At 39.5% G+C, this 115,675-nt stretch overlaps 1 protein-coding gene and 1 non-coding gene across 2 annotated transcripts; one reads left to right on the top strand and one right to left on the bottom strand.

Annotated features, from left to right (window-relative positions):
* Positions 1-46,014: 46,014 nt before the first annotated feature.
* Positions 46,015-114,748, top strand: SEC63 (SEC63 homolog, protein translocation regulator). Its single transcript, XM_014868356.3, has 21 exons — positions 46,015-46,512; positions 72,383-72,482; positions 76,813-76,927; positions 78,343-78,455; positions 83,861-83,922; positions 84,512-84,570; positions 85,838-85,888; positions 86,875-86,983; positions 89,615-89,709; positions 89,810-89,942; positions 91,282-91,374; positions 92,376-92,530; positions 93,800-93,947; positions 96,764-96,846; positions 99,071-99,130; positions 99,327-99,500; positions 102,862-103,020; positions 104,734-104,835; positions 108,489-108,587; positions 112,604-112,708; positions 113,648-114,748. The coding sequence occupies exons 1-21, from the start codon at positions 46,389-46,391 to the stop codon at positions 113,789-113,791; spliced, it is 2,283 nt and encodes a 760-aa protein (XP_014723842.1). The 5' UTR covers positions 46,015-46,388; the 3' UTR covers positions 113,792-114,748.
* Positions 69,494-69,600, bottom strand: LOC123280513 (U6 spliceosomal RNA). The gene has a single exon (XR_006519454.1). It is a non-coding gene; the product is annotated as a U6 spliceosomal RNA (small nuclear RNA).
* Positions 114,749-115,675: the final 927 nt, after the last annotated feature.

Here is a 115,675-nt window from a genome sequence, read left to right as displayed (position 1 = left end):
TTGGTATCAGGGTAATGTTGGCTTTGTAGAATGAGTTAGGAAGCTTCCCCTTCTCTTCAATTTTTTGGAAGAGTTTGAGAAGGATAGGTCTTAAATCTTATTTAAAGGTTTGGTAGAATTCAACAGGGAAGCTGTCTGGTCCTGGACTTTTATTTTTTGGGAGGTTTTTGATTATTGTTTTGATCTCCCTACTGGTGATTGGTCTATTCAGATTCTCTATTTCTCCTTAATTCAGTTTTGGAAGGTTGTATGATTCTAAGAATTTATCTGTTTCTTTTAGATTATCCAGTTTGTTAGAGTATAGCTTTTCATGGTATTCTCTTATAATCTTTTGTATTTCTGAGGTGTCCATTGTAATTTCTCTTCTTTTGTTTCTGATTTTGTTTATTTGAGCCTTCTTTCTTTTTTTCTCAGCAAGTCTAGCCAAGGGTTTGCTGATTTTGTTTATCTTTTCAAAGAACCAGCTCTTAGTTTCATTGATTTTTTTCTACTTTTTTTTTAGTCTCTGTTTCATTTATTTCCATGCTGATTTTTATTATTTCCTCCCTTCTACTGATTTTTGGCTTTGTTTGTTCTTTTTCTAGTTCCTTTACGTACACACTTAGATTGTTTATTTGAGATTTTTCTTGTTTGTTGAGGCAGGCCTGTATTGCTGCAAACTTCCCTCTTAGAACTGCTTTTGCTGTATACCGTAAATTTTGGCATGTTGTATTTTCATTTTCATTTGTCTCCAGGTATTTTTTGATTTCTTCATTGACCCAACTGTTGTTCAATAGCATTTTGTTCAATCTCCACATATTTGTGGCTTTTCTGATTTTCTTCCTGTAGTTGATTTCTAGTTTCATACCGTTGTGGTCAGAAATAATGCTTGGTATTATTTCAGTTTTCTTAAATCTATGTATTAGGTAAATCAGCTACATTTCCTGATCTTGGAGAAGTGGCCTTATGTAAGAGAGGCCTTATGAGGCCCAGCAATGTGCTTCCCTCTTCTCAACAGTTCCAAATGTTCCAGGAGTGTCCCCTTTGTGGGCTACATGTGCCCTTCTGTTGTAGTGGGGTTGCTCTTACTTCAGGTGCCCAGGGAGTCTAGGCTGTCCCCCTGGCCAGCTCGTTGTAAGGCTCAGCTGTGTGCAGCTGCTCTGGTCCCTTTAGTTATTTTATTGGGTGGTGGGATCCCCAGCACAGTTGGCTGCAAAGTTTAATAGCATATTCCTGCTACGGTTTTTCTGTTAAGTGAGCAGGCCCCCAGCATGGCTGGTTACTAGGCTCAGGGGCTCATAATTGCTGTAGACCGCTGGCCTGCAAAGCTGTTGTCAGCTCTCTCAGTAGTGCAGCTGGGGGGGGGGGGGGGCAACCCCAGGCATGGCAGCACACAATTGTTTCAGGTGTTGGAAGGTGGGCCAGATCCCCTATGTGGCTGTTTGAGAAGCACAAGTCTGCTGCAGCTGACAAGCCCCACCACGCGCAGGCCCACACACTGTGTCCAGGCAGTCCTGACCTGTGCACATGCCCTGCCCCACTGAAGTGGACCCACTCACTCTGTGCAGAGGCCCCACACACTCTGCCAATGCAGGCCCACCCCTTGTGCATGCCCTGCCCCACAAAAGTGGACCAGTTGCCCTGTTGCAGAGGTCCCACACACCCTGCCTATGCAGGCCCACAAGCTGCCCAAGGGCTTGCTGGTGGCTAGGGCCCATCCCTAGTGCAGGCTGACTGCCCTGGCTGTGCTGGATTAAATCGGAGCTCTGGAGTCCAGCCCAGTGGCATAGAAGTTAAGTTGGTGTGTTGCTGTTCAGTGGCCTGGGGTTTGCTGGTTCAGATCCTGGGCACAAACCTCCATGCTGCTCATCAAGCCATGCTGTGGCAGGCATCCCACATATAAAATAGAGGAGATGGGCCCAGATGTTAACTCAGGTCTAATCTTCCTCAGCAAAAAAAGGAGGATTGGTGGCCAATGTTAGCTTAGGGCTAATCTTCCTCAAAACAAACAAACAAACAAATCAATCAATCAATGCTCTGGTGGGTGGGGCAAACCCCTGGGCTAATAGGCCAGGAGAAGAACTCCAGTGACATCTGCCAGTGTCTGTGTCAGCATGCCTGTACTAGGTTACAATAATGGCTGCCGCCAATGTCTCAGTCCCTGAGGAGGTGGTCCCAGATGCCTCCTACCTCCCTGAGATGCACCCGGAGCCTACCAAGTGTGTCTCTTTTCACCAAAGCACTGTGTACCTTTCTTTCTGGTGATTTTGTATTGCTTTCCAAAACAGGTGAATTTGTGCAAAAGCCCTTTAAGAGCAGGCTTTTCTTTCTCTTATGTTTAATAGCTTTTGGGGGGGGGATTCCCCACTGTTGTTAATAGCCAGCAAAGCCAGATATTATGACAGTCATCTTGATTGTGCTGAGTTCAAAAGCTGCTGATTGTGGCATAGCTCTCCCACTCCTCCAAGGAAGTCTTCGTACCTTAACATTGCTCCTGGCCGTGATGCACCACAGCTAGAATGGGCTTTTTACCTCTCCAGAAAGATATTTTTCCTCTTCCTTCTCAAGCAGCACTGTCCCTTGTTGTGGGGGTTCTTTTTATCCAGTTTCTGGTTCTCTCTCAGGGGTAATTGTTCCAAGGGTGGTTGTAAATTTGTTGTGTCCATGGGAGGAGGTGAGTTCAGAGGCTGCTTATGCTGCCATCTTCCCAGCAATCCCCCTTGCTGCTCCTGCCATTAACACAAACACACACACATACACACACACACACCCTTCTGTGTTCAAAGGACAGAGTCAGAGGAGCAGTTCTCTACAAAAAGAAACTCTGAAAAGACAAAATTGGTAGATTACTACTTTAAACCCCTTCCCACTGTCTCCCCTGAAAACACTCTACTTCTGAGTCCTTTGGAGTAGATCTCTATCTGTAACCTTTCCATTCCCGTTAATTATATACCTCACTTGTCATTAACACTGACAGGGACCATTGCTCCCTGGTGTCAACTCCATTCTCTCTCACTGATGTCATTTCCATTCCCTCTCTTTCCCATCCACTTTCACCTTACCAGGTTAATATTCTTGGACTATAGTTCTAATCTTATTTGTTCATCTACTCAAAAACCTTTATAAGACTCTAGTCCTATGAATTATGGAGGTGGCCACAGGGCAACAGAATGGACTTTCCAGGTAACTGCCATGGCTGCTAGCTGAATCCATGCCTCAGTGGTTAAAGGAAAACATTAGACCTTTAAACTAGGCTGTCTCCATCACTCAGATGGGAAATGCACTCTATAATTCCAGTTACGGTCAATGTTATATTTATCCAGATTTGTGCTCTGGCTGCTTGGTGTGTTTGCATTGTGACAACAGTTTAAGACAGTCTGCTGTTTGCTCATGGTTGGAAATTGTGCTCTGAGCAGCGTTTGAGGTGGAGCAGTACAGCTTTCTGATTTTCTTTTAATTTCACACCATACCACTTCTGAGAGGCTGAAAAACACTTTAAAATGCCCTTTTCTATTGTCCAGATGGCATCGGTTTTTAAAAAAATCTCCTTGCCTCTCTTTTTCCCGTTAACTGTGATGAGGAAGAAGGAGAGTGGTGGGAAGGAAGATGTCTGTGTCAGAGCCTGCTAGATGCCCCCAATATGCACTCTACATTTCCTCCATTGTTATAGAAGTTTTAGCTGGACACATGACCTCCCAGGATAAAGATGACATTTCCCAGATTCCCTGATAGCTAAGGTGGCCATATGACTGAGTTGTGGCCCATGGACTCACAGAAGTGTCAAATGGCATCTTCTAGAATCTTTGTTTTTAGAGAGAGCTAGTGTAGGCCAATGTAAAAGAGAAATTTCCCTGTGTTTCTCCTTTACTTTCACACTACTACCACGCTTCACTTCACATCTGACACCAGATGTGTGGGTTTCCCACACCTTGAGCAATTCTCAGGTACCAGCCGGGTGTCCTACAACTTAAACAGTTCTGACTCTATCTACCCAGAGATAGCATCAGATCTCCAGGTTGAGGGCTCAGTCCCACAGGACTACCCCTTTCCCCAACTTCATATGCCAATCACCAGTCCCAGGTTGTTACCTGTGCTTCTGACTGACTGGCTATAAATCAGGGTTTCCATGACCCTGTCCTTGGGTTTGACAATTTGCTGGAATAGCTCACAGAACTCAGGAAACCACATATATTGACTGGTTTATTATATAATTAAGGATATGATAAAGGATATAGATGAACAGCCAGATGAAGAGATACATAGGACAAAGTCCTGAAGGATCCTGAGCACAGGAGCTTCTGTCCCCCTGGAGTTGGGGGTGTGTCACCCTCCTGACATGTGAATGTGTTTGCCAACCCAGAAAGTCTCTGAACTGCATACTTTTGGGATTTTTATGAAGGCTTCATCATGTAGGTATGATCAATTGTTAACTCAATCTCCAGCCCCTTTCAGAACCTTCCCAGAGGATGGAGGCTGAGATCGAAAGTTCTAACCTTCTAACCATGGCTTGGTCTTTCTGGTGACCAGCCCCCATCCTGAAGCTATTCAGGAGCCCAACAAGAGTTATCTCATTGGAACAAAAGACACTCTTATCACCCGGGAAATTCCATGGGATTTAGAAGCTGTGTGTCAGGAACTGAGGTCAAAGACCAAATATTAGAACAAAAGATGCTCCTAGTGCTCTTATCACTTGGGAAATTACAAGGGTTTTAGGAGCTCTATGCCAGGAACTGGCAGGCAGAGACCAGTATATGTATTTTCCATAATCTCACTAGGCCTTTATCTTTCTCCCCTCCTTCCATCCTGCTGCTTAGAATATGGCTGTGATGGCAGGAGCTCCATCTTGAAAGAAAGGACGAAGGTCATGCACAGAAAAGCAACAAGCCTGAGTCCTTGCCATGTGGAGCCCCCTACCAGCCCAGGACTACCCAGTCAGATTTTATATGAGGGAGGGTTAAATTTCCATCTTGTTCTTGACCATTCATGATTAAGCCTAATACCAATTGATTCAATATATTTCAGGTGGGACAAATGAGAAGAGGAATTCGGTTTGCACTAAGGGACAAGAAAATGTATTATATTACCCAGGATGGGGGTGATGCGCTGGCTGGCAGGGAGAGGGTGAAAAGCTAGACGTGGGTTTTTGGAGGGTTGGTAGGAGCAATGCCACTTCCTAGAAGTAACCGAGCCCAAGGCTCTTGAAGTCACTTCTTTCTCTGCTGTTGGTCATCAATTACCAGGGCAAATCCCTTGAGTATTCCATGTCCATCTCGGTAAAACAGAATAATGTTCTAGGCTTTTGGTTTCACAAATAAGAAACATCGAACAATTAATAGAGATATAAATATGCATTCTGAGGTAGTTTGAAAATTGAAATGTACTTAAACCTAGTAAAAAGAAGAGCTCCAACTTATTGACGGTCTTCTACGTTTGAAGCACAGTGCTAGTGTTTTACAAACATTATCTCATTGAATCCTAACAACAATCTCACGTGTTAAATATGTTTTAGCTCCATTTTCTGGATGAGAAAAGTGATGCTTAGAGAGAAAGTTTAAGTGTCCTTAGAATCTTTAGTAAGGACAGATTTGTATCACCCCAAAGTCCATACTCCTCAGCAATATTCCCATTAAAGTTGAGAAGAAAATATATTCTATGAACTCAAGATCTTTTTTAATAGCTTCATTTTGAAAATGAGTGTCAGTTGGTGTATCAGTCGGATTTGCCACAGGAAACAGAGTTCACCCCAGATAGTTGGGTGAAGAGACTTGATAAAGGGACCACCTCCAGAGATGTGGACAGGGTTGGGGAAATGAAGAAGGGATTTGGGGGCACTCTGAATCCCGCACCAGCAGGAAGCTGTTATTCCCCCTAGGGCTGAAGGGACAAGAGAGGAAAGAGTGGTACTGGAGCCTGGTGAGAGCTGGAGCATGAAAACGGGCCACCTGAGGGGAGCTGTAGGGTGGAACATCACAGCTACCAACAGAGACATAGCTTCTAAGCAAGGAGGGCGGAAAACAAAGCCTGTCGCCTCTCCCCTTCCACCCTCTCATCTGAAGGAGTCGGTCTCCTTGGGCACAGAGCAGCACTGGGAAGGATGGAGAATAAGTCTGGCAAGCAGAGGAATTCTAACAAGTACACGCCATCTCTGAGCTACAACAGATCTGTAATCTAGCCACCATTCAGACTTTTCTCGAAGATAGACATTTTGGGGAGTTCTTCGAGGGAAAAAGCCTGTAGGATTGAGGGCAGCTCTCAGAGCTCAGGACCTACTCACTTTCTTCCTCTGCTTTGCGAGGATAACTCTGCCGAGTGGAATCTGCGGCACAGCGTAGGCAGTTCTGTCCTTCAGTCCCAGTGTTTTCTTTACCTCCATGTCACCTCTCCAGCCGTCCTTTAGGACAGTCTCAGCTTTTATTGCTGTATTCTTTCATGCCACAGGGAGAAGAAGCACCTGTCAGAATACAGAAGTATGTGATGGCCAGACAAGAAGCTGCTTACTTGGGCCTAGTGTAGTCATTTATTTTTTGAAAATTACTGAGTACCATATCCGTAGGAACCAAAAATTTGCTTCACGCCGCAGTAGACACCTCTTAAATGACAAGCGATGATGGGCCAAGGGCCATGCCACTACTATCAGTTGAGTTTATCTCATATTATTCACAAATTTTCTGTTAAAAGACAGTAAGAGGGGCCAGCCCAGTGGTGCAGTGGTTAACTGGCACATTCCGCTTCGGCAGCCCAGGGTTCGCTGGTTCAGATCCCGGGTGCGGACGTAGCACCACTTGGCAAGCCATGCTGCGGCAGGTGTCCCACATATAAAGTATAGGAAGATGGGCACAGATGTTAGTTCGGGGCCAGGCTTCCTCAGCAAAAGGAGGAGGATTGGCAGCAGATGTTAGCTCAGGGCTAATCTTCCTCAAAAAAAAAAAAAAAAAAAAAAAGGCAGTAAGAGAGGTGCAGAGAATTTGTGAGAAAATATTTGCAGTGAAATGAAGCATAAATAAATTGACAATCTACTGTCTTTTGACATCTTAAGAAGGAAACATTCCAAAATTTGTGGCTTCCTGTCAGATAATTTTTTACCCTCATTAACCATAAAAAAGATTGTTATCACAAAGAAAAAGAAAAGGTAAATTCTGATCGTATAGGCCTCTGGGAAGCACAAGTGATTAAGTGACACTGCTGACCAAGAGTGCAATCTTGTTTTAATGATAAAAAGTCTGAAACAACCTTCAGCAGCCTACACAGCCCAAATCAAGGCTTTTATAAGCAGTTTTGCCACCCTTAGCCAGCCCTGGTGGTCTAGTGATTAAGATTCGTTGCTCTCACCGCCCAGGTTTGTTACCTGGTCAGAGAACCACACTACCCATCTGGCGGTTGTCGTACTATAGTGGCTGCATGCTGCTATGATGCTGAAGGCTATGCCACCAGTATTTCTAATACCAGCAGGTCACCCAAGGTGGACAGGTTTCCAGAGAGCTTCCAGACTAAGGCAGACTAGGAAGAAGGACCTGGCCACCCACTTCCAAAAAAATTGGCCATGAAAACGCTATGAATAGCAGTGGAGCATCATGTGATACAGCGCCAGAAGGTGAGAGGATGGCGCAAAAGACCAGGCAGGGATTGGCTGTGCTGTGCACAGGGTCTCAAGGAGTTGGAATCAACTCAACGGCACCAATAACAAATTGCCATCTTTGGGCCCCCTGGAAAGTCAAACCAAACCCCTGGGCAAATTATAAAATGGTGCTCTTAGGAATTAGGAAAATAGTGAGTCATTCTACTTTTCAAATATATGGTGATGAAATCACATTATATCTGTTTTTGCAGTTAAGTTTTATTTAAAAGTACTTTTAAAAGCAGTATTTTGGAAAATCGCTTTTCTAACTTCGTGTTCTTTCACCAAGAAGTTTTGTTATATTTTTCTGTTTGTGTTGGTCACTAAAGGACTATTTTATACATAAAAAAAGGAATAATACCAGTTCTGGCTTCAACAGGCAAAACAACAAAACTTAGGAGAAAAATGTATTTCTTTCTTACTGAAAAGATATATTTCAAGTCTTTAAGCTTTCATTTTGGCTTTTGCCATGCCACACAAAAAGAAAATCAAGACCTCTGAAGAGAAAAGTGTTAATATTGATGGGGAATTTCTTTTAGTGAAAGAATGCGTAAGAGGAAGGTGGAATTACTAAGTCAGTATTTTCCAAAAAGCTTTCTGCAGAATTCTAGTCTTGAGAGATGCTACACACGTGTACAGATAGGTACTCTCTTGGAGATTCATAATGTACACTAATATATTAAAGGCTCTGAGAATTACTACAAGAAAGAAATCTGCTTAACATTTGTTTTACTCACCCTTTTTTTTCTTTCCACAAAACTCTATTCATCCACACGTAAGTTATTAAGAAAAAATAAAAGATATGCTTTGGGGAATGCGGCCTCAAGCTGAAGTTCCTAACTACAGTGTAACTCATTGTAAGCATTTTTGTTGTCAAATTGTTCTGAAAATTTTAAGCCGTCCCAGGAAGAGTTTGATTTCAAGAAAGGTTCTCTGGGACCAAGTCTAATCTTGCCCGTATGTCACATGACCAGCATCAGCAAGAATGACGCCTGGGACGCTTGCTTTGTTCTGAGCCTATGAATCATTTCACTTGCCCTGAGTTCCTGAGAAGTTCCTGACCTCCTCTGCCTGAACTTTCCCCTTATCTCTTATTTTTGGCCTCATAAAAATCCCTGAGGGGAAAAACCCCAAACAAAGCACATTCGATACTCCTCTGCTGTTGGCTCCCTTCCTCTGCTTTGATTCACATTTATCCCTTAAATTCTATCTCCTTCCAGCCACCAGACATAATCCCACCAGATTCAGTTTATCCTAAAGCCCCAGTGCTGGATTGTGTCCACTCATTCATCCACTGAAGAAATGTTTCTGGTCCCCTAAGACGAGGCAGGCAGTGTGCCAGGCACTGGGCTCCAGCAGTGACCCGGATGGAGGTGGACCTGACCTCACAGTGCTTTGGATCTAATCACAATGCCAGTGGGGTGCTCTGGTGCCCAGGCCAGAAACCGGGCAGGTCCTGGGTAAGAAAGCCAGGGATTACTAACTATTAAAGATCAGAGAGACTGGAACTTAACTGTACATGGGCAACTCTATTTTATCAAAATTTAAAATTATGTATCCTTTTAAATAGAGTGGTTATTGTTTCTTTGGCTGTTTTAATTTTATATGAAAAACAAAATTGACTATAAAAGCATGACGATTTCCCTTTAGATTAACTGATCTTACAGATAATATAACCTCCCCCAAGTTTACTTGCTGGCTGCATGTTCTAATTTCAGTAAAATAAGCGACGAATAAAAAGTTTCTTCAGGGATGGCATTGAAACTCAAAACTTTTTAAACGCTAGGTGAATGGTAGGTATTCATATATAAAGAGACAAAGCTTTTTTATGAAGAACATTTTTAGGTACAAATTCTCTTGAACTGAGGATTGTGGTTTTTCAAGGTGCCCTTCAGGGTGGGTTTGGGAGGAACCACTGGGCTTGGATAACTTTGGAGAAGAGCGAGATTTCTGAGCATTGGAAATCAGAAAACCTGGCTCCAGACAGACAGTAGTCTCTTTCTCTTCCTTCTTCACAAAGCTCTCTCTTCGTGACTGTGAAATTCTACCAATTCCAGCGTCTCCTCCTACTTCACACTGATTTAAGGTGAATCGAGCTCCTTTTCCAGAGACAGAGGCCGGCAGCTTTGGGGAAGCTTCATCTATACTCTCCCTCAAGGGCGGTGGGCTTGGGGGCTGGAGGTGCGGTGCTGCTCGGGGAGGAGAACAGTGTCACTTCCTCACAAAGCGCTGCGGGCAAGACACATTTTACCCAAGATGTCATCAGGAGCGACTCGGGAAATTCACCACAGCTCAGGTTCCTAGCACCCGAACAAACCTTAAAAAGTGGGGGGAGGTCTAGATTAGAGGAAGTGGAGGAGGAAGGGGCTCGGGCTTTCTCCTAGAGACTGTGCCCACCTCTATAAAAGGCGGCCATTGTGCCCCAACGAGCCTTATCCCACAGCAGAGTGGGTCATCCCTGATTCAAAACTGACAACTTGACGGCTTGCTAATCCGCCACTCTAGTTTCACCTGTTTTGATCCTTGAGCTCTTTCTTCTTTAAAATGCACATATCCCTCAGAGGAGTTACAGCTTATCTTAGGAGTTATAGCTTATCAGATAACAGGTGCAAAACTGAATTCCTGATTTTCCATCTCAGTAGATGGGTACCAATGCCCACACAGTTGCTCAAACTAGAAACACATCCTTTCCGCTGTGTTCCTTTTGCGGTTCGTTGCCTTTTCTTGTGAAGTTTTCCTCCAACATATATCTCGAGTCCATCTACTTCTCTCCCTTTCCACTGCCACCATCCTGGTCCAAGCCACCCTTGGAGCTCGTGTGTGATGTTCTTCTGTGAGCTCCCTTGGCATCCTATACCACCCACCAGTGCTGTGCGCTGTAATTGCTGTTTACTAGCCTACCTCCTCCCACATGAGCCAGGGGCCTGGTTTGTTGCATCCCACACAGAGTAAATATCCCTTTTAACTTTTGGGACTTCAGGGTCAAGTTGTCAGGTGAGGAGGGAAAGACACCTTCGCATCTAGATGACTTGGAGGGCTAACTATGCAATGTCTGAATCCTTTCACTCCTCATCCTTATTCCTCCAGCTCCCTGCCTTTCTCCAGTGTAGTGCCCATTCACACTTCTAGCAGCAGATGCACAGGAGAAGAGAGACGATAAAAGGGTAAAAATCTTGTAGACTCAGGCAGCCTTCTTTACAAAGAGGGTGCAATCCAATGGCATGTCATATTGATAGAACCGTTAAATAAGCTTGTAGGAGTTCTAAGAATAACCAGAAGACTTGGGGCAAAAATAACACTAAACACTCAATCAGGGACAGTCATAGCTGACAGAAGACCCTTAATGGGCTCAGCTTCTTTTTCCTCATTTATAACCTCGGAGGTTTCTCTCATCTCTTGCCTTAGCATAGGTATTTTCAGCCCCTAATGGTCACCTCAAAAGTATTCATTGATGAAAAGTGGCTGTGTCTGCCAAGTGCTGTGGCTTCCCCCGTGGATGGGCGGCAGCGAGCGCTGGTTTCCCGCTGGAGTCGACCACTTCCTCCACCTCAGGAAACCGGCTCTGCTCCTCCTAGCCCCCGAGGATATGACTTTCATATTTTTTTCTTTCCGATATTACTACTTGGAAAATCGTGGTGTTACTCCTGCTTATTAAGTCTTATAAGCATGATTTGACACGTCACATCCCCCAATGAATTTTCTCTTCATAGACTCTGGGCTGTTTGGACAGTTGCAAAAACTAGGCAAGGAGGCTGGAGTGGGCGGGAATGAAGACAATCACCCCCTCCCTTCCCACACACACCATCCAGCCAACGGCAGGGCACTGCTGGAGAAGTAGACGTATGACAGAGAAAAAGTTTAAGAGCAATTATTACTCTGCTGAGAGAATAAAACTGACTTTCCTTAAAACCACTTCCTTGGAGTATCAGGCAAATGTCAAATATCCTTCAACCTCTTGACTTTGAAATGGTTTTATAGGTCTGTGTGACAAGTGACTTCAAAACAAAGGCTTTTGGAGGAGACAGGTCTCTAACTAGCTGCTCTCCTCTCTAAACAGGTTTTATAAGCAGGCAGATGCCCATGGGAGGAGGAGGGGATGAGGAACCAGGGAAATAGTGGAAGAGAAAAGGAGGAGATGGGGAAGGCTAGGAGAGAGGGAGGCACAGAAAAGACACCTGGTGAGTAAGAGTTCGGCTTCCTTTTCCCTTTCATTAGCACAAATGATGGGGCTACCCATGGCTTTCAAATCTACCTCAACACTTCTTGGGAGCTAGTTGTGGCCTGAGGCACAAGCTCACTCTCAAAGGACTCTCAGAGCTCAGAGTAACAGAGGCACAAGTCAGACAGAAAGACACGTGAGCTGTCGTGTGATGTCAACAACAGCTGACCTGTCGTGAGACCTTAGGAAGAAAACCAGTGGGAATCTTGTTTCAGAGCGTGTAGTGCCCAGCTAGCTTCCTGCTAGGTGCTTGGAAACAGATCCACTAACACAATGGAGTGATTTTGTAATCAGTCATAATACCATAAGCCACAGATCCGCAGACTTTGACCCCTCGCAGGTATAACAAGCTCCTTGATTCAGCGGCACATGCTCTCCCTATGGGAGGGGCGTGCTTCTTCTTCTGATTACATATCCAAAGCAGATGTTTTGCTGGAGAACAAAGCGTTATATTCATTAGCAACAATCTTATAAACCAGGTTCTTTTTACTTGCCGGTTAACTAATTGACAGTTAAGAATTTGTATTAATAATAACCTGCAGCCAGGCATTGTTGAATCTGACAGTTTTATTAAAAACGTAAGCAAGCTCTGCAAGCCAGCATGACCGTCAGCCTTTATGCAGGAATCCTGCTCGCCGAGGGTCTTAACTTGCCTGTAAAACAATATCACACTGGCAGGAAATTGTTCTCCCAGGTTGAAATCAGGAGTCGGCCGAGTTCTTTGCTTGGATGATTTTGTGGTTGTTGTTCCCTTTGTGACACATCTGAACAAGGAAGTGATTTTGTCCGTGTTTTCTTAAAATCTTATCAGCATGGTTCACTTGTTCTGGACCAAATTCTCCAGGTAGTGAATTACCTTGACGCTTCCTTTCTGCTTTTCTGTGTCCCTCACCCTCTCGTTAAAAAATTTATTTTATGGAGTATAGAAAGAACGATTTCTCAAGTCGTCAGCAGCCCCACCAAAAGCTGTGTAAGTGATGGAAGAGACGGTGAAATTCAAAATCTAATCACTGCTCTTTCCAGTCTCTGCCTTTGAAATTCTACCCATTTTTCAGGACGCAGCGTAAATACGTCCTCCTCCACGATATCCTCTCTAATTTCCCCCACTGATGGAAATTAAATAGTTCCCTCTTCCACTCACCCAGCACTTGCACCAGACTTCTCTTGCACCCTCCACTCACCTCATCACAACCCCCTTGGGGCCCAATCTGTCTCATTTATACTCTCATCCTCCCTCCCAGGATCCCTTGCCTCCAGCAAATACTTACCAAATATTCGCTAAGTCAGTTTGAATTCACTCTTTATTACTTGCTCTAATCTCAGTCAGCCAGTCTGTAAACACTCTTTTGATCTCTGTTCTTTTTATGACTATCTCTAGTCCTTTGTGGCAGAACCTTTAATACCTCTTGCCCTTCTCCCTGCTTCAGTCTCAGCCTTCTTGAGAGGGATCCAAGACATAAATATGGTCATGAGAGTCCTCTGCTTAAAATCCTTCCACTGTTCTTCATTCATTCATTCCTCAAATATTTACAGAGCACGCAGTGTGCCAGGCACTGTGTTAGGAGCTGGGAATTCAGCAGTGAACAAAACTCTCCAAAATCCTGCCCTTGTGGACTGACCTTCTGGTGGGGAGACAAATAATACATAAGCAGGTAAGTACCTATGATGTCAGAGGGTGATAAGTTCCACAGGGAAAAGAAAACAGGTGAGCAGGGTCTGGAGTGAGGGAAGGAAGGCCAGTGCTGTCCTGGTTGGTCAGGAAAAGCTTCTGTGTGAAGGCAATCTTGAGCAGGGACTGGGGGAAGTGAGGGCATGAACCTGGTGGAAACCTGGAGGAAGAGCTCACCAGGCAGGGGCAACAGCGGTGTGAGGAACGTCCTGTGGTGAGAAGGAGCGCGCCAGTGTGATTGGAACAGGGCAAGGGTAAGAGGCAGGAGGTGGAGGTGCGGGGACCATGTTGGACTCGGTGGCATTACAAGGACTTTGGGTTTTATTCTGAGTGAGACGGAGAGCTTTGAAGGATTTTCAGCAGAGGAGAGTTTTGATCTAACCCCAGTTCGTAAATGGTCCTTCTGGCTACTGTGTTGAGTAGAATGCTGGAGAGGGCTGAGGAAGGACGGAAGGTGGGAGACCAGTTCAGAGGCTGTTGCAGCAATCCAACAGGGGGATGACAGTCACCTGGGCCAAGGTGGACTGTGCAGAAGAGGCTGGACTTGATGGTTTTTGAAGGTAGAGCCAACAAGAGTTGCTATTGGAATGGATGTAAGAGGAGAGAGGGAGAGAGAGAGGAATCAAGGGTGACTGCATGTTTCAAAATATTATTATTTATTTTGAGCAGCTGGAAGAATGGCTTAGGATGAAGGCTATGAACTTTTCATTCGAGGACTCTATTTGGCCCACCTCTCCAGTGTTGTCACCCTCCTCTCCCTTTCTATATTCTATGCTCCATTCACCCCCAGCCCCTCCGTGTTCCATGCTCATATTCTTTCACACGCCTGAGTCTTTGCTCATAATAATCCCTCCTACTGGGTTGCCAATCTGTGGCCACTTGTCCACCAGGCAAACTCCTATTCCTCCTTCAAGACTTCTAAAATGACACATCCTCTGCGAGGTCTGCTTTCTTTTACAGACACACACACCCGAGCAGGTGCATCCACACACACCTCTCTTTCCTGGGGGCCTTTATAAATGCCTGTCTTGCACTTAGCTCACTGATTTGTTCAGATTTCATGCATCTGGGGCCTCCTGGAAAAAGTGTGCTCCCCAAGGATAGGACTCAACCATATTTATCACTGTAGCCCCACCGCAATAAGTGGAGCATGGTGGGGCTTCAGCAAGTGTTTATTGAATCAGGGAATGCATGGGAACCATGGAGGCACGTGCCTCTTCCTCTAAATATCTCTTCTTCCTCTCCTGCACCTCCACAAAACATTTTTGGCTTTCCTCCCGCTCTCTGTAACCACATAAGCATTCGCGCCACCTGGCAGGGCATGTGACGAAGGGACTTGATTGGATAAACACTGACTTGGTTTGGAAACTCAGGAATAAAAGTTTATGTGCACCTTAAATATGTTTTAAAATATCAAATGGACTTAACACTGCTTTAATTATCCCCCAAATGAGGCTGTGTTGTAAACAATGCAGCCTCCAAGCTTAGTCCCAGGAAAGCTTTCTCAGAGGTTGTGGAACAGACCCAATTAAATTACTCGAGTTACATAATTTATTGAATCCATTTAAAACAAAGAATGAGAAGCAGGGGGACACAGACAGGGTGAGTTAACACCCTTAGGATAGGGGGCAAACAACGTGGAAGGAAGATTACCATTTTTTTTTTCTGCTGGGAAAGATTCACCTTGAGCTAACATCCATTGCCAATCTTCCTCTTTTTTTTTCCTCCCCAGAGCCCCAGTGCATAGTTGTATATTCTAGTTGTAAATCCTTCTAATTCTTCTATGTGAGCTGCTTCCACAGCATGGCTCCTGACAGATGGCTGATGTGGTTTCGTGCCCAGGAATTGAACCCAGGTGTGCCAAGTGGTGAGAGTGCCAAACTTTAACCCACTAGGCCATCAGGGGGTTGGAAGATTACCTTTCTCTCTGCTTATGTTGTAGGGAGGAGGACCACAGTTGAGGCTGAACAAGGTGGGGTGGGGTCAGCAGAAAGAAGGTACTTGGAACTCCCCCATGCTTGCTTTGCTGGAAAGACACAGGTCAAGTACACCTGCACAGAGCTGTCACTTGCCAATTCGTTTGCTGGACGGCATGGGTTCTATCTGCATTTCTGGGGCAGAGCATGCATGAGGCTGTAAAGGATGCTCCTGAGATCACTAAAAGGGGGCCAACTCAGGATGACGTAACTATCAGCCTGGAGGTAGTATAATCCATGCTTTATGACATGTCTTTCCATTTCTTTTTGTCTGTAAGTAACCCTCTTGTTGTTCTGTCCTTTTCAACATATATTTTACAGGTTACCAATTTACTTACTACCTGATACTTAGCACATCTTATGAATTCTCTCCGTGTTTCATAGGGCATTCGCTCACTCATCTATACTTAACAGATCCCATGAGTTTTCTCTCTCAGAAACTACTCATCTACTTTCTATCTATGCTGAACCCTTCTTAGGAGTTTCATCCATCTTACGCATTTTTCTTTCTTCTATAGTAGAATTGCATACTCTTAAATAACACAGCCAAGACATACATTACAGTCTGGAAAAGAGAGACTGTAAAATGCCAGTTTAAGTATACCTGTGCCCTAATGCAACGTCTCGGGAGGTAATTATACCTGGTAATTTATGCCTCTCTCCACCCACAGTGCATTCCCTAGATTTGCTTATTGAAGAACATGTTTAAAGACTAAAGAAAAAGGAAAGTCATAAAAACCTCTGGGATCATTAATTATGTAAACTCATGCTAGCTGGTTAGTAATCATAATAGTTAATTGGAAAATTTTGTTTCCAGTACTTTAGTAGCTCAGTATCTTTTTATTTTCCTGCTTAGTCCCTAACGGTCCTAAACTATTTCCAAAATGGTATTGCTCAGCTGAAAGAAGGGAAGTCCAGGGGCAGTAACTTGTTCACTTATTTTAGATTTGCTCTGATATTTTTTATTGTGCAAATTTCTTTTAAAAAATAAACTTAGAGGTTTACTTTGCATCCAATAAGACATACCCATTTTAAATGTGCAATGTGATGGGTTTTGACAAACGTTTGCACTCATATAAGCACCTCCACAACCAAGACGTAGGACAGTTCCATCATCCCCCCAATTTCTTCATTCCACAGCAGCAATTTGACACAAAAATGAAAAGCCTCTGAGGTATCCATTTGTAAAGGATTTTGCTTTTCTTTAAAGCCCGACTCTTGTCTCTGTGGGCAAATTGATCTCTTTGTAAAACATCACTTAATGGTTTCTGTCCAACAGACCCAGGGCATGCTTATCCAACACATCATTTTTAGTTATTGGTGTCAGTTAGGAGTACAGGTGCTTTTAATCATTGGTGTCAGCCTTGCCCTCTGCCATCATCTCGAGAAGTGGCCCAACCGCTTTTCCAGTGTTTCTTCTTCCCGCTTCTGGACCCTCAGCCACGGTCAGACAGGGTGTGTGACTGCCCTTTAAATGCACCTCATTCAACACTCAACACAATGCAACCTCTGTGCATTTGCTCACATGAAGCCCCAACCTAGAAAGCTCTTCTCCAGGGACCAGCTCAAGCGCTCCCCCTCTGAGAAGCCTTTCCCTACACACCCAAACTTTTGGAGATCCCATTCTCTGCGGAACGTCTACTGTGCACTGCTCAGCACGCATGGGTAGCATCACCGATTTGTTTTTAATTGCAGTAACATTGGTTTATAACATTATATAAATTTCAGGTGAGCATTGTGAAATATTTCAAAGCATCATTGGTTTAGTGTCTCATGTGTATCTGTCTCCTCCACAGCTGGATAGTAAACTCCTCAAGGGCGCTTCCCTTCACCCCAGTGGGGTCCAGTGCCCAATGAATAGTCACTGCATGACTGAGCCCACGAGATGTTCCCTGGCAGAATATGTTATCTTTGAATAGGTCCCTAAACACTTCTTGATTCACAACAGATAATTGGATATTTATCCCACGCCCTAGTCAACACCCTCAAGGAACACAATGAGGATGTTGGGTCCTGCACTCTGATGTAGAAGCCATTTCACCTGAAGGAAATCTGATGTGTGACAATCCAAACTTACAGAGCATATAAATCATGCATACTTTTTGGAGAGCAGGAAAGGGTTTGCACAAAGGGGCGGCAGTGGTGAGAATAGAGAATACGCTTGATTACATCCCTTACAAAATATTGTTTCACTGTATGGAAAGCAGTCAGCACAGGGATCCTGAGCGCTTGATTCCTTCCTCCTTGGGTCTCCTGTGGGACTTCCCTCCATCATGCATCTTCTTTCTCTCCAGTTCCTTCCAACCTCTCCTTCCTACTGGGTCCTTCCCCTCATGCCATGAACAACTCCAGTTTTCTTTAATTAAAAAGAAAAATATATATATTTCTCTGAGATCCTTGATCTGTAGCTATGACTCTATCTCCCTCTTTCCCTTCTCATCCAACATTCTGAGTCACCTACGTTCTTTGTCTACACTTTCTCTCTGCCTTTTCACTCTTAAACCTGCTCCTGCCTGGTATCATTGCAGACCACCTACTGATATTGCTCCTGCAAAGACCACTGAAGTCATAACTACCAAGGCAAATGGTCAATCTTCAATACTATCTTTGTTTTATTTGCAGAGCTGATCATTCTTTTCTTCTCCCTTCCAGGTTTTCTTCCAATTCTCCCAAAGCTCTTTCTCAGTCTCTTCCTTGCACACCTTTTTCTTTATATCTTATCCTCCAAAATGTTGCCACTGCTCAAGATTCTGCCCTTGGCCTACTTTCCTTTTTCTTTATGTAATCTCTCTTCCCAATTGCATTTATTCCCAAGCATGAAGTATCACCTGTAAAATGATAACACTGGAATCGGTTTTTCCAGCCCAACCCAGATCTCTCTCCCAAGATTTACATATCTTCCATCACATCTTCAAAGTCAACGTGCCCAAATTCTACCCATGTTGTTTTAATGGCACCACCATCTCCTCAATACCCAAGTCAGAAACTTGGACATCATCCTGACTTCCTTCTCTGCTTTCCTCCTGCCCCTCCTTCATTCAGGTCTCTCTCCAGGTAGAATAAACATTTTTTCCCCTCAAATTTCCCATATAATCTAGACTGGAGTTGCATTTAACTTGGTGGAGATTGGATCCCAAAGACAGCAAGCACAATGACACTTGAGAGAGTTAAAATTAACCTGAAAGATTTTTGCTTCTGTTTATGAAGGATTAAACGCTACAGGAATTTCCCTTCTACCATAAACAACTAGAAAACCAGACAAGATATTTGAAACAACAGTTTCCAGACATTGGACAACAGACCATACAAGATTATAATTCCTGAGAGAAGGAAAAGAAACAAGGGAAGACTTAGTTCTCTAGCTCATTGTTTGGGGGCAATTTCAAGGCCATAGAGCAAGAAGAAGGAACGCAAATAGAACCTGATGATCTCAGTGAGTAGAAAGAGATTAGAGTTTGAGGAATCTGAGGTATAGTGTACTAGAGTGGAGGGAGGTGCACGGAGAGAGTGTTACCGAAAGTTCAGGCTCTGAACCCGGTGCCAATCTAAATAACAAGAACAGAGACTTGGGTGAAAAGGAAAAACAGCTTTACTTTCTTTACCAGCTAAAGGGAGCTCGCAGCTGGTCAGTGCCTTAGGAACTGCTAGCTCTCTGTTAAGCAATGGATAAAGGGTTTTTAAAGGTTTGCTGCTTGTAGGGAGCGGGGAGCCTGTGACCTTGCTCATCAGCACTTTCCCACCAGCCTTCAGCTGCTTGCAGGGATGGGGAACCTGTGAGATGAGGGAATCCGCAGATGGCTGTCCTTGGTTGTCAGCTTCTCTGGTGGATGGTGGATTCTGGCAACAGGAATCCAAAGAGTTGGGGTCTGGGAACCTTCAGCTTCTTGACATTCTCAGGACATCAGTTTCCCTGTAATAAATTTCAAGGGCCCATGATTAGCCAAAACTTGAGTGGGAGCCCACCATGAGGCCATCTGGGCTTTAGCAATCTGTAACTTCTGTTTGGTGGTAAAGCTCAGGAAGTCAAAATTAAAGAAACAGGTATTTACACATGAGTGTAACTAAAGAGGAGGGGAATGGGGATGAGTGCTTTTGATTTTAACCCCATATATGCTGGGTTTAACGTAAGGGAACTGATATCAGGGCTGGTATTAATTAAAAGCCTATAACAAGAGAACTCCAGAGAGCTACAGAGGAGTCCCTTTGAGTGTTGATCTGAGCATGCGTAAGAGGAAACTTCCCAAAACTTGGGAATAAACCACTATAAAAACAGTAGGATGATCAATGCTCAAAGTTCACACAGGCTGTATTTCCCCAGCCAGAATGGAGAGACTACATGTCAGATAGAGTCCTTGCTCTTGCCATGGGGCTAAATTAGTTCTAGGACAGTGGGTCCTCTGTAGTGCAGTTCTGCTGGAGATGAATTCTTGCAGCTTTTGTCTATCTGAAAAAGTTTTTTAATTGTTTTTGTTTTCTGAAAGATATTTTTGCTGGGTATAGAATTCTAGGCTACCAGTTTTGTTTGTTTGTTTTAGTACTTTGAAGTGTTTTACTGCTAATGAAAAATCTGCTGTCATCTTTATTGTTTCTCTGTATATAATGTGTATTTTTTTCCTTTCCTATTTCTAGGATTTTCTCTTTGTCACTGATTTTCAGCAATTTGATTATGATGTGGCTTGGAGTAGTTTTCTTCACAGTTCTTATGCTCAGAGTTTTTCGAGCTCCTTGGATCTGTGAGTTTGTAGTTTTCAGCAAATTTTGGAAAACTTTCAGCCATCATTTCTCCAAATATTTTCCTGCCCCTTTCCATTCCTTTGGAGGCTCTAATTATGTGTATATCAGGCTGCAAGAAGTTGTCCCACAGATAAATGATGCTCTGGGGTTTTTTGTTATTTATTTTTTTTTGCTGAGGAAGATTCGCCCTGAGCTAACTGTGCCAATCTTCCTCTTTTTGTGTGTGGGGTGCTGCTACAGCATGGCTACTGACAGACAAGCGGTGTGGTATATGCCTGGGAACTGAACCTGGGAAGCTGAAGTGGAGCACACCAAACTTAACCATTAGGCCACAGGGCTGGCCCTCTGTTCATTTTTTTTTAAAAGATTTTATTTTTCCTTTTTCTCCCCAAAGCCCCCTGGTACATAATTGTATATTTTTAGTTGTGGGTCCTTCTAGTTGTGGCATGTGGGATGCTACCTCAGCATGGCCTGATGAGCAGTGCCATGTCTGTGCCCAGGATCTGAACTGGTGAAACCCTGGGCCACCAAAGCAGAGCGCGCAAACTTAACCACTCAGCCATGGGGCCGGCCCCTCTCTCTTCATTTTTTAAATTTCTCTCTGTATTTCATTTTGAATATTTTCTTCAATCTCACTAATTTGCAATGTCTAACCTGCCATTACTCTCATTCGGTGTATATTTTATCTCAGATAGTATAGCTTTAACTCCTAGATTGGCATCTTTAAAGTATATTTCATGTCTCTACCTTTTTGAACATACGGAAAATACAGTTTTAATATTGTCTTCTAATTTTAACATCTATACTAGTTATGGATTGGTTTCAATTAATTGATTTTTTTTTTCTTCTCATAATGGGCATATTTTCTTGCTTCTCTGTATACCTGGTAGTGTTTGATTGGATGACAGACACTGTGAATTTTACCTTGTTGGGTGCCGGATACATTTGAATTATAATAAATATTCTTCATCATTGTTCTGAAATGCAGTTAAGTTACTTGGAAATCATTTGATCTCTTTGGGTCTTACATTTAAGATATTTTAGAGTAAATTAGCACAGTATTTTGTCCAGGGCTAATAACCGTTCCCCATCATTGAGGCAAGACACTTCTGAAGACTCTACTAATGCTCCATGAATTATGAAGTTTTCTAGTTTGGCTGGTGGGAACAGACACCATTCTTAGCCCTGTGCAAGTTCCAGGTACTGTTTCCTCTGTTCCTTTTGGATAGTGCTTTCTCCAGTGTTGGGTCATTTTTTACCGCTTGTGCTGATAAATACTCTATTGAATATTTGAAGATGATTTTCTGCAGAACTCTGGGGTTCTCTCTCAGCAGCTCTCTCTTCTGTGACACTCTGTCCTGTGAACTTTAGCTGCTTGGTCTCCCCAGACTCTCAGCTCCATCTCCTCAGTTCAGAGAGTCCAACAGGATCCATCTGAGTTCCACTTTTCTTTGCTGTGGCCTGGAAATGTCTCAAGGCAGAAATCTGGGGCAGTCATAGGACTCCTCTCATTTGTTTCCTATCTCTTAGAGATCACCGTCCTTCTTTGCCTGATGACCATTGTTTCCGACGTTTAATCAGGTTCATTGTTGTTGTTTCAGGTGGGAGGGTAAATCCAGTCCCCATTACTCTATCATGGCTGAAAGCAGAAGTCTTAAAGGCTCCTCTAGATCTGCCCTGAAAAAGCTTAAAAGAAAGCATTGAAAGGATTAAACTCAAATGACTTAAATGCATGTCAGAACAAAGTCCAAAACTCATTAAGAGTACAGCAAAATCCAGTGTCCAACAGTGTAAAATTCAAAATGTCTGGCATCTAATGAAAATGACCAGGCAAACAAAGAAGCAGGAAAACATGACCCACATTCAGGAGGAAAATCAACCCATAGATACAGCTCCAGAAATGACAGAAGTAATGTAACTAGTAGACAAAGAACTTAAAACATCTATTATAAATCATAGAAGTATATTTGAGGATGTGAAGGAAAACATTAGCATGACAAAGAGAGAAATGAAAGATACACATATATATTTTTTTCCTTCTCTCCAAAGCCCCTGTGCATAGTTGTATATCCTAGTTGTAAGTCCTTCTGGTTCTTCTATGTGAGCTGCCACCACAGCATGGCTACTGACAGATGAGTGGTATAGTTCTGTGACTGGGAAATGAACCCAGGCTGCTGAACCAGAAAGCATGGAACTTTAACCACTGGCTCAAAACCAGGGCTGGCTCAAAAGATATATATATTTTTAAAAGAACCAGAGACTTGGATTCTGGTATTAATGCTTCCACAGGCTGGCTGTATGACCCTAGAGAATACCTCTTCCCTCTCTGGACTAATGACATCCCTGCTGATATGCTCTTCCTCTCAATCTCTTTTTCATCCCATAAGATCTCCATGCCTCCATTTCTACTTCCCAATCATCTCTCCCCTAGACTCTGGCAAGTCTCCCATCCTAACTACCACCACACCCAATCCTTTTCTCCCACAACATAGCCAGAGAGATTTTTCTAAAATGAAAATGAACCCTGCCTCTCTTCTAGCCTTTCACTGCCCTTAGGATAAAGTGCACAGTCCATATTGCAGACTCAAGCCCCTTCTTGGGCTGGTCCCACCCTGCATGCTCCCTTGAGCTTCTCTGGAAACCATTCTTCTCTCCCTCAAGGCTCCACTCTTACTCTTTCATCTTGGGACTTCCTGGCTGGAACATTTCCCCCAGCGATTTTTCACTCACTGAATTTCTGATTCTTCATTAAGTTTCCAGCTTTAACACCACTTCCTAAGAGAAGGCTTCCCTGACCACCTCTGTCCCTCCCCACGACTCAGATGGTGCTGTTCCTGCTATATGCTCTCACATTTCTCTGATTCAGTGGTCATCGCACTCATCTCACCATATTGTAATTGCTTGTCTCTCCCTGTCCTAACCTCTGTGCCTGTTCCCCGTGGTGTCCCAGCACCTAACCCAGTGTCCAGTTCTAAAAAGAATGAGTGAATGTTTATCCACTGTAATATATTCTAGTTCGGCTCCTTCCATCCCATCCCATGCCCCATTCTAGGCCGTGCGCCTGTAACCCTGGATTCCTGAAACAGCCTCGGATTAGCCTCCCTGCCCGAGGGCCTCCTTCATTTAATCCATCCTGCTCACAGCAGCAAGGACCACTGTCCTTAAGCATCATTTTGATCATATCACTCCCCTTCTTAGAAGCCTACAATAGCTCCAATTGCCTCTTGAATTAAATTAAAACTCCTAATCACGGGTTTGAAGGGTCTCTACCAATTAGCTGCCTCCCTTCCCCCACACCTAACTGCTGTCATCTTGTCACACGTCCTCCAGCGTGGCTTCCTCTGCTGCCCTGCAGCTCTGCTGCATATCCACCTCCCTCCTAAGCCGCCCCTCTGGCAGTCTCTCCTCCCTTCTTAGCTTTCTCCCCTCCTCTTTCTTTCTCCCCAATCATATCTCTTTCCCTACTTTAAAAATACTGCTCAGTAATGATTTCCTTCATGATCATTTCCTAAACCAACTCCATGTGGCTTCATCCTTTTTATCATAACCTGTTTTCAGGTGTGTAGAGTATTTGTGCTTAGATGTATGTTGTCAGCACCCCACGCCTTGTGGCTTCTGCTAACTTATTTTTGTCACTGTCTGCCCTGTTAGGGCCTGGCAATTCCAAGGACAGGGATGATATCTTTTCACCCCTTGTGACTCCCTGTGATCCTCAGGCATGTTCTGTGCCTGAGGTCCTTGCTTACCTTTGCCACAGAGTTGGCGGGGAGACTGGAAAGTGGGAATTCCTAAGGGAGACCTGTTTTCCTCCAGGTTTCCCGGACCAGCCTCCACGCAGTCTGATGGGTGGAGTGCCGGCTGAGCAGTAGAGATTTCACGCTCAGCGTCCCCATCCTGGGGACTCTTAATGTGTTGGTGAGGAAGAGGGACAAAACCAAACATTTCTGAGCGCCCACTCTGTGACAGACTCTGTGTTAGGGGCTTTCCATATGTTTTTTCACATCTGGCCTCCCAACAATCTGACCAATTAGGAATGTTTATTCCTGACTTACAAGTATGTTACGAGTCAGAGAGGTCCGTATCATCCGCCTTGTCATGGATACAGGTCTTCCTGGTCCAAAAATCATGCCTCTGTTCTGTCACCACGGAAGACATGTTTCTGCATGACTGGACCTTCTGTCAGAGTGTCCTAAATCTAAACCACACTCAGGACATGTGCTCTGATAATGTGTCCATACAACATATACAATGTCGTGTCTACCACTTTAAGTCTGAAGAAGATGCTCACCAAGCCCACACCACACGGCTCTGCTCGCCCTGCTTGCTTGTCTAGCCCTTGTGAGACAAGACGCTTCCTATAAATGATTATTTTTAAAGTTTTAGTCAAAGATTCCTTTAAGAATTTGATGAGGGGCCAGCCACGTGGCCAAGTGGTTAAGTTTGCGCGCTCTGATTCGTCGGCCCGGGGTTTCGCCAGTTCGGATCCTGGGTGCGGACATGGCACCGCTCATCAGGCCATGCTGAGGCAGCGTCCCACATGCCACAACTGGAAGGACCCACAACTAAAACTACACAACTGTGTACCGGGGGGCTTTGGGGAGAAAGAGGAAAAATAAAAATCTTTCAAAAAAACAAAAAAGGATTTGATGAAAGTCATGGACTCTCACCCCAGAAAGAATACATCAACATATGACATTGCTGTACAATATCAGTGTCCACAGACACTCCTCCCCTTACTGCTATCCACAGGTTTATACAGATCCCCGGTTTACAGGGAGAGCTACACATTCTTTTTATACCTTTTTTATTTTACAGAATCCGGAACCTATTAAAGATAAACCTTCAACACTCCAGGTCAATATCACTTACGTACATGTTTCAGATGATGTGCAGCATAACTCTTGAGTTATTTAACAATGCGGAGCCTAGCTTTCAAATGGAGATTTAAGAAAAAAACCTAGGGATTGAAAAGAAGTTAGAGAAGGGAATTTGGGGAAAATAAATTTCCTGCTCCTTCTTTCTGGTTGTGCCCACATTAATTTGCGGTCCCTACTGTTGGTTTTAATCAAAACACCATTATTTCCAGATGGGCTTTCGTCTTGATTATAGATAACACTATCATTCCGTTTCAGCTGAAGTTTTTGAAGCACTGCACCGGGGTCTGCTCTGTTTACAAGGAGAAGCTCATTTTCAAACAGTAAACTCATTTCCTTGGGAAATTCTTCCTTTTGTACTGAGGAGAAAGGGAAAAAAGAAAAAATTGGAGTCTTCTGGGAGGCTCTTTGAGGCTGACGAGCGACGCCTCTCAGTGGAGAGATGGAAGGACTTCTTAGGCCACCTTTACCTGGGACGTGTAGGAGACCGGGCATCCACGCCTTCTGAGTGTCCGTGAACCCCCTAAAGTTGTACACAAAATTTGGGGTGCAAATGTGATTTTTTTCTGAAAAAATGGTCCAGAGCTTTCATCAGGTTCTCAGAGGATTCTTTGCTCATAAAAGGTTAAGGTCCACTGGGTTGGGCCTGTGTTTTCTCAAAGTGTTTGAAGTCAGAAGATGACCTGCAACAGGACCACTGGGGGAGCTGGTTAAAAATTCATATTCTGGGGCCCCACCCCCAGTCTTCTGAATTAGAATCTCTAGGGGGATGGCCTGGGACTCTGAATCTTTAACTACTTCTCTGATTTGGTTATTTGGTGAAATTTCTGAATTAGCTAGGTTTCAAATGTTTAACATCACCTGTTAGAATAAGATCAACAATCACAGTGTAGGGAAGTACTTACATTTACCCAAATAGGCCAGCTCAACTACTTACTAGCTGTGTAACCTTGGCAAACTGTGAATCTCTCTGAGCCTTAGTTCCCTCATCTGCAAATAAGGGGCCACGTAATTTGTCTGTTTTGAGATGATATTGCCTAATACATTGTAGGAGTCCAAGAAATATTATTTACTATTCATAGCTTCTCTTAAACACCAAGTATTCTCCAAACTCTCCAGGTCTAATGTTTCTTTTTTTGAGTGCTTTATGAGGCTTTTTTTCATAAAGGGATTGTCAAAAAATGAAACAAAACAGATTAATCATTTTCTACAATGATCCACTAGCCATGTGTAAAGGGGTTTTGTTATGCCGTCAAATATGCCTGAACTGTAAACTATAAACTGAAATTTTGTCTCAACCTAACAGAAAAATTAGCAACATTTCTATTCTGCAGGTTCTACCATAGTGATTTTAGCAAATGGAAAGCATAAATACCAGAACTGACCAATAAGGACAAAGTCTTCCGTGCTTAATAATCACAGTATTGACAGTGTTTGATTTAATTGAAAATCTACTCACTAGTACATCTTCAGGAGCAAACAGCAAAAAGGAGAAAAAAAGAAATGCCTATTTTTGTAAAACCAGTTGTAAAATCCTGCTTGGTATGAACATGCTCCCTGACCCCACCCCCATGCACACACACTGGCTTGTTTTGAGCAAATTCCTCCCTTCTGGTGATTTTGCAACTCTATTCTACCACAGCTGTATGTTTTCTACGATTGGAAAGGCATTTGCACAAATGTTCATTCTTACATACCAAGGAATATTTACCCTGGTTCGTGATGTAAGCAGAAAATCTGAAGGAAATACGATGCCTAAATAAAAACAGCAAACTCTTCTAATTCATCTTCCCATTTCATTCACTAAAGAATCTAGGAATTTATCTCTGGTGCCTTTTTTGAGGTTAGACATTTATTTTTGTCACTGGTGGAAGACTTGTTTCGAGCATAAAAAATTGTGGTTCTGTGAAGAACTGGTATTCAAGAGGGAGAATGCAGCGGTCTGCTTACCTTAAATTTATCATCTTATTCTTAAATCTATTTATCAAAATTTTCTTGAATAGGATAAGCTCAGGTTTTGCATTCTTTGATTGCCATCTGCTGGTGGTCCTCCATACGAGGAAATAAAAATTCCCAGGAAGACTGCAACAACCTGGTTATTGCTTGATTTAGGTAGCTCTTGCAACCTCTGAAAGAACGATATTTTTAATGCCCACGATGATAGAAGAGAGTCCTGCCAAAGTTTCAGAGAACATGCCCCTTAGAAACATACCTTGTGTAATTGTTTCCTGGGAAGATGGGTGCACAGCTGGCTACTAGGCATCACTCAGAAGGGCCAGTTGCTCACTCTTCTTTAAAAAATAGACTTTACTTTTTAGAGAAAACTTTATTTTTAGGTTCACAGCAAAATTGAATGGAGAGTACAGAGAGATCCCATATATACTCCCTGTCCGCACACATGCACAGCCTTCCCCATTATCAACATCCCCCACCAGAGTGGTACATTTGTTACAATCGATGTACCTACATTGACGCATCATCATCGCCCAAAGTCCATAGTTTACATTGAGGTTCACTCTTTGTGTTGTACATTCCATGGATTTTGACGATTGTATAATGACATGTATCCACCTTTTATAGTATCATACAGAATAGTTCCACTGCTCTAAAAATCCTGTCCTCTGCCTATTCATTGCTCCCTAACCCCACGCAACCACTAATCTTTTTACTGTCTCCATAGTTTTGCCTTTTCCAGAATGTCATATAGTTGGAATCATACAGTATGCAGCCTTTTCAGATTGGCTTCCTTCACTTAGTAATATGCATTTAAGATTCCTCCATGTCTTTTCATGACTTGATAGCTCATTTCTTTTTAGCACTGGATAATATTTCCATTGTCTGGCTGTACCATAGTTTAGCCATTCACCTACTGAAGACATCTTGGATGCTTCCAAGTTTTGACAATTCTGAATAGAGCTGCTATAAACATTCATGTGCGGGTTTTTAGGTGGACGTAAGTTTTCAGCTCATTCGGGTTGTGAGTCTGTGGAATGTGATTGCTGGATGATGTGGTCTGAGTTGCTCGTTTTTAAGAGGATTACCTGGGCAGCACTGGCCGTGGATATCTATAACAAGAGCACTGAACCCCTAGTCCCTGGGCCGATGATGGGCTTCAGGTGTTCAGGAATCCCGCCAAAATCATACACAAACTGTTGTGTAACGTGCATTTTCTGGGGGGATGGTTCATTGTTTTCAACAGATTCCCAAAGATGGCTATTGTTCAGGAAACACAGCTCCCTGGAAACTTTGAAAAGAGTGTAGCTGAGGTGCTCACATGGGAAATATGACAAGTGTGCCTCAGTTCTCTTTGCCACAGGGCATCCATTATTGGAGTTAGAATTAGAAAATAAAGGAAACTAACATTTCTTAAGAACTTAAAACATGCCTGATACTCTCAGACAGCTCCCACATTAAAAAAAGTAATACTAAAACAATAGCTGGGATTTGCTGAGACTCCACCAAGCTAAATAGTTTAATTTGATTACTGTCTCTCTAATCTCACGTGACCCTCTCACCAGAAAGTATTTCTATTTTATAAAAATGACTTGGGGCTGGCCCGGTGGTGTAGTGGTTAAGTTTGCACATTCCACTTCGGCAGCCAGGGGTCCGTGGGTTCGGATCCTGAGTGCAGACCTAGCACTGCTCCTCAAGCCGCACTGTGGCAGCATCCCACATAAAATAGAGGAAGATTGGCACAGATGTTAGCTCAGGGCCAATCTTCCTCACACACACACAAAAGACCACTAAGAATCAGAAATATTACATCGCCCAAGTTTGTACAGCTAATCATCACAGTGAAATTCAAATGCAAACCTGTGTAGACTCCACTCTCTGATAACAAAGACAAAAAAATAAAATCTCTGTCTTGGATGGCTTCCGTGAAGGGGGACAGAGCTGTACACCATCTGTGGTGAGGAATGGGCCCCTGGTTTGTTCTACTGGGGGGACCTGGAGACCCCCAAAGAGGAGGAGAAAATATCTGAGCTCAGTCTTGAAGGGCACCTGGCTAGGCAGAGAAGATGGGGGCAGAGATGGAATTCCAAGTAAGGAAACAGCACGTGCCATGGCACAGAACATGAAAAAGAGGCTGATTGAAAGTTCCAGAGCTGGTGCTATGATGCTTAAGAAGAATGCATCCTTGCCAGCTGTTGGGGCAATAGGACAAAGACAAATCATCTCTGGTATTAAAAAGAAGAAATTTCAAAAGTGAATTCAAAATAGATAAACTGGACTTCATCAAAGTTATAAATGTTTGTGCTTCAAAGGACACCTTCAAAAAAGTGAAAGGACAACCTACAGAATGGGAGAAAATACTTCTAAGTCATATATCTAATATGGAACTTGTCCGCAGTATCTTAAAGAACTTTTACAACTCAGCAAATAAAAGACAAATAAACCAATTTTAAAAATGGCATAGTGGGCCGGCCCAGTGGTGCAGTGGATAAATTTGCACATTCTGCTTTGGTGGCCCTGGGTTCACCAGTTCAGATCCTGGCTGCAGACCTATAAAGTAGAGGAGGATGGGCACAGATGTTAGCTCAGGGCCAGTCTTCCTCAGCAAAAAGAGGAAGATTGGTGGCAGATGTTAGCTCAGGGGTAATCTTCCTCAAAAAAAAAAAAAAGGCAAAGGATTTGGATAGATGTGTCTCTAAAGAGGACATATGAATGGCCAATAAGCATATGACAAGATGATCAACATTATTAGTCATTAGGGACATGCAAATCAAAACCACAATTAGATATCACTTCACACTCACTAGGATGGCTAAAATAAAAAAGACAGACAATACAAATGTTGATGAGGATGTGAAGAAATTGTAACGCTCACACATTGCACTTGGGATTGTAAAGGGTGCAGCCACTTTGGAAAACAGTTTGTCAAAATGTTAAACATAGAGTTTAAACTATTTGACCAAGCCCTTCCACCTCTAGGTATATACCCAAGAGAATTAAAAACACACAACCACACAAAAACTATGCACGAGTGCTCACAGCAACATTATTCAGCCAAATGGTAGAAACAACCCAAATGTCTGTCAGCTGATGATTGTATAAACAAAATGTGGAATGCCCCTGTCCTGGAATATTATTCCACCATGAAAAGGAATGAAGTACTGACACGTGCTACAACATGGAGGAAACTTGAAAACACTATCTGAATTGAGAGAAGCCAGTCACAAAAGACCACATTCTATGATTTTATTTATATGAAAAAAAAACAGAATAGGCATATCCATAGAGTCAGAAAATAGATTAATGGTTGCCAAGGCTAAGGGCAATGAGGGAGAATGAGGAGTGACTGCTCCTGGGTACAGGGTTTTTTTGGGCGTTGACGAAGTGTTCTGAAAGTAGATAGTGGTGATGGTTGCACAACTCTGTGAATCTGCTAAAAACCACTGAATTGTACGCTTTAATAGGATGAATTTTATGGTATGTGAAGTATGTCTCAATTAAGCTGTTGTCAAAAAAAGGGGAAATCATTCCCGAAGCAGAGTTGTCCCATGCTTTACAAAGAGAGGGGAGGGACCTTTGGTGATGACAACAATAACAATTATAACAGCTAACTTCATTCACTTAGCAAAAATATTTATTGAGCACCTATTACAGTCTAGATGCTGGAGATACGGAGAAACAAGACAGACAAAATCTTTGTCTTTCTGGAGATTCTATTCTAATGGGGGAGGTAGGCAGTGAGCAAATAAGTCAATATGATATCAGAGAGTGCTAAGTGTTACTCAGAAAAATAAAGCAGGGCAGGGGCTAGGAAGGGATGGTGGAGGGAGGCGCTATGTTATATAGAGAGGCCTGGGAAGGCCTGTAGGAGGTGACATTTGCATAAAGACCTGAACAAAGTGAATTTTATGGAGTATTTCTTCTATGTAGGCACTGAGCCAACAGTTTCAAATGCAGCATATTCTTTAATCCCTCCAAAAACCTATGAGGTAGATACTACTCTTATGCCCATTTTTAGTGATGAGAAAATTGAAGTAGAGAGAGATGGAGCTGGTATTGAAACCTAGGTGCTGTCCTTCCATAGCACTTTATAACTTTTCAAAGCTCTTTCATACAAATGGAATAATTTATACAGAAGTGCTTTGTGGATGATAAAGTACTATGCAAATGTAAGTAATTATAACTATTTTAATGTAATCTGATTTGACCTCCATGGCATCCCTGTGGGGGAGATAAGGTGTATATTATTGTATCCTTCTGCAGACAAAAACAAACACACAACTGTGAAGTGCAAAGCAAAGTGACTTGCCCAAGGTCACAAAGTTCATTAACAGCATACTCAGAACGAGTACCCATGTTTTTAAAGTTTTGTACTTTTATCTCTTGAGATGATAAATTCTGCTAAGTATTTTTCTTGCCAAGCATATTTATAACTACATTAATTATTAGAGTTAAAAACAGTTTAGGGTTCATAAACAGATCTTTGAATTATCCGTTCTCCTATAGCTTTGATTCCACTCACTCCATAAGCTCCTTCCTTCTCCTCCTCATTTTTTCCCATTCTCTAACTCTCCCAGACACTGCCATACTCGCACACACACACTCCAGGAATTAGGGAAGAGCCATCCAGGCTTCAGTTAACACAGGGAAGAGGTATTTATCCTCTTAACAGAATGAGACCAGATCATCAGTCTTAAGCTAGAGAGTCAGAGGACAATTACTAGGAGAAATATGGATTTCTTAAGGTGACTACACAGGTTTGGAAATCATTCTTCAAGGTGATTAATTGTGCTTGATTTTAGATGCTCTAGGTCAGAGGAAACTACTAATATCCCCCAAAGTAAGACCCATTAAGAACCAATGAGAGCATTTATTTTTCCCTTCATTCACTGGCCACTGAGGGCCAAACCCAGAGGCTGTGAGGTTATAAGATTTCAGAACACCACCCGCTCTCCCCTGCCATGAACGGTGCCTGAGGGCAAAGAGCCTGGTTAGGGGCCCAGGGATATTTACCTTCATCTTCCCCACCCCCAACACCCACCCCATGTAGAGCTTGGTTCTGAACTTCTTTCCTGAACCTTTGAGTAAATTACTGTGTAAACCTTCTGTAGGGATTGGAAGTAAGGTGGTGCTGAAACTGAGGAGGACCCAGGCCCCTTCCTAGTGGGCATAGGACCTTCACGGCTGGCCAGGAGGGGCCCAGCCCTGGAGGAGGGCAGCAGGGGTGATTTCTATAATGACCCACCCAGAAGAGCAGCTAGAAGCATCCTATGAGGAACAGAACACAGAGGGGCTGAGGGTATGTTATATAGGTAAACATGGCAAAGTCATTCATGTTCAAAAAGAAAAAAACTCAGCAATTGGTTCTCCCTAGATATCGCTTCCCCACCCTGGCTCTCATTCCTGTTCCTTCCCTTCCTCACAGAGCAGTCCAGATGCTGAGCACCTTCACTTGTCTCTGTCTTTCCTTTTCCCTCTAATCCCTACACACTGGCGTTTCCACATCCCAACTACTGTAGTCCCCCTTTATCTGTGGGGGATATGTAACAAGACCCCCAGTGGATGCTTGAAGCCACAGATAGTACAGAACCCTATATACACGATGTTTTTTCCTGTACATACACACCTATGATAAAGTTTAACTCATAAATTGGAGATGGTAAAAGATGAACAACAACAACTAATAATAAAATAGAAGTTATAACAATATACTGTAATAAAAGTTACTGTAGATCTTAGCAACCTCAGCATATGATAGTTTTCCTTCCTTAAGTTGAGAACTTTCACCTTTTCTCTTAAAGGAAGCACTTTATGGCTTCTCTTTGGCAAGTCCAAATGGCCAGCACCACTACTTTTGCGCTTTGGGGCCATTATTAAGTAAAATAAGGGTTACTCGAACACGAGCATGGCAATACCGTGACGGTGGATCTGATAACTGAGTCAGCTACTAAGTGCGAACGGGTGGGTAGCATATACAGCATGGAGAGGCTGGACAGATGGACAATTCACGTCCAGTGGGGGATGGCCCACAACGGCACAAAATTTCATCACCCTAATGAGAATGGTGCACAATTTAAAACTTATTAATTGTTTATTTCTGGAATTTTCCATTTAATATCTTTGGACCGTGGTTGACTGTGGGTAACTGAAACTGTGGAAAGTGAAACCGTGGGCTGGGGGAGACGACTGCGTACTCCATTGAAACTGCTCTTGATAAGGTCATCCATCAGTGGCAACCATTTTGCCAAAACTATTAGACCAGCATTTCCCAGGATGTGTTTCTGCAGACCCTTCTCGTGCTCATTCTTTTAAAGGGGGGCAATGGTCAAATAATTTGGTCACATCTTATACCTCATCTTAGAGATTTACATTCCTGTTAACATAGCAAGGATCTTCTGTGTGCTTCAATCCCCTCTTTCTCCTTATTCTCTCTCGCTGCCCGATTCCAGTTTAGGACTCCTTCGTCTGACACCTGCAGGTGGGTCACAGCAGGTATAACACTATGTACGATAGTTAATACGACAGCCCAGAGCTGCTCACTTGTTCTTATATTCATTTATTGGAGATAAACCTCTCTATTTGAAGCATCTGGGGCTGCCCTCGTTGTTAGTGTTGGAACCCATATCTGAAGGCACTGACTGCCTGAGCAAATGAACCTGAAATTAAATATTTTTCTTTTGCTTTTTTAAAATCCTCCTCATTCCCTGTCCATTATATTCATTATGTAGTCATAGAATTTGCCTATAAAGTCCAGATTCCTTATTCTGAACTTCAAAGCCCTTTGCAAAATTGGCTCCATCAATATCATCTAAATCCTATAACTGAGTGACTTTGCTGGGCCAGAGCTGAGACTCAGATACTCTGGGACAGTGGAGCCTGGTGACCTTCTTCACCTTGTAGCTATCTGCATTCACTGACATGCATCAGAACTAAGGAGCCCTCTGGGTAAAATCCTTGAACCATAGCCACAGTTGGGATTAAGACGTATACAAACATGTCTGATTGACTGTGGGTTCCAGATGGAAGCCAGGGTTTCCGGGAGAGCGTATTGGTAAGTAAGAGGAATCTAGTGCAGGGAGCAGCCTACCGAGCGGACGCAGAGGCACATCTCTGTCCTGGAGTCGGACTGCCTGGGTTCCAAACTCGCCTCCACTGCTTACCACCTGTGTGACCCTGGCATATTTCTTAATCTCCCTAAGCTTCCTCACGCAGAAAACGAGTGCAGTTCTAGTACCTACTTCGTAGAGCTGTTTGAGGAAGAAATGAGCTGATGTTTGTAAAGTACTCAGCAAATATTCCTGTTATTAAGAATAAGGCTTGAGCATCAAGGAGCCGGTAGTGACAAGTTCTGGACAGAGTAGAAGTCGACCCTGGAACTTCCACTTCACGTGTGTGCTCTGGGGAGAAAATGCCAATGTGTGTGAACTGAAGCTTCTGTGATCCTTTGGCTCGAGAATCCTTTTTGTGAACTTCTCCACTGGCTCCAATATCTGCACCCCGACTTCAGAGAAGAGCCTACTGCCATCACCAACTCCCAGACAAACAACACAGTAATTCTAGTGTATATTCTTTTTGCGAGAGTAATGACATGGATTTCAACAATCAGATGCAAAAGCTCTAGCATTTAGGCAGTGGCAACAGTGGTGGCGAGGGCTGGGCAATGGCCTCACTGGGTTCTGTTATAACCTAAGCCTGCAGGGTTGTAACCTAATTAGCCATGGCAGAGAGCAATGAGCAAGTCCCAAATGGGCACACATGAGAGCTCCCTGGGTTATTTGCACAACTTCTGCATGAGGCTGGATTTTCTGCAGCCTGCCAAGCAGGAATGGAGAGCCAACCAGATTGAATGAATGAACCCACATTTGGTCAAGCCCTAGAGACTTGGGCTACATTTATATAGTTTAAATATATATGATTAATTCTAATTTATTGAGGACCTACTGTTGCCAGGCCCTAGGCTGGGCCCCTTTCATTTGCTAAGCATACACACACAAAGTTATCCCCATTTTACAGATGAATTTAAGCCATTTGCCTAAGGTCACACAGGTGGTAAGTAGTACAGCCAGGTTTTGAATCTTAAGCTGATTTGGAAGCCAAGCTCTTACGTTCTCTGCTACCCTGCTTTCCTCCATCTACCCTCTAGCCATATCGCTCAGTATTGTTGTACACACTCTTTAGTTTAACTTTGATTATCTCAAATCTGTCTCATCAGTTTGGTCTACGGTTCTTTCCATTTTGGTTGCTCAAACGCTGCCTTTTATGATGTTTAATAGGCTTTACAGCGTCCTGCCTCCGTGAGAGTCACAGTCACCATTCCCTTCCCTCTGAGCGTACTTGCCACAGCTGTATGCTCTCACTGCTTTTTCCTATGGACACTAGCTTTGGGGGAAGATCTACGGCTTGCTGCTCAAAGGGTAGTTGGTGGTCTAGCAGCATAAGCATCGCCTGGAGCTTATTAGCAATGTGCAATCACAGACCCCACTGTGGACTTACTGAATCAGAACCTTTATTTTAATAAGATCTCTAGGGGATTCACATGCATAAAGTTTGAGAGGCACTACTCTTTAGCTTAGAGCAGAATCCCTGAAGCCACCAAACTTTGGGGTAGTTCCTGATCCAGTAAAGAGCCTTCAAAAGCTGATAGGCTGCTGGCCTCAGCAGATCTAGAGCCCTCAAGATCACCTGATGAGACCTCACCTGCCCCAAAACTTAAGCCTGCAACACTTAAGCAGGATGTGGGTTTTCACGGCGATGGGAGGTAACTATGATGGGAAGAGACTGTGAAAGGTACTTCAAGATGAAGTGGGGGTTAACTTATATAAATGATTGTACTCGTTCTAAAATTTGGCAGCCAATTGGAATTATAGGGGCAGGTATGGAGGAAAATTCTGGTATAATTGGTATAGGGAGTGGGCTAGGCACTGGAATTTTTTAAGTTCCCCCAAGTGATTCTTATATACAGCAAAGTCTGAGGACCACAGAAATATAGTTCTGGGGTCTATGTTGGATTCAAAGATGGTTTAAAACAAGGTTTCCCATACTTCTTTGATTTCAAGACTCACTTGGAGTAATTGCTAAAAATACACCAACAAGTCCTCATCCTTAACTCCCTGCGTCAGAATCACCAGGTGCCTGGGACCTGTAATTTTAACCAGCACCCAAGGTGCTCTGCTCCTCCTCATAGAGGAGGTTTGGAAAATACTACTTTCAAAGACCAGTGGACTAGGAGCTCTAAAACCTTTAGCAGTTGTCTGCTTTTATCATCTTGCTGTTTCTGAAAGGGCACCTGGTCCTCACCCGAGGGGAACTAAATAGTTTCAAAAGCACAGAAAAATAGTCTCAGCATCCTTCTTCAGCTTCCTGAAGGGAAATGCTTTCTTATAAAATGCTCAGGCTCACTACTCTCAAGCCTAGCACAGCTCTTGGCACAGGGTCTCAAATATTTGTCAAATAAATGAGTGAGTGGTTAAATAACTCTGAAAAGGTGCACCAGAGCGGCTGGAGGAAGGAAATATCCAGCAGACTGTCTCCCTTAATTCCTGACTTTTGACTTCCTGCTCATATGCAAATTACATTCACGCACATCCAACCAGTACATTAGGCTTTGCTTCAGTAAGCTTGACATACGACAGATAAATTAAGAAGTGATTACTCATTGCCCAGAAGGATTATTTGATTTACAAAAATGATTCACTAGAGCGGTGGTTCCCACGCGAGCAGCACCAGGGAACTTGAGAGAAATGCAGATTCTCAGCCCACCCTGTACTGCCTGAACCAGGAACTCTGCGGGTGGGGCCCAGCAATCTGCATTTTAGCAAGTCTTCCAGGGGATTCTCCTGAAACTAAAGTTTGAGAACTACTGCCCCAGAGTTCTTTAACCGAGAAGCTCCCCACCTGATAATACAAAGAATGTTCAAGAACATACTATCAAAGGGACCTTATCTGTATTCTGTGATCAAGCATCTCTAGGCATCTTCAGAAAGCTTCCAGACTGTAGTTGAATATTTCTTTAGTAAAGCATTTTATATATAAATAAGCATAATTTATTTATATTTAATATGAATAAATGTATAGTGTAAGATAGAAAAATATCACAGCACATTGCACACAGTGGGCGTTAAGTACTGTTTTGTGACACTTTTCTCAGTACTATACTGAGGCTCAATGTAAAATATATTTCTTCTTATGAATAATGGCCAAAAACATTCAAAGAGCACAGCTGTGTGTGGTTCCAGGTTTGGTAGTTCTCATCCATGCAAACACGGAATAATATGTAAATAGGCATAGAGAAGGGCTGATTATAAGGATCAACTCAATAATCCCTAAATGGAAGAACATTCCTCAGGTTCTAAAAAAGCTTTTTATTTCTGTGGTCCTGTCTCGGATTCAAGCAGTGAGCTTGATTCTCAGGTTCGTTGGTTGGTTTTTTCCCCAGAATGTCTGGGTTTTGGTGAGAGGAAATGTAGGCCCTTGGCAGATCATTAAGACTTCTGTGCTAGACTATTGGTTCGTGTGTAATACAATACCTAACAACTGTTCAAAGTAACTCATTTAGCATTTACCTAATGGGGGATTACACAAAGATCATCCAAATGAGAACAAACAGAGGCTATTTATTCAGAGCTTGCTATAGCAGGATATTCTGCCCCCATCACTTGTGTTTGGCAGAGACTCAAAGCCAGGCAGGAGAGTGGGGAAGCTTTAGCATGGAAAAAAGGGAAGGCTTCAAGTGTGCTCAGATTGTAGGGTGTTGGCTTGGAGGAGCTGGAGGCAAGCTAACCAGGAGCAGAGCATCCTCTGTGATTGGTTTAGGCAGCATATTTGGCTGGTTGATTGTGATTTGGAAATGGGGGCAAAAAACTGGAAAGCTGTCAGTTGACCTGGTTGGTCCTGATGTTCTGGGCCGATTGCTGAAGAGGTTGTGTTTTGGCTTCCTGGATTGGTTGCTGTGAGGGTTACAGGTTAGAATTCTATTGTCATATAGGTCTGGCCATTGTCTCACAACTTATCAAAACAAGGCAATGACTTAACCTGTAGGGCAAGTTTATTCATTTATTTAACACTTATGATGTCTTGCCAACTTGTCCAGTGAATCAGAACTTAAAATGAGGGTTGAATTTAGTCAGTCTGTAGGTCAAAGTTTCCCTCCCTCAATCCAATTAGTTAGTGTTGGCAGGGATGGCTCATACCAATGTGCTTTTGGTGGACTGGAAATGCTCGCTGATGCTGAAACATCGTGGCTGGTTATCAGCCAGCTCTGTAGTGGAGACTCCGAATTTGCACTAGTCTGAGTGAGCCATGAGAGCTGGGGACCCATAGTGACCATAGCCACTCACCCCTCCGCAGCCCAGCAACAAAGCAGGACCCCAACTCAGCTGCTTGCCCTGGTCCAGGCTGCTTTCACTTGCTTTTGAAGTTACTCAGCCCCAGTCTACTCTGTGGGTGGGTTTGCTGCAACCTCAGCAACTCAGAGATGTCAAGCTTCTAATATTCTTTTTAAATTAAGGGTCTCAGCCAGATTCCAACCGTGGTGCATGAAATAATGGCTCCAGGATCTCACCATTTAACTGCCCAGTTACTATGGACCATTGACATTCTTAGCGGCATCTGCACCCCTTCCAAAGTTTGGGAATCTCCTACCTTATGAGGCAGAATCTTTGTCTCACCATAGAAGATAAAAACACTAAATACTCACTTTCCCAGCCTCCTCAGCAACTAGGGCATGGCTGTGACCCAGGCTCCATCAAACTGGTCACATCTACACGAGCCTTATACTTCCTTTCTATGCAAATACAAAAATCCTGTAACATACTCTATTTCCCATTATCTGCACCTTCTGATGTTTTATAGTGTTAACCGGGAAAAATGGGGAGAAACAAGACAAAGAAGAAAAAGGGAAAAAGAGTCAGTGAAGCTTGTTTTAAATGGGAGATTTTGACCAGGCTTTTGCTCATGTTTAAGAGAAAATCCAGTTTCAATTAACATGAATTTACCTAGCACCATGGTAGGGGGATAGAATACATAGAAGGTGGCAAGTTTAAAAATAATTATCAATTGATACATCAAAAAGTTCAATATAACTGTATAAATTGAATATTCATTCACTCAACAAATAATTTAATGTCCACCTTCCATATGCTAGAGACTATTCTAGGCACCTGGGATACAACAATAAACAAAACAGGATTCATTTTGTGGAGTTTACATTCTTCTGGGGAAAGAAATTCAATACATAAAGAAAGAAACTAATATAGAATACATCACCTAGTAACAAATGCTCTGAAGAAAAATAAAAGCAAATAAGGAGATAGAAAATGAAGGAGGATGCTACTTTACAACGAGATCAAGAAAGGCCTCTCTTAGGACTGCCCTGGCGGTGCAGCAGTTAAGTGCACAACGTTCCGCTTTGATGGTCCAGGGTTGGCCGGTTCGGATCCCGGGTGCGGACATGGCACCACTTGGCAAGCCATGCTGTGGCAGGTGTCCCACATAGAAAGTAGAGGAAGATGGGCATGGATGTTAGCTCAGGGCCAGTCTTCCTCAGCAAAAAGAAGAGGATTGGCAGCAGATGTTAGCTCAGGGCTGATCTTCCTCCAAAAAAAAAAAAAAAAAGAAAGGCCTCCATGAAGAAGTAATATTTGAGCAAAGACCTGAATGAAGAGAGGGAGGGGATAACAAGGATAGCTGTAGGACCCACAGGGGACAACAGGGACCACAGGGGAAGAATATTCCAGGCAGATGGACTCACTGTGTGCAAAGGCCCTAAGAACAACAAGGAGGCTAGTGTGGCTGGAGTGAGATAATGAGGGGCAGTGGTAGCAACAGACTCAGGTTGGGGGTAGGGTAGATCACTTAGGAGCTTGTAGATCCAAACCCTTGGCTTTCACTCTGAGTGAGATAGGAAGGATTTGGAGGATTTTCAGCAAAGTTACATCATCTTAAATGTGTTAGAAGGATCTCACACACATACGCACACACATGCGTGTGTATGGAAAACTGATGAAATCTGAATAAGGTCTATAGATTGTTCCAATGTCAACTTTCCAATTTTGATATGATATTATAGTTAAATAAGACGTTACCATTGGAGGAGACTGAGTGAAGGGTCCATGGGTTCTCTCTCTACTATTTTTCCTACTTCTTGTGAGTCTATAATTATTTCAAAATAGAAAGTTAAGAGAAGAAGAAGGAAAAAAAATAAGATCCCTGGCTTCTGTGTAGAGAACAGATGTGAAGCGGAACAGAGGTGGAAAGGCAGGATTGGAAGTACAGAGTGAGACAGGGTGTGAAACAGAGGAGCCAGCGAAGTGAGGTATGGAGTCTCAAAGAAGTCTTTTTGGGTACTTAAGTTTTTATTAGATCTTAAGGAGATTTGATTGATATCTAAGACTTGGCACTATATTCTGGGTAAAAAGTAAAGAAGAAAATAGACATAGTGCCCTAGTCCACCCTTTTGTTTCCTGCAGGACCGTACTTAAACCACACTAGTTAAAACCATTTCTTTTTCTCTCTTTTTTAACGCATCCAAAGGAGAGTGCAATGTCTCCCATTCATGTACTCCTCTAACAAAGCTCATTTTAAAGACAATATTGCCCATATGTAGCCTGTAACCTGGAAGCTGGACTTAAAAGTGTGGTTCCCACCCCTGTTATTTCCATTCACAGCCAGACTGGACTTCATGCAATTCTTGCAACATGCTTGAGCTGACTCAACCTGAATTTTGTCTTCAATTGCTATTTAAGTTTCAAGACCTAGCTCAATTGCCACCTCTTCCTTGAAGCCCTGTGATTCTCTCTACCAAAAGAAGTGACTCTTTCCTATGAACTTGCAAATAATTTTATCTGTAAATCTCTTATAGCATTTATCAATTCCTTCCTTGGGTTTTTGTTACTTATTGAAATAGTATGTCCTCCTCATGAGATTGTAGGCAAGTTTCCGAGGGTCAGAGGCCCTATCTTAAATGTTCTTGTACTCCCCACACTGATAAATAGTGTGTGTGAGCTCAAGAAATGTTAAATGTTGAACGACTGAATTTCTTCTTTACAATAATCCGTATTTTTGGAGTTTAGGGGGTACATTCATTTTGGAGTTAGGGTGATATGTTTATGTGGTTTATAGTTACTCCCGTGTGTAGTTGTTACCACTTCCAGGAATACTCTTTCCCCCCCTGCCCCCACCCACGGCAAACTCACCCAGCATCGTAACATGAAAGAATGATACATCTTGATTCATGATATGAATATATCCCACTAGGCCTGGCATGGAAGGGGGAAAGTAAAGGAGGAGAAACATTGAAATACATGCAGTCCGAAGCTACTCTGGAAAATTCTTCCAGTCATTAGATGTTAAAATTGTAAGCAGAGGATTTGGTTCTTATTGAACCCTGTCTAAAAGGAAAATCTGTCTTAGTAGGAATATACTCAGTATGCAGTGTGTCGAATTATAAATGTACTGTGTTTTTAAAAAATTCTGATGGAAAGTATGGAAAATAGAATTTATCAGAATTCTTCTGTTTGCAGAACATAAACCTATAGCAACTACAATTATTCTAATTATTAACTATTTTGTTTAGTAGAATTTATTTTTTAGAGAAGATTTAGATTCACAGCAAAATGGAGTGGAAGGTACAGAGATTTCTCAGCAACTCCCTGCCCTCACTCATGTTCAGCCTCCTCTATAATCAACATTCCCCACTAGAGTGGTACTTTTGTTAGAACTGATGAACCTATGTTGACACATCATTATCACCCAAGACTATAGTAAGTATTAACTTTTGTACCTAATTTTATTCTTTTTTTTTTTTGAGGAAGATTAGTCCCGAGCTAACATCTGCTGCCAATCCTCCTCTTTTTGCTGAGGAAGACTGGTCTTGAGCTAACATCTGTGCCCATCTTCTTCTACTTTATATGTGGGACGACTACCACAGCATGGCTTGCCAAGCGGTGCCATGTCCGCACCCAGGATCCCAACTGGCGAACCCCAGGCCACCAAAGCAGAACATGCAAACTTAACCGCTGCGTCACTGGACTGGCCCCTATATTCTTTTTTCTTAATTAGCCTCCCCCCCACCAATTCTATAAGCTTTAGGACACACAAGTATTTACTTTTCAACAAGATGATTTATATTTTTCCTGAAGTTCTAATCTCTATTGAGATTTTTTTTTCTTCTTACTCAAATGCATATCTTTGAAATCGCTCATAGTGAACTCTTCTGTTTGTTTGTGGCCACTCTTCCAAGTTATATTTCAATCTAGGTGGGAAATTTCATTAAGCGCTATTTTATGGCTTACTGTGCAATATCAATCATCATTTTTTTTGAGGCAATTCAGATATGTTGATAACGCATAAAATTAATTCATAAAGGAACGGCATGAGTGTGTTGATACATCGTTGTATATGGCTTTAGTACAATAAATTCTCAGCCTTGTAGTCACAAAAGTAGGGATAGCATTAGAGCAATATTGACAAGCCCAGCATACTCTTGAAAAGAGAGGAGCCAAAACACAAACCGGCTCCCGATTCTAAAGGAAAATCACAACCCTCAATTCCTCGTTTAAAATTGTTTTCATGGTTTCAGAGTTGAGCACAATCAAATCCTAATGTCTTTCCAACCCACACCTCCCTTCGTATTCTCTCCAAGTGTAAGCACAGAGTTTCATTGGGTTCTAAGGGCCTCAGCGGGTAGGGAATAAAAGGATTGCAATGGTTTAATACATTTTACCTAGTCGAAGTTCCAACATGTAGGTCATGATTTGAATTTCAACCGGAATAACGTGGAAGCTTTTTGTAAATCATAAAATTGTTGTACAAATGTTACTTTGTTGATATTACTGTTGTCATTATGATGGGGTCAACTTTTCATCTCTATTAAGCACAAATAACAAAGAATTCATTGATTTGTATCAGAATAGATTTAGCTTTTAATGGAAGAAAATCCTGACTCTGAAACATAGTAATAAGGATTCTAAAATTAAAGATGATTTGCTAGGCTTTGGCAGTGAAGATTGTTGTAGGGTGGTGGGAGGGGAAAAAGGCTGGAAACAATTGCATGTAGCTACTTAATAATTCTTTCCCGTCTTTGAGGTTAATTCCATTAAGCAGGAAATTAAATAGTGTTATGGCTACACAGACGTATTTTGGTATGTATAAATACAAGTCAACACCAGTAATATAAGAATGATTTGCAAGGAAGAAAAGATTCACTCTAAGGAAAAAGCAAATTATTATTAAGAGGAATTTCTAAATAGTCAGGTTTTCTACACTTGAGAGGAAATATCTACCTAGCATTTAAAATGAAATTGATTAAAATATTCGTTTACAGACACATAGAGACAATGCAGAAACGCCTTTTAATGTGTGCTATTAGACAAAGAACAAAATGTGTTTGTAGCTCTGGTTCTACCATATTCACTTACCACTATTAAATATTTCATTAAAATGATCTCTTCAAAGAAACAATCGTGTTAATTTAAAAACATTGCTAATGAATCAGATATTGATTAATTAAAGTTATGATTCAGATTTGCTTTGGAGAATATTTGGGTGATCTGAGTTTATCTATGTTCAGTAATGTTAAGTTCTAGGATCAAATGTGTTTATACTTTTGAAAATAAAGTATCCATTTTCAAATCTTTAATCTGCTTTGGTAAAAAGAAATCATATTTTAGATTGGTCTGGAGTTTAGCAAATAAATGTCATTTGTTCAAAATGTTGTTTCATGGTTCAGTTCTGTTCAAGTCACTTTTATGCATGACTCCAAAGCTGCAGTAAAAAGATTACTCCTGCAGAAAAAAAAGTTAGAAGGGGAATATTTATCATCAATAATTTATATTGCCACAAGGTTATAAAACTGATGTATTATCTTCACACAAATGCTGAGTAAAACATATAATCGGAGTAATAAAATATAACCTGTTCAGCATTATTAAAACCTGAAAGACTTAATAACAAATTCAACATAAACAAAAGGAACTTCAGGATCCTACCCGCTTCATTTGAGCCAATTTTATGATTAATTTGTTTCTGAAGCAAGGCAAATTGTTCTGGGTATATCAGTGTTGGGTGATCACAATGCTCTGTTGATTTCATAGTAACATCCTCTTCCCCTCACTTCTCTGTTTTATCTTTTCCCCTCTAATATAGTCTTTGAAAACTTTATACAGGGAAAAATGAGAAGGGAAATGCAGAGAAAATGATTTTCTGAAATTTCCTTTCAGAATGGGTAGATAGGACATTTGAAAGGGAAGAGAGAATATATGTGAACATAATCTCTTACAAAGGAAAGCAAAACTGGTTACGATAAATACCAGATTTGAGAACATGAAATAAAAGATGACATGCCAGCAGATTTCTCTTCCAAAAATGGAAGGCATATTGAAAGAAACTTAGTAAATAGACTATGAAGTCTTAAAATGAGTTTTAAAAAATGTGTAATATGTGGTATTGTAACTGAGCAAAAAGGGGCTCGTTCTGCTCACTGCAATCTGGTGCCAACCAACTGCAAACAAGCCCATGGTTGAGAAAGGAAAATTTATAGGTTAGCTAGCATAATCAAAAGATGGCAGACTAGTATCCTAAGGAACCATCTTAAAATCATACGGAATCTTGAGGCAGGTATACAGGGGAAATGGGCAGGGAAGGATGGGGGTTAGGGATGTTGACCCTCTAGTGTGACAAACTTCAAAGCACCACATTATCTCTTTCTTCTGTCATTTGTGATGGGTACCAAAGCAGAATTTTTCTTTCTGGAGGTCATGCTCCTCGGGAACTCAGAGAACAAAGTTGTCTCATCACAGCTAGGAGATATACGTAAGCAACTAGCAGATCATGTATTTCGTAAAAGCAAGAGGTGCTTAATCATCTAGGCTAGTGCAGGCTAGAATGTATTCACAGAAACAAGTGAGTCAGGGTCATAGTTACAATATTGCTTCTTTTCCCTAAGATGGCTTCCCTCATGTTAACTTAAGATCTAGCTGTTACAGTATTTGCTTATTACATAGTTTTTCCTTTGAAAAGCAACTTCACTGTAATTCACTTTAATCCTCACAACCACTCTGTGAGGTGGGTCAGGTGGGCCTTTCTTTAGACGCTGGGACAGGCCCCAGCCAGGGCTGCCCCGGGTCATTCCCACATTAGGTCACCAGCCCTGTCCGCTCCCAGCTCAGCTGACACGGGCCTCCGTGATCTCACAGCGAACGAAAGGGGAAGCTCCCCAGAGCGACTGCTCCCCAAGCCGTGCCTTCTGGAAGGGCAGATTCCTGTCCACATCCTGCGGGGAGTGCTAGCCGCTCTCAGTGAAGTGTTAAGGTGCTCGACCAGGTGGTGGTCAAGGGCACTGGTTTTGTGGCATGAGGGTGATCTGGGTTTGAATCCCCAGACCTTCTCTTACTGTGCATGACTTTAGGCAATCTCGCTGAGCCTCAATTTTCTTACCAAGGGGTTTACTGACGATTAAATGGTATAAAGCAATAAAGGTCTTAGCCTACTGCCTGGCCGAAGAAAATAGTGGTGAACTGGTGGTTATAAACATTAGCTCTGGGTTGGGTAGGTCACCATCTCTTCTGGCTTGGGGAATCTCCATCTGCAAAATGGGCGCAGTCTAGTTAGCAGTCTTTTAATAGGCAACATACTCTGCAAAAAGACCGTACAACAAAACCCCTCACCATCCTCCCCTCCTGCGCCGGCCTGTTCTGAATGACCCTTGTTTCCAAAATGTGGGGGCTGGAGGAACGGATCCAGAACCTAAGGAAACATTATCAACCGGGGAAATTAAAAGGCGAGAGGGCAGGACAAGGTGAGGTACGTATGGGAAAGAGGGGGAGGCAAGAAGGAAGCCTCAGCTTTGCTCCGAAGGGCTGCAACCCCAGTCACCGGCAGGTGCAAGCCCGCGCCCACTCCTCGGCCCAGAAGCCTTCCCTGGGACCCCATAAACCAACCCAGAGGACCCGCAGTGGCAGGCTGGGAAAGGAAGCGGAGGAGGAAGTGGGTGGGACTCTAGGGCTAGAGGCGGGGCCCTGGAGGCCGCTCTGTCGGCGCTCGGGGGGCAGGGCTGTGGAGTACGGGGCGGGGTTAAGGGCGGGACCTCGCAGAGATCCACCGCTGCCCGCGCCACGTCTCCCTTAGCGAGCGTGTTGGAGAGAGGCGGGGGAGGAAAAACCGAGCGGGGCGGGAACTATCTGTTCTCGCGACAGCTGGCGAGGGCAGCGGCGGCGGCGGCGGCGGCGTGTCGGGGAGAGTAGCGTGGGGGCGGGGAGGCGAGGCGGCGGCGGCGTCGGAGCTACGCCACACGGGGTCGGAACGCTGGGAGCCAGAGCGCGGAGCGGGGTCGTGGCGGCGGCGGTGAGAAGAGGGAGGCGGAGGTGGGGGCGCCATGGCGGGGCAGCAGTTCCAGTACGATGACAGCGGGAACACCTTCTTCTACTTCCTCACCTCCTTCGTGGGGCTCATCGTGATCCCGGCCACATACTACCTCTGGCCCCGAGACCAGAATGCCGGTGAGTCCCGCCAGCAGCTGCCCGCCGACCCGCGCAGGCCCCGCTGGCCTCTTCGGGCCGCGCCGCTCCCGCGCGCTCCGGCCCAGCCCAGCGCGCCGCGTCCCGGGTGATACCGCCTGCACGGCCGGGCCTCGCGTCCCGGCGTCCGCCGCTGGCGGGGCCCGGGCTCGCCGTGTTCCCCTCGGTGCCTCTCGGGGCGCTGGTCCACCCCCTTCATTGTCCTCCTCGGGAGTTTCGCTTCGCACCCTCTCCCCATTGTTCTGGACGCTCCTTGCAGCCGCCTCCTGCCCCTTTGTCTTCTCTGCCCCTGGTTTCATTGGGTATTTTTCTTTATGGAGGGAGCAGGATGGAATGGGGAGGATGGCAATGGGGAGGTGAGAGAAGAGTTGGCCGAACGTGCAGGCACAACTCTGAGCCTCCAAGCCCCGGTCCTCGTCCCCCCGCACCCCCGTTTCCCGGTTGCAGCTGTCGTTACAGATGTTTCGGGCACCGTCAGAGCTGGGTGGCATGTTCAGGACTCCGACTGAGCTCACCAGCCGCCCCTCCCCCGTCCCTTCCCCCGGTGCTTTTTCATGTGTTCACTCACGCAGTGGGGGTTGGAGGCAATGCCATTATTCCCCTTAGCAAAAATAGGCTTTTCTCTATTTCCTTTTCTTTGGAGTTTCCTGTTTATGGCGGAAAAAGTGCAAGTATGAAGGATTAAATCTTGTAGGCAGTTCATCTTGTAGCTAGTTGTGAGGTAGCAGGTCCATTTGCTTTTAGTTTTGAGTCTTTTTCACATTAAAAACGTCGGATTAGAACACAGACTAATATAGATTCTTTTCAAGGCGTTTTATGTTTGGGTAATGTTTGGATTCCATTGGCTGCACTCTGTTAGGACATATGGCAGGTGATATTCTTAAAGCTGTGGAGCTGCAAGGCCCTAGTAGGTTGTTTATGGGAGCGTTCACAGTGACTATTACTCGGTTTTGAGTATTAACGTTTAGGGAAAGCTTTCTGTTTCACAAGAGCTATGCTGACTTGATTAAATATCTTCTCGAGTGTGGTTGAGGTCCAGGTTGTCCAGGTTATATAGTGTACTTTGGGAAAATTATTGAACAGTGAAGCGTTGAATCAGTTCAGAACTTAATGCTGTAAGACTGACTCAGTGCTTTGTACAATTCTTGAGTTAAAAATAATGAAACTGAATTAAATTGAATTTAGGATAAATAGTAAAAAGAGTTCCATCTTTTTGTACATTTGACAAGTTTAAATATTCATTAGATGCAAAAATCTGCCCATGGTGACTTTTTTTCTCATTCAGTAAATAGTGAAAATTGGATTTTGGACTGTTGTGTCTTTTTCTAAGTGTGTTCAAATTGTCTGGGTTCTTTGGATAGTGGTTGTAATATAAGTGATGAAGTCTTGATACCGTAATGACCTCTCTTATCTGCAAAACTTGGGATACTCTGGTAATTTTATTTCGAGTTAAAAGAGTGCCCTTTTCAGTAAAGTAGTTTATTTTCACTTATCACCCATTCGTGCATGCACTTGGTTGTGTGGAAGATGAAAGGGTGTTGGGAGAGTAGATAGATTTGGTTAGAATGTGTTTTGAGAAGCTGCCTTGATTTCAGAAATTAGTCATTTTGATCTACACTGCGTTTTTTAAATGTGATAGTGTCATGTTTTCGTGGTGGGTTTTGTGTCATAAAATTTGCCTGCTAACTTATATCATAGGCAAGTTATACTTGAGCCCCGCCAGCACATAGTTAGTGGAGGGAATTAATATTGACTATTTATGTCATAGACTTCAGATGTTACTTTATTTAATCTCCTTAAAAATACAATGAAGTAGCTTCTATTATCATCATCTCCATCCTGGCGTGAAGAAACTGGAGTTGAGAGAGCTTTAGTAACTTTCCTGTGTGGTGGAGCCTGGTCTGCTTAGTTTCGGAGACCTCTGTTGTTTCCAGATTGCTAGATAGAAAGTTGGGTGTTGATATGCCCCTTCTCTGCATCTGGCGCTCTGCTTCATACTTGCCTTAATCAGTAAATATGCACATGTTGGTGTATTTGTTTGATCTTGATCAAAATTGCATTATAAAAATTAAGGTGGATACTTAAATGCTAGTCTAATCATCATGAAAACACCACTTGGACTTTCTTTTTGTGTATCTACCATAATGACTTGAGTTATTTCTTTAGTATTACAGTGGTATTAAAAGAATGTTTTTTATCCTAGTGACTTTTTTCTGAAGCCCACTTGCAACGTCTTGAACATCGAAGAGAAATCGTGAATTAGAGGTTCACCCAAGGCTCTGGAAAAGAAAGTTTTTTCAGATGTTTGCAGCAAAATAGTTTGATGACTTGTACTGACAGGAGGCTACTTGTAATCCTTATCTCATTTAAAAAAAAGTTATATTTTGCTGTTGGAATGTTAATTTATTTGATTATTGGTGCTGTTTTAGACCCTCGAGGGCCTGTTAGGGTAGAAACACTGTACCGTCTTTCTAAAATCTGAAAAATTCTGCAGTATGTTTGTCCTCAGGGGATTTGAACAAAGAATGTGGACCTGTAGTAGTATTTTTGAATAACACAGCAGGATATTTTAACGTTTGATTCTGAAGCTTATTTTATTTAGCTTTCTTGTGAAACCATAAGTAGCCAAATACAAAAATATAAGCATCTTGAGTTTGAATTTCAGAGTTATTATGGAAATGTTGACTTTTCAGGGATATCCTCTGTATGAAGGCATGAAAAGACTTTCTTTGCTAGCAATTTTACACCCTTAAGTAAACCTTCAGTTTAAGAAATGGTTAGTTTTTTAAAAAGATGACACATTTGGGGCTTTGAGTTTCAAGGTTGATAGTTGTTTCATTGTTGCTCTTTTGGAATTATTGGGCTCTAGAGTCCATCAGAAAGCATAGTGCCATTTCAGAGATTGTAAAATCTAGAACTTGAAAGATACAAATAGCTTGGTTGTTGGCAAATTTGACGTGTTAATTGAAGTTTCTTTGTTACCCAAAACATTATCAGTGGAATCCTTTTGCCTTGATTTTTGTCTAATCTATTGGGCTAAATGCGCTTATAATTAATACCCCTTTTAGTAGTTGAGGGGTCCTCTTTATCTTAACCCTTACTCTCTTGGTGGTTTGCAAATTGGCTGAATAAGATGACTGACTACTTTTTCAGACCATTATGGACAAAAGCTCTGTATGAGGTAATAACATGGAGGATTTAGATTTTCTTGGAATAGTGATTCTCAATCCTGGCTACACATTAGAATCACTTGGGGAGCTTTTAAAAACACTTAGACCTGTCCCCAGATATTCTGATTTAATTGGTCTGGAGTGGGTGCTTGTGTATTGGTTTTTTAAAAGGTCCCTATGTGATTGTAAGTTGTAGCTAGGTTTGAGAAGTGCTACTAAGAGGAGAACTTCTTAGTAGTGGTCTTTGCTGGAGTTTTCATTTTAGGAGGTGGTGTATTGTGATATGTGCTCTTTGCTAAAAAAAAACAAAGAACAACCCTCTAATGTCTTAGCCTTTTTGTTTTACGAAACTAAGAAGCACTTACTGTAGAATAGTGCTGTAAAGTTCTTGTAGTTGAAAACCGAATATTTTTGTTAAAGCAACTTAAATAGTACGGATTTACAGTGATATTTGATGAAAGAAAATAACTGTTTGTAATTACTAGAATTTCAAATCAAAAGCATGCTTTTATTCTTCCCATAGGTTAAGGATTATAGATCCTTTGATTTGAGATAAAATATAGTAGTACTTTTTCCAAGTTTTTGTTTGTCTTTTGACTCCTTGACCTTACTTTTTCAAAACTTACTTGACCTTACTCCTTGATCTTACTTTTCCAAAACTGCCTGGTTTTGAAGTCTGGATCTGCTGCCTACTAACTCTGTAATCTTAGGGAAAATTATTTAGCTTCTGTGTGTTTTAGTTTACTCATCTGTAAGTAGAGACGGTAGTTACCTGTTTCATAGAATTAAAGTGAGGATTAAACAAATATATGTAAAGTGTTTAGAACAGTGTCTGGCACGTAGTGGGGCTGTTAGCTTCTACCAGTTTTGCTGGTTATGTAGGCTTTCTGGAACAATTTGATTTAGTAGTTAAGTTTGAGTACTTAACTCAAAAAAAATCGTCTGAGTGATTCCCGCCCCCATTATTTGAAAGGATTAATGAAACTTTTAAAAAAAGTTATATTTCTTTGTTCTTTGCTTGCTCCCTCTCAAACAGTGTACAAATGATTCAGCTTTCTGACTTGGGAATGTTAGTGGGAGTCCACTTTTAGTGCTTAGTGTAGAAAGAAAACTCTGAATTTGAAAAGTTAGAAGTTTTGAAGTTCCAACCTAGTCCCTATTTACTTATTTCTAAACTCTCAGCCTCATTTTCTAGGGGTAAGTATAACCTGCTGTATGTACCCAAGAAGTGATTATGAGAAGCAAAACACTAAGTGCATGTAAACATTCTTGAAGAACTAAACCTACTGTAGCAGTTCCTTCATTTCATTTAGCAAATATTTATAGTGTTAACTTTGTGCTAGATGCTGCTTTTAGGTGATGGGTGAGATTTTTAAGTGCATATAACTTTTTTCTTAGTAAGTTGCGCATACCCAAGGAGAAAAGCAGAAAGAAACAGAACAAAAATTGCTTGTAGTTCCGTCACCCAAATCACCCACAGGTGACTCAACATTTTGGTGTGTGCAGCCCTTTTTTCCCCAGTAGGGATGACTTTAGATGTAGTCCCTCCTCTTGTGGGGGAAGGCCCCACATCCCTCTCCAGTCTGAGACAGGTAATTGTGATGTTAACATCCCAGCTTTCTGCCATTCATTGAAAGTTTACTAGCCTCAAGGTGGATAGTGCTGAATGCCTGTTAGCACTTTGAGCTAGACTTGTGTATTATCCCAGTTTTATTAATGAGAAAACAGCCCTGGAGGAGGTAACCAACTTGCCTAAAGCCATGTCCATACTAGGTGGAAGATGGGGTGTTGGATCCAAATCTGTATTATGCCAGAGCTTCTGTTAGCCACTATTCTGTGCTGCCTCCTGTAATTAATATAACATTATACTGAGTGTTAAAGTGGCAAGTGGAAAGTGCTGTTTGAGCACAGAGGAAGGAGTGAATAATTCTGTTTTGGGATTTGGGTGTTTCATGTAAGAGGAGGTGATTTGAGATACGTCTTAAAAGGTAAGTGGGAGAAGTGCATTCCAGATGTAGGGGAAAGCATATGCAAAAGCGTGGAGATGTTCAGTAAATGGCAAGATTTAAGATGATTGGCACTTAGGAGCAAATCAGTTATTTTAGGAAGTTTATACCTTACCCTGTAAGTTACTGGGTAAACAATGGAGGTTTTTAAGTAGGGTAATAACATGCTCAGTTTTGCTTTTGTGGAGCATTGTGTGGAGAATGGTTTGGTGAAAGAGGGTGAGGTGAGAGGTGGTGATATCAGGCTGGGTGGGGGAAAACTAGATGAGAAGGAGTACATTTCAGAGGCTTCTTAGTCCATTAAGATGTCAGAATGTAAGGGAATGGGCAGATGAGAAAGAGATTCTAAGATAGCTTGGGCTATTTATGGAATATAAGTACTGTGGAGGGAATGAGAGAGGGGAGTGCAAATTTTGAATTTTCACTCATTTCTGTCTTTACTTATTTCTCTCCCTCTTAAAAGCTGTTTGGTGATTGGCCTAATAATAACCTATTAACTTTTATCAGTTTTGGAATTGAGTGCAGGGAAAAGATGGAGATGAACATTTTTATTTAAAATGAAATGTTGTCCTTATCTATTGATTTAATTTATCTAGCTGATTTCTAATTATAGTAGAGTTGATTATCTCAGTCTCTTGTTGAGTGGATTTTTTTTTAAAGAACTGGGTAGTATCAGTTTTGTGTTCAAAGGAGTATATTTTATGAATGTTCATAATTAATTTAGAGCATATAGTCTTCCTAAGACTTTAGATCTTGAAGGGATATTAGATGTCTGAGAAATTTGAGTCGTTTTAAAATAGTCATTTCCGGGCCCTGCCCCGTGGCCGAGTGGTTAAGTTCTTCACATGCTCTGCTTCGGCGACCCAGGGTTCCACTGGTTCCGATCCTGGGTGCGGACATGGCACTGCTCATCAGGCCACGTTGAGGCAGCATTCCACATAGCACAACTAGAAGGACCCACAACTAAAATATACAACTATGTACTGGGAGGATTTGCAGAAAAAAAAAAAAAAAAGATTGGCACAGTTGTTAGCTCAGGTGCCAATATTTAAAAACAAAAGATTAAAAAAAAAATAGTCATTTCTTCTGTGTTCTATCCTGACAAGAAGGTATCAGACATGTAGCATATACACACTTAAGTCCTGCACAGAAGCAGCTACCAGCTGGGAACTTGGCAGTATGAATTATAGTACGGCATGTGGGCTTTATGAATGCGACAACAAGCTTGGATTAGTAAATGCCTTATGTACAATTGTTTTTAAAGGTCATGTTGCATACTTGCTTGATCTGGAGAACCTGAAAAACAAAGACAGGGTTATTTTCATTTTCTCAGATGTTTGTTCCCTTCCTTATACTTTTATTCAGACGTAAAGAAGGTCAAAACAAATAACGTATCCATATTGTACTCAGACTTCCTTTTAAAAAAATGTTTCCTATTACCAGACTTTTGATGAGAAATGTTGTTACACCATCTCACCATCACATTGTTTCTTTGAAAGGTGTTGTTCATTCTCTTAAAAAGATGTTACTTATACTTTGGAATTGTGTTTGTGTCAGTGTGTATGAAGGAATTTTCTCATGTAGACTCCAAATCTTTCTGGGTTTAGATTTTTGCCTGTTTAGTTAAATGTTAGTTATTGATTGAGCACATTCATTGTTTGCCTGTACTAGGAGCAGCAGACAATACAAAGATGAATGCAGTGTAAATATAGTGGAGTTTGTAATCTGGGTGGGGTGGGAGGATTAGGATTAGACCCATACACGAATTATTCTATCTAGAGGCCAACAAAGGAAATATAAGAGAAGTGAAAACAAGTGCTGTGGAAGTTAGCTGGATAAAGTATTTGCATGTAGTTGTGGATGACAGTGGAGGGCTAGGAGTCAGGGAAGTCTCTTCAGAGTAGGTCGATTTTGACTGGATTGTTAAAGGATGAGAAAGATTTAATGGGTGGAGTGGTGGGTGAGGGTGGTGGAAAGAAATCCCATGAGCAGAAGTATAGTGGCTGGAAAGCATGGGATGTGTTCAAAGTGCAGATCAGATCAGTTGTAGCAGACTTCAGAGACTGAAAAAATGTGAGAAAAGGCCAGAAAAGTTTATTTAAGTCATATGGAGAACATGTATGCCCAGCTGAAGAGTTTTTATATGATTTGGTTGACTGTATGTCATTTTTGGATATTTTAGCAACTGTACTATATGCAAGTTAGTGTAATAACATCTCAAAGAATGAGAAGGAACAGAGATTAAGCAGCAGACAGGAAATACTGTGGATCTGAACAGTGATGGTGGCATTAGGAAGCTAAGAGACACACTTGAGATACTACGGAGGTAGAATCTTTTCCTTTTTTTAAAGAATTTGTAGTTTTAGCCATTTTAAATGTACAATTCAGTAGCATTAATTACATTCACAGTGTTGTGCAACCATCACCACTACCTTTTTCCAAAATTTTTCTTTACCCTAAACAAACTCCAGCTGTTGAGCAGTAACTCCCCTTTCTCCCTTTCCTCCAGCCCCTGGTAAACTCTTATCTACTTTTGGTCTCTAAATTTGCCTATTCTAGCTATTTCATATAAGTGGAGTCATATAGTAATTGCCCTTTTGTGTCTAGCTTATTTCATTTAGCGTAATGTTTTCAAGATTCATCCATGTTGTAGCACCATGTATCAGAACTTCCTTCTTTACGAATGGGTGAATAATATTCCATTGTAGGGATGTGTACCACATTTTTAGCTGTTCATCTGTTGATGCACAGTTGGGTTGTTTCCACCATTAGTCTATTGTGTATAATGCTGCAAGGAACACTGGCATACAATATCTGAGTCCTCATTTTCAGTTCTTTTGGTTGTATTCCTAGGACTGGAATTGCTGGGTCATATGGTAGTTCTGTGTTTAGCTTTTTGAGGAACTGCCAGACTTTTTTATAGTGGCGGCACCATTTTACATTCCTACCAGCAATGTATGTGGGTTCCAGTTTCTGCACATCCTCTTCAACACTTATTTTCAGTTTTTAAAAAATTATAGCCATCATAGTAGGTGTGAAGTGGTGTTTCATTATGGTTTTGATTTGCATGTTTCTGATGGCTAATAATGTTCAGCATCTTTCATGTGCTTATTGACCTTTTGTATATCTTTGGAGAAATGTGCATTCAAATCCTTTGCCCATTTTTAAATTGGGTTGTTTATCTTTTTCTTGTTGAGTTGTAGGAGTTCTTCATATATTCTAGATGTGAATCCCTAATTAGATATGTGGTTTGCAGATATTTTCTCCCATTCTGTAGATTGTGTTTTCACTTTCTTGATTATATCCTTCGATGCACAAAAGTTTTTAATTTTGAAGTCCAGTTGAACTGTTTTTTCTCTTATTGCTGTGTTTTGTTGTCATATCTAAGAATCCATTGGCAAATCCATGGACATGAAAATTTACCCCCTTGTTTTCTCTTAAGAGAATTATGTTTTTAGCTCTTATATTTAGGTCTGATTTATTTTGGGTTAATTTTTGTATGTGATGTGAGGTAGAACTCCAACTTCATTCTTTTCCACGTGGAAATCCAGTAGTCCCAGCACTATTTGTTGAAGAGACTGTTCTTTCTCCATTGAATGGACTTGGCACCCTTGTTAAAAATCAGTTGGCTCTAGGTGTATGGGTAGAAGCTATTTTTATAGGATATTCAGTAAGTTATCCTTATGAGCATGCTGTAGCAGTGAGGACATCAGAATGTTAGAATTCCTCAAAGCTCAGTCCTTGACTTCTTTTCCATCTGCGCTTACTCCTTTGGTGTAGTCTCATCCTATCTCATGGCTGTAAATGTCATCTATATGATGAGGATTCCCAAATTTATATTTCCAGTCTAGAACTCTTTTTTGAACTCCAGACTTGTGTATATATAAGTGCCCAGTCCACGTTTCCATTTGGATATCTGTAGAATCTTAACATACACAAAACTGGTGTGATTTCTGTCTCACCTCTCTTCAACATCTTGACCCGCAGTCTTCTCCGTCTCAGTTAATCACAGTGGCCTCTTCAGCCGTTCAGGCAAGAAGTCTTGGGGTTATTCTCTACTCAATTCTTTATCTCCTACTCTACTTCCAGACTGTTAGCATGTCCTGTTGGCTCTACCTTCAAATTATATCCCGTCTGACCATTTCTCATTACTCCACCATCACTACCATCCTGGTTTATTGCCTGGTTGTCATTAGCCTCTTAACTAGTCTTTGTTTCTACTCTTGCTGTTTGCAGTCTATTTTCAAAATAGTACCAGAGTGATCCTCTTAGATGAGAAGCCAGCAGTTGTCACTCTTCTGCTCAGAACCTTTTAAGGCTCTCCTCTCTCAATCACAATAGGAGCTCAAGTCTTGAGAGTGTTCTGTAAAGACCTTCATGATCTCTTTGATCTTATTAGTACCCTTCCTCTTGCTATTTCCATTCTAGCCACACTAGCCTATCTGCTGTTCTTAGAGCACACGAGGCACGCTCCTTCCTTCAGACCTTTACTGTTGCTGCTCTGTTTGCTGAGGCTTTTACTTTAGATAGTAGCCACACTTCTACCGCCCTCATCTCCTTTATGTCCTTGCTCAAATGCCATCTTTTCAGTGATGCCTCTAATACTGGCTGTTGAAGAATGGTGGTGCCATTCATGCAAACTGCTGAAAAGAATTTATAGTCCTATTTCCTTTTTTAGAAAGGAGCTATAAAAATGTTAAAAATTTTAAATGTAGCAATTCCATTTCTGGGACTCTGGTGTAAGGATATAGTTCTAAATACTTACAAGACCAAAGAAAGATACTGTGATATTGTGATTTATAAGTATATATTTAGTCATTCATATGGTCTTCCTCTACAGTTCCTGGCTCACACCTCCCCAAACCCTTGGAATTTCCTAAGTGTTCAAAGTCATAAAGATGTCTTTTGTTATGTGAGTGAGATGACTTTTGGGAGTCAAAAACGTCAGGATTGGGGCCTGTTGCCTGGAGAACGAACCATGTGATTAGAGGGTTGGAACTTTCAGAGAGGGGCTAGAGATTGAGTTCATTTGCCAGTGGCCATTGAGTTAATCAATCACGCCTATGTAATGAAGCCTCCATAAAACCCCAGAGGGACACTTTGGAGAGCTTCTGGATTAGTGAAGACGTGGCGATTTGGGGAGAGTGGCGTGCCCAGAGAGGACATGGAAGTTCCTTGCCCTTTCTCTATACCTTGCCTTACACGTCTCTTCCATTTGGCTCTTCTGAGTTACATCTTTTTATAATAAACTGGTAATCCAGTAAGTAAAATGTTTCTCAGTTGTCTGTGCCACTCTAGCAAATTAATCAAAAGAGGGGGTCAGTGGAACCCCCAGTCTGTAGGTGGTTGGTCAGAAGCACAGGTGATAACCTGGGCTTTCGACTGACATCTGAAGTGGCGTGGCAGTACAGTTTTGTCGAACTGAGCTCTCAACCTGTGGAGTTTTATGCCGTCTCTGGTAGACAGTGTCAGAATTGAGTTGAATTCTCTGACAGCCAGCTGGTGTTCTGAGAATTGCTTCTTGGAAGTGAGTGTGGGGGGACCCTTCCCCTCCATGTTGCAAATTGAGTCTCAGAACACCAAAAAATTCAAAACAATTTATGTCTAATTGTAGGATGGTAGGTATATTATGGTGTCCTTATTCATTTGGTTATTAGTAGTAATTAAGTGATGTTTTTAATGAATTTCCAAGCATGGGAGATGTTTAGAGATTAAAAAATTAAAAACTACAGGTAATGTGATCTTAACACAAACTTAAGCTTTTTGTGTTTGTATCTCAATTTGTAAATGGTACATGATAGAGTGCTACCTTAAATTAACTTTTGTATGTCCTGTTCCTTCTCCTGCTCTCTGAGAAACTCTATCACTTGGGCAACTGCTGCATTGGGGAAAAGTAGTAGGTGTCATCAGTATGGTGGAAGTGTCCTTGAGGGCTGTGACTGAGGCAGTCCCACAGCCCTCTAATTGAGGGAAACTCATTGCCCCTAGAAGTTAGTTGCTGAAGCTTCCTTGTTCACAAAGATCTCTCCCCTAAGTATGTACCTTCAACCTTGCCAAGTCCCCTTTCTTCCTTCCCCTTTCCCAAATACTCTCCTAAAGAGGACTAAAAAGGAAACATTAAATTGCTATTAGTGATTATCATCTGGTTGTTGGAATGGTGAATGTTTTCTTCTTTCTGCTTTATCTATAAGCTGAGTTTTCTGTACGGATTTGTATTAACGTCTAAAAACTAATTTAAACAGTCTCTGGCTAGATTGGCTGTTATCTTGAGCAAGACATTCTATGTACCTCTTATCTCTAGAGGCCTTTTCAGTTCCCTGAACTTTTTTTACTTTGGGGTATGTAGTGTTTAAGGTCCCAGTGGGACATACATCCTTGAAGGTGTTTTAAGTTGTCTTTTCTTTTTAAAAGCTAGCAAGCTAGCATTTCTTTAACAGTACTTGAGTTTTTCTATTTTTGTCTTGTTTTGTCTCTTTTAGAGGTAATTACCCTTTGACCTGGGCTGTGGATTATCACTATAAGCTTAAGGTGAAAAGAAAAACAAGAGAGAGGTAATGGTAGAGGATTGGATGAAGAGTGAAGTAGCTAACAGGGTAGATGTGTTATTGGCAGATGAGATGGCAGGGTAAAAAGGACCCTTTGATAGGATTTTAGGTCATATTTGAGACTATGCTAAGGAGCATCTTTCTCCAACTCACTTGGAGCATACTATAATTTGTTTAGAATCCTGCACTATCTTGCACCTCTAGTTTGAGAAATGCAACTTGAAATGAATCATTTTACCATTGAGAATCCCCTTCTTGCCTTAGTAATACCTTCTGGCTTAGAGACAGATGGCTCATAAAAAATTCCTGTGTCCTACAGATATGAAGGATGGATGTTTGCTTTTCTTTTGGACCTGGACACTTCTATAGCAAATGAAACTAAAACAAAAAAAAACTGTCTTGCCACTTTTTCTCCAAAATTTATGTGTTGTTTTGCCTTGTCCCACACTCTTCAGTATTGAAGTCCTTGCAGCAGTTTGATTTGTAGCACTTTTTTTTTGGTCTGTAAACTTCTATTTCACCAGACTTTTTGTTACGGATGTCATCTATTCTAAAGATTGGCCCTGAGCTAACATCTGTTGCCAGTCTCTTTTTTCTTTTCTTCTTCTGCCCCGCAAAGCCCCCCAGTACATAGCTGTATATTCTAGTTGTAGGTCCTTCTAGTTCTGCTATGTGGGACGCTGCCTCAGCGTGGCTTGATGAGCGGTGCCATGTCTGCCCAGGATCTGAACCGGCGAAACCCTGGGCCGCTGAAGTGGAGCGTGCAAACTTAACCACTCGGTCATGGGGCCAGCCCGCTAGAGGTCTCACCTGTTCAGTTTGTTTTTAGCTGCTCCTTGTTCTTAAATTTTTTGACTCGGATTTCTTCATGTTACATTTTCTGCTTTGGACATATAATCAGGATAGGTGTGTTAAGTTAATGAGAACAGGGACACAGTATATTTTAGCTGCTTTTGAGAATTGTTTAGGCGATCTAGTTATTCTTTTTAGGGGAAGGCAGTTAAAGTGAATAAGTGCATAGGCCTGTGAATTTACACCTGGGCACAAGTCCCATCTCTGTTCTTTAATGATTATTTGCTATTCCATTGGTACCATCTGTAATTTTGGGCTAGTTACTTAACCTTTCTGAGCTTCATGTTTTTTGTTTGTTTGTTTTTGTTTTTTTAAGTTTACTAATACATATATACATACATACTCCCTGGGTGGTTAGAAGTCTAAATGAGATAATTCATACATTCAACAGATACTTATTAAGCACCTGCTATTTGCCAGGCATTGTGTCAGGCAGTGGAATATGGGGGTGAAAAATATAGATGGGATCCCACTTCTCTTGAAGGTTATATCCTAATGTGGGGGAGATGATTGACATATTACATATAAATAACAAAAAATATCAGATAGTGATAAATACTGTATAGAGAAGTAGAGTATTCAGAGAATGTCTTCCTGAGAATGTTTCTTCAAGCTGAGTGACAAAAGGGACAGCCATTCAAAGATCTGAACTGCGTGGGAAAAGCCTGTTTCAGGCTGGGGCAACAGTTCTTTAAGACAAGGAGGAGTTGGGCATATTCCAGGAAGAGAGAAGAACAAAGTGGCAGGAGGTGGCAGGTGAGGAGGATAATCTGGGATAAAGTCAGAGAGGGAGCTGGAGAGTAGATCATGTCTATAAGCCAGCGTCAGAAGCTTGGATTTTGTTTTAGGTGCAATGGGAAGTTATTGAAGATTTTTAAGCAGAGAAATAACAAGATCTGACTTAATAGTCTCCTGTTTCTTAATGATGTGGAAAAAATTTTTTTAGCCGGCTTGAATATATATCCTTTTAAGGATGAAATCATATCTCCTTAAAGTGTTTAATTTATAAATTTTAGTTACATATTTAAAAATCACATCCTATAAAGTATAGTACTTTAAAAATAAAGTTTTATCCCCCTACATTTCAGCAAACAGTTATTTTCACATTCCTCATGTATTCAACCTCAGTGTCTTTGTGGTCACCAGAGCTATTTTTTGTCATCTAACAGTGTTTCAGAATATGTACATTTCATTTGCATATGTTTGGGATGTAGCACTTTTGGGTTCTGAATATGATACCATCATTGGAAATTTTATTCCAAGCCACAGTGTAGCATTATATAACATTAGGTATTTTGATCATCCTGTAGGTGGGGGGTGTGTGTGTGTGTGTGTGTGTGTGTGTGTGTGTGTGTATTTGGTTTTAGTTGAGGTCCATAATAGTTTATAATGTTGTGAAATTTCAGTTCTTTATTATTTGTCAGTCACCATATATCATATGATCAGTCAGTGGGCACTTGGGTTGCCTCCACTTCTTGGTTGTTGTGAATAATGCTGCACTAAACATAGGGATGCGTAAATTTCTTTGAATTGTTGATTTCAAGTTCTTTGGATAAGTACCCAGTAGTGGGATAGCTGGGTCATGTGGTATTTCTATTTTTAATTTTTTGAGAAATCTCTATAGTCTTTTCCATAGTGGCTGCACCAGTTTGCATTCCCCCCAGCAGTGTAGGAGGGTTCCCTTGTCTCCATGTTCTCTCCAGCGTTTGTTGTTTCTTGTCTTGGTAATTATAGCCATTCTGACTAGTGTAAGGTGATATTTCATTGTAGTTTTGATTTGCATTTCTCTCATGGTTAGTGATATGAACATCTTTTCGTGTGCCTGTTGGCCATCTGTATGTCTTCTTTGGAAAAATGTCTGTTCATATCCCCTGTCCATTTTTTGATCAGTTTTTTGTTGTCGTTGTTGAGTTGTATGAGTTCTTTATATATTTTGGAGATTAACCCCTTGTTGGATATATGATTTGCAAATATTTTCTCTCAGTTGGTGGTTGTCTTTTCATTTTGTTCCTGGTTTCCTTTGCCTTGCAGAAAGCTTTTTAGTCTGATGAACTCCCATTTGTTTTTTTTCTTTTGTTTCCTATGACTGAGTAGACACGGTATTTGAAAAGATCCTTCTAAGATTGATGTCAGAGAGTGTATTGCCTATGTTTTCTTCTAGGAGTTTTATGGTTTCACATCTTACCTTCAAGTCTTTAATCCATTTTGAGTTAATTTTTTTGTTTGGTGAAAGATAATGGTCTGCTTTCATTCTTTTGCATGTGGCTGTCCAGTTTTCCCAACACCGTTTATTGAAGAGACTTTCCTTTCTCCATTGTGCATTCTTAGCTCCTTTGCCAAAGATTAGCTGTCAGTACATGTGTGGTTTTATTTCTAGGCTTTCAGTTCTGTTCCGTTGATCCGTGTGCCTGTTTTTATACCAGTACCATGCCGTTTTGATTACTATAGCTTTGTAGTATGTTTTGAAGTCAGGGATTGTGATGCCTCCAGCGTTGTTCTTTTTTTTTAGGATTGCTTTAGCAGTTCGAGGTCTTTTGTTGCCCCATGTGAATTTTAGGATTCTTTGTTCTATTTCTGTGAAGAATGTCATTGGGATTCTGATTGGGATTGCATTGAATCTGTAGATTGCTTTAGGTAGTGTGGATATTTTAACTGTATTTATTCTTCTGATCCATGTGCATGGAATATCTTTCCATTTCTTCATGTCCTCATCCATTTCTTTCAATAATGTCTTATAGTTTTCCTTTTATAGATCTTTCACCTTCTTGGTTAAATTTATTCCTAGATATTTTACTCTCTTTGTTGCAATTGTAAATGGGATTGTATTCTTGAGTTCTTTTTCTGTTAGTTCATTATTAGAGTATAGCAATGCAACTGATTTTTGTAAGTTGACTTTGTACCCTGGAACTTTGCTATAGTTGTTTATTATTTCTAATAGTTTTCCAAAGGATTCTTTAGGATTTTCTATATGTAAAATCATGTCGTCTGCAAACAGCGAGAGTTTCACTTCTTCCTTGCCTATTTGGATTCCTTTTATTTCTTTTTCTTACCTAATTGCTCTGGCCAAAACCTCTAGTACTTTGTTGAATAAGAGTGGTGAGAGTGGGCACCCTTTTCTTGTTCCTGTCTCAGAGGGATGGCTTTCAGTTTTTCCCTATCGAGGATAATGTTGGTTGTGGGTTTGTCATATATGTAGCCTTTATTATGTTGAGGTATTTTCCTTCCATACCCATTTTATTGAGAGTTTTTATCATAAATGGATGTTGGATCTTGTCAAATGCTTCCTCAGCATCTGTTGAGATGATCGTGTATTTTTTATTCCTCATTTTGTTAATGTGGTGGATCACATTGATTGATTTGCGGATGTTGAACCATCCCTGCATCCCTGGTGCAAGTGAGTTTTCCCACTTGATCATGGTATATGGTCCTTTTAATGTATTGCTGTATTCAGTTTACCAATATTTTGTTGAGGATTTTTGCATCTGTGTTCGTTAGTGATATATTGGCCTGTAATTTTCCTTCTTTGTGTTGTCCTTGTCTGGCTTTGGTATCAGGATGATGTTGGCCCTGTAGAATGTATTAGGAAGTATTTCATCATCTTCAGTTTTTTGAAATCGTTTCAGAAGGTGTTAAGCCTTTTTTGAATGTTTGGTAGAGTTCTCCAGAGAAGCCATCTGGTCCTGGACTTTTATTTTTTGGGAGGTTTTTTGTTATTGTTTTTGTTTTTGAGGAAGATTAGCCCTGAGCTAACTGCTGCCAATCCTCCTCTTTTGGCTGAGGAAGACAGGCCCTGAGCTAACATGTGTGCCCATCGTCCTCTATATGTGGGACACCTGCCACAGCATGCCTTGACAAGCAGTGCGTAGGTCCACATCTGGGATCCGAACCAGTGAACTCAGGGCCACTGAAGCGGAATGTGCAAATTTAACCACTGGGCCACCAGGCTGGCCACAGGAGGTTTTTGATTACTGTTTCAATCTGTTTACTTGTGATTGGTCTATTCAGATTCTCTATTTCTTCTTGGTTCAGTTTTGGGAGGTTGTAGGAGTCTAAGAATTTATCCATTTCTTCTAGCGTGTTCAATTTGTTGGCATATGGTTTTTTGTAGTATTCTCTTATAATCTTTTGTGTTTCTGCAGTATCTGTTGTAATTTCTACTTTCATTTCTAATTTTATTTATTTGAGCCATCTCTTTTTTTCTTAGTGAGTCTGGCTAAGTGTGTGTCAGTTTTGTTTATCTTCTCAAATAACCAGCTCATAGCTTTATTGATCCTTTCTGTTGTTTGTTTCGTCTCTATTTCATTTATTTCTACTCTGATTTTTATTATTTCCCTCCTTCCACTGACTTTGGGCTTGCTTTGTTCTTCCTCTAATTCTGTTATGTGTAGTTTAAGAATACTTACTGAGATTTTTCTTGTTCGTTAAGGTGGGCCTGTATTGCTATAAAATTCCCTCTTAGGACCACTTTGTTGCCTCCCGTATGAGTTGGTGTGGTGCATTTTCATTCTCATTTGTCTCCAGATATTTTTTGATTTCTCCTTTAATTTCTTCATTGATCCATTGGTTCTTCAGTAGCATGTTGTTTAGTTGCCACATCTTTGTCCCTTTCCCAGCTTTTTTCTTGCAGTTGATTTCTAGTTTCATAGCATTATGGTCAGAAAAGATGCTTGATAGGATTTCAGTCTTCTTAAATTTATCGAGACTTGCCTTGTTTCCCAACATATGATGTAGCCTTGAGAATGTTCTCTGTGCACTTGAGAAGGATGTGTATTCTGCTGTTTTTGGATAGAGTGTTCTCTGTATATCTGTTAAGTCCATCTGGTCTAGTGTTTTGTTTAAATCCACTATTTCCTTGTTGACTTTCTGTCTGGATCATCTATCCATTTATGTAAGTGGGGTGTTAAGTTCCCTAACTAGTATTGTGCTGTTAATATCTCCTTTTAGATTTGTTAATAGTTGCTTTATGTACTTTGGTGCTCCTGTGTTGAGTGTGTATATCTTTATAAGTGTTATGTCTTCTTGGTGGAGTGTCCCTTTTATCGTTATATACTATCCCTCTTTGTCTCTCATTACCTGTTTTGTCTTGAAGTCTAGTTTGATATACGTATGACAACACCTGCTCTTTTGTTTGCCTTTAGCTTGGAGGATTGTTTTCCATCCCTTCACTCTGAGCCTGTTTTTTTTTTTTTGAGGAAGATTAGCCCTGAGCTAACTGCTGCCAAACCTCCCCTTTTTGCTGAGGAAGACTGGCCCTGAACTAACATCCATGCCCATCTCACTCTACTTTATATGTGGGACGCCTACCACAGCATGGTGTGCCAAGCAGTGCTGTGTCCGCACCTCTGATCTGAACTGGCCAACCCTGGGCCACCGAAGTGGAATGTGCGCACTTAACTGCTGCGCCACTGGGCCGGCCCGAGCCTCTGTTTGTCTTTAGAGCTGAGATGTGTTTCCTGAGGCAGCATATTGTTGGGTCTTGTCTTTTGATCAATCCCTCCACTGTGTCTTTCGATTGGAGAGTTCAATACCTTTCCATTTAGAGTGCTTATTGATAGATGAGGGCTTAATGCTGCTGTCTTATTGCCTGTTTTCTCGTTCGTCTGCCTTTCCCTTGTTTCTCATCCTGTGTATTTTGGATTACCAGTTCAGTTTGGTAGTTCTCTGTGGTAGTTTTCTTGGTTTTCTCTTTATTGTTTGTGTTCCTGTTCTGATTATTTGTTTAGTGGTTACCATGAGGTTTGTATAAAAAGTCTCGTAGATGCAATAGTCCATTTTCTGATAGCCTATTTCCTTAGACTAAGCCAATTCCATCTCTTTCCTGTTCCCGTTCTAAGTTATTGTCACAACTTATTCCATCTTGTATTGTGAGTTTGTGGTTAAAATGATCAGATTATATTTATTTTTGATGTTTTTCTTCCCTTTATCTTTAATGTTGCTAACCTGTTTTTTGTTTGCTAACCTGTTGTGAGAGGGAGCTGCAATTTTCTGAATTTTGTTTACCTGTGTATCTCTTTGCTCAAGGCTTTGTAACCCCCCACCCCCCTTTTTAAAATGAGGTGTGAGGGTCTTCTTGAGCATTTCTTGTAGGGGGGTGGCTTGTGGCGATGAACTCTATCACTGGCTAGAGTATTCTTGGCTGAAAGTTTCTGTCCTTCAGAATTTTGAATATATCATTCCACTCTCTCCTAGCCTCTAAGGTTTGAGAAATCCCCTGAAAGCCTGATAGGGATTCCTTTGTAAGTTATTTTCTTCTGCCTTGCTGCCCTTAATATTTTCTCTTTGTCATTGACTTTTGCCAGCTTTACTACTATATGCCTTGGAGAAAGTCTTTTAACATTGATATAAATCAGAGTTCCAGTAGCCTCTTTCGCATGTATTTCCAGCATCTTTCCCAGATTTGGAAGTCCTCAGCTGCTGTTTCTTTGAACAAGCTTTCTGCTCCGTTCTCCTCCGTTTCTCCCTCTGGAATACCTATAATCCTTATGTTACATTTCCCAATTGAATGGGATATTTCTCAGAGAATTTCTTCATTTCTTTTTAGTGTTAGTTTTCTCTTCTTCTCCATCTTCATGCATTTCTATATTTCTGTCCTCTAAGCTGCTAATTCTGTCCTCCATAATATCAGCTCTGTTATTCAAGGATTCCGGATTTTTCCTTATGTCATCTATTGTGTTTTTTATCTCCAACATTTCTAATTGGTTTTTCTTTATAGTTTCAATTTATTTTGTGAAGAACTTCCTGATTTCTTTGAGCTATCTGTATCTTCTTGTAAGTTGTTGAGTTTTTTTATGATAACCATTTTGCATTTGCCGTCATTTAGATTATAATTTCTGTGCCTTCAGGATTGATTTCTAGGTATTTGTCGTTTTCCTTCTGGTCTGGAGTATTAATAAATTTTTTGTACTGTTTTATGGGGTGGATTTGTGCCTCAGCATAGTGATAGTGTCTGGTTGCCAGCTTCCACCTGCTGCCACTGGGTGGGAGTCAAGAGCTGTGTATTCTGAGCCTGCCACTGTCCCTGCCTCACTCTCGCACAGCTGCTGCTTTTCTATCATATGTGCAGGTGCTCTAGCCAGTGGTACGAGCTGGAGCACCGGATGGAAGGAGGGTCGGCTTCTTTCACCTGTGTGATCCCAGGGTCTTGTTGCTTTGCCCTTGCTGTCTGCTCTCCAGGGGTGCTGGCTTGATGAAGACACTGCTGTGCTGGCTTAGCGACCTCTGTGATGGACTTTCCTATGGGCTTTGAGGGAACTTGGAGAGTTGAAGGTGTTCCTGCCAAGGGCCCCTCCTCCCTCTCCCAATCCCCATTCTCTCAGAGCCACACACAGTCCTGGGGTCGCTGCTGTTTGGGAGGGAGAGGAGATCCCCTGACCTCCTTTCACTTCCTTCTGGGGTCCAGCACTTCCACCTTCAGACATGGCTGCATAGGTCTCTCAGATGTCTTTTGTGTTGTTTGAATGTGCTCTGTTGGCATATGAATGTCCTTTTCATTGTATCTTAGAGGAGGGAGTTTAAGGGAAGTGCTTGCTTTGCCATTATGCTGATGTCACTCCCAAACTGTCTCTCTTTTGATTTCTTTTTAGTCTTAGTTTTCTCTTCTCCATCTGATGCGTTTCTGTATTTTTGTTCTCTAAATTTCTAATTCTGTCCTCTATAGTATCAGCTTTGTTATTTAAGGTTTCCAGGCTTTTCTTTATCTCATTCATTGTTTTTCATCTCCAGCATTTCTGAGTGCTTTCTTTTAGTAGTTTCAGTCTCTTTTGTGAAGAATTTGCTCTGTTGATTGATTTTATTTCTGATTTCATTAAACTGTCTTCCTGAGTTTTCTTGTAACTCGTTGAGTTTTTTATGATAGCTATTTTGAATTCTCTGTCATTTAGCTTGTAAATTTCTGCGCCTTCAGGGTTGATTTCTGGGTCCTTGTCATTTTCCTTCTAGTTTAGAGTGTTAATTACCTCTTTATACTATTTGATAGAGTGGATTTGTGCCTTTGCATAGTGCTAGCATTTTACTTTTCATTTTTATTTTTTTTGGGGAAAGATGTACCCTGAGCTAACAAGTGTTGCCAGTCTTCCTCTGTTTTTTCTTCCTCCCCAAAGCCCCAGTACATAGTTGTATGTTCTAGTTGTCATTCCTTCTAGTTCTACTCTGTGACACAGCATGGCGACTGACAGATGAGTGATGTGCTTCCATTCTTGGGAACTGAACCTGGGCCACTGAAGTGGAGTGCACCGAATTTAACCACTAGGCCATCAGGGCTGGCTCTAGAAATAAGTTTTAATATTTAGAGTTTTAACTTTTTTTGAACATATGGGATATTTACAAGTTGCTTATAAGTAAAAGCGTAACTGATATTTTATTCTCATTTTATTAATTCGTTAATTTCTAATATTTATTTTTGCCCTAATAACATCAAAACAAATGTAGCATCAGAAATTTTAACTTGTAAAACCTTATAAATGTTAAACTTGAGTATAATAAACTTAGTGATACTTTTTGGTGATATATGCCAAAGCGTTTAGAGGTGAAGTGTCTTCATGTCTGCAACTTACTCTAAAGTAGTTCAGATAAAAAGGAAGGGGAGGAAAAGAGGGAACTGGAGATACAGCCAAGAGTTGCAAAATGTTAACAATTGGTTCATTTACATGAAGGGTATTGTTCATGATCTTCCAATTTCTCTGAAGGCTTGAAAATTTTCAAAATAAGTTGGGAAAAACTTAGTCATGGAATAAAAAAACTTATTTTAAGAGGTGTCGGTATTATAAGAAATGAGTTTCCAGGATAAAAATATATTACATTAGGATAAAATTATTGGGGGGAAGTAGAATGAAGGGCTTGTTGATGTTGGATATGAAATTGCTATGGTCTTTAGATTTCGTTGGTACATTTAAAAGTGAAAAAAAATCCTTTTATTTTAAAATTTCAACTTTATGTCAGAAGTGACATTTTACAACTCTACAAACTGATGATGCAAAATTTTTGATGCCAAATTAGAAATCTACATGAAGGTACATGATTTTAAAAAATTCTTTTGTGGTAAGCATGCAAACAGGTTTGAAGGCTTCAGATCTGGCTAACATTCTTTCAGCTCTTTGGGTTCTAGGAATATGGTGCTAAGACTTCACTCAGTTATACTACAACTGGCGGATCATCCTGGCATGCGCAGATGGATGTGACTCTTTTAGCAAAGGCGTTGTACAGCTTATGAAACAACCGTAATAACCTTCCCCCAAACCTAGACTTACTCCCACAGACATGTAAACTTTATGTCCAGCTCCTGAGAGCAGTCATAATATGTTGTTGTGTTGCTTTTAAAATCACAGAATTGTTTTATGACCTTGTAATTTCCCTTTCTATAAATGTGGGTAATTTCTTTGAAAACTATACCATAAGGGGCTGGCCTGGTGGTGCAGCAGTTAAATTTCCACCCTCCATGTCAGCAGCCTGGGGTTCGCAAGTTCAGATCCCCCGGGCAGACCTACACACTGCTTGTCAAGCCATGCTGTGGCAGGCATCTCATATATAAAGTAGAGGAAGATGAGCATGGATGTTAGCTCAGGGCCAGTCTTCCTCAGCAAAAAGAGGAGAATTGGTGGCAGATGTTAGCTCAGGGCTAGTCTTTCTCAAAAAACCCCCACAAGAACCAAAAAAGCTGTATCATAAGTTAATGATAATGCTAACATAAATTTTACTGGTCATGAAACTGGTAATTCTATAAACTAGAAGTTTATAAATGAGGTTTTTTTTTTTTTTTAACTCTTCTAAGTGTCTTATAATAAAAAACTATCTAGAAGGACTTTACTTGTGATGGTTACTTTGACTGGAAGTCATTCATATATAGTTTTAGAATGCGTACTATGAATATTTTGTTATGCTGGAAATCTCAATGCCACTGTTACTGTGTAAACCATAATCTGAAGGATTTACTGATTAACTTAAATGTTCTAAAAAGTTACGATTTAATTTTTGGATTGGCAGAGTGAAGCTTACAAGATGCCTGTGCACATTGTGCAAGACTGTTGGGGCTGAAAACCGTGTGTACTTTCTCTAGGTCAGGGACCCTGGGAGAATGTTATTCCTTTGAATAGATCAAGCTCTCTGGTTAGTAAAGAGACTTCAGCAATGTCCTTATAATCTTATCAAATGTTTCCGTGGTTTTCTACTTGAAAATGGGGACTGTGGAGGCTTAATTTAATGAAGTACACATTAAAAAATCACCAGTGGTGTTTTTCAAAAGTGTCCATAATTCAAGTGTGAAATCAGAAAGTTAACATTGCTTCCATTTCATTCTCAGACTCCATTGAAGTTTTGTCACTCGTCTCAATGATGTTCCTTATAGCAAAAAAATTCAGTTCAGAATCATACATCACATTTAGTTGACATGTTTCTTTTTTTTCCCCTTTGCTTCATGAATTTGCTTGTCATCTTTGCACAGGAGCCATGCTAATCTTCTCTGTATTGTTCCACTTCTAGTATATGTGCTGCAGAAGCCAGCACAGTTGACACGTTTCTTCAGTCTCCTTCACTCTGGAACAGTTTGTCAGTTTTTCCTTGACTTTAAAGATTACAGGCCATTCATTTTATAGAATGAACCTAATTTGGGTTGTTTGGTGTTGTTTCATGATTAGATTCAGGTTATGTATCTTAGACAGGAATTTCACAAACTAATTCTTTGTTCTTCTCATAGTATTCTGGCAGATGGTATATGATTGCAGTTTGTCCCATTGCTGGTGATGTTCACTGATCACCTGATTAAGATGGTGTCTGCCAGGTTTTCTGTGTTAGTTTCCTATTGCTGCTGTAACAGATTATCACAACCTTAGTGGCTTAATACAACACAAATTTATTCTCATTTAGTTCTGGAGGCCAGAAGTCTAAAATCAGTTTTACTGGGCTAGTTGTGGTTTTGGCAAGGTTGGTTCTTTCTGGAGGCTCTAGAGTAGAATTTCTTTCCTTGTTTTTTCCAGCTTCTAGAGGCAGCCTGCATTCCTTGGCTTGTGGCCTCTCCCTCCATCTTCAAAGGACATCGTTCCACTCTCTGCTCCCGTTGTCACATCACCTTTGTCTTTTGACCCTCATTCTTATAAGGACCCCTGTGGTTTTATTGGGCCAACCCAAATAATGTAGGATAATCACCTCATTTCGAGATCTTTAATCACATCTGTGACATTCCTTTTGCCATGTAAGATAATATATTCCCTGCTTCTGAGTATTAGGATGTGGACGTCTTGGGGGGCAATTATTCAGCCTACCACACTTCACTATAGTCATTCTTTTCCCTTTTTTAATATTTTGTGGGAAGATACTTGGATCCCTGGTTCATGGTAGTAGAGAATTGTATTTAGAAGCCAAGATCTGGGTGCTAGGTGTGCTTACTGCTATTGAGATGTCACTGCTTCTAGGCTCGCTCAATAAAGTTAGGAAATATGTATGTACGTATATAGATCTACATCTGTATTTCTATATTAAAAGATATTAGTTTATACCAATGCCTTCAATTCCAGTCCAGCACCACAGGGTTCATTCTTGTTTTCTGTCTTTTCATATATGTTATTCCCTGCTCTGACAGTGAAGAACTGACTCCATTTATCCTTAATATATTAATTTATTTGATCACTCCTCCTGCATTTTACCAGTCTCCTTTTCTGCCATCACCCCTTCTGCTACCTATATCCCTCTTCATCACACCTTTATCTGATCTCTCCTGCCACAGTCTCTCCCACGTGGCTGCTTTCCTCAAAACGTGGTAGTAACAGGGTAGTTGGACTTCTTACATGGAGGCTTTGGATCATTCTTTTATATGTAAACTTATTTTACTTATCTGGCATCTCATTTAAGGACTGTGGTTTTGCAGTTTTTTAATATTATGAAAAAATTGATGTTTAGTATTCTCCAGCTTGACGCAGTTTAGATGATCTCAGTTTTGTTGGCAACATCCAAAGCATGATAGTTAGGAGCCAGTCAAATATTTTTTTAAAAAGCGTGATAATTAGCAGCCTCCTTCTCTCCATCATGTCTAATCAGGATGTTGACCTTGGCCATGTCAGGGTCATAGAGCTTCTTCACAGTCTGTTAGGTCTGGTGCTTGTTGTTCTTGACCTGCCTAATGAACACAAGTGTGTTGTCTTCTTCATGGCTGACTCAGTGTTCAGGGGGAACTTGATGATGGCATAGTGCTCAAGCTTGTTGCTTATCTAAGGATATTTGGGCTGCCTTTGGAGTGCCTAGGGCCAACCAGAAGGTGGATAACTTGTGGTTCTTTTTTTTTTTTTTCCCGCCTCTGGACACCTTTTAGCACTGCCTTCTTGGCCTTCTAAGCCTTTGTTTTGGCTTTGGCTTTAGGAGGGGCAGGATCTTCTGTCTTTGCTTTCTGCATGCTGTCTTCATGAAAAGGTGGATTTTTATTTTAAAACTTACTTAAAAGAATTTTTCTAACTTGGGAGAGTTATTCAAGTGATTGTGGTGAGTTTTAGTAAAACCAGACATGATATTTTGGCTTTGGTTTAATTCCTTTTTAATCGATTTGCAGGTTTTTCCTGGGGACTAAAAAGTAATACTTTTTGTTGTAACTCTTAGAGGAACTTGTTTTAACTTCTTACGTGTTTGGGTGATTTTTCTAATTTAACATAATTATTTTTATGTTGGAAGAGTGTCATTTCTGTTTAGTTTCTTTAATAAACCACATTTCAGCTGCTTTACACCTTTTTTTCTTCTCCCCAAAGCCCCCCACTACATAGTTGTATATTCTGCTTGCAGGTCCTTCTAGTTGAGCTATATGGGACACCACCTCAGCATGGCTTGATGAGCGGTGCTAGGTCCACGCCCAGGATCCAAACCACTGAAACTCTGGGCTGCCAAAGCAGAGCACGTGAACTTAACCACTCAGCCACAGGGCTGGCTCCAGCTATTTTATACTTTTTGTTTCTTCTATAGCAGAAGGGAAAAGAGGAGAGAATTTCTCAGAAATTACTGATTATATGAGTGAATATTTTGGGTTCAAGTCAGTTTTTGCATTTTTCAACCAGAAGTTATTTAAGTCTCACTTGGAAAATGGTTGCCTGGTAGTTGAATAAAATTTTCCATATAGATCGTTTTTTCTTAGTGGCAGAAAATTTAACTTATGTTCTGAATTTTTCTTAAAGGTTATTTAAGTAGGCAGTACTTTAACGTTCCAGTAGAATAACTAGCATGGTAATGAAGGTTAATATGATTTTAACTCTGGTTTTGTCATCACTGTGAAAAACGATTAACTTATCACCTTATTTTTCTTTTTTGACAGAGCAAATTCGATTAAAGAATATCAGAAAAGTATATGGAAGATGTATGTGGTATCGTTTGCGGTTATTAAAACCCCAGCCAAATATTATTCCTACAGTAAAGTAAGTAATTGGTTTCAATAAGAAAACATACTTAGTGCTTAATCTTTGTTAGATAGCATGTAAAATAGAGCTAGAACAATGAATAAAATCTGTCTGTAAAGAAATTATAGCCTTAGTAGGGATAAGATGTGATTAGTAAATTCAAGAGCTGTCTGAACAGAGAGATTTAGAAGCTCAAAGGAGAGAGTGTACTTCTGACTCAGGGGAGGAAGGGAAAAAGAGAAGTCAAATGTTGAAGGAAGACCTTGTGCGTCTTATGTCAAGATTTAAATTTTGTCTTAAAGAGTATGGGGGAATGTTTAAAAGATTATCGGGAGCAGGGAGGTGACATGGCCAAGTTTGCGTTTCATGATGATAGAGTTTATTGAGCACCTACTGTAGGCCAGGTGCTGTGCTAGGGCTTTGTTTGTTATCTCATTAGTTTTATGTTAACTTCAAGGTAGATGTTTTTGCTTTTTCTCAGATGAGAAAACTGAGACTAAGAAGATGAGGTGACTTGACCAAGGTCTTGCAGCTAGAATAGGTGGAGCGGGGACCTAGTCACCTTTCTTTTGGCAGGCCCATCTGCTTAAACAAGCCATTAGCGTGTTTAGTTAGAGTGGGCCCATTTGATTTTGTGAGGCTCTGGCGTACAGGTTTAGGGCCTGAGCTTTAGACCTTCATTCTAAGTCATCCGTTTGGAGGTAATAGATGAAACTAATATGTGAAAGAGTTGCCCTCATTGCAGGACTGTATCTTGTGAATTACCTACGTCTGTCTCTCCAGTAGAAAGAAGGAGAAGACCTGGAACAGAACGTTAGTAAAAGTAGCGCCAGTTATTCTTTAATCTTGTTTTAAATGATATTGATAGTTTTCAACATGTCTGTGTAATTTCAGGGAGTTTAAATAGTTTTCTTTGTAAGGTTTGACTTTCCCTGGTAGGTGTCACTTTTGAAGGTCTCTCTGACTTTTCCTTTGAGAGGGAGGGAAATCTTAGCTTTGGTGTTGAGTTCTTCAATGATGTGAAACTAAAAAGCAAAATTAGTATATATAAGAGTAGTTTCATGTTCACTGTCTATTCTTTGCTATTGCTTCTCATTTTAAATTAAACTTTTATGAGGCAGCAAGGCAAATATTTTTGGCCTCTCAATATTGTTTTTTTTGGGCTTTGGTCAACACTTTGTGCGTATCTGAACCTCAGTTTACAAGGAAGAAGCCCCAACTCTGTGAAGTTCTCTTTGGTGATTAGCAAGCCGATTTACTTAAATGGAAGTACAGATTAAGGGATGCATTAGGAAGAATTTAAATAGATACTGGTAACAATTTTAGATAAGGTCAGAAACCATCAGAACCTTTTTACTACTTAACCCTGAAGCATTCTTGCAAAATTAAGCAGTCAAATTAAGCAGTCATTGTGTAGTACTCTAATTTCTGGAAGTTGCTTCCAAAATGACTTTTAAAATGTCCTTAAAGAAGAAACTTCACAAGATAATTATTGAAGCTATACGTAGGGAAAATGCTTAAATTTTCAGAGGAACCAAACATGCTTTTAAAAAATTGGACATGGAGCGTGTTGTAATCCATTATGTTTCCACCTTTGCTTTGGCTCTCAGGAAATTAGAGCATGGTTTTATTGGTTGTGGTAATTTTCATCAGCCTGGGGGTTCTGTCATGGGCCTCTTTCCTCCTGCCTTCATTCTTTGGCTTAAAAGCCAGATGCTATGTATAAAGCATCTATCATGTGGTGTAGCATATCCTAGGTGTTTTCTTCCCTTTCCCTTCTACTCTTGTTTGCTTTTAAATCTTGCTTTAGTGGTTTTCAATTTCACTATTATCTTTGTTTTCTGAGCTTTTGGGGGAGTTGGCAGAACAAAATGTGGAGTTACTAATTTGTGTGGGAGTCAAGTGTATTTTCAAGTGTTCTTTAGCATGTTGAGGGTATTAGCAAACTTTGGGTTCGAGTTTAAAATTACTATTTTAAATTATTCATTCAATAGGTAGTTATTGTGTGCCTACTATGTATGTGTCAGCTATTATTCTAGGTGCTGATATGCTGTAATTAACAAATAGACGTAGTTCAGCAACTTAGTCTTGAGGGATATTGGTGAGTAAACAAGTCATGAGAATAAGGTTTAGTAAGGGAGGTGCCATGAAAGAGCTGAGGAAGGGCTCTTAACTCTGCCCGGAGACAGAGAAGGCTTCCCTGAGCTGAGATTTGGGTCAGAGTTACTAATAACAGCCAGTAGCTAATGTGAATTGAATATTTACTATCTGTGAGGCACCTTGTTAGGTGCTTTACATACCTAATCTTGTTTAATTCTCAAACCCACCCTAAAAGTTGGAAGCTGAATTGTAAAAAGCCAAGCAGCTTGCCAAGATCTCTCAGTTAATAGGTGGTGAAGCTGGGATTTGACCTCAGGTAGTTTTGTTACAGAGCTTATATTCTTTACCTCTCCCTAAATAGCCAGGTAAAGTGGGAGTGTTCCAGGTAGGGCTCCCTCTTTGTCCTTGGGCATGTAGATAGTATGGAAAGCAGCTTGCAGTATTCTGCTCTTAATAAGGTTTAGAGCATTATTTTGTCCAGATGGAAAGAAATTTGCATCTGAGTGCCAGCTGTGTTTAAGCTACTCTGGGGTTAGTCAAAACTGAATAAGATCCTATCTACGTGTTCAAGGAGTCAGAGGAGGAAAGTCATGGTTTGTCCTTCTTTGTGACTATAACCAGTCTCCCCATTGATCATCTTGACAAGAGTTAAGTATTGCTTCTTGCATGGTGGATAATTTGAGGTGAATCTTGAAGGATGAATAGAGTTTGGATAGGCAGAGATGGGGAATGGGAATTCTAGGTAGAAAGATCCAAGAGAGCAAAAGCATGATGATGGGCAAAGCTTAGGGAACTTTGGGAGATAGGGATTTATTTTGTTGGAAAAATCAGGAATGATTAAAGGTAAGCAGGTGGGTTGGAACTGGATCCTAGAGGCTCATTCCAAATAAACATGTTTAATTTAGGTTTCTACCAAGCAAACTTAAACACATGAAATGTTTTCTTTCTGTCTTTGAAACAGGTCAGTTGAATATTGTTTGATTAGGCCTCCTATGATTCATTTTAAATGTCTTTGTTTAACAGTTCCTGCTCAGTGTAACAAATTGTGATACAGAGGGTCTTAAAAAATAAAAATTACACAATTTCATCATTTTACAGATAGCCACTATTAAGATGTTACCTTCTATATTTTTATCTATAATAAACTTTTATTTACAAAAAATAGGATTATATTATACACACAACTTTGAAAGCTGTTTTTCTTTTTTAATTTAACAATACAAGGCAGATAACCTTCCACAGCAAATAATATTTTTGGTGGCTGAATAGTATTTCACTGTATGGATGTACTGGTATTTGTCCAGTAGTCTATTGATGGACGTTGGGGGGTGTGTGTGTTTTCTGCTATTATTTATATCTGTAACCACCCTTTTACACTTTATATATACTTAATTCTAGTTTATTTCCTTCTAAATTTCTGGAAGTGGAGTAGATTGATAATTAAAAGGGTCTGTACTTTAGGGCTTTTGGTACCTTATTGCCAGATAGGCCTTCAGAATGTAGTGTATGAGAGTTCTTTTTTTCTTTAGCTCTCCAATACTGGTAACGTCGATGTTTTGAATATTTTTAGTAAACAGGACATAGTGGAGAGAAGAAATTAGTTTTTTTCCAAACTATATGTTCTTTTGTATCTTTTTAACCTATTACGCACATTTTTCTGTATCTATATTGGCTAAAAAGTGTTTCATTGTGTGGCTGTTTCTTGGTTTATTTATTAAGTCTCCTGTAAAATGGTTTATTTTACTAGTTTCCTGTAAATGGACATTTAGGTTGTCTCCCAGGTTTGACTATTATAAACAAGGCGTATTTATTCATCTTTGCACGGTTGACTCATTATTTTTCAGAGTTTATCCTACTAAAAGTGTAATTGCAAGGTCAAGAGCAATTCTTTTTCACATTAAATGATTTACTGAATACTTAGTATTAATATATTTTGATTTAATGTAGTGGGTCCAATCAGTTAGTAAATCGAATTAACTTCTGTACTTAAAATTCTGTGATTAGTAACTGAAAGAATATTGCATGCAGGGCATTGCACTGGATTCTAGAGAATTCAAAGGTGAAAATGACACTGTCCTTGCTAACAGGAGTTTACAACCCAGTGCTTATAGAGTTTGTCAGTAGCCTGGTGATAATGGGACCACTTTAGGTTATTTTATGCCTTGATCTTGCCATAATGTCTTTAGAATCTTAAGGAAAACCACATAGATGTATTTATTTATACTTCTCTTATGTTTTTCCTAAACAGGAAGATAGTTCTGCTTGCAGGATGGGCATTGTTCTTATTCCTTGTATACAAAGTTTCCAAAACAGACCGAGAATATCAAGAATACAATCCTTATGAAGTATTAAATTTGGATCCTGTAAGTAGTCTTTTTATTTAATGCACATTAGTTTAATGATCCCTTGAAAATACTATAGATCCACATGCTAAAAAAAACTGGGCCATGCCTAAAGAAATCAGACTTTGGTCAATTAAACTTTTTACTAAAATAACATCTAATCCATTATTTAATGCACGTATGTTTTTTAAGCTACAGATGTTGATTTCCATCCTATTATTGGTTTGTAATTGCTAAAATATAAGAATATTTGAAGATGAGATGAAAAGTTAGTATATTTTTAAAAGGCATGTATAAGAGTAGTTTAATGCAAAGTTAAAACCACGAGGTTCATTTGTTAGTTGGACGAGGTTCATTTGTTAGTTGGACGATAAAAATCTTATGACCCTGTGTTAGTTGACACTAAGGCTCTATGTTAAGTTTTTATGTCTTATAAAGAACTGATGTCATTGTCATAGAAATTCAGGTTAACCTTGGGTATGCCCCTTAGAAGATGATCTATTGATTGAACTTGATTGATGAGTCCCAATAGAAAATTTGTCTTTTAGGTATAACAGTGGAAAGTTGGAACTGAAATGAATGCTAGAGATCATCTAGTCTTTTTTTCTGATGGAGAAAATGAGTCCTAGAAAATTTGTGTCTTATCTCTGGTCCCATAAGTTCTTAGTAGCCAACCTGAATCTAAGTACTCTTTCCATTTTTTTCCCCAAACTGTTTTCCTTTACCTCTTGTCTCTGCTCAGTAGATGACTTGATCCAGAGATTCATTTAATACAGGGTGAGGAGTTCTAGTTTTGTGCTTTGTAGAAGAAAAGTTTGCATATCCTCTGATTTTTCTTATTGTGGTGATCATGATCATCAAGAGAGATTTTCTAAGATTCAAAGGTTTGGGGGCAATTTAATGCCATAAAAAATCAATATGAAAAATTTATTAATAGAAATTGAGTCTACTTGGGAAATAACTACGGTAAACTTATTAAGTGTTTACTTAAAATATTCACAAGCAAATGAAACCAGATATTCTTCAGATTATTTCTTAGGAAATTAACCTTTGATTTGAAGGTTTGCCAGCCAAACTTAATTTACTGTGATCATTGTTTGATATTTAAATATCACTACTTTTGTATTTTACTTAAATACAGCATTATATAGTTTCACTCTCATATCATTGGTGCCTAGGGTACTGCATGGCACATAGTAGGTACTCAATAAAATAAATACATTGGACAAAATAAGTATATTTTTATTTTAAGAATATATGGGGTGAAATTTATGGAGATTTCAAACACATAGGAAATATATAGGACAAACATAGAGGAAGAAAACTTCATTTTCGCCTTCTGGAAATATTGACTAGTTCATAGTTTAGGTTCACAATATGATTATGCTTTTACGGCATTGTGCTTATTTTTACTGAAACAAAGCTTTTCCTTTTAGGGGGCAACAGTAGCAGAAATTAAGAAACAGTATCGTTTGCTGTCACTTAAATATCATCCAGATAAAGGAGGTGATGAAGTTATGTTCATGAGAATAGCAAAAGCTTATGCAGCGTAAGTATCATAGGACCCATTACACATTTTTAAGAGTGGTATATGAGGCGGGGTCGGTGAGCCGAGGAGTCGAAAGAAAGATTTCTTTAGACTCTTAAGATCTGGCAGTAGTGCTCTTTTATTTAGAGAATAGTATAGAATAGCATGGGGACAGGACCCATGGGCAGTCAGAGCTTCTGCTGCCGCCGCTTCTGCTGCCCCCGCTGGCATGGGGACAGAGCCCATGGGCAGGCAGAGCCGCTGCTGCTGTCCCCGCTGGCATGGGGACAGGACCCATGGGCAAGCAGAGCTGGTGTGTGGGGACAGGACCCACGGGCAGTCAGAGCTCCTGCTGCTGCCGCTTCTGCTGCCCCTGCTGGCATGGGGACAGAGCCCATGGGCAGGCAGAGCCGCCGCTGCTGCTGCCCCCGCTGGCATGGGGACAGGACCCATGGGCAGGCAGAGCTGGTGCGTGGGGACAGGACCCACGGGCAGTCAGAGCTCCTGCTGCTGCCCTGAGTTGAGGGTTAGGGCTAAATTTAAGGCATAGGTATGTGAGTTATCTCTTTACAAGACAAAGAATATGTAAAAAAGTTAAAATGGTATCAGTGCCCGTATGGTCTGGCCGTTTGGCGGTCCCACAACTTTTAGATAAGAATCAAACCGGATTGAGTAAATGGCAGAAGTCACCGCTTGAATTTTATCCTCGGCTAAAGACAAAGGAGGATTCGTGGGGGGGGGGGGGGGGAGGGTCAGTTACATGAGGTTGCCAGACAGTAACCAATTTAAGTTCTTGCCTCTGGCATTGATTAAGAGCTTCTAGAGATAAGACCATCCCCCCTTCTTCCTGGCACAGAGAGGGAGGCATCTTCACAGATAGAGGTTTCCCTTAGAAATGTAAATGTTTCCCAACAAAGGGGCAAACAAATTCCACTCCTTGGAGCCTGAATCTCATCTGTAGTTTTAAAACTAACCAGCCTAAAAATTCTCATCATAAGCCATTTTAAAATTAAGCAGCCTAAAAATCCTCATCAGTATAGACAGTTTTCTATTTGAATAAAATAGTAAACAAAATAGTTGTCATACACTTTTGTTAAATGCTCACCTCATATGTTGAGTGTCTTTTACGGGAGCTACCTAGCAACCCTAAAGTGGTAATTTAACTAAACCTTACTTTTAAGTAACTTAGAGTAATGCTTTTGTAATGTGAAGTGGTTAAATTAAGTAGTAAGTGATATGTTAATCAAGCTATTTTCTAAGCATCCTGATTAGAAGAGGATATGCTTACACCTTGTTTTCCTTTGTAGGCTTTTTATTAGGCTGGATCTTTTTCTCTTGTTTTGGCAATGTAGCTTGTCTCATTTTTAAACTGTTTAAAGACCAGTTTAATCTTTGGGAAACGGGATAGGGTGTGTACAATTAAAAGTCGTTATTCTTACAGGAGATAAAAGAAAGCTGGGATCTTCAGGACTCATGATAGGTATATCTCCACACAGCTCTTTTTTTTTTTTTTTTTTGAGGAAGATCAGCCCTGAGCTAATATCTGCTGCCAATCCTCCTGTTTTTTGCTGAGGAAAACTGGCCCAGAGCTAACATCTGTGCCCATCTTCCTCTACTTTATATGTGGACGCCTACCACAGCATGGCTTGCCAAGTGGTGCCATGTTCACACCTGGGATCCAAACCAGTGAACCCCGGGCCGCTGAAACATAACGTGGGAACTTAACTGCTGCGCCACCAGGCTGGCCCGCCCCCCCACAGCCCTTATGTTGAATTAAGAATAGATATAGATAAGATATCTAGTGCTTTAAGGACTCGGTGATGTATAATTTTGTGAGCTAATTTTAAAAATAGAAGTAAATAATAAGATACTCAGATATAATAGCAAACTGTGAAAGTGGCACGTGAATGACAGAAGTTTGGGAAATATTGTCTTACTCATTTTTGTGCTTAATAAAAGTATATTGACTGTCTCCTCTCCCCCCTTTCCACGGATTGCTGGTTATCTGTGTGACTATGATTCTGTGATAAAGCAGTGTGTTCAGGAGCTTCTGAAGCCTGTACTACATTTTCTCTTCTGCATGGCAGATGTCGTCCAAATTGCTATCTTTCAGTTGGTGTCTCCTTCCCTCTTTTTACTGTGTATCTCCTTCGAGCATTTATTCTCGTTGCACAAGTATTGCAGTGCCTTAGTTGCTGTCTTCAGGTAATTTAAGAACTGAGGATTTCCAGAGGAAGTCAGATAGCCAAAATTATTTAAGTAGTAGTTTTTGTCTAAGTGCTTTTGGTGCAGGTTCCCCCCGCCCCCCCCCCCCCCCCCGAGTCTTCAGGTATTGTAACATTTCCAAGTTCATGATTTTGTTCTCAGGTTACTGAAAATCTGACTATGATGTATTGTAACTATTTCAAAAAGTACAGAATAATAATATATGGCCTTTGGTTTTAACTCAGTTACACGATCAAGATACAGAAATTTTGTCTGTGAAACATCTTAAGTAGTTGATGATTTTATCAGACAAATGCAGAAGTAAAATCATTTTGGGACCCAGAACTTTGAGATCTTGTACCTTGTACAGGTATACCTACGTTAGATCAAGGTGTGCAGTTTACTAAATATAAGTTCTAAGTGATTGAATTAAAGCTCCCGTCTTACGTGTAACTCCAGCAGCCTAAGTATAACTCAAGTAGCTTTTGGAGTGCCGTTACAGGTTTTGATCCTCAAAATTTTTTAGAATTTTCTTTGGTTATTCAGGATATTTCCTCTCCCTTATTTGCCCATTATAACAAACTAGCTAGGTCATTCCTATTTCTTCATAGCAGGTTCTAACCTAAAGGGGAGGTATGGTTTTTTTTTTTTTTTTTTTTAAAGATTTCATTTTTTTCCTTTTTCTCCCCAAAGCCACCCGGTACATAGTTGTATATTCTTCGTTGTGGGTCCTTCTAGTTGTGGCATGTGGGATGCTGCCTCAGCGTGGTTTGATGAGCAGTGCCATGTCCGCGCCCAGGATTCGAACCAACGAAACACTGGGCCGCTTGCAGTGGAGCACGCGAACTTAAGCACTCAGCCACGGGGCCAGCCCCGAGGTATGGTTATTTTTGAGAAGTTAGACCAGCTGTTGAATACTCTGGTTCATTCTTCTGGATATAGTTGGGATTTGGCTTTTGGATGTAAAACCTCTCTTTAAGCTACTTTCTAATAAATGGGCAGCATAGATATTACCTTAAAGCTATTTTAATTTTTTAAAACGTGTGTTTTGGGGCTGGCCCTGTGGCCGAGTGGTTAAGTTTGCACGCCTCCGATTTGGTGGCCCAGGGTTTCACTGCTTTGGATCCTGGGCGCGGACATGGCACTGCTCACCAGGCCATGCTGAGGTGGCGTCCCATATGCCACAATGAGAATATACAACTATGTACTGGGGGGGCGCTTTGGGGAGAAGAGAAAAAAAAGATTGGCAAGAGATGTTAGCTCAGGTGCCAGCCTTAAAAAACAAACACACACGTGTGTTTTTATGTGTTCCTACACATGACATGTAAATTAGTTCTACATAGCCAGCTTAGGGGCACTCATAGATAATTTAGTGAAAGCATTCTCTAGGTCAGGATTTATACTCTGGGGTCCCTGAAATTATATACAGAATTTGTTTATTTATAAATGTGCATTTTTTTCCATGGCAAAAGGGGCATAGATTTCTTTAGATCTGTGACACAACCTCCCACCTCCAAAGTTAAGGGATATAACCACGTTTAGGGCACTTTATACTCATTGAATTTTTAAAAATTATGTTAGCATCACTGGTTTTGTTTAAGCTTGTTACAGATGAATTATACTAAAATCACATAATTCTTTAAGTACTTTAAGTCTTAGTAATGGTGTTAGACTGAAGCACTGAGTAGCAAAAAATAGTTGCTTTTTCACTGACCTTTTAAAAAGGCGATGATTCCTTTAATTTGAGTATCCAGCATGGTGCCTGTCACACAGCAGTTGTACAAGTGGTTTAATTAATGAGTTAATAGACTTGTAATCAGGTGTGTGTTTGCAGGTTGAAAAATCGAGTGCTTCTGTGATGTGAGCCTTACTTTATTTTGCAAAATCTGAAGATGTTGTATAGCAAACAGAGCAGTTTATCAGAAAGGCAGAAGAGGGCAGAGATCATTATTTTGGGGGAAGGAATCTGATTAGAAGACTTAACTATTGAGAGGAAACTATAGCTAAAGCTCTGGGTGGAGTAGACCAATTGTCCAGGGAAACTGGGACAAAACTTTTTTGAGAAACATCCTTCCGTTGGCAGAAAAGAATCTTGGCCCCACTTGTTCTGAACTTGCAGCCTCTTTAATAATGCTTTTCATTGGTTTCTGTATTTTACTGTTGCCTTAGGTCAAATAGTGTAAGTGGAGTTACAGTTAAATAAGGACTAAAGACATCAAGGTACTGGTTTTCATAAATGACCAAATCTAAATTTTAAAATATTTTCAAATCATTGAGAAGATTTGCTGTTTTGTAAAGGTACTTCTGTATTCTCTCTCTCAACATGGAGCTTTGTTAAATACGAACTACATTGTATTTTAAGTGCATCTGTTCTGGGAAATAGAAATATGGCTAAAATTGGATTTGGACATAAACAGAATCTTTTGCCAATTGGTCTGCAAGAATGCCTTTGTTATTATATTATTGGTCATTCTTTTGTGTGTCTGCCTTGTCTCCTTAACAACATTGTAAAGTTTTTGAAGGAATTAAAATTTTCTTTTAATGTTTTTTTAACAGCTATAGTGGGATCTGGAATAAAATCACTCTCTCTCTTTTTCTTGAGCCATTGCCCAGTTCAGGGGTTATATTTATATTTAGGTGTTTAAAAAGTCTCTCTGTCACTTTCTTATTGCCTGGTTAGGAAGCTGTTGCTTTAGCAGATATTTCCATAGTCCTGCTGGCAGTTGGCTTAGGAGAAAATTGGGATCTTAGCACAATGCAAATGACCTTTTCCATGGCAATGGAGTTTTACAGATGTTCACTTTTTTCTTTGAGAATGTGGTAATGTGCCAGTTTTGAAGGAGTGATTATTAGTTATATATTGTTTATATTTAAAAATAAGTATATATCATTATTAAAGTATAAACATGCTCATTGAAGAAATTTTAGAAAATATATGCGCATATAAGAAAGAAAAGTCACCTGTGATCCCTGACTTTTCAGAAGATGTAGTAGTGTTTAAAGTTTCATCTGGCTTGAACTAGCTAAACTTGAGAACCAGGAATTTGTATCAAGTCTCAATAGTTAGCATTTTGTGTTAATGTAGAGTTCCTTACTCTTCTTGAGTCTCTGAAATTAATCTCTTTAAGAAGTGAGTTGGCTGGTTAGTGGAGTTTATATATACAAGTTCTTATTGTTAGATATGGCTTTCTAATTGTGCAACTTTGTTCTTTTGATGCTAGTTTAACTGATGAAGAATCTCGGAAAAATTGGGAAGAGTTTGGAAATCCAGATGGGCCTCAAGGTGTGGTAAATGATGAGTAAAAAATACTGACGATATGATATATATTATGAAAATGTTAACTAGGTTGAAAAGAATATTTTAATTTTCTTAGTTTATGAATAGGAAAATTATAACCACAGAAGTTAAACAGATATGTGAGTTCCCTTTAATTTTTACTTTATTTTTCTTTCTAGAGACTAGTTTGAAAGGTAGAACTTAGATTGATTTAATGAGAAGAGTAGTCACGGTCATTCATTATTTCCTGTTATCCTATTTTCCAAAAATTGGGTGGAAAAAAAATCTGTTTTTCTTTATTGACTTTAAACATTTTCTTGTCTTTTCATAGCGTTTACATAAACTGGGGACATATGAAAGAATTTAGATTTTCTAGGAAGAAGGAATTCATGTACTTAGAGGTTTTATTTTTCCCCTCTGGAAAAATTTAAAGTTTCAGATATAACCCGTATCCATTAACTTTTGTGTAATGAGGATGGATATAATAAGAGAATCTTTCTTAAAGCTTTTTTTGGGGAGTTGGAGATGGAATTTTGGGATATAAATAAATAAAATTGCAAGTGGAGACTCTTCAGAAATATTCTTTCTATTTTAGCCACAAGCTTTGGAATTGCCCTGCCAGCCTGGATAGTTGACCAGAAAAATTCAATTTTGGTGAGTGCATTTAAAGGAGATGGATTATAATATATTTGACATATCTTGGTAATATAAAGAGAGCTTTTACAAAGAAAGTACTGGGATACTGTTTTTAATTTAGCTCTGTATTGTGAAGACCGTTTCTACATAATGGAGAAAGGACTTGGTTCCCATTATTAGATTGCTGGTTTGGGGCAGTGTGTTCTAAATCTAATTTTAAAACCTTAGAATTGTGGTAATTTCTTTTCTTTTGGAGACAGTTTCAGATCGGGTCCTAGCCTTGGTTTGAGGAACTACTATTTTTTTTATAGTATTTACATTTATCCTAAGTAGTGCTCAGAATTTAAATTATCCTAATTTTCACATTTACCCAGCCTAGATTAATGTATGCTAAATTAATGATATATATATTCCATATGGTTCTTCAAGAGGCAGTAGGGTATCAGACTTTAATCACTGATAGATGCTGCAACTCTAAAAGCATCAGGAATTACCTTAACCTATTATTCAGGAGTAGATCTTCCCTCTTCAACTTTCTTGAAAATAATTATTTAGGAGCTATCTTTGAAGCAATAAAAATATCCATATAGTCTAATTTGTTTTGAAATGGCTATTTGATGTTATTTTATGGCAGATTAACATGCATTGTCTTCAAAGGTATATAGTTGCTGTATAGAAGGTTGTTTATAATACTTAGGGTTACTCTGGCAATACTAGAGAAGAAAAAGATAGTTAGCTACCAGATTTGGGATCAAGCAGTAGGGGAAAAATCTGAGACCAATAGACAGAAATTACTTGCAGACAGAACATTATGAAGTTCCTCCTTGATCTTTAGGCAAAGAAACCCAGGGTTCTATCAGTCATTTCCAAGGCACCAACTGCTTGCCAAGGTGTGGATATATAAGTACCTGACTGGAAGGGAAATACGTATAAAGCTGTTTTGCTAGTGTTATCTATAGAGCAAATTAAAAGGTAATTTATTATAGTGGATAAGAGCATACGCTCTAGAGCTAGAATGGCTGGATTCCAGTCCTAGCTCTGCTACCTACTAGCTGTGTGATCTAGCAAGCCATGTAACCCATATATGCTGCAGGTTCCCTATCTGCAAAAGGAAAATAATAATGGTACCTTTTTCACACAGTTTAAAAATAAGGATTAAACAAAATAATACATGAGAAGTGCTTTTAATAGTGCCTCCCACATGTAAGCCTCAAAATAAGTCTTCATAGAAGTTATAGTTTACCTGACGAAGGCCACCACTTTTTTTTCGTCTTTTCAATTCTAGGTTTTACTTGTATATGGATTGGCGTTCATGGTTATCCTTCCAGTTGTTGTGGTAAGTTCTAGCTCTTTTCATTAATATTTTTTTGGAAAGAGAATTGGTGGCATGCTTTGGAGAGTCTCCTTATAAGATTGTAATTTGTATTAGAATATAATCCATTGATCCTTGAATTTTAAGAGTCTTAGCTTCAACTATACTTTGTCTTCTAAAGGTGACATCACTTATGTATGTTAAAATATATCTCCCTCCAATCCAAAATTTACGCACAACTGAGATAATACGGATGGGTTTAGAGTTTAGAATGAAAATCTTCCTTCACTACCTCCCTCAACTCCATTTCTGTGTCAGAGATAATCACTGCTCAATTTGGTCTTTTCCCTTTCAAATATTTTTCTATGCATTAAGTATACATGCACACTTTTAAAAAATGTGATCTTGCTGTATGTATTGTTCTGTGACATTTTTGCTTCATAAATTAGGGGTACAGCATAGAGAGCAACCTCATTTTTAAAAACAGCTGCGTAGGACCCTAATAGGGAGATTCCATGAAGTTTATGATTTTACTGTTATTGCTCTTGTAACTGGTGGTGGTCTTTCTGATTTTATAGTTCCTCTGAGTCCCACACTGAGGCTAATCGTTAGCTTGTCTTGCCTTCTTCATAGTATTGTTGTGAGGATCCGATTGTATGGAGTAATGTGAGTGAAAGTAGTGTATCAGCTATAAAATTGCTCTTATACTTATCAAATATTTGTTGAAGACATGATATCTGTCAGGAACTAGCTTGTTGCTTATAGCAATTGATTGTTTCATTCCTATTTTGTCATCAAACAATTTCTAGCAGAAACTTAAATGTTTTAAGCATATGTATGTAGTGAGCTAGGTTGGTGATTAGAGGTCAAGCAGTATAAATTTTTGCTATATAAATCATTTGAAATATGTAACAAAGGCATTTGTTCTAAAGCTCAAGTATTTTTATTGGTTTATGAACGTTCGGAAAATTTGATGCTTTATTTCTTCTTTAATTTTATTTGTGTTTTAGGGTTCTTGGTGGTATCGCTCAATACGCTATAGCGGAGACCAGATTCTAATACGCACAACACAGATTTATACATATTTTGTTTATAAAACCCGAAATATGGATATGAAACGTAAGTAAATTTAAGTAATTGTGATATTAGATTATTTACTGAGTCACTTATGTGGAGTTGATATATATTCAATTGCAGAAATTCCATTTTACATATAGATACTCAGTTCATATCACTAAAGCTGGAAGAAAATGCTAACGCCCTTTATCACATTTCTTGATATGTATTCCTATTATTCCCATTTACTCAGGGGTGTGTGTGTGTATATTATTGTTCGTTTTAGAAATTTTATGGTAAAGCTTCATGTGGACTAATTTTATAATACTACTAGCTAACATGTTTTGAGTATTTGTGTGTGCCAGCATTGCTGGGACTATGCATGTATTAACTCATTTAACCTTTGCTATACCTCCATAAGTAAGGCTGTTGTTAAGCACATTTTGTAGATGAGGACACTGAGCCCAAGGATACATGATAAGTATAAATCCAGGATGCAACCCAGGCAATCTGATTCCCGAGTCCTAAACCAGTACATTATGCTCTATCAATCGTAGTAAAATAAGTAGAGGTCTTGGGTATGTTGAAGGAAAACTGCTAGAATATTTCATTCCTGCAGTCTTATTTCAGAATTTCTGTTTGAAATGCTTTGTAGACTTTTTTTTTAAAAGATTGGCACCTGAGCTAACAACTATTGCCAATCTTTCTCTCTCTCTCTTTTTCTTTTTGTCCCCGAATCCCCCCAGTACCTAGTTGTATATTTTAGTTGTGGGTCCTTCTGGCTGTGGCATCTGGGACACCCCCTCACATGGCCTGATGAGTGGTGCCATGTCCGCGCCCAGGATCCAAACTGGTGAAACCTTGGGCTGCTGAAGCAGAGCGCATGAACTTAACCACTGAGCCACGGGGCCAGCCCCCAGAATTTCTTATTAAAAAAAAAAAGTACCATCCTAAATACTTCTTCTTTCTTTCTTCTTCTTCTCCTTTTTTTTTTTTTTTTTTTGCTAAGGAAGATTTGCCCTGAGCTAACATCTGTTGCCAGTCTTCTTCTTCTTCTTTTTTTTTTACTTGAAGAAGATTAGCCGTGAGCTAACATCTGTGCCAGTCTTCCTCTACTTTGTATATGGGTCGCCACCACAGCATGACTCTGCGCCTGGGATCTGAACCTGGGCTGCCGAAGTGGAGCCTGCTGAACTTAACCACCATGCCACAGGGCTGGCTCCCTAAATAGTTTCTTTGATCCTATAAAGTTAACATTGTAACTTTTATCTCTGGAATATATAGAGTTGCCTTTCAGAATCACTGCTCTGCAAAAATCGTAAACATCCTCTTTCCTCTTCTTAAGAAAAAAAAAAGAGGCTTAAATTTTAAATTGTGCTTAACTGGAGACTGCATTTTTGTTCCAAAACCTGAATGAAGTTTTCTGTGTTTTGGATTTTCCAGTTTTACTAACTATCTTAGTAATGAGAAAGAGACTCCTCAGGATCATATGACTGTGTGAACAGATCTTACATTTCTGAGGAATGAGCAGCTCCTTTATTGCTGTGGAATGAATGGATGTTACTTTCCCTTATGCACACATGTCACTCTTCCTTGTGCTAGATTAAAATATTAATATAGAAACTTACTCCCTTATGAAAATGTTTCATGTTTATAATCTGTTTTAATGTGCTTTTTTTTACATCAGTGATCTTGATTTCTGTTTCATTTCCGAGGGTGATACTTAGCCTCACACAATTAATTCCATCAGAAAAGCATTATGTTCCTGGTGGGTTTGGTTATATATCTTTGATTACTTTAGCATTGCCACCATTTACATAACTGTCTAGGAACAGTTGTTTTCATGAAAATGTTTGAGGGTAGTATTGGTAGTAGCTCTAACATATTACTGTGCTTACTGTGTGTCACCCACATATGAAGAAACGAAGGCCTATAGAGAGGTGAAAAATATTGTCCTAGGCCCTTTAGCTAGGAATTGGAAACTCCAGGATCTGTGCACTTAACCTCTGTACTGTCCTGCTCTTTGTGGTACATGGCGTGTATTTTCTGCTGTAAGGTGTGATTGATGACTATCATGCCAGTCATTAAAGAGCTTGTATAGGCTAACGAGAATAATGCTAATATAGGTGGCTGCAAATCATGTGTACTTCAAGGAACACTACTCTCATAAAACCATCCAGGGTTCCATAATTAAAACTTCTCTAAATTACAGAGTATTTTAGTTTACTGAAGGCTCTGAAAAGTCAGAAGTGAAGAAACTTAAAACTCTTTTTAACTCATTATTTCTCAGCCTTATTTAACCACAGACCCCCTCCCCTTTTTTCACATTACCATTTACTAACATCGCATGGAATACTTAATACTCTCTTGAAGTTTTCTATGGAACACATGCTTAGATCTAGAAACAGATGCTATTTGAAGTGATTTTAATGCATCCACTTGCTTTGGGGTCCTTAATTTGATGCATATTTCTATTCACTTGTGATAGGTAATATTGCACAACATTTAAAAAAGAAATGTTTATTTTTTTATGGGAGAAGTTAATACTTGTAGTAGTGGGATTAAGATGATTTTTAGCATTGTGCATGACTGGAAAACGGCCTCAGTCTAGGATTAATGAGGGATTATAGGAGGGGAAATTAATAGGAAGAGCACATTTATTTATTTACCTTCATATTTTTTTTGTTTTCCTAGGTCTTATCATGGTTTTGGCTGGAGCCTCTGAATTTGATCCTCAGTATAATAAAGATGCCACAAGCAAACCGACAGATAATATTCTAATACCTCAGGTTAGGCCTGTCTCCCAAATTCCTTGATAAAGTATTTAAGTATTAACGTTAAATGCTTTTTAAGTATATATTTTTTGAATAAGTATTTTATTTACTCTAGCTGATTAGAGAAATTGGCAGCATTAATTTAAAGAAGAATGAGCCTCCGCTTACCTGCCCATATAGCCTGAAGGCCAGAGTTCTTTTGCTGTCTCATCTGGCCAGAATGAAAATTCCTGAGACCCTTGAAGAAGGTATTTGTGATTCTAATATCTGCAGGGTTTTAGTCTGCAAAAACAATGGATTTAACTAGAGCTCATGATGCAGTGTTTCTGTTGCTGTTGGTTTTTGCTCAATCATATTGCGCAAGGGCCTTTTGAAAAGAAATCTATATACTACATAATTACTTCACAAATACTTTGAAGTTCTGAGTCAGGTGTTTTGGCAAATGTTAAAATTTGATGTTTCAAGGTGAGGGAATACTCTATGAGAAATGTTTAGTCAATTGCTGATGTACAGGAGTTCCTAATGACTTTTTTATAAAAGGGCTTTTGTAAGCTCTTTGTGGGGAGAAAAAATAGATTTCACAACAAATATTTCAGTCAACCCCTGCACCACCACCACCACCCTCCGGCAGTGGTTACCAGTAAAGTGTCTATTTAGTCTTTATCTTAAGTTTTATAAGTGCTTGAAGCCATCTGTTCTACTTAAAGGAAAAGCAATAGATTGGGACAGCGGTGTTTCCAGGGATGTTAGGAATTTGAGCATCATCTCTTCTTCACTTGCATGATTTCAACTGAAGTATTAAAAGAAGGTTATTATCCTTAGGGAATAAATGTTCTTTCTTAATGAAACTTCCTTGTCCCCTGTCTTTTAAGCCAATAATTCAATCAAACTCCTCTGGAAACAAGGCCAGTTGATGCTTAGTGGTTGGTGATAGGATAGGATGCTTCTGTTGGAATGAATGAAAGAGCACTATTTAGGCATTATTATTGGAGTTGTAAGTTAGCTGGTAATTCTGTTCCCAGAGTTCTGTACAGATATGAAATTATCTCCGTTTTTGCCAATTATATAAGAAACAGGGGACAAATATTTTCTTAGGTTGAGTACCACCTCCAATGGATGATCTTAATGGTTAACTATTATATGAAATATAAATGAAAGAGTCTCTTTGCCGCCCCCCGTGTTTAGTTGACAGGTATTCTTAGTCTGTGGACTTATCCATAATTATACTTTAGAAACTTAGGTGCACAAGAATAAAATTCTTAAAGTTCTTAATTGTAGTAATATTGGGATGAAGTTTAAGATTGACTATTTCCAAAGAAAAAGGTGGGAAGTTAACTTATAAAACCCAACACCATGATGTTAAAAATTTGCCTATGAAACATCTAATCTGAGCTAGGGTTTTCTGGCTGATTTTTGACGTAGTGCTGCTGAGGAGAAACTATTGTGTTCAACCTGTAAAAATTCTGAGTTTGTGCAAAATATTTGTGGGACAACTTCAATTTAGTATTAGTTTTGGACTACAGATGATAAAGATGTTTTAACTATAAAAGTAAAATGATTTGTTTCAGGTTTGTTATTGTTTTTCAGATCAGCAATTTATGCTAAAAAAATGCCCTTCTCTACTTCAAGAAATGGTTAATGTGATCTGCCAACTAATAATAATGGCCCGGAGCCGTGAAGGTGCGGAGGAAATATAATTAATTATGTTGTACTTTTTCTTGCAAGCATATGCAGCTTACACTTTATAGTTTTATAAATTGAATCAGCTTTCCCAATTTTGTTCATGGTTTTCTTATTTCTTTCCTATATTTTCCATTAGGTAAAGTCTTTATCACAACTCATTATATTTTTGAATTTAGTTTTTTTATCTATTGTTATTGTTTACAAAGATTTACTATATCCTTTTCCTTCCTCTGAATGTTTTTAGAGTTAAGTTATTCTGTATTTAAACAACAAGTTTGAAATAATTCTTTAAGTGATATGACGGTGATTCAAAATTCACCTGACATGTTTTTTGCATGAAGGGAAAAAAGAACGAGGGAGTTTGTGGTCAGTAATGGAAAGGGAGACTTAAGTCTTAAGAAGGAAGTTGGTGATTGTAGTTTGTTGTTATGGATGATGTCAGTTCTTGGCATAGTGTCAGTACAGTCTCGATACTGATAATGTCTGATAATTTACTGGTTTTGGAGGTAATGCAAAGAATTTTCCTATTAAATCAATGGTGGTTATTGGATAATGTGCATTTGATGAAGTTTGTATATTTTTTATATCTTGTCCAGTAACTTTTAAAGGAACATCAACACCATCATCTTAAAATTTGAGCGGCTGGCCCAGTGGTGTAGTGGTTAAGTTCTCACACTCCACTTTGGCGGCCCAGGGTTCATGGGTTTGGATCCAGTCGTGGACCTACACACTGCTCAGTCAAGCTGTGCCTGGCAGCATCCCACATACACAATAAAGGAGGATTGGCACAGATATTAGCTCAACAGTTATCTTCCTCAAGCAAAAAGAAGAAGATTGGCAACAGATGTTAGCTCAGGGCCAATCCTCCTCACCAAAAAAAAATAAAAATTGAGGTGTTAAGGATGTTCACGTGACTCTTGTTTTTGTGATGAATTGTATACTCTTGATCATATAAAAAGTCCAGCCCTGTTTCTCCTTTTGCTCCTCTTCTTTCTAAGAAAGGGAGTTTCGTGCTCCAACTTTGGCATCCCTAGAAAACTGCATGAAGCTTTCCCAGATGGCTGTGCAAGGCCTGCAGCAGTTCAAGTCCCCCCTCCTGCAGCTCCCTCACATTGAAGAGGACAATCTTAGGAGGGTCTCGAACCATAAAAAGGTGATTCTCAGCTATTTTAACATGTTGAAGCAGTTTGTCATGTCATTTAAAGGTAGCATGAATGAAAAGTTTTTGGAATTGGGTGCGATGAATTTCTTAGAATGACTTAAACCTTCTGTACTGTCCCCCAGGTGGCTCTGCTGACATTTTCTGGGTTAGGTAGCTGTGGTATAATATTTGACTGCTCTAAGCCGTTTTACTACTTTGGGATTTGGTGCATTTTAATAGTTAGCACTTTGTTCCTTGTATTATGTTACCAACGATAAATGTACTCAGTAAAAATGCACTGTATATTTTCCAGTCATTTCATTCATGGCTTATTGGTTGAGTATGAACAAAGAAAAAATTAAGCATTCAAAAAATAAGTAGGTCAAATAAAGATGAAAATATAATCTGTAGTAAAGACATGATATTGAATCTTAAGATATAGCAAAAATATGTATAAATGAAAAACTTGAGGAAATAATAGAAAAAACGGAATGAAACAGTAATTTTGGTAGGAGATTTTCAACATTACTTTGTAGACATGGGCAAAGTGGGCAGAAGGTCGACATTGGATTTGATAGTATATTAAGGTAGAATTAATGTGTATTAAAAATTTACATCAGTTCTCTGTCCTTTCAAGTAATTGGGTTACTCTTATAAATTTGATCACATTTTAAGTCATAATTAAAAACTTAAGAATTCAGAAGCAGGCATTTCACATGCCTCATGATCTAATCCGTGTCTGTCAAAGTAAACAATAATAGCTCGCACCAAACACCTGGAAATTAAAGAACGCTCTCCGGAGTATCCATTTAGCCAAGATCGATATTACTGCAGCGGCAGTTATATTTAAAAAACAACAAAAATGAAAAAATTGCATAGTAAAACCTTAAGGATGCAGCTATACCTAGAGATAAATTTATCCTCTTAAAGGTTGTTATTAAAATTGAAAATAAGGATCAGCAAACTGAACACATCAGATGGCAGTAGTTCTTGTTTGGATCAAGATTCTATATGAATGTTACAGTTTTTTTCCTCTAACTTTATTTTTTCTGATTTTAGAAAATAACTGTAATAACTTTGTAATTGAAAAAACCCTAAATTTACATTTCCTTAGAGAAAAAGGTCATGAAATGCAATAAAGTTATATTTTCTGCTTTGAAATAAATACAATCTTAACATTTTTCTAAAACTTATTTGATTTTGTTTTAGTAAACTTGCTAATAATTTTTATGAAAAGATTCATGACTTTGGGATTTATTTTCTTTCTCTTTTTAAATTCAGTACAAAATTAAGACTATCCACGATTTGGTGAGTTTAAAAGAATCAGATCGTCACAATCTACTGCATTTTCTTGAAGATGAGAAATATGAAGAGGTTATGGCTGTCCTTGGGAGTTTCCCATATGTGACTATGGACATAAAGTCACAAGGTAAGTGGGAGGTTTCCCTTTTGAGCATTGCTTCTCTTTTGATACATTGGCTCTCATTTGTTTGGCTCAAGGTTCTCAAAACACTTCATTTAATAATGTAACTTGTAATTACACTTTGCAGAACTGTAGTTTATCTGTCAGATTTGTTAAGATGTAAAATGGTGTATATTTAATTTTTGAGAACACTGGTAGAGTCCTACTTTTATTATCCTTATGATGCGGTTGAATTTGAGGACTGCTCTGTAGTTCAGCTTTCAGGAATATCTTAACTTTGTAAGGAATGAAACAGATTTCCAGATGTAATGAAAGATATTTGAAATATATCTATTGTTAGTGTGAAAGAAATAGCTGCTTAGTTCTACAATTAATTTTTTAAAAACCCAACTTATTTATGTTAATTAAGCCTTGAGAATTACCATGTTCTATGCCACATTTCATGTGGTTTTTCTTGACTTACCTCTTTAATGTCTGCTTGGAATGAAAAAATAGAGATTATTTTTCTAATAGCTGAGTAGTAGTACCTTAGAATGGTGGCAGAATTAGAGATTATCTGTTCCATTCCTTCCTTGTGGTATTGTTCTGAGGTTGGACATTTGCTCAGTTACTGTTGTGAGAATATTCTTGTCGGACCAAGAATATAAGGATGCATTAGGAGTGTTTTCCTTCTTTAAAGGGCTTGTAGTCTAATTGAGGAAGTAAGAAACAAACATAGAAATAAAAACAAGAAAACGTAGGCTGTGTGTTAAGTGAATGACACAGACATTGTGCCATTTATTCATTCAACAAATACTGAGTGCCACTAATTCTTCTGGGTGCTAGGGAAGCACTGGGGAGTAAGACAGAGCCCCTGCCGTGTTGAGTTTGCATTCTAACTGGAACTGAGAAGAGATAAATGACTCCCAAAGACTAGGGTGTTTGAGAAAGGAAAGTAAATTGCGATCTGGTTTCAATTTGCCTGGAGTGTAGAATACATGTAGTGAAAACTGGGATTACTTTGTTGGGGAGTTGGGATTTCCCTGTGGGTCCATGAGTTTTCTAACATTAAAAACAATCTGAAAGTTTCATTTAGGACCATACTGATTTAATCCAGAAACTATTCAAATAAAAATCTAGTTTGGGACTCAAGAGATACTCTTTGATAGAGTCAAGAGTTGTAAAAAGTACATGCTGCTTAGAAAAATGAATGTCAGAGAGATTTTCTTATTAGAAGAAGTAAAGAGTATTCAGTCTCACTGGGAAATAAAATTATGATGTGTTCTGTTCCATAGCATCCCGTATAGACAATTTGTTATTTTAAATTTTTACAGTGTTATTGAAATGTGTAATATGAGTAGTGTAGTTAATGGAGGGAGAGTAGAAGAATTTAGAAGCAGGGAAGGGGCATCTGCATGATCCAGTACTGGGGATGGTGAGTCTGTTTCCCCACGTTAGAGGCTGTGCAGAATCTCCGATAGGCTTTTTCTTCACTTTAAGGAGTCAAACGGCAGGTAGACATTGTTATAGCTGTTAATTCACGTGCATTGCTCACACATATAGAACTTTGCAGTGTTGCTGAATATGTAGCCCACGTTTAATTTGAGATAATGGAGACTTCCAGGTTGAAGAAAGGCTATTGTACCCTCTCTTGATGCCCGGCTGTTGGACCTTACAGCCAGTGATGGAGGAGATAAGAGTTAAAGGCTGCTGGAAGCCATAATTTTCCAACTGGTGGTGTGTTAGTGCAGGCCAGGACAAAGTGTGGTAGCGTAAATCTGTGTAAAATGAACATAGCAAACTAGAAAAACCTGTAGGCAGAAGTACATAGTGAAGAATACTCTTACAGATAACATATGTAGGAAAAAGTGAATTCTATCTACATTTGAATAGGAGATATATTTCATAAGTTAATTTTATTTAATTTTTAATGTTTATTTAAGATTATATTTATTATTAGACTTTTGGAGATGTGTGACAAATGTGGTCTTAAAAAATTAAGCAATTATAAAAACATTGCAAGGGGCCGGCCCAGTGGTGTAGTGGTTAAGTTCGCACGGTCGGCTTTGGTGGCCCGGGATTCGCTGGTTCGGATCCCAGGTGCTTGTCAAACCATGCTGTGGCAGGCGTCCCACATAGAAAGTAGAGGAAGATGGGCGTGAATGTTAGCTCAGTCTTCCTCAGCAAAAAGAGGAGAATTGGCGGCAGATGTTAGCTCAGGGCTAATCTTCCTCCAAAAAAAAAAGAAAAATTGCAAAAAGTATTAAGGTGCTTTTTAATATAATCAATATTTTCAAGTTCTTGCCTTAAAAAAATAAATCTGTTTAATGTGGCTTAGAATACTAGTTTTAGTTATTTTATTCTGACAGGCATTGATCATACAGGTAAAGTCTTGTGAATATAAGGTGTGCACAATTTAATAGAATGACAGAACCCTATTTTTATATCACTGTGAGAGAAAGCTAAGATATGGTAGTCCTCACATTATACTTTGTCTTAAAAGACCTAGGTTTGAAACCTGGCATTGCCAGTATAGCCATTATGTGACCTCGGGCATTTTACTTTATTTCTGAACCTCAGTTTCTTCTTTAAAGTGGAAATAGTAATAATGCTTTATAGAGCTATTTTAAGTATTAATTGAGAACATTGTTGAAGGCATCTACTGGAGAGCCTTATATGAGTAGACAGTCAATAAATTATTTTTTACTGGGTAAGTTTAAAATATAGTATGTTTGAAAGACTGAAGTACCAGATTGATTTTGGTAAGCTAAGTTTTGCTGTTTGTGGTGTCATAGATCTCGAGTTTTATTTTTTAGTCTGTTTTTTTTCCTTTCATTTTATAGTATTGGATGATGAAGACAGCAACAACATCACAGTAGGATCTCTAGTTACAGTGTTGGTTAAATTGACAAGGCAAACAATGGCAGTAAGTAAGCTTTTTTTATGCGTTGAGTTATGTGTTAAGGTTTTTATATTTATTTTCTCATTTTAAGTCATACAGTCTCAAAGTCAAAACTTGTAGCAAAATTTAATTTTGCAAGTTCTGTTAGCTGTTTTGAAATTTTACTTTTTCACATAAGTTTTCACATACACAAACTTGGAAAATAGATGAATTCTTCGTGTGATGATTTATTAATTCCCTGTAAAACATTATAATAAGATAATATGGGTATAGTTTTTAAAATGTAAAGTGCTATACAGAGGTTAATAATTGGCTATTGTTGAGACTTTCATCACCTACTCCTTTTTAGTCAATTCTTTAGAGAATTTACCTCCTTTTTTTAATTTAAAAAATTACAATGAAAGTAACTTTTTTCTAATTATGTGAAAAATTCTTGCTGTCTGGGAAGAAATTCAGGCAATGCAGAAAAGTATAGGAAGGAGTTAAAATTACCTAAAATCCTACCACTCTGAGATTATCAATTTTGAAGTTCATCCCTTTAGTTATGCTAATGCATGAATACCTGTAGCGTTAAATGATGTTTTTGCACGGATCCCTTCTCTCACTCACCTCTCTCAGGAATCCCCTTTCAGCCCCAGACGATCAGAATTCTGTCTTAAGTATATCCCTTCATATCTTTCTCCATGCTCCTATTTTACTGTCTCATCCTTTACAGTGCTTATACGTATATACATAGGTACTGGTATTTTTCTCATTCTTTTTCATTTGATCATATTGCATATGTTTCCTGCATCTTGTTCTTTTGATTCTCTATTACATATTTATATTACCTCCCAAGTCAACTCTCCATCCCCAGCTACTATAGTTGTAACTCATTGTTTTTAATAAACTATGGAATTTCAACTCAGTTTATCAACTAGTGGTAGATTTTAGCCTATTCTACTCTGGGATCTATAAGCATCTGCAGGAAACATGCTGCATTTAACCCCGATGTCTAAAATCTCTGGTAGGAAAAGCATGTTTTGTGGTGGGATATATCAAATCAAAGATGTTGGTTTTATGGTAGCAAGTGGTAAGGAAACATTTGTGTCACAGGCTCTGGATGCGGAGGTCCTCCTGGGAGAAGAAGAAACTCTAAGCCAGTGGCCAGGATTGGGTTTAGAATCCTAATTCACACTACCCACATTCTTGGGAATTCCCAGCTTGAGCAATGAGCAAAAAATTGGCCTTGTGCTGTAGACACTTCTGAGGTAATCGGTAGAAGGAAAAGCAGGTCTACCCTGGAGGAAGGGGAAGAATCAAGTATTTATCTTCCAATTCTTGTATGAACTGTACCTCAGAGTAATTAAGTGTTACAACCCAGCTAATAAATGAAGAAATGAAGCAGATGATAGACTAGGAGTTGGCAGTCTTTTTCTACAAAGGTCCAGTTAGTATATTAGGGTTTACAGTCCATAGAGTCTCTGTATGTAACTGCTGAACTCACAAGTGGACATGATTGTGTTCCAGTGCAACGTTGTTTAAAAAGCAGGCAACGGGCCATAGTTACTGACCCCTGAATTAGACTAACAGTTTAGAGCCTTTGTCATTGTTTTTACTTGTTAGCTTTAATAATTCCAGGCAGTTTCTTAAACACATTATCATTTGGTGTCATCTTCTAGTATCAATTCTTACTGGAATTTAAATCCTAAATTTATAGCTTCCGTGCTGATTCTAATGGATTATGTAGTGGGTGGATATGTCTTTAGGCTTTTCTTTGGTGTTCCACTTGTTAGTTACAGATCCAGTGAGCAATGTCACTGACAATAATGAATAAACTGATATTCTTGTGAAGTTTTAATGTTTGATAAAACATTATGCAATGTATTCGGATTCTCATGACATTAAAATAGTCATATCTGATTACTTTTAGAATAAAAGTGAAAATTTAAACTATGAAATATTTTTGACTTTATAATGAGTTTACTTGTCATTGCATTTGTAAATTTAAGTAGACTGTATTTTTCAAAGTATGTTCAAGACAGATGTGAGATATTGGATAACGTAACTTCTGAAGTATCATTTAGTAATTGCTGAATTTGCACACACTCATCATTTAGTAATTGCTAAAAGTCTCTCGTCCTCCCCCCCACCCCAATTGTTACCAGTTAAAAAACTTACTGGTGATATATTTTGGGAGATTGCTTTGTTTATCTGAAAGATAAGTATAGATTGATAGATTTTGTATTTTTCTTCTTGCTGTCTCTAGGAAGTATTTGAAAAGGAGCAGTCCATCTGTGCTGCAGAGGAACAGCCAGCAGAAGATGGGGTAAAAACTTGAGTTTTCTTAGCTATCTTTCCTGGTGAAAGAAATGTTTTGTTTAGTTCTCTAATAGATATTGATTTATATTGCCGTGGGAGAGTAATTCAGTTTATGAAAACATTTAGTTTAGCAATTTTACTATGACTCCCAAGTGAAACTATTGCTCTGACTTCTGAAAGTGTATGTGTGTTGTGATTTACAGCAGGGTGATACTAACAAGAACAGGACAAAAGGAGGATGGCAACAGAAGAGTAAAGGACCCAAGAAAACTGCTAAATCAAAAAAAAAGAAACCTTTAAAAAAAAAACCTACACCTGTGCCCTTATCACAATCAAAGCAACAAAAACAAAAGCAAGCAAATGGAGTTGTTGGGAGTGTAAGTTTATTATTGTTATTATCATTATCTTTATTGAGGTAAAACGTACACTAAAATGTTCAAATCCTATTTGTACAGCGCCTGAAGTTTGACCATATATATGTACCTATGATACCAAGATCAAGATATAAAACCTTACTAGCACCCTAGAAAGCTCCTTGTGTCCCTTTTCAGTTAGTCACCCCTCCATCCACCTCCACACGCTCCCCTCCATTCTGACTGGTATTACCATAGATTAGTTTTGCCTATTCTTAAACTTCCTATAAGTGGAATTATTTTTGACTGCTTTCATTCAGCAACATTTCCGTGACGTTCATCTGTATTCATCTTTGAATAGCAGCAGTCCATTCTTTTGTGTGTGTATGTGGTATTCCATTGTATAAATACACCACAGTTTATCTGTCTGTTCTGTGGCTGGTGGAAATTTGGGTTGTTCCTAGTTTTTGCCTATTATGAATAAAGATGCTATGCTTATTCTTGTACTTGTCATTTTGTGGACATTGATTTTTCTTGGGTATGTACTATGTACCTAGCAGTGGAGTTGCTGGGTCATAAAATAGGTGTATGTTTAACTTGCTGAAAGAGCCCAATTTCCAAAGTTGTACCATTTTATGCTCCTATCAGCAAAATATGAGTCCAGTTGTTCCACATCCTTACCAATACCAGTTTTACCAGTCTTTTTTATTTTAGCCTGTGTGGTGGATCTCTGTGTATCTGTATGGATCTAAGTGGTATCTCTGTATGTGGTTTTTATTTGTGTTTACATGATGGCTAATGATACTGAGCACCTTTTCATATGCTTACTGGCCATTTGGATATCCTGTTTTTCTACTGGTGGTTTGTCTTCCTGTGGATTTGTAGGATTCGTTTTATATTCTGGATATGAGTCCTTTTTTATTTTCTTAATGATTGCTTTTGATGGCTCTTAATTTTAATGAAGTCTATTTCATCAGTCTTTTATGATTAGCGCTTTTGTGTCCTGTTTAAGATATGTCTGCCTATCCCAAGGTTACAGGGACATGGAGGTATTTTTTGTTTTCTTTTAGAAGTGTTATTTTACTTCTTATGTTTAGCTTGATGATACATCTTGAATTTTTGTGAATAGTGTGAGATAGAGATTGCAGACCACTTATTCTAGAACTGTTTTTTGAAGAGGTCATCCTTTCCTTTCTGAGTTGCAGTGGTGATTTGTTGTAAAACAAGTGCCTAACTGTGTGTGTGCACATCTGTTTATGGACTCTGTCGTTTGTTCCATTGACTGTCTATCCTTGTGCCAGTACCACACTGTCTTAACTATTGTGGCTTTACATTAAGTCTTGAAATATGGTAGTTTAGGTTCTCAAACTCTTATTTTCCTTCTTCAAAATTGTCTTGACTATTTCCAGCTAAATTTTTAGAGTAAGCTTGACAATTTCCACCAAAAAAAGCTGCCAGCATTTAGATTGGTGCTGCATTGAATCTGTGGTTCAACATGGGGGAAATTCACTTGTTAACAATATTGAATCTTTTTATTCATAGCCATGGTTTATCTTTATTAATTTGGACCTTCCTTAATTTTTCTCAGCAGTGTTTTGTAATTTCCAGTGGCAGAGGTATGACACATCTTTCATTGTATTTAATCCTATGTATTTGATGCTTTCTGGCGCTATTGCAAATAGCATTAAAAAAATCCATTCTTCAGTGTTATTGCTGGTATATAAAAGTATAGTTGCTTTCTAAATATTGACTGCATATCAAGGAGTCTTGATGAATTGACAATAATTCTAACCATTTGTAGATCTTTTGAAAAGATTTTCTACGTACGAGAGCATACCATTTGGGAATAAAGATAGTTTTGTTTTTCTTTTTTTCTTTTTAATATTTAGGCTCTTTCTTCCTTTCTACCTTACTGTGCTGCCTAGAACTTTAAGTATAATTTTGATTAGCAGTAAAGATGATGGTCACCCTTGTCCTCTTGTTGATCTCAGGGAGAAAGCAGACGTTATTTTACTACTTTCTATGATGTTAGCTGTAGGGTTTTTGTAGATATTCCTTATCAGGTGAAGGAAGTGTTTCTTTCTCTTCTCAGTTTGCTGAAAATTTTTATCATGAGCAGGTACTGAATTTTATTAAATGCTTTTTCTGTATCTATTGAGGTGATTGTGTAATTTTTCTCCTTTCTGTTAATGTGGTGAATCGTATTGATATATTTAAAATTTTCAAACTGTCCTGCATTCCTGGAACAAATGTCATTTGGTCATAACATAGGCTCTTTTTTAAATATTTATCTGGATTTAATAATACTTTGTTTAGGATTCCTGCATCTATATTTACAACAAAATAGTGGCTTGTCATTCTCCTTTCTTGTAATGTCAGGTTTTGTATCAGGTTTATGCTGGCCTCAGTAAACAGGTTAGGAAATGCCCTCTTTTTCCTGGAAGAGTTTATGTAAGATTGGATTTGTTTCATTCGTATTGGGAAGAATTATCTAGAGAATCCATCTGGGCTTGGAGTTTTTAAAAAGGGTTTAGTTATGGTGTCCATTTCTTTAACGTATTCTACTTTTTTTCTTATATCTATTTTAGTAAATTGTGTTTTTCAAGAAATTTGTCCATTTCCTCTGAGTTATCAAGTTTATTGACAAAGTTATTTATAATACCCTTTATTTTAGCATCTTTTGGATCTCTAGTTATGTCTCTTTTATTCCTTTTATTGGTAATTTGTATTCTGTCTCTTTTTTTCGTCTGTTAGTCTTGCCTAATGAAATTTATCAGTTTCATTAATCTTTTCAAAGAACCAACTTTTGGTTTTGTTTGGGTTTCCCTTTTGTATAGCTGCTTTCTCTTTAATTAATTTCTGGTCTGTATTATTTACTTCAACTCTCTTTACATTTAATTTGCTGTTCTTTTTCTTGCTTCTTAAAATGGACTAGTAAGTATTTTGTCTGGGATATTGTCTTTCCTTACTGCATTATTACTCTGTCAGTTGTAGAAGGTAATATTAAATTCTCAAAGCAGTACTTTTCTATAAACTCCCCATTTCCCCTCGTCGAAAAAAATATATAGTATAATTGATGTTTTTGAAGACGAGTAGCTTAGCCATTTTGGTACTATACTTGGCAAATAAAAATAAAATATTTTTATTTTACAAACTGTGAAGAGTGAAGCAACTAACAACAGACAGATAAACCAAATGTTAGTCTTCAGTGTGACTCCCACGTATTTATAAATAAGAATGTTTATAATTCTCTAAAATTCTGTATGAATAGTGAAATTGTAATCTTGAGCCACATTAATTATAAAGCAATAAGTTAGCTTCTGGAACTCAGAACGATATATTCACTGAGATGTTCAGAACTTTTGTGGTTGCTTTTTCCTTTTAGGAAGCTGCAGTAAAGGAAGATGAAGAAGAAGTTTCTGACAAAGGCAGTGATTCTGAAGAAGAAGAAACCAACAGAGACTCCCAAAGTGAAAAAGACGATGGTAGTGACAGAGACTCTGATAGAGAGCAAGATGAAAAACAAAACAAAGACGATGAAGCAGTAAGATGTATAGGTTTAAGTAACTGGAATTAACCACTGGTGATAGTTTTGGTTTTTGTTGTTTTTTGTCATTTACTTGCTTGTTTGCTTGTCTTAAACAATACCAGTATATTTTATAATCTTGCATTACTTTGTAAGAGTATTTTTGAGGGGTGGTGGTCAGAATTATAAAGAAAAATTGGTTCCAACAAGGATTGGAAGTCCTTGTTTTCTATAATTGTCACTTCGTAGGTGGAGTAGGACCTGGGTCTGAGGTGAAGTCAGTTTGGTGTCAGGGCAGATGAGTAAGGAAAGTTGGTGGGTCTCCCACAAGTTGCAGGGAATGTTTAGGAGAAAGAAACGTTACTGTGGACTAATGTCGAGAGGTTGTTAAGGGAAAAGCCAACATTTACAGAATGCAACCTTGTTTTAAGAGGTATATAAGTCACTAAGGAAAGGGGGGGTCTCTACGGAATTTCTTAAGATTGTGAGGGGATAGAGAGTAGAGAAGAAATCTCATGACATAGCATTAAATTGCATGTGATTTAAGGGGGAGCTGTAGGAAAGAATGTTTGGGGGACAGATAGTGGTCCTTAGAGGCTCGCTGCACGTGAGCTGTAGACTGTCAGCCGTTTCCTGGATGGCTGTGCTCTTTTTGGCTGGGCCATTGATCTGAAAGTAACTCTTGTGGTTTAGGAGAGAAAAAGAGGTCCCCTGAATAGCCTCTGAGGCAAAGGCAGAGGCCAAAAAGAGGAGAAGGTAAAGGGCATGGGATGAAGGTATGAGGAAGTCGTGGACCTGCCCTTGGGAGTGGTGAGAACAAAATAAGGATGACTGTTTTTAGCAGTTTCTGGCCCTTGACTGTTTTTGTACTTTAGGAATTAAATTGATTGCCAGGAAATTAAAACCTATCAAAGAAATTGTTTCCCTAGCCTTGCTTTGAAAAAGAGTTCGCATACTCCTTTCTGAGTATATTACAGTTAGTAGAGGTGACTCAGGGTTTTGACAGACTAGTTTCTTCAGATAACCAAAAATACGTTCATTCAAGAATACAACAGATAATTATACAAATAACAAATAATTATTATCTGTCACACTGCAAGCAGTGTGTTAGGTAACAAGAATGCAAAACCAAACGTGAAACAGTTTCTGCCCTTGAATGGTAGTAGGTTAGTAGGGAAGGCAGACTTGTAACTAAACATTATAGTACAAGAGAGATTCTGCACCTTTTGCAAAAGATGCAGTGATAGCATGAAGGAGGGAGGGATCAGCTCAGTCCTGAGGTGGAGGGAGTTTGTGGTTCTCAGGAGCACACACTTAGGCTTTAGCTGCTCCTGAAGAAGAATGAGTAGGAGTTTACCAGGTAGAGAAAGGGGAAAAGATTTCCAAACAGGGATTAGGAGGAGTGAAATAGCGTGGTGAATTCAGAGAAGTCTTGATAGTTTGAAATGACTAGAATGAAAAGTGCAAGGAAGAAAGCAGTGACAGGAGACTGGAGAGAGGGGCCCAGGTCAGATCGTGTACAGCTGTGTAACTCATGCTAAAGGACTTAGATTTGATTTATGAAAAGAAGCACTGTATGTTTTGAGCAGGAAAATGATTAGATTTGTGGGACTGAACTCAGTAGTAGTAGTTAGCATTGCTAGAAATAATTACCGGAAGAAGATGGAAACTCCTCAGAACGATCGAAAATATACTTGATTTCAACTGAATATTTAATTTTTACTTTGCTAGGAGTGGCAAGAATTACAGCAAAGTATACAGCGAAAGGAGAGAGCTCTCCTGGAAACCAAATCAAAGATAACACATCCTGTTTATAGTCTTTACTTTCCTGAGGTGAGTTATACACAGCCTAGTGTTTCCTTATTCCATTCACTTTCTCTTCAGATATTGCTCAGTTGCCTTTTATCCTTCTATAGTGTGTACTGGCTCAGATGTGCTAAATGTGGTCTGTTCTTGATGAGCCCACATTTTGAAGGATATATTTCAACATGAATTATGTTTAGTGAATGTGTTGCTTAAAAGGAGGATTGTTAACTTTTTAACTATTTCTGTGGTTTCCTGTGCTTCTGTCTTTTCTGTGCCCAGAGTACTGAGGCTCGTGCTTGGTGATGGTTTCTCGTTAGCAGTTCAGGCAGTCTTAATTCAGACGGAACTTACACAGACTGCCTGTGACTACATGGCAGTTGTGAATCTCTCACTTCTATCAAGTTTTAAATAGGATGAAAAAGTTCTTAAACTTTCCCCATGGATTTTCTCTGGGAGTCCTATATTGGCCGCTTGTAGCCACTAGTCTTGCTCTGGCCGCAGTCATTGCCCAGTCCATGGGAATAAGCAAGCCCCTGGTGATGGGACCAGCTAAGTTCAGTAAGAGCTGAGTGTGGCTGAGCCCCATACTCAGGACAGGTCATTGCAGTGCTGTCTGTTCCCTTGTCCGTCCTTACTTTGTGCTTGTGGCCTGCTCAGCTTTTGATCTTGATCGGCTGTGTTGTTTGTCTTTCACATGAATTTTGGATTTGCTTGACATTTTGCTTTTGTGGATGAATTTGTCTGTGGCTGGAGGTCAAGAACTGGTTGCCTCTTAGTTCAGGGAAGATGTTTCACAGACTGCCTCACAGTTTTGCAGCAGAACCTTCTGCTCACCACTCATGTTTGGCACTTGATTTCGTGTATAAATCTGCTTTATGCTCTAGTGTCAATCCAGAGTTGCTGGGGGCTGCTGAAGGCAAATTCCTAAGTAATTTGGCTTTCCTAATAATAAATGAGTGGTTCTGCACAGGCTGTTGTTTTGACTTGGAAAGAAGTCAGCCTAGGATTCCATCTTAATGTGCACGCGGGTCTTCTGGCATGTCCTGAGCTCTAGCCCATCTGTTAGGGGCATTTTGCCCATTGCAGTGGTGGTCTGCCAATGCCAAGGCTCCTGAAATCAAGCGAATAAATTCCACTCATTGATTGGTTTTAAAAGTGCCATGGGATGCTCTAAGCTGCATAATTTGTGCCCTTGTAGCAGTTTCATTTTAGACCATGCTTAGTTAATAGGGAAGACGTTCATTCACTCCCTCAGAATATTTTAGCAGTGAAAATGCCTTTTTCTGATTTAATCTGCATCTGCATAGTAAACATCTCAAAGTACCACTTATCAGATAAAATTTATTTAGGATTTTCCTAACATCTACCTTTCTACCTTCCCATGTACCTACCTAAGTACCCTAACTACCACACTACCCACTTAAATTGGAGTTTTATGTTAATAATTGACTTACATGTTATTGAAACTCATTTATTATATGTAATATGTTAAGAATGGTTGGGAATCTCAGACAACATGAAAAAATTTTTTTAAGTACTAGTAGCTCATGGTAGAACATCTTTTCCGTTTTCACCATGTGCATCAGAGTCTAGGCACAGGTGTAATGCCATGGATTGATATTAACTAGCTTCTCAATAAATATTCTTGATTTCAGATAGCCTGGGAGAAGGGAGGGAAAGGCATTCTCCAAGTGGAAAAGTAAAGATGGAATGCACTTCCTTGAACATATCCCTGTGCTGCTTAAGTTACACACATGTATATTACATACAGTAAAATGTCAGAACCACTTAAACAGTAGAGGTGTTTACCTCATTTTGTTAATAATCATAACAACCAGTTATTGCACTCTCTGTGCTAGGCATTCTAATGTATGTTTTACTTATATTATCTCATTTTGTCTTTACAACACAGCCTGAGATAGGCACTCATCATTTAACAGAGAAGAAAAGCGAGGTTTAGAGAAGTGAACTAATCCAGGTCTGTGTGGCTTTAAAACAGGCATCAGCAAACTGCAGCCTGCAGACAAGTGTGCCGCCCTGCAAGCTCTTGTGAATGAAGTTCTGTTGGAACACAGCCACGCTCACTCTCTTTGTGCTGCAGGGGCGGAGTTGAGTAGTTGCAGGAGAGGCTCCATGGCCCACAGAGTGCGGGTGTTAATACTCCCCTTTGACTTCATTATGTTCTCACCCACTTTGTGTGTGCAAAACACATGTAGACAAGCATCAGTATACACATGTACCTATTGTGGAGTCCCAACCCTTGGGTTAAGCAGAAGTTGGGTGAATCACATGCTGGGGATTTATTTATTCTGTTTATTAATGTTGGAGTGCATTGTAGTTTAAGGCATTTAAATAAAAGAGCTTTTAATTGAACTTAGTGTAGCATTATTAGAAAGATAATAAACCAAATTTTAATGTCTTATGGCTAAAATAAAATAGAAAGTGCAAGTGATTTTGGCTTAAAAACACGTTTTCCCTACGAAACTGGTTTCAGTAAAAAGTTATTTTCTAATCTTCTTTTTGATAATAAGGATTTTAGAATAGTCTAGTGTTGTTTTGGTTAAGCGAATATTTAGAATATTCTAGAATTTATTTTTAGCCCCAAAACGTTTTTCCTGAAGCCATTTTAGGAAGATATCTTCCCTACCCAGTTCTGAAACAGCGCATCCTAAGCAGATGACTAAACAGTTACAGACATGGCCTGAAATACGTACAGCGATGGCCGCCGAGCACACTGAGGTTGCTGCTTCCAGACTGCTTGGTCTTCTGAATGTTTTTTAAATAGTTTTCTTTCTCCTGTTAGTTCTTCCTGCTGTCATTGTACATTCTGGTGGCAGTTTCTTTACCCAGCTCTTTTTTTTTCTGTTCCTAATCTTTTATGAAGTACAACTAAAAATGCTGAGCTTATTAAAATCATGTGCAGTGAAAGGTATAAACAGGCTCTTAGAATCTGAGATGCTCTCTTATGAGTAATGTGTTTTAATGTATTGATTTCTGATTTGGTTTCCCATGTCCCTTCCACTCCTACTTTTCGGCTTTTGCTTATTACTAGCTAAGATTGCTTAAGATTTGCTAGATGTTATTGTAATAGTTTACGCTGTTTCTTTTTTAGAATATCTTTTGTCATTTAAAGTTAATTAGAGGTTTTTTGAGGGGAGGGAGAAGATTAGCCCTGAGCTAACTGCTGCCAGTCCTCCTCTTTTTGCTGAGGAAAACTGGCCCTGAGCTAACATCTGTGCCCATCTTCCTCTACTTTATATGTGGGATGCCTACTACAGGATGGCGTGCCAAGCGGTGCCATGTCCGCACCTGGGACCTGAACTGGCGAACCCCAGGGCGCCAAAGCAGATTGAGTGCACTTAAGCGCTTCCCCCGCCCCGGGCCGGCCCTGAATCAGAGGTTTTTAATGCAGAGGCCCATCAGTAAGGTTTAAGGGGCCATTTGAAACCCTGAAATTACATACAGAATTCTTTTGGAGAGAAGATCTACAAATGGTTAAGAGTAGTTTATTCATTCACCAAATACTTATTGAACATCTGTTTTGTACCAGGCATTGTGTCTCTGCTGGGGATACAACAATGAAGAAAATAAGGACAGCGCCTCTAAAATGAGACAAGGCAAAACTGTGTATTTCTCTAGTTATTTCTGATTATTTATGCTCTTCCTTTTTTTCTTTGCAGGAAAAACAAGAATGGTGGTGGCTTTATATTGCAGATAGGAAGGAACAGACATTAATATCTATGCCATACCATGTGTGTACACTAAAAGATACGGAAGAGGTAGTTATCCAACAACATTGTTTCAGTTTTTACAAATAGACAGCCTCTTGTCATCATACTGCTTCATAAAATCCTTTTTAGAAATCAGTTTATTGTATTTGGCTTATTGCATTTTATTTGTTACGACACATTTTGTAACTGTTCTCTAATGTCTTTTGGGGGAAGCTCAGAAATTTATAAAGCATTGAATTATTAAAGGTAGGCAGCTTGGTCAGTCTTTTACAGACTTATTCTCAACTTACTTTTGGGAGCCTTCACTGTTAGTGTCTAAGAATATATGCTTCTCCTCTCCAGAATTTAATTATGTTTTATAAAAATTTGTGATTTTTATCCTCATTGGATAGTGCCAAGGTAAATACCTTTTGTCTTAAAAAAATGTTAAGAACTAGCAATTAGATTTCTAGAGTGGAGTTTTTGATTCCATAGCGTTGTTCACTGTTAATGACATCACTCCTGTACATTGTGATGGGCGTGTTTCACCCTTGGGAACTCCTGTTTTCTTCTTAATTCTTTGTTACTTTTCTAGGAAGAAGGTTCTGTCTGCCTGGACTTGGTGGACAAGAGCAAGGCTTCTGAATTTCAAGATAGTTCCATGATGTTGATTTTTTAATCCAAAAAGTTCCTTTTTCCCCCTTTGTAACCAAGTAGTAAATGTATGAAGTAGTTTATTGTTGTCTGTTTCACACTTAGTGCCAACTTAAGCATATTTGTTTGGCAGAGCAATTTTATTTCTATTTTTTAATTAAAATTTTATCTATTTTTGAGTAGATAATACATTCACCTAGTTAATATTTCAGAAGATATGGAGAAGTGCACACATTGAAACATCTCGTGTCTCTTTCAGTCACTCATTCCCCTTCCTTTACCAGCTTTGTGTGTATCCTTCATGCGGTGGTACATGTAAATTCAAGCAAATGCCCATGTGTATTTTCCTCAGTTTTATGCAAAAAGTAGCATACACCATGTTCTGCACCTTAGTTTTTCTCTCTGTGACATAACTTGGAATTTGTTCCATGTTAGTACAGAAAAAGCTTCCTCATTTTTACAGCTGCATGATATTCTTTTGTGTGGATGTTTATTTAGCACTCTGCTATTTAAATGGACTTATAAGTTGTTTCTTGTCTTTTGCTGCAGTGAATAACCTCATATGTCATTTTGCACTTGTGCAAACATCTATAGGATAAATTCATAGAGGTAGAATTAATGAATTAGAGGCCCTGTACATTGGTAATTTTGATAGATACTGCTGGATATTTGTTTCTCCCTAGGGAGAAGGAATGTTTAAGTGTGCCCATTGCCTCTCAGTGTGTCAGACATTTTGAATGTCATTGCTAATCAGAAAGGTGAAAAATGGCATCTCAGTGTTATTTTTTCCCTCTGATCTTTTATTTTAAAAAGTTCCAAACCTATAAAAATGTTGCAGGCACAGTATCATGAGCCCCCCATAGACCCTTCATCTGCACCATATATTAACATTTTGCCGTATGTTTTATATCTTTCTCTGTGTGTGTACACACAAAATACTTACACAAATATGTATATTCCCCCCCATCCACTTGAGGTACTTGTAGACATCATGACATTATATCCCTAAATATTTGAACATGTATCTCCTAAGAACAAAGACCTTCTATATAAGCTCAAAATAATTATTATATTCAGGAAATTTAATATTGATATGGTATAAGATTTCCTGAGTATAATATTCAAATTTCCTCCGGTATTCCACTGATGTCAGTTACAGCCAGAATACAATCAAGGATCGTGTGTTGCATTTTGTTGTCATTCCTCTTTATTCTAGAACACTTCCTTGGCCTTTCTCTTTTTAAATTTTTCATGCCATTGACACTTTTGAAAAGTCCAAGCAAGGTATTTTGTAGAATATCCCTTAATTTGAATTTGTCTCATTGGTTACTCGTGATTATATTCATTTTAAATATTTTTGGCAAAAATACTGCATAGGTGATGTAATCTTCTCGAGTGGGTCACATCAGGGGCACATTATATCAGTTTGCCCCACATTGGTGATTTTATGGTTGATCATTTGGTTAAGGCTTTTCTCATTGTAAAAGGTATTTTTCCCTCTAATCTCTGGGGTGGTAACTTGGGTCCTGTGTGACTATCCTGTTCTCAAAGAACAGGATTCTTTTACCCGCTCATTTTAGCATACATTGATGATTCTTGCCTGAATCAGTTTTTACTATGCTAGTTGTATTCAGTGTATTTTTAATTTTATTTTTCTCTTAAGAGTGAAACGGAACATCTTTCAGTGTGTTTGAATCTTTTCTATTTTTGTGTCTGTTTGTGACCATTGTTCATTTTAGTTGGGTTATTGGTCTTTTAAACTGGTTTTGGCAATTTCTTTTTTTAATATTATGAAATAAGCCCTTTGTGATATTTGTTGCAAATGTTTGTTGCCAAACTGAAATTAATTTAAAAAAAAAGATTCTCCCATGATTTTTCTCTGGTGTTCTTGTTTTAATGACATCTTTTAATATATAATCTTGCTTATAAAATCTGGATTTTGGAGATTGGAAGGCAGAACATCCAAGATACCTTCTTAAAAATTCTTTCTTTGTCCAAATGGAGTTGGAATTTCTAAGAGTGTGTAATTTGTATTTGAAGTTTATGATTTGATAGGAAATAAAATATCTTCTTGACCTTTTAAGGCTTTGGACATTTGTAAAGGAAATACTTCTGTGTTTCTCCTTTGCTCTCATACAACTACCATTCTCACAACACTTCTGGCATGAGAAGTGTGGGGTTTTCCCCACTCGAAGCAATTCTCTGTGACACCAGCTGAGTGTTCTACAGTTTAACTTAATGCTGACACTGTCTACTTGGAGATAGTGTCAGATCCCACAGGTTAAGGGCTCAGTCCCACAAGACTCCCACCCCCCGCTCCTCCCACTTCAGAGGCCAATTGCAAGTCCCAGGTTGTCACCTATACTTCTGACCAACTGGCTATAAATGGGGGGTTTCTTTGACCCGCTCCTTGGGTTTGACAGTTTGCTAGAATGGCTCACAGAACTGAGGGAGACATGTTGACTGGTTTATTGTCAAGAATATGATACAGGGTATAGATGAACTTAGAGATGGAAGAGAGATATAGGGCATGTAGGAGGGGGCATGGAGCTTCCATGCTCTTTCTGAGCATTCCACTCTCGTAGCACCTCCATGTGTTCACTAACTCAAGAAGCTCCCCTAACCCTTACTTTGTGGGTGTTTGTAGCGGCTTTGTCATGTAGACATGATTGATCCTTGACTCAATTTTTAGCTGCTCTCCTGAGAATGAGGGGTAGGGCTGAAAGTACCAAGCTTCTGATCAAGGCTTGGTCTTTCTGGTGAGCAGCCCTCATTTAGGAGCCCACTGAGAGTCTCCTCATTAGAACAAAGCGCATTTCTATCACCCATGAAATTCCAAGGGATTTACAAGCTCGGCATCAGGAACCAGTGGTCAGAGACCAAACATTAGAACCAAAGATGCTCCTCATGCTCTTATCACTTGGGAAATTACAGGAGTTTGAGGAACTGTGTGCCAGGAGCTGGGGGCAGAGACCGATATATATATTTTCTATTATCTCACAGCATTTATCCTAGAAATAAGAAAATTGGCAAGAATTATCTCCTGTCTGGTGAAGTCTATTTTATCAATTCCAGCATTTCATTTATTTTACTTTTATACTCTACTTCATTTCTTCAAGTTGTCAAGGTGGTGGTCAACACAGAACTTGCTTGCTTTGATTATGCTTTCTTGAATTGTGGAGCTACAAATTAATCCCATCAGTTCTGCCTGATTTGGTTTCTTTTTTGTATAGTATATATAATATACGACATACACGTCATATATGTATTTGTTACTATTGGTAGAACTCTTGTAACGTTTGTTAGGACTTCCTGTGTCATCTGAGTAAATTCCTAGCTATTAAATAGTCTGGTCTAGGAATTTGGGGAGTGGGCTTTTGTTTCTTCCACTCCTCAAAATACAGATGTTAAGTGCTGATTTTATCTTCTAGGTAGAACTGAAGTTTCCTGCACCAGGCAAGCCCGGAAATTATCAGTATACAGTGTTTCTGAGATCAGACTCCTATATGGGCTTGGATCAGATTAAACCATTGAAGGTAAGAGTAGTGACTCTTCAGTAAATATAGTTGTCTATTTGAATAAGTGCTTAAATATACCGAGGAAGCATTTCTAGTTTAGAAATGTAGAATAATAGAGGGGAAAAGAGGTCATCTCATACTTTATATATGATACACTTGATGGACTGCTTTTTCAATAATAAACTTAAGTTGTTGAATTAAAGGAGTGTAACAATTTAGAACCTTGACTATAAATTACTTAAGTGATACGTTTTAATGTGCTATAATATACTATAACTCTACGGGGCCTCACAAATGGGTTCTGTTTTCTTTAGAAAAGCACGTATGTTTTCCCATGATTCAAATGAGTGTTTATTAAGTTCTGAAACATTTCTTTTTTTATCATTTTAGAGTGTACATTTTGTATAAGTATCATTTGAAGCACACTCCCATCAGTGTTTACCATTTCACTTGAGGTTTTTATAAAAGGCATTCTATTCTATTAGTGAGATTGTGCTAAAGTATTGTTGCACTGTGTATTGGAGTCCCAAAATAAAGGGAGACAGTAAGGCGCACCTTTTTTCCCACAAGGGTGCCATTATTTTTTTCCCATTGGCTATAGAATTTTACTTTATGAATCTGGAGGCTGCAAAGTACTTCTTTGAAAGTCACACTTTAGTTTTTCAGCTGCAGACTTGTTAAGACATTACTCAGTGTTCTTACTCAACAATCACAATTATTAATCTTACATGCCACAGAATAAATAGTATAACTTACTGTAAAATCAAAATATCAAACTGTATTAGAAATATAACTAAATTTACATGTTAGTAGATTTACCTTTTATTTCTGTTGTGAATGTCAATTCTAAATGAATGTGTTAAATTTAGAGTTACCATTGTAAAATCTGTTTATCAGGTATTTCTTTCGTTGTTCCTCCAAAAATTTCTGATGTCTACATTTAATTCTTCTTTATAGTTGGAGGTTCATGAGGCCAAGCCTGTGCCCGAAAATCACCCGCAGTGGGATACAGCAGTCGAGGGGGATGAGGACCAGGAGGACAGCGAGGGCTTTGAGGACAGCTTTGAGGAAGAGGAAGAAGAGGAGGAAGATGATGACTAAGCAGTACTATGAATGGACCACAGTATTTGCACATATTTGCAAATTTTTGCTGTTTAGGAAGTGTATAATAAACCAGAAACAGTGCAGAACCGATGTTGACGGGAGGTGTTAGTTCCTTACTAGAAATGGGTGCATTAATGTAACTAGGCAGTGGTGGTGCCTTGGTACAGTCCGGAAGATGCTTAAGGCTTGTTAAAGCCTTTCAAGAATGGGATGGTGCATTTATTTCATCTGCAAATGATAATAAACCCTTTGTTACAACTGTCCAGAAGTGTGGGCTATGTATTATCTGATCAGTTTATGGTCCCAGTAAAAGTAAAGGTACATGAAAAGCAACCTTAAATGAGCAAGTTTTCTTTGTTTAGCTTTAGTTTTAGTAAACATTAAAGTATGATAAACACCACAAATATGTTTTAAGTAACATCTGCTCAAGTGTTTCTCTCTGGATAAGATCTGTCATTCATTCATTGACATTTTGCAGTGACACAAGACTATTTATAACAGCTCCATTCATAGCTTTAAACAAACCTTTTATTTTTACCTATCTTGGTCATAAGTTGGCGTTCTTTCACATTCCACATAATATAGAGGGCTACATTTTGGGATTTTCCTTTTCTTAATTACCCAGAATTATCACACAGATTATAAAAATGGCTTTTAATGGCTTAAAACATTTTTAAGCCTCTATTTTAGCAGATCAATGCAGGATCTAATTCTTTTTATAAGCTGTAGGTCTAAAAATGATTGTGGGACCATATGTTCTCTAATGTTGGTGACTTATGTTATTAAACCTTTTTTAAAAGGTTCACTATAAAAGCTGAAATACGTTCTTAGCTTTTAATCTACCTGACTCTATCAGAAGCCTTTTAAGGAAAAAAATATATAACATGCAAAGGAGGCATTTTTTTGTATTCATTTTGGACTCCTGTCAATAAAATAGAAGTTTGACTCATTTTACATTTGTGATGGTGTCTCTCTTTTTACTCCCAGAGAAAGGATATAATAGGATAATTTCATTCTTTTACTTTTCAACTAAAAATTTAATACTATTATATACATTATTGCTGAAGTGACTGCCATTTCTGTATACTATCAAAAAACCCATGAATGGGAGGAACTTCCCCCTCACACAGTGCAACCCGGAAGGATAGTGCTTATAAAGAAGAGAAATGTATCCATGATGAATCACAGAGGTAAGATGAGTATTTTTATTACTAGATATGGGGGAAGCATAAGTCTGTAATATAGGACTGATTGTAATAATCCTCTCCTACCAAAATCTTCATAGGCCAAAGTACTGTTGGAATACTAACCTGTGACCTTGTTTACTTAAAAGGTTGCCACTTTCCATGCAGAATCACAACTAGTATTTTATTCCTGCAGTAGTTGGAAATAAAATTTGAAAATTACCAAAAACATGAATTTTTTTGGTTCTAAATTTAGGATGTAATATTTTCCATAATATGGTCAAAAGCAGCTTTTTCATTGGAACCTTGGTCACCTGTTTTTCTTTTTAAAGGTGTTAGTGAGACCCTTCCTTGGCAAGCAGGAGTGCCAGTGATGTGTTTTGTTTTACAAATAGAGGATGGGTCTCAAGCCAGGTTTTGGTGGGAAGCTCCAGTGTCAGGTGAGGCAGCTGCTGTCACCTGTGTGTGGTGGAAGGGAGGGAGCCAGCCTCCGGCATCCAGTGAAAGCAGAGGTCAGAGAAAACCCCATGTGACATGAAGGCAAGGAAAGTGAGCAAACGAAACAATGTGTAGGATGTACATGTCCCGGTTTTCTTGAAGGATACTTTTTAAGAAAAATATTTCTATCCTAGTGGCTATTTTGTCTTAGAGAGGCTTTATAAGTTCATTGAAACAACTGGCTTCTTTCTGCTTTTAA

This window comes from Equus asinus, chromosome 24 (assembly GCF_041296235.1).
Source record: "Equus asinus isolate D_3611 breed Donkey chromosome 24, EquAss-T2T_v2, whole genome shotgun sequence".
NCBI lineage: Eukaryota > Metazoa > Chordata > Mammalia > Perissodactyla > Equidae > Equus > Equus asinus.
The sequence above is the reverse complement of the archived record's forward strand: the minus strand, read 5'-3'. Positions and strand labels throughout refer to the sequence as shown.

Bases quoted from the DNA above. Each gene is read 5' to 3' on its own strand.
- SEC63 (XM_014868356.3), top strand. From the start codon at position 46,389: ATGGCGGGGCAGCAGTTCCAGTACGATGACAGCGGGAACACCTTCTTC. The intron at 72,483-76,812 runs GTAAGTAATTGG...TTTCCTAAACAG, and splicing joins AATATTATTCCTACAGTAAA to GAAGATAGTTCTGCTTGCAG. The intron at 112,709-113,647 runs GTAAGAGTAGTG...TCTTCTTTATAG, and splicing joins ATCAGATTAAACCATTGAAG to TTGGAGGTTCATGAGGCCAA.